Source organism: Blennius ocellaris (genome assembly GCF_963422515.1).
Source record: "Blennius ocellaris genome assembly, chromosome: 6".
Classification (NCBI taxonomy): Eukaryota; Metazoa; Chordata; class Actinopteri; order Blenniiformes; family Blenniidae; genus Blennius; species Blennius ocellaris.
This window is the reverse complement of record NC_137655.1, coordinates 25,431,938-25,574,241: the sequence shown is the minus strand read 5'-3', so window position 1 is coordinate 25,574,241 and position 142,304 is coordinate 25,431,938. Positions and strand designations below refer to the sequence as shown.

General features: G+C 47.0%; 3 protein-coding genes across 3 annotated transcripts in view; all 3 read left to right on the top strand.

Moving 5' to 3' along the window:
* Positions 1–45,940, top strand: part of kalrna (kalirin RhoGEF kinase a) — a gene marked incomplete at both ends in the record, with an annotated part of 193,373 nt that extends 147,433 nt beyond the window's left edge. Inside the window, 29 exons of the mRNA XM_080498258.1 lie at positions 1–107; positions 15,650–15,850; positions 17,796–17,881; positions 17,974–18,117; positions 19,055–19,120; positions 20,319–20,437; positions 20,757–20,823; positions 21,536–21,639; positions 21,865–21,934; positions 22,144–22,230; positions 23,195–23,287; positions 24,722–24,772; positions 24,858–24,935; positions 26,703–26,888; positions 27,951–28,122; positions 29,086–29,300; positions 29,982–30,256; positions 33,379–33,547; positions 39,410–39,472; positions 39,581–39,608; positions 40,394–40,556; positions 40,659–40,780; positions 41,315–41,446; positions 41,673–41,834; positions 41,910–41,988; positions 42,083–42,134; positions 43,584–43,732; positions 44,524–44,662; positions 45,383–45,940. The exon at positions 1–107 is cut by the window's left edge and continues 61 nt beyond it. Coding sequence (XP_080354384.1) covers positions 1–107; positions 15,650–15,850; positions 17,796–17,881; positions 17,974–18,117; positions 19,055–19,120; positions 20,319–20,437; positions 20,757–20,823; positions 21,536–21,639; positions 21,865–21,934; positions 22,144–22,230; positions 23,195–23,287; positions 24,722–24,772; positions 24,858–24,935; positions 26,703–26,888; positions 27,951–28,122; positions 29,086–29,300; positions 29,982–30,256; positions 33,379–33,547; positions 39,410–39,472; positions 39,581–39,608; positions 40,394–40,556; positions 40,659–40,780; positions 41,315–41,446; positions 41,673–41,834; positions 41,910–41,988; positions 42,083–42,134; positions 43,584–43,732; positions 44,524–44,662; positions 45,383–45,940 — 3,937 coding nt within the window. The remainder of the gene's footprint in view (positions 108–15,649; positions 15,851–17,795; positions 17,882–17,973; positions 18,118–19,054; positions 19,121–20,318; positions 20,438–20,756; positions 20,824–21,535; positions 21,640–21,864; positions 21,935–22,143; positions 22,231–23,194; positions 23,288–24,721; positions 24,773–24,857; positions 24,936–26,702; positions 26,889–27,950; positions 28,123–29,085; positions 29,301–29,981; positions 30,257–33,378; positions 33,548–39,409; positions 39,473–39,580; positions 39,609–40,393; positions 40,557–40,658; positions 40,781–41,314; positions 41,447–41,672; positions 41,835–41,909; positions 41,989–42,082; positions 42,135–43,583; positions 43,733–44,523; positions 44,663–45,382) is intronic.
* Positions 45,941–53,988: 8,048 nt separating this feature from the next.
* Positions 53,989–83,198, top strand: mphosph8 (M-phase phosphoprotein 8). The gene is made up of 14 exons (XM_080497909.1): positions 53,989–54,190; positions 56,597–56,758; positions 57,420–58,475; positions 58,572–58,665; positions 63,358–63,603; positions 63,683–63,805; positions 64,481–64,569; positions 76,607–76,747; positions 77,029–77,115; positions 77,715–77,869; positions 77,992–78,143; positions 79,917–80,041; positions 80,264–80,347; positions 81,606–83,198. Exons 1-14 carry the CDS (start codon positions 54,089–54,091, stop codon positions 81,645–81,647), a joined length of 2,658 nt encoding a protein of 885 aa, XP_080354035.1. The 5' UTR covers positions 53,989–54,088; the 3' UTR covers positions 81,648–83,198.
* Positions 83,199–86,265: 3,067 nt separating this feature from the next.
* zmym2 (zinc finger, MYM-type 2) lies at positions 86,266–137,178 on the top strand. The gene is made up of 26 exons (XM_080498572.1): positions 86,266–86,301; positions 102,263–102,970; positions 103,337–103,514; positions 104,242–104,396; positions 105,766–105,914; positions 106,005–106,167; positions 110,556–110,768; positions 110,884–111,034; positions 113,487–113,602; positions 114,492–114,617; positions 115,416–115,566; positions 115,960–116,132; positions 116,215–116,380; positions 119,647–119,675; positions 120,679–120,820; positions 120,935–121,056; positions 121,842–121,992; positions 122,076–122,218; positions 122,405–122,513; positions 127,093–127,208; positions 127,328–127,481; positions 127,566–127,708; positions 133,152–133,266; positions 135,149–135,391; positions 135,888–136,017; positions 136,728–137,178. Exons 2-26 carry the CDS (start codon positions 102,278–102,280, stop codon positions 136,957–136,959), a joined length of 4,263 nt encoding a protein of 1,420 aa, XP_080354698.1. The 5' UTR covers positions 86,266–86,301; positions 102,263–102,277; the 3' UTR covers positions 136,960–137,178.
* The last annotated feature ends 5,126 nt before the right edge of the window (positions 137,179–142,304 follow it).

Genomic DNA, 142,304 nt, shown 5'->3' with positions numbered 1-142,304 from the left:
CACGGACCGCAGCCCGCCTCAGGAGGGTCTGGTTCCCAGCGCGGCGCTCTGCGTGTCGCACTCGCGCTCCAGCGTGGAGATGGACGGCTTCTTCGGCTCGGGGAAAGGTAGGAGCCGCCGGCCTCCCTGCTGGGCGCTGGCACTTTTCACATTTGATCTTCTTCAGCTCTTCAAACCACGATTTGCACACAGACTCACATTGGCCTTTGAAATCATTTCTGGCGACCTCAGGAATCTGCAGCGAGCGATGATGACAAACTACTGTGATCTTAAAGAAAACCTTGATGTGATGTGGTTATCACAAATGAACAAAAACATCAATTCATCTGCTAAAAGAGCGTCTCTGTGTGTTTCTACAGTTCAGAGATGCAGTTTGTGCATGACGGCTCCAGTTAAAGTTTATTTATTAGTCACTTTTCATGCCAGTAAAACACTTGACAGAAGACTGAGACGATGTGAGAAAACTGCTCACTTTATGTCCACGTGTGGAAGATGCATATTGAAAAGAATCTGCAATACATTATGTTTAAGGGTTTGCTGATTATATCATTAACCTTCAATACTCAACATTACTGCATATGACATGGTCAACTATTATGGCGCCGTATTAAAACTAAGTGTAACAAAATCACAGAAGCAACACGAGGCTGAAGAACAGACCAACCAGCTGTTTCTCAGTGTGTTGCGTCCTCTGCTGGACACATGTGGACATTACAGAGGAAACAACACCTCAACACACTGAAGATAAACATTATTCTTTCATATAAGTAGAATTTCTTTTTTAAGAAGTAATTGTTTTTCAGTCGAGACGTGTCAATTCTGTCTGCACCTTCTTTTTTGTCTGTACTCTATTAGTCAGTTACTGTGTTAAAGCAGTAATTATAATATCTTAACAGTTAAATCAGGTCGACTGGGCTTGGAAAACTTTATGGTAGAGATCAAGGGGCGTCATTGATTCAAAATCATTTTGATCTGAGATCCTTCCTACCTGGACGGAGAAAATCGTGAATAAACTAAATAATTATATAAAACAGCTCAACTCATTAAATGATGTGTCCTGCAGGGGGCGCTGTGCTGGAGACTTTCACTGTTTCTGTCTGATGAGGACCTTCTGTCCTCAGTACTCAGTAACTGTAACTAAGGCTCAGTTCACCTTCTGTCCAACTCACCTGAGTAACTGTAACTAAGGCTCACCGCAGGTCTTGATGCTAAGCTCAGCTGATTGTTTCAAACGTCCTGCCACGTGGACGTGATTGGAGCAGATTTATTTCAGGTCTATACCGGGACAATTGTACAATAACAAAATTGAAATTTAAACTTTAAAGTTTTTCTTTGTTGTTGTTCTTATAGTAAACATGATCAAAATGTCTATATTTCTGCAAAAGCAAACAATTCAGCTATCAAAATGTACTCTGACTGAAAATGACCACAATCTCAACGTAAAGCCAATTTTAATGAACCTTCTGGTGCAAAATACAGCGAAATGTTAAAATAATAGTTGTGTCACTACTGACGAAATGTACAGTATTTAAAAAAAATCAGTGTTTGCTTTTAGATTTGAACATTTTGCGTGGAGGTTTGGCCCAAAAGCCTCATGTTGGCAGCAGGACATTACATTTGTAATTTCCAAAATTATTCCAGTTAGACGGCATCAGATGAACATGACACATATTTAACACGTGGTTTTAGAGCCATTCTATCTTAAAAAGACACAAAAGCATTCAGTTTGGACCTTTGGCACCGACAGGGTCTGGTGTGGATTTATCAGTAAAAGCCAAAGTGAGGTGAAGAATTCATCTTCACTTGGTGCTCTTCTGAAAGCTTTGATGTCCTTTGTGCTTTGATGGAGTCTCTGCTTTCATTTGCTGTGTCGTTAGTGTGTCTGACATAAAGTGTCCAGAATGTGGAAAGACATTATTTGTTTTAGTCAGTTGTCCCTTCATCACACAGGCTGAGGAGGAGAACAGACTCCAAACGTCAGTTCATGATCAATTCAGTTCATTTCAATTCTAGAATCTGTCTTTGGTCTCTTTTCTCTGCGTGGAGGTGAAGCTGAACCACAAACCTGGAAACTTCCACCAAACTGTGTCCTCATCCACAAATAACTACATGTCCACACACACACACACACACACACACACACACACACACACACACACACACACACACACACACACACACACACACACACACACACACACACACACACACACAGAGCTTGACATCATCTGATTTGCCTGCTGCAGCCGCAGTTTCTTCCTGTTTTTCGTCGATGACAAGGAAGCTTTGTGTCGGTGTGAAGCGATGCAAATCACACAACTGAACCCGCCACACACACACACACACACACACACACACACACACACACACACACACACACACACACACACACACACACACACACACACGTACAGTAAAAGTCAAAAAATAAAAATATTACTGACAGATTGTGAATCAAAGGTTGGAAGAGTTCATGGTGGTTATTACTGGTTAATGAATCAAAATCAAGTTACCAGAACTACTAGTACCAGTTCTACATCTTTCCAGAATGGCTTAAAGTTACTATTGGACTTTGTTGTTGTTGTTGTTGTTAGTTTTTACCTCCTTTTTTGATATGTTAAGACTGATTTGTTTCATGTGAGATTTCTTCCTCTGTGTTATTTATTTCTCCTGCAGTTTGACTTGTTTAGGTCTGGTGTTTATTTTTAAAGAACATTTGGCTGCTGTTTGTTTGATTTTTAAGTGTTTTTCGGTTGGTTGAGACGAGATGTTTTTTGGTGCTTTGAGGCACCTTTTAAGACATTGTGATTGTTTTCATATGCTTTAGATGTTTGTTTGTTTTGGTAGTTTAACTGGGTGATGTCCGGCTGTCAGATTGTCTTTCTAGGATGAACCGTCATTGATGCACTGGGACACGTCTCCCTGGACGTCCTCCGGCTCCTCGGAGCATCACCTTCACTACCAAATGATTAATGATTACAGTTTGATAACGTTTTCATAGAATGAGCTGCTTCCTGTGACTGACGATCGCCACAGTCTGATTGTGAATTAACCGCCAAAAGAAGTGAGAAGTGTTTAATTAACAAGAATCCAAATCTGTAATTAACCCTGATGAGACGCTGCTTGACAATGGAAGTGTGTGTGTGTGTGTGTGTGTGTGTGTGTGTGTGTGTGTGTGTGTGTGTGTGTGTGTGTGTGTGTGTGTGTGTGTGTGTGTGTGTGTGTGTGTGTGTGTGTGTGGGGTCTTGTGACTGCTGTGTAAAGTAGGTCTCCTTGTCCTCAGTGAAACGTTGAGTTCAGTTAAACTCAGTCGTTCCAGATAAAAGCTGATTCTCTTTCGTCTTCACTTTTTTCTTATTATGAGATATAAAATCTGAAATGTCCTGCAAAGCCTGGAAAACCTTTCCTACGTTCCCGTATTGGAAAGAAAATGCCCAAATTGTCGAGTTTGCTTTGAAAGGGAATGATTAGGAAATTCAAATAGAAGGTTTTTTTTTTTTTTTTTTTTTTTTATTGCTTCACTTATTACAATCTCTATAAAGTCTCTGTATGAAAATCCTCGACCCTACAGGCGTTCAGCGTCGTTCTGTGACTTCCTGTGCAGCATCAGCAAAACAAACTGGGACACTGCAGAAACGCTTCGCTGCTGGAAGCGTGGTCTCTGGGCTCAGTGCTGCTGCTGCTGCTGCTCTTCAGACTCTCTGATCCACTTCCCTTCTGGACAGACGAAAAATGAACCGGAGATCGGAGGTGAAAAGCTGAGGAATGAAGTGGAAACACAAGAGGCTTCAAATCACTATTGTGCCGTTGCCTCGGCTCCGTTCCTCATTCATTGGCGAAGGAACTCTGGTGAATCATCATGAATTGTCAAACGTAACGTTGAACAGATACGTCTGATGTCACTACAATCTGCTCGCTACCGTCGCTAGCAGCGCTACACTTTGGTGGCGCTCGTGGCGAGATAGCCGTGTTCTGCTAGCTGTAAGCTAGCCACCGTTCCATTCATGCCAGCATTATATGCTATTTCTAGCTGACGTTAGCTAAACACAGCTGTTTAGCCACTAGCTACTGACAGTAGCCAAACCCAAACGCAGCTAGCTAGCACCCCCACCGTGCGCGGAGCTCAAGCTCACGTTGTACAATTGAAAGTAAATGAATTTAGCGAACGTTGGCAACGGTAACGTTACTTCCTTCTGTCCTCGAGCGTCACGAGGAACAATGAGATGCCTCGGCTTCAAACACTCCACATGGAGGTGGAGCTGGTGTGCTATGCTAGCTCTACTGCTAATAGCCTGCTAATTGCTCTAGCTTGATGCTAATGGCTGTTTAAAGTCGTCCCACAGCGTCGATGTGAGGCGGCGGGTTGCTGCTGAGCCTGAGAGCTGCTTGGAGACGAGTCTCGTCCTCCATGACGGTTTGTTCTGGTCCCTCAGTGGGCGTGGCCAGTGGGCGTGACCAGTGGGCGTGGCGACGACGCGACTTACGGATTTGATGTCGATGATTTTTTGGCCTTGGAGAAGTCTGTCTCCTGACGAGAGGGCTGGCGGAAGTTGTGGGTTGGAGGGACGTCTGGTCTTCTTCCTCCTCATACTGGCGTAGTGAACCCTGGTGGACCATTATTGTGGATCAATAATGGATCCATCGGGAGAAAAACCTCAATCAATAACGGAACACAATGGCTTAATGGATAAAATCAATGATAAAAACAACAGATCAGTGGGTGAAACTCTATGGATCAATGAATAAAAGCAATAGATTGAGTAAAGTCAATAAATCAAACTGTAAAATCATTGGATCTTTGACTAGAATCAATAGAACCGTGATAGAAATCAAAGGATCAGTGGCTTTTAACAGTAAATATTGTGTTTTCAGGCTCGGCTGCACCTGCTGAGACCACAAAGTCTCATTTCTTCTCAACTTCAGTGGCTCGATGAGAAGGAGGAGAAGTGTTTGAATCACAGGCTGGAAGTACCTGGAAACCCTTTTAAATGCTGCAAGAGACAGTTTTATAGTAGTTTTACTGGTTTTGGACCAGTTTTAGCTTCATCTATTCTTGTTCATAACCCATCAGGTGTTTTAACACAATGAATGTGTTTCCTTGTTTTCTGCTCCTTGTTCTAGATTCAGGAACGTCTCCTGGACGAGCTTCACATTTCTTATGTTGCACATTTAATATTAGTTTTATACCAGTTATTAGACTTCATACCAGGTCAGTTTATGATCTTTGTATGAAATATTGTGAGCACGTTTGTGACTTGTTTCACTGTGGTTGTGAAGTGATTTGGGAGGTTTGATGTGGTTCAGGACTCGTTTCAGAGCTGGACGGCCTGTAAACCAGTTTGACTCATTTTGGAATCGTTGTTGTTCTGCTACTTTTCATTTTAGGTTTGAAGCAGGTTTCAGACGGAGAGAGTTTTGAGTGGTGGAGTTCTGGTCTGGATACAGAGAACTGAACTTTAAAGGTTTTGAAGGAGTTTTACTGGAATATTATTCACTTAAAATAACTTTTTCTACAGAAAATTAATAATTGGAACACCAACTTCTGGCAAAGAGTTATAACGAGTGTGTGTGTGTGTGTGTGTGTGTGTGTGTGTGTGTGTGTGTGTGTGTGTGTGTGTGTGTGTGTGTGTGTGTGTGTGTGTGTGTGTGTGTGTGTGTGTGTGTGCGTGCAGGCTCCTCCCACTGTTTCCTCCTCCTCATTCTCTCTGTTTTTGCTGAATCGTTGTCAGTTGAGACTCGACTGTCTCGGACTGTGGACAAACTCCGTCACTCAGTGTGGTTGACAAGAAGACCGGACAGTTTTTGCTTAAGGCGAATTTGTGTGTGTGTGTGTGTGTGTGTGCATGTGTGTGAGTGTGTATATGTGTGTGAGTGTAGGATGTGTGTGTGATCCAGCATGAAGCGAGGAGGTCAGCACTGCTGTGAATGGATCTACAGCCACTGCTGCTGCTACAGATACTCCGGCACAGGTGGGGCGTGTGTGTGTGTGTGTGTGTGTGTGTGTGTGTGTGTGTGTGTGTGTGCGTAGGATGATTGTGGTGCTCAGGAATGAAGCTGGGAGCAGGTTTTAGGAAGCTGGCAGCATTCTCCACATTCACAGCTTTGTGTGTGTATGGGTGTGTGTGTGTGTGTGTGTGTGTGTGTGTGTGTGTGTGTGTGTGTGTGTGTGTGTGTGTGTGTGTGTGTGTGTGTGTGTGTGTGTGTGTGTGTCACCAGGGGAAACTAATTCCACATGAAACTGGGGTGCAGAGTGAAGCTGGTGGCTTGTTTTTTAGTGTTTGTGGTGCGAGAGGCAGGTTGTGACATCATCATACATGTTTTCACCACAATCATGGAAGTAATCACGGTTCAGTCACTGCAGGAACAGCAGTTTTGTTCAGGACGTGAACTGGTGTAAAAGTACTTTTTTTGTAATAATAGTTTACTGCAGTACAGTTACAAAGACACAAGATCTGAATGTATCCAAGTAACCAGGAAGTTTGAGTTGTGAATTAATTGATGGCAGATGAACACAGAAAAATGATCTTTGTAGAGACATTGAAGTACTCCTGTAGAAACATGTGCTACTTTAAACATTGAAAATGACGGCAGCGGTTTCCAAACAGTCTCGTCCTTCGTGTTATTTCCCTCCAGGTAGTTCGTTGCAGTAAAAGTTTTTAAAGTTGAAGTTCTGACCTGCTTGTTCTTCACGGGTCTTCAACTACTAGTTGGGTCCTGCTGACTCCGTCATGTCCAGACCTTCACCTCCACTGGGAGGAACGTTTCCCACAGGGGCCCAGTGCTTGTCGGTCAAACTTCCCCATTCAAGGTTATTAGGTTTGGATCCATTTGCTCAGGATGTTGTTGAGAATTCATTCAGTTTCATGTTTCCACAGCGATGTTTTGAAAACTATGTCCATTGTTGTCACTGTCTCTCTAACTGGTACGTGTGAAGAAGAGCGAGTTACCGTGGTGCTCGCAGAGCGGCGGTTTAGAAAAGCCTCTTTACCTCAGTTCCCATGGAGACGGCGTTTCAAAAAGTTCCACTTTGAGCCATTTTCACCATTGTCTTGTAGCGCCACATTAGGTAATAATGTAATAAATACTCAACTCATTATGTAATGAAGCCACATTTTGTAATAATCTGTTACATATTACAACAGTTGTTACAAAATGTGGGTGTTTTTTTTTTTAGAAAATGTAATAATTTGGTGCATGATGCACTAACTTTTGCCATTTAACGGTTCTATGTTTGATAATGAGAACAAATGAGGATTTCCTCATGTCCTGCCGACACGGTGGCGGAGAAGGCAGGACTCTAAATCAGGTTGAACTTTTCAGCTCAGCTGCCATTGTGGCTGGAACATTTTTAAAGTTACAAGCCATTTTCTATTTTCTTGAAGAAATGAAACCAGATTATAAGTGCCACTAACTGAATGTAATCATTTAACCTGCATTTTGTAATCACCGTTTCAACATGTAATTATTACGAAATGTGGCAAAGTTTATTAGTAAATGCGCTCAATTTGTTGTTGTTTTTTTAAATGTGGAAGATTATTAGAAAATGAAGCGTTATGACATAATGAGTTGGAAAATGTATTGCATTAATATTGCACCATTATTGTATAATGAGGCACTACATCCTGTAGGTTAACCCCCGAATCATAAGGAAACAAACGGCCCCTGAGCCCAGGACCAGTGGTTGTGGTGAGGAAAGCCCAGGGGGGCCCAGGGGGCCCAGGAGGCCCAGGAGGCCCAGGAGGCTCAAGAGGCCCAGGGGGCCCAGGAGGCCCAGGAGGCCCAGGGGGCCCAGGAGGCTCAGGAGGCCCAGGAGGCCCAGGGGGCCCAGGAGGCGTAGGAGGCCCAGGAGGCCCAGGGGGCCCAGGAGGCGTAGGAGGCCCAGGAGGCCCAGGAGGCTCAAGAGGCCCAGGGGGCCCAGGAGGCCCAGGAGGCCCAGGAGGCCCAGGAGGCCTAGGAGGCCCAGGGGGCCCGGGAGGCCCAGGAGGCCCGGGAGGCCCGGGAGGCCCAGGAGGCAGGGCGCCGCCTCCCTCGGTGAAAACACAGAAGACGGTCATTCCTGCATGGTGACACATGGTGCATCAGGATTTCTTGCTGATTCCTGTTGTCGTGGAAACGCGGTGCTTTGATGGGAAATGCCTGCAGGTCAGCCTGCAACACTTTGCATGTGGAAAAACGTTCCTTCAACTCATGAAGCTTCTTATGGTTTGATGTTGAGCAGCTTCTCGCTGGCATTTCCATGGTTCCATGGTTGGGCTGAAGCTGAGATTTATTATATTGTCCACATTAGCACTTGTTGCCCTAGAACGTTTCGGTGGGAGTGTAGCAGGATACTGTTGTCCTGCGCTGACACCTAGTGGTTCCACATGGTATCCATCGCTATGTGTTTGTGTGTTGCTTGGATGTCACATGACAGTCATACAAAGGGTGTAGACAACATGGTGCTTCCCAGCAGCATTCGGAGTAAAGAGTTCTAAATGTAAGCACCATTTGCAGATTTAAATAATTGCTATTACTTGTAATGAAGATGGAAGTACTAAAAGTTATATCGTCTCTCTGTCCTGCTCACTAACTTAACTGTTAGCTTCAGGATTAGCATTACCTTTTTTTTTTAAATTTACTATTGTTTACTATTTCACTAACTACACTTCAGTGGAAGAGGACTGACTCCGCTTGCCTGAACTGACTCTGACTCTGACTGTCAGTAGCATTAGCATTAGCATCAGCCTCATCCAAAGTATCTGTGATGTGCTAGCAGCCTTTAGCATTAGCTTTCCTTCAGAGGCGCTGTCAGTCAGTGGTTCATCGCTGCTGTTTCATCGCTGCCTTTTCGTCATTCGATCCTGAATTAGTTTATGTTGAGAAGCACTTACATGTAGATTATAGAGCATCTTCCTCAGAGGCCAGGATGGAGAATAAGAAGCACCACAGTGATTGAAAGACGAGCCGCTCCGCCTGCTGAGCCTCCTGTGTCGAGGTTGTAGAACAAGATTTACAGTGACTGGATTTCAGGGAAGCTAAAGATGCAATCCAGCTGTTTTTCAAAGGAAGAGTAAGAAACTGAGGCGCTTTAATGAATTCAGTCGGAATTAGTGGATTTAGTTTCAGTGAACTTCTGGTGGATTCTTCTGGAACGCTGAGAGGTGTGTGTGTGTGTGTGTGCGTGCGTGCATGCGTGCGTGCGTGCGTGTGTGCGCTGCCTCCACTCTCCGACCTGGATAAAGGTTAACTGGCTGCATGTGGACTTTCTCCTCACGGTCCATGTCGCTATGCAGCTGAACCGGTTCCACTGGTTCCTGTGGACGAGATCGATCCGGTTCAATGAACCCGCTTCCCAATAACCTTCTGAATAGTTTGCGACTTTCCTGTTGGTGGGACTTGTGGAGCGTGCAGTGGTTCCACAGCATTAGTTTGAGTGTCGGTACAAGTTATGATAAGACGTCCACAGTCCAGGTTCATTAAACTCCAATAAATGCGCCGCGGTCAAGCTCCGCCTCCCGGGACAGGGACCTTCACAAGTCCCTTTAAGGGAATTTCAATGAACTGAAGGAATGAATTACTGGAGACAAGAGGACATATGCTCTCCAAAAATCAAGTGTAATTCCATAAAGAAAGGAAGATTTTCTTTTCTCTATTCATTATCGGTGTTTTTTTCTCGTAGCAGCGACAAGCGGCCGTTTGAAACCTGAACATTAAATGTGTCGTCGTCGTTTTCAGACAAGCAGAGTGATGCTGAGTCGACTGTTTACCTGAAGATGTGCTGGAACCTGCACTGACCTCCACACACACATTAACACACACATTAACACACATTAACACACATTAACACACACATTAACACATTAACACACACATTAACACACACATTAACACACACAATGACACACACATTAACACAATGACACACACATTAACACAAATTAACACACACATTGACACACACATTGACACACACATTAACACACACATTAACACACACATTAACACACACATTAACACACACATTGACACACGCATTAACACACACATTAACACACACGTTGACACACACACGTTGACACACACGTTGACACACACATTAACACACACGTTGACACACACGTTGACACACACGTTAACACACATTAAAACACACATTAACACACACATTAACACACACATTGACACACGCATTGACACACACATTGACACACACATTGACACACACATTAACACACATTAACACACACATTGACACACACATTAAAACACACGTTGACACACACGTTGACACACACATTAACACACATTAAAACACACATTGACACACACATTAACACACACATTAACACACACATTAACACACACATTGACACACACATTAACACACATTAACACACACATTGACACACACATTAAAACACACGTTGACACACACGTTGACACACACATTAACACACATTAAAACACACATTGACACACACATTAACACACACATTAACACACACATTAACACACACATTGACACACACATTAACACACACAATGACACACACATTAACACACACATTAACACACATTGACACACGCATTGACACACACATTAAAACACACATTGACACACACATTAACACACACATTAACACACACATTGACACACGCATTAACACACACATTAACACACACGTTGACACACACGTTGACACACACATTAACACACACATTGACACACACGTTGACACACACATTAACACACATTAACACACACATTAACACACACATTAACACACACATTGACACACGCATTGACACACACATTGACACACACATTAACACACATTAACACACACATTGATACACACATTAACACACACGTTGACACACACGTTGACACACACGTTGACACACACGTTGACACACACATTAACACACACATTGATACACACATTAACACACGCATTGACACACACATTGACACACACATTGACACACACATTAACACACGTTGACACACACATTAACACACACATTAACACACACATTAACACACACATTGACACACACATTAACACACACAATGACACACACATTAACACACACATTAACACACACATTAACACACATTGACACACGCATTGACACACACATTAACACACACATTGACACACACATTAACACACACATTAACACACACATTAACACACACATTGACACACGCATTAACACACACATTAACACACACGTTGACACACACGTTGACACACACATTAACACACACATTGACACACACGTTGACACACACATTAACACACATTAACACACACATTAACACACACATTAACACACACATTAACACACACATTGACACACACATTGACACACATTATTGAGTGAATTTAGTGAATGACGGAGTTAAAAGGCATTGAAACAATCACAAAATAAAAGCTAGACGAGGCTCTGAGGGACAATCACTGCAATGAAGCTGCACTTTGGACAATATATCTGAGGTCTGCAGTCATTTTAAGTGCACCGAGAAAAATTATTGAAAATCGAATCGAAACTCATAGATCCCCCAACTTTACAATTTTTAAATTGTAAAGTTTACCCTGCCTGTGATGCATTCAGGCAACATCTGTAAATTGTAGTTCTGACGGTCCTGTGCCTGTGAGGTATTCAGAAATCGTTAAAGTTCTCAGATTCTTGCCGTGAGACATTTGAGGTTCGTCTGAATATTCTTGTGCTCTGAAAAAAACGCAGGTTGTTTTTTTTCCTCCTCGAAACTGAAAAGAAAGAAAAGATATAAAATGTTGTATCAGAACGGCAACATGTAGAAGGTCAGACGCTTCGGCCTGCTGCAGACTGTGGAGCACTTGTTGTTTAGAAACACGTTTAAATCAGTCTGTGGTTCAGCTCATTGTTGGACGAATAAATGAATGAATGAATCAATGAATGTGCAGAAGGAGGTATTTGTTTGCTCGCTGAGCAGGTTGAGACGTACGTTGAGCAGAGAGGAATGAGAGGAATGTCGTCTTCCCAGATTACTGTCTCTTCCCGTCACTGACAGACGGCCTGATGGGAAGAGAGGAGGAGGAGTGAGGAGGTTTACTGTGTTTACTGCCTCGACTTCATCCTTTCATCCTTTCATCCTTTCATCCCACATCGTGAAAAAACACTGCATCACAACAGCTGTTTTCTGTGTGTAAAGGAGTTTATCTGGAGTTTATCTGGAGTTTATCAGGAGTTTATCAGGAGTTTATCTGGAGTTTATCTGGAATGTATTAGGAGTTTATCTGGAGTTTATCAGGAGTTTATCTGGAGTTTATCTGGAGTTTATCTGGAATGTATTAGGAGTTTATCTGGAGTTTATCAAGAGTTTATCTGGAGTTTATCTGGAGTTTATCTAGAGTTTATCTGGAGTTTATCTGGAATGTATTAGGAGTTTATCTGGAGTTTATCTGGAGTTTATCTGGAGTTTATCTGGAATGTATTAGGAGTTTATCTGGAGTTTATCAGGAGTTTATCTGGAGTTTATCTGGAATGTATTAGGAGTTTATCTGGAGTTTATCAAGAGTTTATCTGGAGTTTATCTGGAGTTTATCTAGAGTTTATCTGGAGTTTATCTGGAATGTATTAGGAGTTTATCTGGAGTTTATCTGGAGTTTATCTGGAGTTTATCTGGAGTTTATCTGGAATGTATTAGGAGTTTATCTGGAGTTTATCTGGAGTTTATCTGGAATGTATTAGGAGTTTATCTGGAGTTTATCAGGAGTGAACGGTTTGATCAGCACATTCAAAAACATCCCCAGTCTGGGTAAATAAATACCGTATTGTCTGGACTACACGTCACTCTCAATATCTGAGTGACGTATCTGATGTCACATCTGTCAGGATGATGTCATAAAATGGTTGGAAAACACAAGTTGCACTTACTTTTTTATGTCCAGACAAAGTTTCACTGTCAGTTGTCTCATCCAGCAGCAGTTTGTTGGGTTTTTAGCTCCGGATTCTTTTTCTTCATCATGGACACTATATTAGACACTATATTTGCTTGTTCTGCTGTCCCGTTTCTGTTGTGCTGCATATTTTATTTATTATTTATATTCTATCGATTTTTCTTTTTGATTGCTCTGTCAGCCAGGTGTGGTCATAACGGTGGCAGCATTCTGTTGTCATACAGTGACTTCTAGTGGTCACAGATGGTACATGCTGGTACTTTTATTTATATACAACTTTCTTCTGAATATAAGTCCTCCGATCAAACCACAGAAATCCTGTGAAATGTGGTCATTGTTATGCAGTAACTGCTTGGAACGGATCCCTGCAGGTCATGATGATGCTGATTGTAGACAGAGGACAGTCTTTTTTCTACATTTTCATTTACAATTTGTGTCTGTAAAGCGAGTTTATATTACTATAGTTTTCGTCACAAATATTTTAAGGGCTTGAACAGGTTTCTTAACATCATTTCAATATTTGTAACTGTTTGTAAGTCTAAATCTTTGTTCCGTTTAACCCTTTACTGACGTTGCGTTTTTAAAGTATGACAGAGACGTGACATTTCCAACAACGCTTCTCTACTGTGTGGTTCTTTGTTCAGGAGATGAGAAATTATGTGATTGTTTTACTTGTTCAGCGAAGAAGAAGTCAGGTAAGAAGAGAAGGAGGAGGACGGAGTGTGTTCCACTTCCAGTCCCGTCAATAGAGCCATTCATTGTGTGTGTGTGTGTGTGTGTGTGTGTGTGTGTGTGTGTGTGTGTGTGTGTGTGTGTGTGTGTGTGTGTGTGTGTGTGTGTGTGATTAAAGATGGCGAGTGATGGGGATTTTAACAGAACACACTCTTGTCTCCGCGGCGGCTGCAGGACAAAAGGCGTCCTTGTCTCGGTCTCACCTGACTGGACGTCTCGCCGCGTCACACACTCACTGTTAGTCATGAACCGAGGCTGTGACCTTAACGCTTCATGATCATTACTGCTGCGGGACCATAATAGATCAAATAAGTGAGAATCACAGAGCTGCTATTGTGCCACACAGAAAGTCAAATCATGTTCAAAGAATTAGCAGAGATGTGTTCTTCTGAACTCAGATAAAACTGGTGGAATCGGAAAAAAAAGTGGACAAAAAATTTTCATTCAGCTTTTGACAGATGTTGGAGATAGGGATCTTTTTCTCCAACTTTTTATTTTTTTTACTAAATACTGAAAATAAAAATTTTTTAAAAACACACACTTGACCTAAAATTTAAAAAATAAGTGTTTATAAGTAATTTATGATACTTCCATCCCACATGAGGAACTCAGTAATCACAGCAGCAGCACATTGCACAAATATATGAAAATAAGAACATTAAAGAATAATGGATATTATAGAAAATGTAACTGTCCATTTTTAAAACCCATTTTTACTCCTTGGCTTTTAATCCAGCGAGGAGCTCTGCTCCTTTTTTATTATTGCCATTTTATTGTTTGCACTTTGTTTTTATGTGTATTTATGTACTTAGTTGTTATACGTAGTAATATACGTATTTACAGTCAACCTGAGGAAAGTAAACAACCTTAACGGAAACGTAGCAGGAATTTTCCTCAGTGTGTTTATCAGCTGAAGCTCTGCTGGTGTTCGTGGTGGTGATGATGATGATGATGATGATGATGATGATGATGATGCACGTCGCTCTCCAGTCCCTGGAGTTGATCTAGAACGTTGTGCTGACGCAGCAGCTCTGCAGCTCTGCAGCAGCTCTTTCCTCCATCATGACGTCGCTTCAGTCAGCTGTGAAGCTGCTGGACGCTCTTCTGATCACATGAGTGAGCAGCTGGGGGGGGGGGGGGGGGTGGGGGGGAGGAGGAGGAGTCAGTGGTGTTCAGATGACTCCTCCTCCTCCTGAGGAGGTGTGCAGAGGCGTGACCACTCTGACTGAACTGGTCCAAAATAAAGCTGAAACATCCAAAGAGAGGCTGAAACGGTTTAAACAATCAGGATTAACTTGGTTCTTAAAAAAAGGTGGAAAAAAAGTCAAAAGGAGGAGAAAAAATTAGATTCAGAACCTGAAATATGAAGAAAGAGCTGCTCTTAATATTCATGTGAATAATAGTAATAATAATAATAATAATAATAATAATAATAGTAATAATAATAATAGTAATAATAATAATAATAACGGTGACTCTGTGCTCTTAATATTCATGTGAATAATAGTAATAATAGTAATAATAATAATAATAATAACGGTGACTCTGGGCTCTTAATATTCATGTGAATAATAGTAATAATAATAATAATAATAATAATAATAATGGTGACTCTGTGCTCTTAATATTCATGTGAATAATAGTAATAATAGTAATAATAGTAATAATAATAATAATAATAACGGTGACTCTGTGCTCTTAATATTCATGTGAATAATAGTAATAATAGTAATAATAGTAATAATAATAATAATAATAACGGTGACTCTGGGCTCTTAATATTCATGTGAATAATAGTAATAATAATAATAATAATAATAATAATAATAATAATGGTGACTCTGTGCTCTTAATATTCATGTGAATAATAGTAATAATAGTAATAATAATAATAATAATGACAGTGACTCTAGGCTCTTAATATTCATGTGAATAATAGTAATAATAGTAATAATAATAATGATAATAATGACGGTGACTCTCCCCAGTGGGCGGCTCAGATGGGAAGACGACGTCGGTGGTGAACCTCCACCCACAGCCGTCCCTCAGCTCCATCCAGTCCAGCTCCCCGGGTCCCAAACGCTCTGGAAACACTGGAAGTGGCTGGAAGTGGCTGACCAGTCCGGTCCGTCGCCTTAGCAACAGCAGCTCCATCAAGAAGCTCCCCAACAACAAGCAGAAGAAGACGGGTGAGACGGGTCGTGTCTGCAGAACGTCACTGTTCTTCTTGATGAATGCATGAACTTATTCATGTTTCACTGTCATAGCCGTTTAGCTGCTAGCTAGCTAGCTGATGAACTGAATGGCTTGTTTCTAGATATGGGTTAGTTGAGGGTTGATTTGGTTGGTTGGATTTAATTATGAGATGAATGGATGTAATGGTTGGTTGGTTGGTTGGTTGGTTGGTTGGTTCATGATGGTTGGTTGGTTGGATTTAATTATGAGATGAATGGATGTAATGGTTGGTTGGTTGGTTGGTTGGTTGGTTGGTTGGTTGGTTGGTTGGTTGGTTCATGATGGTTGGTTGGTTGGTTGGTTGGCTCATGATGGTTGGTTGGTTGGTAGGTCGGTTGGTTGGTTGGCTGGTTGGTTCATGATGGTTGGTTGGTTGATTGGTTAGTTCATGATGGTTGGTTGGTTGGTTGGCTGGTTGGTTCATGATGGTTGGTTGGTTGGTAGGTCGGTTGGTTGGTTGGCTGGTTGGTTCATGATGGTTGGTTGGTTGATTGGTTAGTTCATGATGGTTGGTTGGTTGGTTGGCTGGTTGGCTCATGATGGTTGGTTGGTTGGTAGGTCGGTTGGTTGGTTGGCTGGTTGGTTCATGATGGTTGGTTGGTTGATTGGTTAGTTCATGATGGTTGGTTGGTTGGTTGGCTGGTTGGTTCATGATGGTTGGTTGGTTGGTTGGTTGGTCAGTTGGTTGGTTGGCTGGTTGGTTCATGATGGTTGGTTGGTTGATTGGTTAGTTCAGGTTGGTTGGTTGGTTGGCTGGTTGGTTCATGATGGTTGGTTGGTTGGTTGGTTGGCTGGTTGGTTGGCTGGTTGGTTCATGATGGTTGGTTGGTTGGTTGGTTGGTTGGTTGGTTGGTTGGCTGGTTGGTTCATGATGGTTGGTTGGTTGGTTGGTTGGTTGGTTGGCTGGTTGGTTCATGATGGTTGGTTGGTTGGTTGGTTGGTTGGTTGGCTGGTTGGTTCATGATGGTTGGTTGGTTGGTTGGTTGGTTGGTTGGCTGGTTGGTTCATGATGGTTGGTTGGTTGGTTGGTTGGTTGGTTGGCTGGTTGGTTCATGATGGTTGGTTGGTTGGTTGGTTCATGATGGTTGGTTGGTTAGTTCATGATGGTTGGTTGGATGGTTGGTTGGTTGGTTGGTTGGTTGGTTGGTTGGTTGGTTGATGATGGTTGGTTGGTTCATGATGGTTGGTTGGTTGGCTGGTCCATGATGGTTGGTTGGTTCATGATGGTTGGTTGTTTGGTTGGTTGGTTGGTTGGTTGGTTGGTGAGGTGGTTGGTTCATGATGGTTGGTTGGTTGGTTGGTTGGTTGGTTGGTTGGTTGGTTGGTTGGTTGGTTGGTTGGTTGGTTGGTTGGATTTAATTATGAGATGCATGGATGGATGAAATGGTTGGTTGGTTGGTTCATGATGGTTGGTTGGTTGGTTGGTTGGTTGGTTGGTTGGTTGGATTTAATTATGAGATGCATGGATGGATGTAGTGGTTGGTTGGTTGGTTCATGATGGTTGGTTGGTTGGTTGGATTTAGTTATGAGATGAATGGATGGATGGATCTAAGGGTTGGTTGGTTGGTTGGTTGGTTGATGGGTGAATGTTTATTTGTTTTTTGCGTTGCTGCTGGATTCTTTGGTTTCATGTCTTTGTGATGGTTGGATGATGTTTGTTGTCTGGCTGACCAGTAATGGTTTAGTTAGTTGGCTGAATGGTGGATAAGGGTTTTATCGATTGTTTTACTTGTTTGCTCAGTGATTATTTTATGTTGAAGAATTTGTATTTAACTGTGCATTATTGTTATTATTATTATTCATGCACAGACGTTTCCGGGGTGCTAGTTAGTTGATGGTTGATCTGTGGTCTGGTGGTTAAATGAGGATGTCCTGGCTAATGGACAAGTGGCTGTTCAGGTCCAGGGACGGGGAGAGAGGACAGCGAGAAGCACAACGACCTGGACCAGTCCGACGTGGGCCTGCAGGACGAGAACGTCGACCAGGTTCGTGATGACGGGACGTATGGAGAGTCTGAGGTCCTGGTGGAGGGTGGAGGCTGACGGTGTGGGTGGAGGCTGACGGTGTGTCCCTTCAGGTGGTCCACAGTAAAGATGGGAACCTGCTGACCAAGAGCTCTGGGATCCAGAGCGGCGGGGAGGAGGAGCAGGACGAAGAGGCCCCCACTCCTCTTCCTCCTCCCATGGAGATCATCAAGGACCCGTCGGCTCAGGACAGCAAGGTGACCAGGAAGAGACCGGGAGCTCTTAGTTTATAGTTTTCTTCAACTGTTAGTCAGAAAAAGTGAAGTAACCCAAGAGCAAAACAATAGAAACAAGAATCCAGATCATTTGAACGTCTGGATGTTTTTATTTGTGATTAAAAGATGAAACTGTTTTAGAATTTTAAAAGACATTGTGCTGTGAACCAGTACAAGAATTCATATTTACCAGAATTTCACAGTATGACTGAATAAAAAGCCTCATTTGTGGCTATTTTACTATTAGCTGTAGTGAAATTATGATGTAATTTTTTTTTTTAAAGGGAGTTTTTGTATTTAGTTTATATTTTTTTTGTTTTTTTATGTGTATTTTCCCTGTCATTTCTTTTAAAACTGACCTGAACTGCATTTATCTTCATATTTGATCACAACATTTAGTGTTTGTTTCCATGAAGCAGTTTGGATTTGATAGCAGGGACTGATCGCTTCCTTCCTCTGCTCCTCTTCTGCTCCTCCTCTGCTCCTCATCTTCCTCTGCTCCTCCTCCTCTTCCTCTGCTCCTCCTCTGCTCCTCCTGCTCCTCCTCTGCTCCTCATCTTCCTCTGCTCCTCCTCCTCTGCTCCTCCTCTGCTCCTCATCTTCCTCTTCTCCTCATCTTCCTCTGCTCCTCCTCCTCTGCTCCTCATCTTCCTCTTCTCCTCATCTTCCTCTGCTCCTCCTGCTCTTCCTCTGCTCCTCCTCTGTTCCTCCTCTTTGAATCTTCCTAACGTGCTTCTCTCTCTCTCCACCTCCCTCCTCCTCCTCCGTTCCTCCTCTGCTCCCCCCTCGCTGTTCTCCTCCTCCGTTCCTCCTCTTTGAATCCTCCTAACGTGCTTCTCTCTCTCCTCCTCTCCTCCTCCTCCTCCTCCTCCTCCTCCTCCTCTCTCAGTCTTCGTCCTTGCTAACGTCCCTGCAGTCGTCCTCTGAGGCTCCCAGCGCTGCAGAGCTGGTTAGCGCCATAGAAAAACTGGTTAAAACCAAGATGGTGAGTGTTTTGAAATGTTCCACGCAGGAAGAGCTGCTGATGCCTGAAGCTCCACACTGGCTCTGATCCAGGAAACTCACATGAAACCATATTTACAAGTCTTATGCCATTTTAACAAACTGGCACGCAACAATTAAACCTGGAGTTTGAGATTGGGGCAATAAGAAGAGTGTGTCGTCTGCATAGAGCTGAACCAGGCCTCACCTGTCGCTTCCTCTGAACACATGTTTTCACTTTCTCTCTCCAGTCTCTTGAATTTGGTCCAACTTTTATTTGCCGATAAAATTGTGTGAACAAGATCATTTTTCATTCATTTGAGCTCTTCGTCGTCTCATTTTACCAGATCAGACTTATTCATTTATAACCTTCACATTTCACTTCCAACCTTTAATAAGAGTTGGAAGCAGGTCTGAGAAAAGTCTTTATTCTCAGAGTTCCGTGGCTCCGTTATTTATTTGAAACTTAAATGAAGCCTGTTGCTCAAAGAGCACATTGGAAATCATTGCTGCTTGTGTAGGATTTCAATGTTTATTTGAAACATTGTTGATCAGCCCTTGTCGTAAATAACTCATTACTCATTACATTGTTGGACTGAATGAAACTTATGACTCAGAGAAAAATAGTACAGAAAATATTTACCATGGAGATACATTTTAATACTATAACTCTTGAAATCTGTGCAGGTCTGATCTGTTTTTGTTTTTACATTCGTTACATCATGAATGAGGGTAAGTTATTAGACATGTGAATCACAACATTTTGACATAATTACACATATAGAATAGAAAGACTTCATTAATGCTAATATGGACCCACATCCCTACAGCTGTAGTGTATAGAAACTTGTTCATAACACACACACACACACACACACACACACACACATAATTGGGCCTCATTTATTTTGAAGCGTTTTGTAGAAAGTACCACTCGAATACCTCATAAAAAGTATTTCAGCAGGATTCCTACAAAGGGTTAAAACATCCATGAGGTTTGTTATGAAACTTCTCATTTTGTGTTCACGTTTATGAAAGTTAATTTTCAGTTGTGTACTTAAAGTCACAGAACTACTCTGCATTAAGGGTCACCAGTACCCCATGTCCTGCTGCCCCCTGCTGGCTCATTACAGCACTGCACCCTCATCAGGATTTCATGTATCTGAATCCAGCTGTGACCTCTGACCCCGTCCTCTGTACAGACCCTGGAACCAGGAGCGTATCCCGACTTCCCCACCGCCTCCCCGCCGGAGCAAAGCACCCCGGTCCAGCCCCGAAACCCCGAGCTGGAGCAGAGAGCCAAGGCCATGAGGGGCAGGATGTGAGTTCTGGCACAATAGATGCTCAGATGTTTCATTACACTTTTGTCTTCCTTACAATGGCAGTGGGCAAAATTCTCATGTTCTTGGTTACCGTATGAATGTTTGCCCCTGATAATCATGGAGTCTGAACATAGAACCAAGATGGTTGAACCCCAGTTCTTCTCGAGGTCGAGCTCTGAAGTCTCCGAGTTTGAAGTTTGAAGGCGACGCTGGAATCTGGATGACGAGTTGCTTTAAAGGATGAATGGAAGCAAGTTTGTCCAGTTTAGGATCAACGTGAGTCTTCATGTAATTCAGTGTTTCACTGTTGCTGCTCAGGTTCGTCCTGAAGGAGCTGATCCAGACCGAGAAGGACTACGTCAAAGACCTGGGCATCGTGGTGGAGGTGAGTGTCTGACGGAGCGCGCAGCCACGGGAAGCAAAGGAGAGGTGAGACGGGGACGACCCGTTGAGACGGTGACGACCCGGTGAGACGGTGACGACCTGGTGAGAGTGTGACGAGGACACGGTGACGACCTAGTGAGACGGTGACGACCCGGTGAGACGGTGACGAGCTAGTGAGACGGTGACGACCTGGTGAGACGGTGACGACCCGGTGAGAGTGTGACGAGGACACGGTGACGACCCGGTGAGACGGTGACGAGGACACAGTGACGATCTGGTGAGATGGTGACGAGGACACGGTGACGACCTGGTGAGATGGTGACGAGGACACGGTGACGACCTGGTGAGATGGTGACGACCCGGTGAGACGGTGACGAGGACACGGTGACGACCCGGTGAGACGGTGACGACCCGGTGAGACGGTGACGAGGAGACGGTGACGACCTGGTGAGACGGTGACGACCCGGTGAGACGGTGACGACCCGGTGAGACGGTGACGAGGACACGGTGACGACCTGGTGAGACGGTGACGACCCGGTGAGACGGTGACGAGGACACGGTGACGAGGACACGGTGATGACCCGGTGAGACGGTGACGAGGACACGGTGACGACCTGGTGAGACGGTGACGACCCGGTGAGACGGTGACGAGGACACGGTGACGACCCGGTGAGAGTGTGAATGGAACCTGTGGTTTCTCACCTTGCGTGCAGGGATTCATGAAGCGCATCGAGGAGAAGGGCGTCTCTGAGGACATGAAGGGAAAAGACAAAATGGTGTTTGGAAACATCCACCAGATCTACGACTGGCACAAAGAGTGAGTTCAGCTTCGGTTCAGTTCGGCATGGCGTGGCGTGGCGTGGCGTGGCGTGGCGTGATGTGGCGTGATGTGGCATGGCGTGAGGTGGCGTGAGGTGGCGTGGCGTGATGTGGCGTGGCATGGCGTGGCGTGGCGTGATGTGGCCTGGCGTGGCGTGGCGTGGCGTGGCATGGCATCTGTCAGGGTGTTCACTGACCTTGACCCTCATCTTTTTCCCGTCAGTTTCTTTGTGGGCGAACTTGGGAAATGTCTGGACGACCATGAACTCCTTCCTGAGCTCTTCATCAAGCACGTGAGTGAGGATGATGATGATGATGATGAAGATGATGATGAACGTCTCTGCTCTTAAGATGATACATGGTGTGTGTGTGTGTGTGTGTGTGTGTGTGTGTGTGTGTGTGTGTGTGTGTGTGTGTGTGTGTGTGTGTGTGTGTGTGTGTGTGTGTGTGTGTGTGTGTGTGTGTGTGTGTGTGTGTGTGTGTGTGTGTGTGTGTGTTGCAGGAGAGGCGGCTGCACATGTACGTGATATACTGTCAGAATAAACCCAAGTCGGAGTTCATCGTAGCAGAATACGACAACTACTTCGACGTAAGTGAAGCTTTGTTGTGTAATCCTCGGGAGAAAAGTACTTTATCAAATAAACCAAGAAGGAAGATCAAAGTTACTTTTGGAGGGTTGTTGTCATGAAATCAATACTTTTCCTTACCTTTACATTTTCCTTTTTTTTAATGTATTTTTATTATATTATTGTACAAATTATACAATAAACAAGCAGAAAAGATTTTAGAAAAGCAAACAGAACGTTACCAGAAAACAAAAAGCAGGACGCAGTAACAGTAACAGTCATTCCTCACATCGCTGCATCACGACACTGAACCGTCAGCAGGATGACGGTGAGGAAAGGTGGTAACGGCAGTATGAGGTATGGTTGAGGTATGGTTGAGGTTTGGTGTCTCAGGTCGGCAGGTGAGCCAGAGACTGTCGTCCGGTGTTTCCATGTTCAGGATACCAACAGGCTCTCTGACCGCCAGGGTTTTACAACAAGCTGCTTTACGATTAGCACTCCGGACAGAATTGTGCTTTTCATAGAGGCTTTATGTTGGAGGAGAGGAGGAGGAACCCAGAGTACTGCAGAGTACTGCAGAGTACTGCAGAGTACTAGGGAGTACTGCAGTACTCTGGGTCGGGTTCACATCTCAGAAAACCACTGAAATATGTTTCAAGAGTTTGGGACACGACATCGGTCACACTTAGACGAGGTGTGTGTGTGTGTGTGTGTGTGTGTGTGTGTGTGTGTGTGTGTGTGTGTGTGTGTGTGTGCGTGTGCGTGTGCGTGTGCGTGCGTGCGTGCGTGCGTGCGTGCGTGCGTGTGTGTAGGAATATATTCACAAAGCCTCTTGTAAAGGCACCATGTCTACATTGCAAACACAACATTAATAATGTGTCCAGTCAATCTAAGAACATGTTTCTTGTGACCCTCCTTCACTGTCATGTTGTAAACCAGTTTGAAGTTGAGCTGAACCGGTCTGAGGACAGGATCTTTGTGTTCCAGGTGATCCAGCAGGACATCCAGTCCAGACTGACCATCAGTGACTTTCTCATCAAACCCATTCAGAGAATCACCAAATACCAGCTTCTACTGAAGGTGATTCAGAACCTCGAGACAGTTTAGGTGAATGTAGGCCGTCTGGTTGAAGCTCAGGTGTTGAGACGGAACTGGTCCACCAGGTGGTCCATCAGGGGGTCCACCAGGTGGTCCACCAGGTGGTCCATCAGGTGGTCCACCAGGTGGTCCATCAGGCGGTCCATCAGGCGGTCCATCAGGGGGTCCATCAGGTGGTCCATCAGGGGGTCCATCAGGTGGTCCATCAGGTGGTCCATCAGGCGGTCCATCAGGCGGTCCATCGGGGGGTCCATCAGGTGGTCCACCAGGTGGTCCATCAGGTGGTCCACCAGGTGGTCCATCAGGCGGTCCATCAGGCGGTCCATCAGGGGGTCCATCAGGTGGTCCATCAGGTGGTCCATCAGGCGGTCCATCAGGCGGTCCATCGGGGGGTCCATCAGGTGGTCCATCAGGCGGTCCATCGGGGGGTCCATCAGGTGGTCCATCAGGCGGTCCATCGGGGGGTCCATCAGGTGGTCCATCAGGGGGTCCACCAGGCGGTCCATCAGGTGGTCCATCAGGTGGTCCATCAGGGGGTCCACCAGGTGGTCCATCAGGGCCACGAGATCACATTTACCAGCTGTGTGATGTGATGACATTAACTGCAATACATGAATGTGACCACCAGAGTGAGCATTTCACTCAGTAGTATGCAGTGAATCCTTCCAGGTGGTCAGGACCATGGATATAAACACTCAGTGCCGCCATCTTGGAGAGGTCTCCCGCTCTGCTGAACGTAAAGATCCCAGACTAGAAAATCCACAAAACCATTGGTAGCACTCTTGCTGGATCGCGTGTCCACAGGATAGAGCTTTATTTGTGTTGCTACCTGGACTAGCAGGCGAGCTACAAATGTTTTTGTGGATCTTCTGGCCTGAGATCTTTATGTTTAGTACGAGAGGGAGACCTCTCCAAGATGGCCGAACGAGGCCGGTCCCCATGTGAAGCATCGACTTTTATCTGCGGTCAGGAGTACGACACACGTGTAGTAATGATTTGACATTAAAGATCAAGTTATTCTGTTGATCATAGGAATTAGTTGACTATATTGTTGAGTTCCAGCTGCATGTGGCCAGATGTTTTTGAAGAGGTCTAATAAAAATCCACAGGAAATTGTAAAGCACAGGGTGAACTGAGAACTCCTTTTTAATTCTCAGGTTTCTGTGTGTTGCTGTTTAAGTTTATTTCATCAAATGAGAACTTGTCGATGACATTTTAACACTTTGTGGCACTAAAACAAAGATGGATATTGAGAGTTGTAGTTATTTCTATATTCTAATACTATTACCTGTTTGAGATCAACTGTTTTGTCCGTGTCCAGAATGAGTTTGATGGTTTAAATCATTCATTCACAACAGAGTGTTTTGATGAAGTGAAGTTAAAAATGTCCATCTGAGCTCGTTTTCTTGTCCTCAGGACTTCCTGAAGTTCAGCTCGAAGGCGGGGCTGGACTGTGAGCAGATCGAGGTGAAGCTCCTCCTCCCATCTCATGCAGACGGACGTTTGTCCCAGACGATGTGTTGACGTCCTTGTGTCTCGCCGTCTCTCGCAGAAAGCCGTGGACTTGATGTCCCAGGTGCCCAAACTGTGTAACGACATGATGAACCTGGGCCGGCTGCAGGGATACGAGGTGCGTGGCGTCCTCTGGTGTCCGTCTGGTGTCTGTCTGGCGTCCGTCTGGTGTCTGTCTGGTGTCCGTTTGGCGACCGTCTGGCGTCTGTCTGGTGTCTGTATGGCGTCTGTCTGGTGTCTGTCTGGCATCCGTCTCGCGTCTGTCTGGTGTCTGTATGGCGTCCATCTGGCGTCTGTCTGGTGTCTGTCTGGCGTCCGTCTGGCGTCTGTCTGGTGTCTGTACGGCGTCCATCTGGCGTCTGCCTGGCGTCCGTCTGGTGTCCGTCTGGCGTCCATCTGGCGTCTGTCTGGTGTCCGTCTGGCGTCCGTCTGGCGTCTGTCTGGTGTCTGTCTGGTGTCTGTCTGGTGTCTGTCTGGTGTCTGTCTGGTGTCTGTCTGGTGTCTGTCTGGCGTCCGTCTGATGTCTGTCTGGTGTCTGTCTGGTGTCTGTCTGGTGTCTGTCTGATGTCTGTCTGGTGTCCGTCTGGCGTCCGTCTGGTGTCTGTCTGGTGTCTGTCTGGCGTCCGTCTGATGTCTGTCTGATGTCTGTCTGGTGTCTGTCTGGTGTCTGTCTGGTGTCCGTCTGGTGTCTGTCTGATGTCTGTCTGGTGTCTGTCTGGTGTCTGTCTGGTGTCCGTCTGGTGTCTGTCTGATGTCTGTCTGGTGTCTGTCTGGTGTCTGTCTGGTGTCCGTCTGGCGACCGTCTGGCGTCTGTCTGTTGTCTGTATGGCGTCCGTCTAGCGTCCGTCTGGCGTCCGTCTGGTGTCCGTCTGGTGTCTGTCTGGTGTCTGACTGGTGTCCGTCTAGGACCGTCTGGCGTCTGTCTGGTGTCTGTCTGGTGACCGTCTGGCGTCTGTCTGGTGTCTGTATGGCGTCCGTCTGGCGTCCGTCTGGTGTCCGTCTGGTGTCCGTCTGGTGTCCGTCTGGTGTCTGTCTGGTGTCCGTCTGGCGACCGTCTGGCGTCTGTCTGGTGTCTGTATGGCGGCCGTCTGGCGACCGTCTGGTGATCGTCTGGCATCTGTCTGGCGTCCGTCTGGCGTCTGTCTGGTGTCTGTCTGGCGACCGTCTGGCGTCTGTCTGGTGTCTGTATGGCGTCCATCTGGTGTCCGTCTGGTGTCCATCTGGCGTCTTTCTGGCGTCCGTCTGGCATCCGTCTGGCGTCTGTCTGGTGTCTGTCTGGCGACCTTCTGGCGACCTTCTGGCGTCTGTCTGGTGTCTGTATGGTGTCCGTCTGGTGTCCGTCTGGTGTCCGTCTGGCATTTGTCTGGCGTCTGTCTGGTGTCCTTCTGGCGTCCGTCTGGTGTCCGTCTGGCGTCTGTCTGGTGTCTGTCTGGTGTCCGTCTGGCGTCCGTCTGGTGTCTGTCTGGTGTCCGTGTGGCGTCCGTCTGGCGTCCGTCTGGTGTCCGTCTGGTGACCGTCTGGCGTCCGTCTGGTGTCTGTCTGGTGTCCGTCTGGTGACCGTCTGGCGATCGTCTTGCGACCATCTGGCGACCGTCTGCTGCCCATCTGGTGTCCGTCTGCTGTCCGTCTGGCGTCTGTTTGGTGTCTGTCTGGCGTCCGTCTGGTGTCCGTCTGGCGTCCGTCTGGCGTCTGTCTGGTGTCCGTGTGGCGTCCGTCTGGCATCCGTCTGGTGCCCGTCTGGCGTTTGTCTGGTGTCCGTGTGGCATCTGTCTGGTGTCCGTCTGGCGACCATCTGGCGATCGTCTGGCGACCGTCTGCTGTCCGTCTGGTGTCCGTCTGGCGTCCTCTGGCTCGCCGTGCTGACGGTCCTGTGCTTTGTCCTCAGGGGAAGCTGACCAGTCAGGGCAAGCTGCTGCAGCAGGAGACCTTCTTCGTGACGGAGCAGGACGCCGGCGTCCTGTCGCGCTCTAAAGAACGCCGCGTCTTCCTCTTCGAGCAGATCGTCATCTTCAGCGAGCTGCTGAGGAAAGGCTCGTCCACGCCGGGGTACCAGTTCAAGAAGAGCATCAAGGTAGACGGACGACACCAGCCGGATGTCGTCCTCCCCAGAACCCCCAGAACCCCCAGAACCCAGAGCCCAGAGCCCTGGTGGTAGAACGGAACAGTTAAAGACAGGAAGGAATGAGTGAATGAATGAATGAATGAATGAATAAGTGACTGAATGAATGAATGAATGAATGAACGAATGCCTGAATGAATGAATGCGGGAATGAATGAATGAACGAATGAGTGAATGAATTAATGAGAGTGAATGAATGAATAATGAATGAATTAATGAGTGAATGAATGAATAATGAATGAATGAATGAGTGAATGATCGAACCTTTCACAGCCGGTCATATTAAACCCAAAACAATCAGACGAAATGACAGATCTAATCATATCAATGCCTACTCCAACCTGTACTACTACTACCTGTAGTACTACTAGTACTACTGGTAATACTACTACTACTGGTAGTACTATTACTACTACTACCTGTAGTACTACTACTCCTACCTGTAGTACTATTACTACTCCTACTACTACTCCTTCCACTACTCTTACTACTACTATTACTATTTCCTTCTCTTCTTCCTCTTAGTTTTTTTCTGCTCCAACTCATTTTTATTTTCTTGTTCCGTCTCCTCCTCTTCCTCCTTTTTCTTCTGTGTTCTCTTGTTCTTCATTTTCTCCCCCTACATCTCCCTCTTTTCTTCTCCTCCTCCTACTCGTTCTGGGTATTTTTTCATCCCTCCTTTGCTTCTGTTGTCCCTTTTGCTTTCCTGATTGTTTTTTTTCATTGCTTTGCACCTTTTTCATTCAAAGTTCAACTTGCAGTAGAGCAGTAGAAGATGTTTCAGAGTTTTATCACTTCACTAACGATCCCCCTCTTCTGTGGTACTGTGAGGCTGTTCTGCTTTTTCAACTTGGAGCCTTTGATGGAGCTCTTCCCTCTTCCCTCCGAGGTTTTGGGCTGTTTTCATTGGATCGTTCTTGTTTTTCATGAATTCACTTCTTATTCCTGCTGCGTGGGCAAAAATGAGTAAAAAGCGCTGACTCGGCTGGTTTTCCTGGGCCTCCGGTCCGGCAGGTGTCCTACCTGGGTCTGGAGGACAGCGCCGACAACGACCCCTGCAAGTTTGTGTTGGCGAGCCGCGGCTCGTCGGAGCGCTTCACGCTGCAGGCCGCCAACGTGGACGTCAAGCAGGTGTGGGTCCGACACGTCCAGGAGGTCCTGGACGCCCAGAGCAACTTCCTGTCAGGTGAGGACACCGTCAGGGACACGTCCACCACTAGAGACAGAGACACGCAACACTGGGTTTGAACAAATGGTGTTGTATTGCTTGTTGTTGTTGTTGTTGTTGTTGTTGTTGTTGTTGTTGTTGTTGTGACGATGCTTCTTGACAGGCCAGTCTATATTCCTAGAAAGTGTGTATTTTTAAATTGTGTGAGTAACAATGGGGGGGGGGATACCACCATCTAGGGTATTTCTGCCGTTCCCGTGTAAACGGACATCATTTTCAAAACTTTGCTGTGAAACTCACAAATACTCAAGTATGATATAACATCTGCACACAAAAAACTGTAGATTTTCACCAGGACCTGAGATTCTTTTGTTCTTGTGCATAAATGACTACATTTGGAATATTTCACCCCAAACAAGGATCGTCAGCCAAGAAAAGCAGTTTGACAAAGACAGAGGACAGTTTTTTCTCTTCCTCTCGTCCCACAAAACCTAAATCAGCTCCTAATACGACCTCATTGGAGGGAGAAACACTTTCCACTGATTCAGATGCAGCCAAGAAGTGTTTTTACAACAGTGGATGTTTTTCAGAGTCCAGCTTTCTGGACTTTGTGTCGTGAGGATGAAACAGAGGAGAACCTCCACTCGCTGAAACAGATATTTTCAAAATAAAGTACTAAAGAGTCTGTGCTTTACACTGAATCGAAATCCCCGTCGATCATGTGGACTTTGTGTTGTTTTTCAAGCTCTTCCCATGATGCTTCATCACCAATGATCCCAACAAGCCTCTGATGAGGCTCCAGTCATTTACTTTATTTATCGACTGAATAGACATTTATTTTCAGTATAAAGGTGTTTGGACCCACAGGAGCTTCTCTTCTTCTACCCTCGGCCACTATTTCATTTCCCTGGCTGAGCTTGTGTGCAGGAAACCCCCGACAAAGTAAAAGCGTGTGGTGAACATGTGCTCCGTGTGCTGCAGCGCTGCAGTCGCCCATCGAGTACCAGAAGGAGCGGGGCGGCGGCAGCGGCTCCTCGCTCACCAGGAACCGCTCGTCGTCCGGGAACCGGCCCGCCCTCTCCTCCCACAGCCGGCCATCCTCCGCCGTGGGACTGGGCGACAAGGAGGCGGAGAGGGGGAGGAGCCAGATGAAAGTGTCTACCTCCAACGGCGGCTCGTCGTGTTTCCAGGCCAGGGTGAGTCCAGCTACTCAGGACTGGAGGTTGTTTACAGTAAACTAATGATGGATTATTGTTTTCCTTCAGGCCGTCTCCTTTGAACAGTTGAGAGCTTGTAGACTTACAGATTTCAATGTAGGAATTTGACACCAGCATCGTACCAGTGGTCCTGCAGTCCACCGCCGTGAGGCGACTGCAAGGAACCAAACTGGTTAAGATTTAATTGAGTCTGACGTTTAAAGTGCTTTGTGAGACTTCTGGCGACACTTTCATCTAAATGATACGACACTGAAACTGTCCAGTGGAATCTAAACATAGTGAGATCCACGTTTAAACAAAAATAAAAGAACATTTAAAAACACAGTTCAATGTAAAGGATCAATAGTGTTCGGTCCTATATTATAATACCAGTTAGTGAATGAAGGTGGACGTTCTCCCTGTATGCAGATGATTACATGTATTAAATGTATGTAAATGTAGATTTTATTCGAGAAACCCAGTAGATTGACTGGAGTCCTTAGATGTACTTGGTGCAGAACAGCACATGTTGTGTTTTGCTCTTGGAGACGGAGAAACGTTAGGGTCCCCAAACAGGACCAAAGTGTCCCCTTGTCCCTGGACGGCGACGCTCTGTCCTCCTCTCTTGTGCTTTACCTTCTGTGGTCACCTCCGTCTCTCCTGCTCCTCCTCCTCCTGCAGGAGGGCTGTAACGGCACCTCCTCCACCATGGTGGTGTCTCAGGACTACTCTGCGCTGAAGGAGCACGAGGTGTGTGTGATCCAGGGGGAGACGGTGCAGGTCCTGGCCACCAACCAGCAGAACATGTACCTGGTGTACCGGCCGGCCAACAGCCAGTCTCCGGCCGCCGAGGGCTGGGTGCCGGGCCACGTCCTGGCCCCGCCCACCAAGCCCCTCAAAGACTCCTCCTCCGCCTCGTCCTTCTCGGCCGCGGTGGCCGACGCAAACAACATCAAGTAAGTCCTCGTCCTCGTCTCGTCCCCGTCCCCGTCCTCGTCCTCGTCCTCGTCCTCGGGCGCTCGGAGTGGATTTTGGTGTTTTTTCCTCCTCCCTCACCTCCTAACTCCTCCCCTCTAAAACAAAACCCCTCGGACTCACAGGAGCCTTTTTTTTTGTCGTTTGTTTTTTAAGAACCGGGTTCTGACCTGCAGTCGTTCAGTGACTTTGTTTTCTGAGCCGTCGTCACAAACTGGAGCACTGAGGAGTGAATCCTAGAAACTATCGTAGCTAAAACTGTGGAGCGAAAACCGGACTCTTATTTCAGTTCCTAACACCTTTTTTATCTTTCATTTTGTATTTTTTTTTTTTTATTTTGGACTGTTTTTCTTGAAAAGGAAAAAGAAAGAAAAAGAAAATCTCAGCTTGGTTCTCCAGTCCGGAGAAGATTTATTTTGTTGTCTGTGGCAATCGACACACGTTTGTGTTTCTTCCTCCTTATGCTGTCATTTTGTTTCTCCTAATTATTATTTTATTTCACAGAGTTGGATTTTCTTTCTCCCTCCTTTGTGTTGATTCTCGTCACTGTACAAACGTTGATTTTGCTGTTTTGACTGAAGCTCGAGAACATTCCTGTTTTTAAAAAGAAATCCTTTTTGCACTATTTATGATGAAGAAAAGAATCTGAATGAAGTCAGGCTGTGCAATATGTCTCATTTAATGGCAACTGTTGGTCGTCTAATGATGATTTTTAAATGTATTTTATGTAAAATAAAGGTTTTGGGAGTTGAGCATGAGTTAGCGGAGACAACGTGACGTGTTTTGTTGTGCGTTAGTTCGCAGATGATCCACGACTTTGTAGTTTTTAATATTTGTAAATAAACTGACGGTGAAGCTGAGCGGTCTGTGTGCGGCCATCAGGTTTAATTTATTCATTTCTGTCTTTGAGTCTGTTTTTCCCCGCCCTGGTTCAGTTCACTTTTGTTCCTGTATTGACCTTTAATTTCTCTGTGTGGATTTCAGTTCTTACTAACATGGACGGTTTGACGCTCCACAGAAGGTTTGACTCCTGAACGCAGAGGAAACAAACCCGGAGGCGGACAGACGCTTCTCGTTTCACAATCACGTTTAACTGTCAAGAAATGATCACATTTCCAGCCATATTTTTCAACTGTAAAATGTAGTCAAATTAAAATGCAGCCTACATACAGTATGTATATAATTTAAAATTTGTTAAGGTGGTTGGGAATTTTATCCTCTTTTATTTTAGACTAGGTTTTAAATTTAAAAATTGTATAGTTTTAATTACTTTCATGTATTTATTACATTTAAAAAATATTTAGACTGAAGGATTTAACATTCAAATTATTAATGTATAATGTCACTATTTGGTTAATTTATTTTTTCAGGATTTTGAAATACTATCTTTGATTTTTTTTTTTTCATTTTTGTTTATGTTTTTATTTAATCTGAAGTTTGGACATTTAAAAATAATTCTAATAACATTTTAACTTCTTGACTAAAGTTTCAATTTTTAGAATTTGATTAATTAAAGTTCTTGTGCTTTCAATCTTTTTTTTTGGGGGGGGGGTCAAAACAAAGTTAGTATTGAGGAGAAACAACATATAAAAATATAATTTTAGGGGAAAAGGATAAAGTTTGAACCAAAAGTATTTAGGTTCAAAGGTAAACTTTATCCGATCAGGATCAAGTTTACAGGAAAAATGTGGAAAATATCTGGATAAAATCCATTTAGTTTGAGAAACGTTAAAATGAAGTGATGAAACCAGTCGGTTTGTTTCTGATCCAGGTTTTTCTTCTTTTGAAGCTCACAACTCAGATTTTTATGAGGAAAACCAACTGAAGGTTCAATAAGTTTAATTTCCAAGCAGTCCGACTTGTAACTGTGTTTGGAGGGTAAAAATAAAGCCTGAAGGATTCAGATTTGTTTTGTTCAATGCCAGATTTCATGTGTTTTATTAATTTCTCTCTCTGCATCACTTTCAGTGTGATTTTGTTTTGTGCCTCAGTAAAAGCCTGAGCTCAGTGTCGTCCTCTCTCCTGTCTTCACGGACCACAACGGAGCGGCTGCAGATTCAGGAAACAACCAGTTATTCAGGTTTTAACCACAAACAGACCAGAAACAAAGAAACACCCCCGCAGCAGCGCCTGATCATCATTATCATTATTATATATATATATATATATATATATATATATATATATATATATATATAGCATTATTATTGTCATAGTGCAAGTTAAACCTGAAAGTAAATGATATTCAGGAGCAAATAGAACAAATTTTACATTTTGTGAATGTCAAAGAAAAAAAAAATGCAAATATAATTCCAACATGCAAAAAAAAAAAAAAACGATTATGTTCAACAACAACAAACAAGTTTAAGATTTTATCAAATTTTATTTCTGGGAGAAAACTGTAGAGTATTGAATGCATTGAGTAGATTTTTCTCACTAAAACAGATTTTGTGAATGAGATCAGATGTGAATTTGAAGTTAGAATTCATGGAGCACATTTATTAACAAAGCTGCATGTTGCTCGCTGTCTGACTGACACCATGTAGCGACACGTAGAAAGGATTTTAATTCGTCTTGGTTTTGTTTTTTTCTTTGGTTCCATAAAGTTTACTCTAAGTCAGGGGTGTCCGGGCTCCGTCCTCGGGGGCCGCCGCCCTGGGGGGGCCGCCGCCCCGGGGGGGCCACCGTCCTGGGGGGGCCGCCGCCCTGGGGGGGCCCCTGTCCTGCAAGGTTTAGCTCCTCCCAGTTCAACACACCTGTTTGTAATGAGGGGCTCTTATTGGGCTTTTTTGCCACCTTGGTGATGACATCATCATTACATCAGGTCTGCTGAGGAGGGAGGGACTAAAACATGGAGGACAGCGGCCCTCCAGGACCCACTTTGGACACCCCTGCTGTAAAACGTCTTTTTGTTTGTGAAGAGCATGAATTAGTGAAAAGAGTTGCGTTTACCTTCCCTCTGAGTTCCACTGCTGGCCACCAGGGGGCCAGCAGGGGGCCACAGTGAGCGGTCCCCCGCAGTGAGCGGTCCCCACTCAGCCGGCCGCGGCGCCGCTGAGCCGCTCTCTGATTGGCCAGTGGATGTTTCCTGTGCTGTACACAGGAAGTCCCTGTCCTGGAACACGCTGCGTGCCAGGAAGCGCGCCGAAGCCAAGGACAGCATGTCGGCGGGGGTCAGAGGTCAGGAGAACGGCCTCCTCCGCAAGCCCAAAGAAACCGCCACGCCCCCTCCCCCACCCCTCGCCTCGCCCGCCCCCGGGCCGAAGGCTAAAGTGAGTAACGCCGGTCGACAGTGGCGCACCCCCCCCCAACCCCCCAACCCCCCCACACGTTTTTTTATGTTGACTTTAACACGTGTGTGTGTGTGTGTGTGTGTGTGTGTCGGTGGTTCCCAACTTGCTCCACAGCACGTTGTTTACATTCATACACGAAACTTTGCATTCTGGGCGTCTGATTCCACAACGACTTCCTGAAAACACTCCGTCTCCATGGAAACTATGATAGGCTGCTGCTGCTGCAGTAACTGCAGCAGCAGCAGCAGCAGCAGAAGCCACGACATTTCTGAGTAAACGGACATGTTTGGGCTTTATCAAGTCAAAGCTAAAGATACTTAATTAATTTATGCATATAAAAAAAATGTCAACAGCAGCTTTTACTATGAAACAAACTACTTTTTATTTCCATTCACGTTGAGAATACCTGTCGGTGTGAAGGCACCGGTCGTGCCTCTTTGAGCTTCGGGTTTCATGCTCAAATATCAGTCTTGAAACGGTACTTCTGAAAACACACTTGTGGTTTTGCGCTGCGTGTTCTGCTGTGTGCCTGGGTTTGCTGCTGAACCACATTATTTCTGTATTCACATTTAAAGTGGACGCCCACACAGCCAGGTGAGTCGGTTGAGGACCACTACGAGCAGCACTGCTTTTTTATTTTCACGTTTTTCTAACCCCCGATTGCACAAATGGTGAAATAAAGTTTGAGTTGTTTTGTGTGGCTTTTTTTTTTTTTATAGTGTTTCTTCCTCCCTCCCCTTGCATGGATGGAAGTAGAAGCAGCAGTGTGTTTGCTGTGTTTTCTAACCTCCAGGTCAACGTCATCACCAAGTCTGAGACGTCGGGACGTCACAGAAACATCTGAAGGATTTAGTTACTATTACAAAAAAAGTCTTTATCAAAACATTCATACTGTGAAAATACCAACATGTGTAATGGTGTCCTGAGAGCGGTGTTCTGTGGAGGGTTGTCCATGTTACAGTCAAAATAATAATGGTGGGAAATAAAGAGCCACAACTGAATAATGGCAACAACGTGGGTTGGATACATAGGTGCTGCAATTTACCTGATGTCCCTGAATGCCTCACGGCTGCTCAATCGCTCAAGACTTGAAGCTAAGTAGCATTAGCATCAAAGTTACACCATCACGGTAAGTTTGTCAAAAATGTGTGAAAGTTTCAAGAAATGTTTTGTTCTGCTGGTTGAGGATTTTGATTCTCTTCACGTCTGCCGACGACAGATAATCAAAACAAGCTGGTCTTTTAATGTGAAGGAGCTCTTCAGTTAGTTCACTGCTGGTTTCACTGGGATTCACTGGCTGTAGTGGATGGAGTCCCAGGAGGGCCAAAATTAAAAGGACATAAATGTGGAAATATAAAGAGAATCAAGAATATAACAAATACACAAAGGTCGTCATGTTGTTTATCTATCTGGTCTTTGTTTATTCCTTGTTGTCAAAACTTCTCCTCTTTTGTTTGTTACATTTGCTTCTTGTCATTACATTTCCTGGACGAGTCGAACGTTTATATTTCCATGGACATGGATGCAGGTTTATTTGAAGTAAAAGAGAGAAAGTGAAATATGTCGAAGTAGCGGTCTGAATATAAACACCAGGACCAGTGGACACGCCCACATTACACCAAAAACCAACGTAACCAGCGGATTCTTAAGCAAACTACTTTTGTAGCAAAATTGTAAAATGATATTTACAATTTTGTACAAGAAATAAGGAATGTGTGAAAGGAAAAATGAATTAAATCCTTCAAACTTGTTCTTCATGCAGCAGTGCCACCTGTTGGCAGGAACAGGAATCGCTCAACATGAAGTCCAGGTGTGATCAGATATGGACTGAACAGGAAGCCCCGCCCACAGCACCTTGCTGATTAGCCCCGCCCACAGCCCTGCTGATTAGCCCCGCCCACAGCCCTGCTGATCAGCATTGTAAGCCCCGTCTCCACCGCACACAAGCGCCGGGACGGAGCGGAGCGGTACGGAGCAGTTCGGAATAGAGACCCCGACCGAAATTTTGGGTCGTGTCCCCACTGCAGAGAGGAGCGTGAAAAGTGGGCGGGGCTTATGAGCTCCGCAGAAATGTGACATTATAACAGAAAAGAACGTCGTCAGATGTAGATCTTATGAATCCTCTGTTGTTGTTTAAATTCTCCACTTTGCACTGTTATTTTTTGCAGCGGAAAAAAAAAAAGTTACTTTTTGCAGCAGTAATTTTTTGCAGCGGAGAGCTGCAGCCGCAACTTCCTTGTTTGTTGTGAGAGAGCGAACGCTCGGCCACTTGCCGGGGACTTGGGGCGACGTGCCCCGCACTCGAGCACTCGGGTGTGGGGCAAGTGGCCGGAGCGTTCCCCCCGGTTGGCTGAGGCACAGACACGGGAGTCTGAGCTTTCTGCTCAAATGCAGGAGGCTCTCCACTCCGGCGCTGATCGCGGTCCGGCAGCACAGTGCCGGAACACGGAGGCGCCGAGCTCCGAGCTCCTCTTCATCGCTTCCGCGGTCCGTCCCCGCGATAAAGCGCCACTGACCGCGGCTGAACAGAACGCTGACCGCCTCTGGGAAGCGGAGCTGCCGGAGCGCGGTCAGCGCCGGAGACGAGAGCTCCAGACTCCGGTGTCCCGGACGCGCATCCACGCCACGGCGAGCGCTATGCTGCAAACAGAAAACTCCAACGCGATGCAAAGTCCCTCCCCCCGGTCTCCCCCTGCCTCAAGTCACTCTTTCACCACAAACACTAAAGTTGAGCAGCAAAGAAAAAAAAATTAAAATAAAAACAACCAGAGCACAGCTGACCACACTGACAGCAGAGGATTCAGCCGGCACATTAACATATTGAGGGCGTGTCGTAAATCACTGACCAATCAGCAGACAGCAGCTCAAACTCAGACCCGTTCCGTGGTCCTGGTACCCCGACGGAAGGGGAGCGGAAAAGCGGTCGCCTTTGGAGCGGTCTAGAGCGGTTCAGACCGCATTCCTGTCGTGACACGCGAGCCGGAGCGGTTTAGACCGGTCTAGGCTGGTACTTTTTGTGCGGTGGAGACGGGGCTTATTGGTTCGGTCTTTTCCAGAAGGTTCGACTCGTCCAGGAAATGTAACGACAAGAAGCAAATGTGAAAAACAAAACAGGAGAAGCTTTGACAACAAGGAATAAACAAAGACAAGATAGAAAAAGAACACGACGACCTTTGTGTATTCTTGATTCTCTTTATATTTCCACATTTAGTTCCTTTTAATTTTGGCCCTCCTGTGCCTCCATAGTGGAGATCGCCCAACGCCATCATCTCAAGACGAGACCCAGACTTTAGGGTGTCGAGGGTCACAACCTTGACATTGTGGTCTTGAGACCAGGACTGCTGTGCAGTACTCTAATACTGCATTACAGTTACATTTTCCAGCATCATCACTGATCCTCACTGGCCTTACGGTACGAACACAAAGAAAATGGCACATTGTGTTTGTTCATAACCAGGATGTTGGTAACACGTTAATTATTCATGTGTTTCTCTCATATGACTACTTTTTTCAGCAAGGAGTAATCTAACACATTACTATTACCAAACCAGTAATCAGATTAAAGTTACTTCTCCAAGTCACTGTACGTTACTGTTGTAGCGTCCAGCAGGACAGCTTCTTCTCTGTAAAGACGTTTTATTGTGAAACAGAACCTGGAGGCTGCTTCATTCTCCAAACTGACAAAGACACACACACCTGACCCGCCCCCTTCTCCTCTCAGCCAATCACAGGCCAAGCTGCTCTAACGGTGCGTTCAGGGAACACAAAATAATCTGAACCAATAAACTTCACCAAACCTTACCATTGCAACTAGAACACACCTGCAGAGACGTTACACTATTTTTGTAATTTTCCTGAGTAAAACGATATATCGGTGGGAAGCCCCGCCCCTTTTTTCAATCCATCAATCAATAAAAGACCTTTTGTCCCCGGGGGCAATTAAAATGTCACACAGAGCAGGCAGTGCAAATAAATCAATAAATCAATAGATGAATAGAACAACAACAGACTACAACTACCTCTCTGGGTAAATAAATAGCAGTAATAGTAAAAAAATAAAATAAAAGCGTGAGTCAGATTTAAATAGAACAAAGAATGAAGGTCAAAGTTTAAATATTATAAACATGCAGGCGGCAGGGGTCAGCAGAGTTCTGGTAGAACTGGTTGTCATTTTTACGTTGAGGCGATGAGGGGTCGGCAGCTGCTGAAAGTAACTAAAAAGTAACTTGTAATCTGGTTATTTGTTTTTAAAAGTAACTAAGTTAACGTAACTAAGTTCTTTACTACAGAAGTAACTAGCCACTGGTCATATCTGACCTTCTCATCTCTCCATTAGTGATGATCGAATCTGAACGAATCGTTCAAAACCCGCGAGTCACTTTATTGAACGGTGACTCAAGAGTCATCACGTTCATTAACTCGTTCGCTGAGTCATTCTTGCTGCAGCCTCCAGCCGCAGAGAGGAAAATATAAACGTCACTGTTCTGCAGCTCATCCAACTCCATTACTCTCTTTAGTGGCCCTGTGAGAAAAGCAGCTGTAATGCTAAAACAGCTGCTAAAAGAGCTGCTAAAAGCAGCTGTAATGCTAAAAGAGTTGCTAAAAGCAGCTAGTAGCCGAGCCGTTAACGCTAGCTGCTAAGCACAGCAGCTTCCGGCTCCTTACAGTCACACGAGGCTTTCAGCAGCTCCAGTCAGCTTGTAGGTGAAGTTCAGCACGAATGACCGACTCACTTTATTTCAGTCGTTCAGCTCACATGCCCGAGTCACCTGGAAACTCGAAAGAGTCGTTCAGTGAATCGGTCAGTAGCACTTCCGCTGTGCCGTTCACCTGGTGAGCTGTGAGGCTCCGCCCCCTCCGTCCCTAAGCCCCTCCCTCATCTGAAAATCTGCAGCGGCGCTCAGAAAGTTTCTGAGTGACGGCGGGGGAAGAAAAAAAACACATGCTGTTTGTTTCACAAAGCTTGTAGAGATAAATACATGAATAATACATGAATAAATACACAATAAACAATGTTAAAATACGACTGAAGTGTGTTGTGCTACATTTAATATTGTCCCCTATAATTAGTTCTACCCGATGAACGTCACATTATTTATTGATATTAAGAAAAAAAGAAAATCAGAATGTTGGAAGGAAAAAAAACTATAAAATCATATGTATATATTAATATATACTGTATATCTGCCATTCTGAATGCCGGGTGTTTATTCAGTTTAATCACTTGTTTAATTTATTTTCTGATTCAACTAAACCTCAGAAACATCACACATAATCTAGAATAAGGAGACCAGGATCACTAAACACTAGTGTGTATTATTGTTTATTTTCCTCAGAAGTGTTTCAGCATTTTACTATGAATACATGATTCTCCCCCTGGTTCATGTCACAGTTCAACCTCCAGGTCCTGGAGCGGTGGAAATAGTGCGAGTCAACTGAATCAAATGACTCAAATGACTCAGACAACCGGTTCACTTGGATGAACGACTCAAAAACCCGTGAGTCCGTTCAAGGAGTCGTGTTTCTCATCACTACTCTCCATGTGTAACATGAGAACCGGCAGGTTTGAGAGGCTCCACATGGTTCGTTGGTTAAAAAAAAACAAGCCACTTTGTTCAGGTTCACATGTGGACGAGACGCTTTTCTGTCTCATGATGATCCAACCTGCTCTCAGGTGAGGATCCACTGGTTTGAGCCTCGGCCGTCAACAGAAGCGTCCGTCTTTATCTCTTCCTCCGACTATTCGCTCCTGCTCTCCTCTCCTCTGCGTCTTGTGCTCCTTTTTCTATTTCCACCTGTTTCTAAAAGTGTCATGTCTTCCTGTCACTGGTTCTCCATCAGGACGTCCACACTTCTGACGAGTCCGACTGCGACGACGACCTCGACCCGAAGACGGGCATGGAGGTAGAGCTCTTCCTTTCCTCCCTGGGGACAGGGCAGAACTGACCCACTGACAAAGGGACAGAAGAGACGAAGCTGAAAACTGAACTGGGTGTTTTATTTCTTTTCCAGCTTCTCAACCCAAACTTCATCCAGGAAGGTGAGACACACTTTCTCCAGTGTTTCCTGTTGGGATGAAGTCAGTAGAAGTGTGGAGTCACTGGTTCAGACAACCACCAACTCTTCCAGCATTTCTTTATCTGACCACTATTTCCAGCAAAACCTCGTTTCACGTGTCTGGATTTACATCAGTCAATGCAACGCAGAATAAAATCTCATCAAATGTCGTCATGAGAATTGAAATTCAACATTTAGATGAGTGAGACGGTCAAATGGGATGAACGTGTCTCATACTGAAAAGTTCTGTTATTGAAAATTACAAGACTGGCAGCGTCTCACTCCAGATGCTACTTTCTGACATGGACCATATTTTCCAGACCGTAAGTCACTATTTTTTGGGGGGGGCGGATTTTGGTTGGTCGGTCATACAATTCATATTGAGAAGCAACTTAACTTTAATTAAATATATGAGTATAATCAGTATATACAGACTGAAGTCCGGAGACGTCACTGTATGAACACAACATGCTGCTTCAGTACCACTAAAATAACTTATTTAACTGACAGAGCAGGCAAAATATCAGAAAAGATCAAATCAGAGAATGAAAGAAAACTTTTTTAAAGATGTATCATAAAACCAACTGAGCATCAGAGAAACATCACATCACAGATGTTTGATCTGCAAAACACAATAACCTCTCTGTTCGTCAATGGATGAAGGAGTTTGTTCTGCCGAGGTCGTTTCCCATGATTCCCCCCATGTTGTGTAACAACGCACCACAAGAAGCTCGTCCTCTCACTGGTTTTGTCCCGGGGTGTTTGCAGTGGCTCCAGAGTTCCTGGTCCCGCTCTCAGACGTGGTCTGTGCCTTCGGGGAGACGGTGGTCCTCTGCTGTAAAGTCTGTGGTCGACCCAAACCCTCCGTCACCCTGAAGGGTCCCGACCAGAACCCGCTGACCAGCAACAGCCGCTTCACCATCGACATCAGGTGAGACGGAGCGTCTTGTAGTTTGTCCACATGGCTTCATCCGAGCAACTTTCAGTTCCAGGCATTTCTTTGCCCAGTAACTGGAGCTTGTCCTTCCTGCAGGGACACGGGCGACATCGTGCTGAAGATCTGTAACCTGATGCCCCAGGACACGGGGATCTACACCTGCGTCGCCGTCAACGACCACGGCTCCGCCTCCTCCTCGGCCTCCATCAAAGTCCAAGGTCACCCAGAATCTTCCTCTACACCTTCTTAAGCTTTTCCTGGAGTTATGAGCTGATATGAAAATATATTTTTTCGGCCAGTTGACAGAACTTTTTATTGATTTGTTCTGTTTGTCCTGCTGGCTGCAGCACTAACTCACATCATTTTCCAGAAAAACCAAGCAGTAATGGAGGATTTTGGTGCTGAAGCAGCATTCTGCTGTCATACAGTGCCATCTAGTGGTCGCACTAGAATCATTTAATATACAAGTTGCAACCAAAAAAAGTGCCTTGTCCTTTGGAAATGACGGTAGCGATTTTTTCAGTGTCAGCATTACGCTTCTGTCCACTGATTCTCATTGAAAAACCCTCAAAATAATGACTGAAACGTTCACAGCTTTTCTTATCGAGTGCAGAAAATACGGAGCTTCACGGCTCCATTGACTCACTTCAGTTCCACGTTCAAAGGAACATTTCAGTATTTTCCATCCAGCTGAGATGTGACGGATTCTACCGTCTGTTGTTGTTGTTGTTGTTGTTGTTGTTTGCTGGCAGGCATCCCGGCAGCTCCGGGGAGGCCGGTGGCCCAGGAGGCCAGCAGCACGGCGGTGATGGTCCACTGGCCGCCTCCGGCCTCGTCGGCTCACTGCGCCGTGAGCAGCTACACGGTGGAATACAGGCAAGAAGGTCAGAGACGTCCTCTGAGGACACGCCGTGTGTGTTTGAGTGCATTTTAAATGTTAAAACAAAAACGAAAAATCTTCAGATTTGAAGACATTAAAGTGGTCCAGTTTGAGCTGTGTTGTAGTACCACTCTGTGCCACAAGGTGGTGCATTGAGTCACCTCACTGTTCTGCTAGTGGACAGAGGTTGCTTCACTAAAGCTTGTGCTGACTGGCCCTCTTCTGGTCAGACTCCCTGCTGTGGCAGCGGGCGGCCAGCAGCCGGGAGGAGTGCGTCCAGATCGACGCTCTGATCCCGGGGGGGCACTACCAGTTCAGGGTCCGGGCCTCCAACCGCTGGGGCGTCGGGCCGCCGTCCGAGCCCTCCAACATGGTCACTCTGGCCAGCAGCAGTAAGCAGCACGCTCCCACACTTAAAAAAAGAACTTTGGCATTGTCTAAGTTGTTTTTGTTCGTCACTCTTCCAGGCTCTGGATTTGATGGAACGACGATTCAGTGGAAAGAAAACTTTGACTCGAGCTTCACTGAGATCTCTGAGATTGGAAGGTACGCTGTGCTCTTTTTAAACCTGGTGTCCAAGTGTCCCCAATGTTCTTTTTGTTTTTTATTGACTCTGACGCCTCTTCATTTCCTCCTCTAGGGGGCGCTTCTCGGTGGTGAGGAAATGTGTCAACAAGTCCACAAAGAAAGAGGTGAGTCGTCACTGACCAGAGGATTTCAGCTTGAAAATATCAGTCCTCTAAATACAAACGTTCACTATTTATATTTTTAATGATTTAGATGCAATTTAGCTGCTTTTATAGGATAATTTGTTTTAATGATCATCTCAAATGTTGCAGTAAAATATTTAAATATAAAATATTTGTCAGAAAATATGAGCAGAGTTTTTTCAATGCAAACTTTTTGTTTTCAAAAACTTTTATGTCGATGAACATTTACCTGTGGCTTCAACGAGCTCATAGCTTCAGTGACCTCATAGCTTCAGTGACCTCATAGCTTCAGTGACCTCATTGCTTCAGTGACCTCATAGCTTCAGTGACCTCATAGGTTCAACGAGCTCATAGCTTCAGTGACCTCATAGCTTCAGTGACCTCATTGCTTCAGTGACCTCATAGCTTCAATGACCTCATAGCTTCAGTGACCTCATAGCTTCAATGACCTCATAGCTTCAGTGACCTCATTGCTTCAGTGACCTCATAGCTTCAGTGACCTCATAGGTTCAACGAGCTCATAGCTTCAGTGACCTCATAGCTTCAGTGACCTCATTGCTTCAATGACCTCATAGCTTCAGTGACCTCATTGCTTCAGTGACCTCATAGCTTCAATGACCTCATAGCTTCAGTGACCTCATAGCTTCAATGACCTCATAGCTTCAGTGACCTCATTGCTTCAGTGACCTCATAGCTTCAATGACCTCATAGCTTCAGTGACCTCATAGCTTCAGAGACATCATAGCTTCAGTGACCTCATAGCTTCAGTGACCTCATAGCTTCAATGACCTCATTGCTTCAGTGACCTCATAGCTTCAGTGACATCATAGCTTCAGTGACCTCATAGCTTCAGTGACATCATAGCTTCAATGACCTCATAGCTTCAGTGACCTCATAGTTTCAGTGACCTCATTACTTCAGTGACCTCATAGCTTCAGTGACCTCATAGCTTCAATGACCTCATAGCTTCAGTGACCTCATTGCTTCAGTGACCTCATAGCTTCAATGACCTCATAGCTTCAGTGACCTCATAGCTTCAGAGACATCATAGCTTCAGTGACCTCATAGCTTCAGTGACCTCATAGCTTCAATGACCTCATTGCTTCAGTGACCTCATAGCTTCAGTGACATCATAGCTTCAGTGACCTCATAGCTTCAGTGACCTCATAGCTTCAGTGACATCATAGCTTCAATGACCTCATAGCTTCAGTGACCTCATAGTTTCAGTGACCTCATTACTTCAGTGACCTCATAGCTTCAGTGACCTCATAGCTTCAGTGACATCATAGCTTCAATGACCTCATAGCTTCAGTGACCTCATAGTTTCAGTGACCTCATTACTTCAGTGACCTCATAGCTTCAGTGACCTCATAGCTTCAGCGAAGCCCCAACAAATCGGTGCTTTACAGTCTGAAGAGTTTTCTTGTCTAGTTCGCAGTGAAGTTTGTCAACAAGAAGATGCAGAAGAAGGAGCAGGTCGCTCATGAAGCCGACATTCTCCAACACGTACAGAACCACCAGATGGTGGCGCTGCTGGACACATACGAGTCTCCCACCACCCTGATGCTCGTCCTGGAGCTGTGAGTGCAAATACCATTTCTACTCATGACTTTGACTTTTCCAGGTCATAGTCAGTGTTTTGTCTTCAGTGTTTTTAAATGTTCCAACTGGAGGAAAAAGCCTGGTAGTGTACTGCTGGCCCTGACCGAAACACCACCGCCACCACGATACTCTTCAGTATCGACAAGCAAATACATCTTGTGGCATCTTGTGCAATGTGGGCGGTGCCAAATTAAGCTCCGCCTGCATGTGTCAGTTTGGAGGAAAACGGAGGAGCGTTCATTATTATTATTAATAATGTGGCTTTGCAGACAAGAACCTCTGTAACTTTAATCTGATTACAGGTTTGGTAATAGTAATGCGATTAGTCGTTACGGAAAAAGGTGGTGATATGAGAGTAACGCGTTACTCAATCATCTAATCATTTGACAAAAATAAAATCTAGCTCAAACACAATTACCTTCAAATGTCCTGTTAACTGGAGAGAGATGGAGCAGCAGGGTGACGTGTTTGTGAATGTCTAGAGCGCCCTCTGTTGGATCATTAGAGGAACTACATGAAATCGTACTGAGTCTCATCCACACAACTCAGCCACTCTAAGAATTAACCACATAAACCACATACAAATGTTTATTTGATGCATCATGGCGGCCATATTGGGCACTAAAATACCTTTAAATGATTGAGAGTGTTGTGTCGAATGTGTGCCCAGTGACTGAGGATGTCGTCACTCTGCCTGTTAATGGTCAGAATTATCACATAACCTGTTGCTAGATGTCGTGAGTGACTCGTTCACGTGTTTGTGTGTCAGCCTGGAGGACGGGCGCTTGCTGGACTATCTGGTTGCTCACGACGAGCTGATGGAGGAGAAGGTGGCCTTCTTCCTCCGAGAGACGCTGGAGGCTCTGCAGCACCTGCACACCTGCAGGGTGGTGCACCTGGACCTGAAGGTGGGGTTCTGCAGTTTTCACTGTTTTCACTGTTTACACCAGTGTTTTTCAACCTTTTTGAGCCAAGACACACTTTTTTCTTTGTAAAACTCTGGAGTCACACCTCCACCAGAAAATGTTAAAATGGTAAACTCTGTAGCCTCTATTAACAATATAAAGTCTTTCTCATCAAAGTTTTATCAACAGGAATCCAGTAAATCCAGAAAGCAAGGACTTTTTTTAATAGTGACTCCCTCAGTGTGAAACCTGGACCTGATGGATGAAGAGCTGAGATCCTGGTTCACATTCTTCCTTTTCAAAAACTTCTCCATCACTGTCACTGACACAGTACTTTGATACAAGATGGTAGCAGGAGGTGGAGATGAACCACACTGACGTCTGTCGCTTTACATTTCACCGGCAAAGTTCTGTGCTGCCCTCTAGTGGTGAAGAGTATTTATACATGATTACTCTGCACCACTTTTTTAGACAAAAATGTGAAATTGTATAATTTCGTACAACTCACCTGACTAAATCTCGCGGATCACCATTGTGGCGCGTCACAGTGGTTGAAAAACACTGGTTTCACTGTTTAGATGCTGTTTCCTGTTAACTTGCATTGTTTTCAAAACGTTGCCGTCTAAACGTGAAACTTTTCTAAAATGAAAACACAAAAATGTGTTTCCAGTTGCACGGTTGTGGTGTAACCGTGTTGTGGTGTCCCGTGTCCCCCTCCTGCAGCCAGAGAACATCCTGGTGGACCTCCACTCGCCGTCCCCCTGCATCAAGCTCATCGACCTGGGGGACGCCGTGCAGCTCTCCACCCACCGCCGCTACGTCCACCTCCTGCTCGGCAACCCGGAGTTCGCGGCGCCCGAGCTCATCCGCGGGACGCCGGTGTCCGTGGCGACGGACGTGTGGAGCGTGGGGGTCCTGGCCTACGTCATGCTCAGCGGCGTGTCCCCCTTCCTGGACGAGTCCCCCGAGGAGACGTGCGTCAACATCTGCCGCCTGGACTTCTGCTTCCCGGACGAGTACTTCCGGGACGTGAGCCAGGCGGCGCGGGACTTCGTGTCGTCGGCGCTGCAGCAGGATCCCCGGAAGCGGCCGAGCGCCACGTGCTGCCTGCAGCACCCGTGGGTGGGCCGCGGGGGGGCGCACGGCGGCGAGCACTCCAAGACGCCCCTGGACACCACGCGGCTGGCCACCTTCATCGACCGGCGGCGGCAGCTGCACGACGTCCGGCCCATCACCAACATCAAGGGGCTGCTGGGCAGCAGCATGGGCAACACGCTGTGAGGGGGGGGGGGGGGGGAGGGGAGGGGGGGGCAACACTGAACTCTCAGAGGGTGAAAAGGCTGTAATTAATTAATTTATTCTACTAACGTTTAATTTCCATTCACCGCGTTTCATACATAGATCAGTTGAATAAACATCCCATAATAACCAGCAGAAGATCAGGCAGACGGACCAGGAGCAGCAGGATCCACTGCATTAAACACAACGACACTGGGAACTGTGTTTACAAGCCTTCAGCAGGTTAACGTGGAGCTGCTGGGAGGGAATCACTGCCACACGTCAACTCTTCCTGCAGTAAAACCTCTCTGGTTCACACATCTTCAGTCTAATCAAGTTAGTACATCACTGAAAGTACCATCAAAAAACTTTAAACCCTAATAAATGCAGCCAATATTGATATTTACACATAAATAAGACTGCATTTGTTGGTAATAATTGGTTTCTATTGACAGAGGACACGTTATTGCTGCTGTGAGGTCGTGTTGCACCAACATGAGTAAATCAAAGATTCAAATAAATGTAATTCAGCAAAACTCTGATGAAGTGAAAGAACAAACCCAGAGAACCTGCAGACGGAGGCTGTGAGAACGAGTCACGCTCAGGATCTGACGATTTCGTGAAGTTCAAAGAGAAGTCCATGTTGGTGCCACTTCTTTTGGTTCTGTTGAACCTCTGCTCCTCCTGGAGGACGGAAGTGAAGACTGAATGGCTCACGATGAATGTCCACTGGCAGCAGGACAGACTGGACCTGAAGTCAGCAGTCAGGACATGTGTTCTGTTCTGATCTTCTGCTCATCCTGTCTGCTTTCTCATGACTCATTGTCTTTTCAAAAGCTGTAAATTCTTCTTTTTGCTCAGACATGTGAATCTGAGGAAGCGTCCTGGCGGCTCGTCTCTCGTCCACTGAGCAGAAACTGCCTGTTTGAAGACGCCTGTGGACAAAGAAGAACAACTGACTGAGCTTTCCTGTGATTTAAGTTATTGAATGTGTCTGTGTGATCAGAAGCGACTGACCTGAAGGGAAGTCGCTGGACACATAAAGGTGGATCTTCACCAAACTGTATTGAACTCCAGCGCTGTGGACAGACGGAGACAGGCGGAGACAGGCGGAGACCGCGCCGTCTTTAGAACTGAAGTCTTTGCAGGACTCGCTGTTTGTTCGTACCACTGTTTACAAGTACCTTGTCCAAATGAATTATTAAGAAAAGAATAGGGTAGGTAGTTTACAGACAAGTAGAATAATCAGGGAAATCCTGCATGTGAAGTCTGTTTCTACCCCCCAAGACCCCCCCCCCCCCCCCCCCCCCCCCCCGGCTGGATTCCACCTTTTGTGATCAGGCCACATTGTCACTCCTTCATTCATCCATTCATCTCATAAATGAGTGGGTGTTGCTTTCTGCCCGATGAATGTACTCTCCTGGTAGAATGTGTCTCCACCTGTAAGCATTTAGAGCAGCAAGCGTTTCGTTTGACACCCGGAGGCTCAGCAGCAGTTCACTGACAAACTGAATCGCCCAGACATCCTTTTCTCAAGGTTTACGGCTGCAGCTGAAGGACATGAAGCTAAATGTCTCCTCACCATTAAGGTTCAGGACCCGTCCACACTGGAGGACCATCCATCGCTACAAATATCTAAGATGGGAAAAGTCTTGTCATTTTGTGAAACGAACCAAATTATTTTGTGAAACCAGATCAAAAACTGTGCTTAACTTTTATTGTTCACACAAACAGAGTTGACTAATAAATAATGGTTTGACTGCAAATCAAATATTTCATTAGTACAAAACTATCCCCAAGTATCCCAGGTTTGCTTCTTTTCAAATGAGTCTCAAAACTGGTTCTGCTGTCGATTCAGAAGATCTTCTACTGAAGACGGGAAGATCGGGGTTGAAATCACAGTTTGGGCTCAGTTTTCTCCAGTTTCATCTTTCCTCATGCTCACTTAAAGAAGAGACGAGAACTTAACGAGACATATCAGTCGTCTCTTCATGTATTTGCTCTTTTAGCTCTCAGGGCCTTTGTGAGATCAAAGGTGGAGGCCGGCTTTAAAGTCACCATGATTCTGCAGCTCTGAGCGTCTCAGCTTCACAATGTCTGCGTTTTGTTCCCACCGCTATCCTCCTCCACCTTTATCCTCCTCCACCTTTATCCTCCTCCACCTTTATCCTCCGCTATCCTCCTCCACCACTATCCTCCTCCACCGTTATCCTGCTCCACCGTTATCCTCCTCCACCTTTATCCTCCGCTATCCTCCTCCACCGCTATCCTCCTCCACCTTTATCCTCCTCCACCATTATCCTCCTCCACCTTTATCCTCCTCCACCATTATCCTCCTCCACCTTTATCCTCCTCCACCATTATCCTCCTCCACCTTTATCCTCCTCCACCATTATCCTCCTCCACCTTTATCCTCCTCCACCTTTATCCTCCGCTATCCTCCTCCACCGCTATCCTCCTCCACCTTTATCCTCCGCTATCCTCCTCCACCGTTATCCTCCTCCACCTTTATCCTCCTCCACCTTTATCCTCCATAATCCTCCTCCACCTTTATCCTCCTCCACCGTTATCCTCCTCCACCTTTATCCTCCGCTATCCTCCTCCACCGTTATCCTCCTCCACCTTTATCCTCCGCTATCCTCCTCCACCGTTATCCTCCTCCACCTTTATCCTCCGCTATCCTCCTCCACCGTTATCCTCCTCCACCGTTATCCTCCTCCACCTTTATCCTCCGCTATCCTCCTCCACCTTTATCCTCCTCCACCGTTATCCTCCTCCACCTTTATCCTCCGCTATCCTCCTCCAACTTTATCCTCCTCCACCGTTATCCTCCTCCACCTTTATCTTCCTCCACCGTTATCCTCCTCCACCTTTATCCTCCGCTATCCTCCTCCAACTTTATCCTCCTCCACCGTTATCCTCCTCCACCGTTATCCTCCTCCACCGTTATCCTCCTCCACCTTTATCCTCCGCTATCCTCCTCCACCTTTATCCTCCTCCACCGTTATCCTCCTCCACCTTTATCCTCCGCTATCCTCCTCCAACTTTATCCTCCTCCACCGTTATCCTCCGTCATCCTCCTCCACCTCACAGCTTGTGAACTGAACCGCTCAGCGCAGTGAGTGGAGGACACGCCCACCAGTGAGTGCAGGACACGCCCACTAGTGAGTAGAGGACACGCCCCCTCTCACCAATACACTAAAGCAGGATCCGTCACCACAGCAGGTTCTTTTTTGTGCGAATGTAATTTTGCTGAGCTGAGAGCATTTAAAGAGCTCATGTTGGGATCCTTACTTTTAGAGTTTGCAAAGCATGAATTGGAGTCCATCTGCCTCCGTCAGTCTGCAGCCCAGGTTTGGATTGAACTGGTCTGAAGCTCCAAAGCAGTGAAATCCTTCCTACCGACAACTGATAAAAGCTGAATCATCGAAACATGACGTCTGTATTCTCCTGCTACTTGGTAATTTTATAAGCGAGTCACTTTACTGAAACAAAAACACAGAAATCGATGCGTTTTCACCCGAAAACATCAATGAGGCGTCGTCTGTTCAGCCTCGTCAACAGTAAATAGGTTTGTTTACATGTTCTTAGTGAGCCTGGTGAAACATGTGCAACAGACGAGATCACATACTGATTTGATTATATTGGAAACAGAAATGTTGGCACATGAAAGAATGAAACCATGAAAGCTGACATGGTACGTGGACCTGTTTTAAAAATACTTCTTATTATAGCTCAATTTCCATATTTCTATATTTGTATTACAAATCCACAACATGCTCATGAAATTAAAATGCAGCTGATGGATTGTAAAAAGGAATATTTTCCTCTACAACCCTATTTGCCAGCCATTTTAACAATTTACCATCAAGCTTCAGATTCATTAAGATTCTGCTGTTGGTTGCTATGTGAAGAAAACTAAAAACTTACCATTGTTGTAGCACCTGTTTTATTAAGTATTCACATTACTTGATGGTGTCCTCTGGCCTCAAAATATCTGGTAGACATTTGTTGTTAGAATGGATCAGTCAAATGAAATGTGGAGTTCCTCAGGGATCAATATTGGGCCCACTTCTAGTTTGATAACTTGTTGACCATTAAATGGCCCGAAGCTTAAATAAATCCACTGGCCTTATACAAATTATTCAAAATGCTGTGTTTCACATGAAAACCTAAAACAAATCTTAAACTTGAATAAAGCAGCAGTTTGACGTCGCAATTATTTCAAAAATATCGTTTTCGTTTTTTTTATACAAAAACATGAAAAACATGTGTTTTCTTCTGTTCATAAATTTGCTAAGAAACATTGTTTTATGGGGCAAAGCATCTTTCTTCCTTGGATTTACAAAACGTCGCCTCCTGTCTGTGTACCATCTCAACTCTGCCACCAGGGGTCACTAATAATCTCACTGTCCACCTCAGCAAGTCAGTTTCTGCCTTCGATATCTGAAGAAATGCTGTGAACACTTTTTAATCACGTTACTGAGTTTTTAAATGACAACAAACAGTTTATAGATGCTTAATGCTGACTCAGCAAAATAAAGATTTCAATCACACGTGACCACATTTCATGATCCGGTTTCAACTTCACACCACATTATTACTTGAAATTAAATATCATGTTGGTAACGGATTATTTTTACCAATAATAATAAAAAATCTGCAGCCATGTAGCTGGGAAGAACAAAAAGGAAATTCCATAAATCCAAATGTAATATAAGTGTCATTAACAAAGAATTTATTCTCTTTCACTGTTGGAGATGCGCCTCAGTTGTTCTTCAGATCATTAAACCCCTCAACGTCTCTGTTCTTGCTTTTCTGAGCTGCTGAGCTCCACCACCTGGCACCTGGTGGCTCCACCTCCTGGTACCTGGTGGCTCCACCACCTGCTACCTAGTGGCTCCACCTCCTGGTACCTGGTGGCTCCACCACCTGCTACCTAGTGGCTCCACCACCTGCTACCTAGTGGCTCCACCTCCTGGTACCTGGTGGCTCAGTGGCTCCACCTCCTGGTACCTGGTGGCTCCATCTCCTGGTATCTGGTGGCTCCACCTCCTGGTACCTGGTGACTCCACCGCCTGGTGGCTCAGTGGCTCCACCTCCTGGTACCTGATGGCTACACCGCCTGGTGGCTCAGTGGCTCCACCTCCTGGTACCTGATGGCTACACCATCTGGTGGCTCCACCTCCTGGTTCCTGGTGGCTCAGTGGCTCCACCTCCTGGTACCTGGTGGCTCCACCTCCTGTTATCTGGTGGCTCCACCTCCTGGTATCTGGTGGCTCTACCTCCTGGTACCTGGTGGCTCCACCTCCTGGTGGCTCAGTGGCTCCACCTCCTGGTACCTGATGGCTACACCCTCTGGTGGCTCCACCTCCTGGTGGCTCGGTGGCTTCACCTCCTGGTACCTGGTGGCTCCACCTCCTGGTGGCTCAGTGGCTCCACCTCCTGGTACATGGTGGCTCCACCTCCGGGTACCTGGTGGCTCCACCTCCTGGTGGCTCAGTGGCTCCACCTCCTGGTACATGGTGGCTCCACCTCCGGGTACCTGGTGGCTCCACCTCCTGGTACCTGGTGGCTCGGTGGCTTCACCTCCTGGTGACTCGGTGGCTCCACCACCAGGCTGAAGGTTGTATGCTGATCCTGTTCACGCTAAATATGTGTGTGTGACGAACGCTACGCTAACGCTTGGTGTTGCTGTGCAGAGCAGCTTCTTCTACCATCCAACCTGCTGTTTGTTACTGTTTACTAATAAACAACCTGCTTGTTTCTATTCACCTTCTTTACTGGCTGTGTGTGTGTGTGTGTGTGTGTGTGTGTGTGTGTGTGTGTGTGTGTGTGTGTGTGTGTGTGTGTGTGTGTGTGTGTGTGTGTGTGTGTGTGCGTGCGTGCGTGCATGCGTGCGTGTGTGTGCGTGTGTGTGTGTTGTTTCCCCCCCTGCTGTTCCCAGACAAGATTGAAGACTGTTGTAAAGTTCAACACTGACACACGTCTGCTCACACATTTTACTTTTTGTCTTGCAGGACCTAATGTGTGTTTCTTCCTACTGTGTCCCAGCTGTAAACCCTGAGCCTTATGTGTCCAATGAGGAGCTGCTGGTGTCATTCAGGGGTCACTGCACACGTCCTTTAAATAGCATTTAATGGTCTTTTGAAAAATATTCCAAATTTAATGAAAAATGTTGTATTTTGCGCAATAGCTCCCAGGTTACATCACCTCATGAGTCCAAACCAGTGTTAGATCATATAACTACTTATGATTGCAGAGACACACGTCGTTTAATTAGAGTTTTAATGGTCTTTATGAAAAATATTCCAAATTCAATGAAAAATGCTCTAATTTTGGTCAATAGTTCCCAGGTTATGTGATCCATTGACTCCAAATCTGTGTTGGATCTCAAAAGTACATAATGAATGTACAGCTTTTTCTATGAACACTTAATGGTCATTTTTTAATAATATTCACATATTTATAAATAAAGAAAAAACTTTATTTAAGCTCAATAACTCCCATGTAACAGATTCCAAATCCATGCTTGGATCACGTTTCCCAAACATCGACGCAGAATGGTAACGACACAGGAGTTTCTAATCAGTCCATATAAGAAATGAAAGGTCCCAGGACCTCAGGAGGGCGGCACACCGGCATATTGACTCAGAATCAAGTATAAATGCCAAGGTGAAAAAATCTGCATATTTCATAGCCAGAGAATCAGCCTGGATGTGAAAAGATTCTTTTCAGAAAACAGATGGGAAAATTTTCAACCAGAACTTTAGAATCGTCACTAATAAGAAGACATTTTATGTGAAATGATTCAGTTGACAGTCATTTGTCACATGAGAACTCACACAGGTGAGAAGCCACGGTTCAGTCAACCAAGTAATCTGTTGCGTCACGTGAAAGCTCACAACAAGATGCAGTCATGAGAGACTGTATGTGAGATCTTACTCAGGAGGTCAAGCTTAAGCTCAAAATCACAACACATCATCCAGTTCAAATGCAAACCGGAAATGAAAAACTGTCCTTCTAACACCAGGCGCTGTAAGCTTTCCCTTCCGTCACCAGAGGGCGCTCTTCTCACTTCTTTTCAGCAACACACCAGCTCAACTGGCCACAATCATCCTGCTCATCTACTCATAAACAACATAAATCAACCCCAATGCTTCAAATACAACATTTTAGCCGCACTAGGGGGTTACGAGCATTTATATACTGCCTATACACTGCTCATTATTCAACCTAAAAAAAAAAAAAGAATTAAAGAAATACAACTTTATGCTTCACAATCAAATCCTTGGGAAACTTTCAACTTCAACAAACTTACACTTTCAATATTATTTAACATTTAAATGAACACTTTTTCAAATTTTCAAATGTGTCTCTGCATTTTTTCAACCAAATTAGACGTTTGTAAAAAAAAAAAAAATAGGAAAACAGGGCTTTTCGCAAGGAAACGGGACCATACATTAATCATTAGTCTACTATACACCGTTTAAGCACACTTGTACTATATTCAATATTTCTAAAGAGCAAAAGCAATGTTCTGTTTTTATTGCTGTCTCTGTTGTCAATAAAGGGGGTGTGGGAAGTGATGAAAGGTGGTTGTTTGTTTCAAGGCTATTATCCAGCGGTGTGGACATAAAGACCGCTGATTGGTCAGACGCAGGCAAAATTTTAAACCAATCAGTGACGGCGATAGGTATGTAATGGCCCTGCGGTGGATCTTGATGCGTTCAAGATTTACGAATTTGGGCGACAGCGCGTACCATCGGGATATACAGTACCGTAAACATTGAACTACAGCCGGATGTTGACTGAGATATTATGTCTGCATGCACACTCTTCTGACACGAACCTACGATCATGTTTATTAATTCTACTATTGTTAAGTACTGGTGTTGTGGTATTGTTATTACAGTACAATTATGCAATTTCAGACGTGAACTCTATCTCAGAAAATGTCCGACAGTAAGTCGCTGTCCGTGAACGCACCGCGATGGGCGCTCGGTAGTAGGTAAAACCCTCCGACTCCGAGCCGCAGCAGAGCAGGAGAAGAGTCGCCACCAGCGGGCTCAGGCCGCCTTTCCCCCCCAAGACTCCGACAAAAAAGCAAGTTTATTCACTCCTGGCGAATAAACCGCACCGAGCTTCGCCATGGCGGCTGAAGTGAACAGGGTGGAGCCCGCGGAGAGCGAGCAGGACGAGGAGGAAGACGTGTACGAGGTGGAGCGGATCATCGACATGAGAGTGGAGGAGGTAACGCTACTAGCTGCTAATGCTACTAGCCGGCCAGCTAGCGGGCTAACATGGCCGGCAGCTCTCTCTCCGCTCGGGTCGTCTGTAGCGGCGGACGCACGGCCACCGGCGGTGCATTGTAGTGTTTCCAGTCGGCTCTCTGTCACTCTGTCACGGCATTGGGGTTTTTTTATTTGTTATTCCTGCACAACTTCACTCCCTCGATGCCCCCCCCCCCCCTCGCTGAGGCCGAGCCCCCCAACCAACCACCACCGCTCTGGGATCAGCCGCACTACCAGATTAATAAATGCACCTTTTGTCAGGGGCCTCGTGGAGCCCAACTAGATTTGACCAGAGCCCTGAAATAACACCACAACGACCGATAAACCACTGCGAAGGCAGGTTATGTTATATAGACACACGGCGTTTCACGCGAAATGCACGTTACAACCAGGCGATCAGGAAAAGCACAATACATCGGCTACACGCTTTATTGGGATATTGAAGCAAAACAAGTCAAATGTATTCAGTGGAAAGCCTCAGCAGGTAATGTGTTGAGGCCAGTTTGTTCTCCATGTGAGCAGCGTTACTTGCTAAAAGCTGCTTCGCCTTGTTTACTTGTGACTCGAACACTTAAAGCTCCTTCCTCATGATCTCAGAGGCTCTGCCTGTTTCATCCGGGACAAATCCTGATGTTTACCATGTTTTAGTGTCATGAAGTACAAGTTTACATTAAATTGGTGAAAGACCTAAAAGGGTTTTCATTTGCAAAGTGAAATAACTGCAATTGTAATATTGTGCCAGTTTTATGGGTGCAAAATTTGGTTAAATGAAATGTGGGTGTCTTCTCTCTTCAGGTTTTGTAGCTCCTTGATATTTCAAGTTTCAAGAGAAAAATGTCAAACTTTCCAATGGAGGTAACTCGTTGTTGTGGTTGTTTTACTGAAGAAGGCCGTCTTATCAAGAGTCACTCTAAAGTACCATTGTGTGGGTTCATCACCTGCATGAAGGCTGCAGGAAAAATGTGTCCTGACAGGAATCAGGCTTTACCAGCATTAACTTGAACAGATGAACTTTTGCAGACAGGATTTGAGATTGTTTAGCAAATTTAGAAGGGGAAAAAACAATGAAGGAAAAATAAAGACATTTGACAAATTTACATGACAACATTTTAAAAGTGAAATTTTAGGTGACGTTTGCATGACAGCAGGGTTCGTATTTGCTGAAAATACAAGTTTTCAAAATGCTCCAACTCCGTATCAATGAAACTTTACTGAAGCGCTACTTGTGCACGAGCGATGGACAATAAGGCAACGTTTGGCTCCAGAGTGGCTCCCAGTCCATATTGTCCTGCAGTGGCTCCATAAGACCTGTAGGAGCTGTCTGTCCACTAGAATGTCTGTGTTCTCCCGCTGTTAATGTTTACAGCATCTTGTGGTTTTATTAGAAAAACAAGCAGCACCCGCTAGTGGCCCAATGTAACAACTATATCAGTTTCTTTGGTTTACGTGTAAACCGACATTGTTTTCAAAACACAGCTGTGTAAATGTGAAACTTTTACACACAAATGATAAGTGGTGCATTTTCACTTGAAACCCTGTCTACTGGGGCCTCTCCTGTCCAGGACTCCTCTTCGTCACCGTCGGTTTTCACTGGCAGTTGAGAGAAACATGAGAAACTGTTTCTGTTCCATCAGCATCAGAGAGTATTTCCTCCAGAAATTCTTTGACGAGACCATGAATGGGTCAGGGAGTCCGTCCTGCTGCTCCACAGTGCAGGGTAATAGCTCCTTCAGCAGAAGGCCTGTATGTTGGTGCAGGGTCACGTGGAGGCAGAGGTGAAAGGTCAGGCCCATGGTGACAGTTCAGAGGCTCCTGTGATGACATGAATAAGTTTTAATCTTTTTAAGTTCTGGGTCTTTATCTTGTTTTTACACCATTGAATACATGAATGATAACATTCAGTTCAGCCGTGAGTTGAGCAAGCCAAACTTCTCTTTTACACTCTACGTTTATTTTACTATAGTTCCACTGTCAGTTTGACCGTCCTCTGATAGTTTGTGATAAAATACACATTTTCACGCTTGCATTGTTCTCTTAAAAGAGCATGGATTCTTTTTGCTATTCGTCGTAAAACATAAATCCTGTTTCCTTTTTTCTCCTCTTGATACTTGCAGTTGTTACTCAACGCTTGTTTGTTTGCACTTCAGTGCAGTATTGACCTCGTCCAGGTGTAATCCCTGCTTCTCGCTCCCGGTTGATATTTTCTAATGACCGTGTCGTCACGATGCCTGGTGACCACCAAACTTTGAAACTGACATGAAATATATCTGACAGCCACTGTGTCACGTCTGTGCAGAGGTAATGCCTTGGCTTGATGTGCTCTCTCTCTCTCTCTCCCTCCTCTCTCTCGCTCTGTCTCTTTCAGGGTGATGTGCTCTACAGGGTCCGTTGGAAGAATTACTGCTCTGACGACGACACCTGGGAGCCAGAGGCCCACCTGGAGGATTGTCGTGAAGTCCTCTTGGCCTTCAAGAAGGCCGTGTCTGAAGCCAAGGCCAAGAAAGAAGTAGAAGCCAAGAAGACTGTGGTAAGTCTGGTTCTTTAACAGAGAAGCTCTGAGACTCTAAACCAGGCCTGGGGGGCCAAAACTGTTTCTGCTGTAATGGTTTTTTTGTGGAAATATTTACATTTTCATCACATATAGTCTGCGCCAAAAAAGAAAAGCCTCACAGTTTAAATTGAAAGGTTATCATGGCACTATTTTACCTGTCCGGCCCAGTCAAGACGACATCAGGCTGTTTGTGGTTCCTGAACTAAAGTGTCTTTGACATTCCTGCTGTAAACACCAGTAAAGGTGGAACTGCAGTGTTGGCAGGACTGTGTTGATTCAGCATTGTGGCTTGTTCTCATAAGATATTTGTATTTTGGCTTGTCTCAAAAATCAACATGGATCTTCAGGAAAGTCAATCAACCTCAGGAGTGAAATGGAAACTCTTAAGTCGTCAGTGTTTAAGAAGCCAAGACAGGAAACTAAGGTAGTGATTCAGTAAGTCAATGATTTCAGGTGACGGTATGTTTTTTTTGTTAGTTAAATTAAACTAGTATAAAGGATTATTTAGCTTTACAAAATACAAACACAACAGTTTTTCCTCACGGGTTCATGAGACAGATGTGCCACCAGGTTGAGTGTGTATCTTTGAGTTGATGTAGACAATTGAAGCTGTTGTTTTTCTGTGTTCTGCTATCAGAAGGTGCTGCCTTCCAAAAGCGATGTTTTTGATGCCGACTCGGAGAGCGACAGTGACAAAGACCGACCGACCGACGCGCCCATCAAGAAGAAGAAGAAGAAGAAGACCCGGGAGGAAGAAGAGGAAGAAGAGGAAGAGACACTTCTGAAGGAGAAAAAGAAGAAGAAGAAAAAGAGAGACAAGTTAAAAGAGGAGGTTAAACCTCTACCCGCTCCAGAAACTGATGAGGAGGAGGAGGAGGAGGACGAAGAGAAGGTTCCAACTCCGCAGTCTCCTCCGAAGGAGAGAAACGCTGATCCCAAAAAGCGCGTGGTCGAGTCGGAAGAGGAGGACGAGGAGCTCGTTCCTTCCAAAAAACACAAGAAGGAAAAGGGAAAAGAGGGGTTGAAGCATAAGAAAGAGAAGGGAGAGGGGAAGAGGAAGAAAGGAAAGAAGGAACGAAAGCTTGAAACGTCAGAAGACGAGGCGGCGGCTGTGCTGGAAGACGACCTGAGCGAAGGACCGTCGGAGGCCCAGATGGAGGAGAGCCCTGCAGCTGACGGTGCAACAAGGCCGGTGGACAGGGGGTGTCTGGAGGACAAGGCCCGGCAGAGCAAAGGCAAGTGGGAAGTCAAGCTGCAAGGCATCAAGGACTTGATTCAAGACAAAAGAATTGGTAAAAAGCAAGACGTGACGGCTAAAGAAAGCAACCTCCCAAAACCGAAGAGCTCCGCCTCCAAAGGCAAAGAGGATGTTGCCCAGCCGGACTCCGGCGACGGCTCCGCCCTGCTGAAGAAAGCCAAGAGCAAAGGGCCGGAGGGCCCGGCGGCGGCCCTCAAAGCCGTGTGCTCCTCCACGTCCTCGTCCTCCTCCTCGTCCTCCGTCACAGCCGGCGGCGCCACCAAGGGGAAAGAAGAGGAAGTGACCAGAGAGGAGCCACTGGGGCCCAAAGACCCCACGAGCTCCACCAACCTGTTTGAAAAGTTCCTCTTGAACTGCGAGGCGAAGGATCGCGCCCCCCGCCGGCCAGCAGGCCACCCAGCCCTCCCCGAGAAGAGCAGCAGCAAAGTCTCCAAGGTGAGCAGCGTGACTTACGTTTTACATCTCTGATAGTCACTTTCTGGACGTCAGTAATCAATGATCGTTCTGCTTTTTGTGGTTTTGCAACATAAGTCAGGAAAGCTTGAGAAGATTCCCAAACTGGCCAAAGAGTCTCCGGCTCCGAAAGCAGAGTCCGAGAAGGCAGACAAGACCAAACCATCAGACGGTATGAACAACACAACACGATATGACACGACACGACACGACATGACATGACACGACACGATATGACACGACACGATATGACACGACACGATATGACACGACACGATATGACACGACACGATATGACACGACACGATATGACACGACACGATATGACACGACACGATATGACACGACACGATATGACACGACACGATAGGACACGACACGATATGACACGACACGACACGACACGACACGACACGACATGACACGACACGATATGACACGATATGACACGGCACGACATGACACGACATGACACGACACGACACGATACGACACGATATGACACGACACGACACGACACGACACGACACGACATGACACGACACGATATGACACGACACGACACGATATGACACGACATGACACGACACGACACGACATGACACGACACGATATGACACGGCACGACACGACACGACACGATATGACACGACATGACACATGACATGACACGACACATGACCCAACACAACACATCTGCTCTTTTATTTTGTTTTAAAACGCCCAGAAATCAGACATTTGTCCTCCTGTCATGTGGAATTTTGAGATATTTCTTTATATAGTTGCAGATTAAGGTATAGAACTAGAAAATGTTACCCGGACAACTGGTTTATTTCACTAACTTACCACTGAGGTCAACCACTGGGTCAGCACTTCGCACTTCACTCTTCAGCACTTCACTCTTCAGCACTTCACTCTTCAGCACTTCACAGCTACAGGCTGACTGGACTGCACTGAGAGTGTTCTCAACCTCCCACTGCAGACGTCACTCCCCAGACATGAACTAAAAACCACCACAGTCCCTGCATTTCATTAGTGGAACATAAGTGTGAACGTTTGGCCAATCATTGTCTCCTGGCTATAACCAGCTGGTTAAATGGGCGGGGCCCTCGTGTCACCGGGGCCACGGTCCTGTTAAGATGCATTATGGATCATTGCAATCATCCGAGTGAGGAAGGTCCATATCGCCGTCATAGAACCAGTGGTCCACTGAAAAGCTTCACGCAATGACGGCAGCCAAGAATCCCCCTGATGACCCTCTGGGCTTTGTTCCTAAAAGATGCACTCAGTCAATAGCTGATCATGGTGTGGTTGGTAACTAGTGCATCTTGACATGGTGTGGTTGGTAACTAGTGCATCTTGACATGGTGTGGTTGATAACTAGTGCATCTTGACATGGTGTGGTTGGTAACTAGTGCATCTTGACATGGTGTGGTTGATAACTAGTGCATCTTGACATGGTGTGGTTGGTAACTAGTGCATCTTGACATGGTGTGGTTGATAACTAGTGCATCTTGACATGGTGTGGTTGGTAACTAGTGCATCTTGACATGGTGTGGTTGATAACTAGTGCATCTTGACATGGTGTGGTTGGTAACTAGTGCATATTGACATGGTGTGGTTGGTAACTAGTGCATCTTGACATGGTGTGGTTGGTAACTAGTGCATCTTGACATGGTGTGGTTGGTAACTAGTGCATCTTGACATGGTGTGGTTGGTAACTAGTGCATATTGACATGGTGTGGTTGATAACTAGTGCATCTTAACATGGTGTGGTTGATAACTAGTGCATCTTGACATGGTGTGGTTGGTAACTAGTGCATCTTGACATGGTGTGGTTGGTAACTAGTGCATCTTGACATGGTGTGGTTGATAACTAGTGCATCTTGACATGGTGTGGTTGATAACTAGTGCATCTTGACATGGTGTGGTTGATAACTAGTGCATCTTGACATGGTGTGGTTGATAACTAGTGCATATTGACATGGTGTGGTTGGTAACTAGTGCATCTTGACATGGTGTGGTTGATAACTAGTGCATCTTGACGTGGTGTGGTTGGTAACTAGTGCATCTTGACGTGGTGTGGTTGGTAACTAGTGCATCTTGACGTGGTGTGGTTGATAACTAGTGCATCTTAACGTGGTGTGGTTGGTAACTAGTGCATCTTAACATGGTGTGGTTGATAACTAGTGCATCTTAACCCTCCGAGGCCGGGGACGCACCGGTGCGTCCTCGTCACATGACCGTTTTAAGAGGCAGTAGCGTCACAGCACAGCGTCACCTGGTCCAGTGTTTCAATCTGTGTTGAAAGTGCAGATATAAAACTACCAGATGGTTTTAAAATGATGTCGATCGCCCAGATAAAAGTGGAGAAATGAGGAAAACCGTGTTTTTCCGTGACATCTTAGGCGTCAGGTGACGAAGACCGGTCAGGAGTGATTCTAAAACCAAGTGAAAGTAGCGGAGTAGCAAAAAAACAACACTCTAATGTGCCAGTATACCTTTCACTCATTGGTTGAGAAGAAGAGCCCATGTCCAATCAGAAGTTTCCATAGTGGGAGGTGCCATTTTGTTTCGTCCACCCGTGAAAAAGTGAACAGAGAGACGGAGACGGCGATGAGTGAGTTGACATTCATATCAGAGAAAAGGCGACTATTATCGTGATTTGACCGTGTCGTTGGTTTTCTCTGAGTGACATTAGAGTGTTTTTTAGTTTGAAGTGAACTATTTTTTCTCTCTCTATCAAAACAATGAGGCGCCTTATGAACGTCGATCAGGCGCTCCGACTTTATTTTTTTGAAGAAGGATAAGAGCACATCGAGTCTGACACTGGTTTGAGACTGATTCTGATGACGATATTGAAGACCACAGCTTCGTTTTGGAATAGGAGAAAGAGGTGTCCCCCAGACCTAGACTAGTGTCCCCCAGACCTGGACGGGTGTCCCCCAGACCTGGACGAGTGTCCCCCAGACCTGGACAGGTGTCCACATCCCTGCCCCCGTCGTTCCAGGCTCCACCTCCACAGCCAAAGGGAGGCTAAAGTGTAAACATTGCCTGCATGTACGCAATAAAAGGAACGACACTCCGTGGAAACGTCCTGCCTGTGGCGTGCCCCTCTGTGTGGTTTTGGACAGAAACTGTTTTTTTGAGTGGCACAAATCATTTGTCTTCAACTGACATTATACATGTGACCTTTTGTAAATAGTTTTACAAACACGCCTGAGGCATTGCTTTTATTTCAATGAAAATATATGTATAGAACTGTTTTTTCAGTCCTGTTTTGATACATTTTAGTTGATTATAGTTTACATTTACTTCACAAGTAAAGTAAATGATTCGTTGAGCATGTCTAGGAATTTTACCATCAATAAATCTATGTTTCTCCCACCCGAATTTCTAGTTTTGTGGAGTTTTTAGATCCACTGTGTTAATAAAGTGTGCCAAACTGAAAACAATACTTCAGAGCTGCATTTATAAGGTTGTCCTGAACAAAATGACACCAAACAAGGCAAAGGGTTGAGGATTTTATATTTGAGATATAAAGGGAAAATCAATTGTAGTGGAAAAACGGCACAAAATGCTTGAGGCCCAGCAGGTTAAAGGTCGACACACTACCGGATCACCGCCCCCCCCCAGCTTCAGGGGCACAGGCCCGATGGTTGGATGTGTGATTTCCCTGTGGAGAGTTGACTCTGTCGGGTGGATCTGCTCAGGAGAGATCACAGATGGTGAACATGTTGAATGTCGAGAACTCCTGTGTGCTTTGTGCTGGGAGCAGCAGCGGTGTGACGTCAGGATGAAAGCAACCAGGCTGGAAGCCACAAAGTTCCTCACGTCATGAGATCATATGATATTGATTGATTGGACAATAGAAGTGGACCTGCACGGCGCCGTCATCACTCACTTTATTATTCCTCACTGCGCTTCTTTAACTTTACGTCTTCCATCAGTCTGTTTTGAGGCTGTTTGCCCCATGTCGACGCTTTTTATCATTTTGTATTGGGATATTAATTCATCACCATGACGGCAGAGGAGACCTGTTGCTCCATAAAGTCATGTTTCTGCAGTTATATTAGATGTGACCATTATTAACCTCGTTATTCAGATCAACCCTCGTGGAGCTGAAGTCAAGAACTGAAACTTCCTTCAAAGCTTCAGTGACCAGGCTTTATTTTATTATGTCAAGAAGATCTCTAACCGCTCCGCCTCTGAAGTGGGCGGGACAATCGTGCACTAATCAGGATATTCTAAAAATAGGCAGGTCATTTTCCAAGAGATGTGATTGGTCAGGAAATCGCACTTCCATTCTCTGCTCTCTGCAGCAGTTTAGACTTTCAGACAATCGGGCTGATGTCTCCCAGTAAGAAGTGAATCTGCGTCACGATACAGAGATCCCAGGGCTCATCCCAGAGGTACCTCCATCAAAGAAAACCCTGAGTGGTAACGTGGGCCCGACGTGGATTTGTTTACATGGACATGCTGCGTTTTACACTGAAGTCACGTTTGACTACGTGAGAACAGAACTGTTGAACGTGACGAACATAGACCTATGTGTCTAGTTTTATAATAGTCTATAGTGCAGCACTCTATCTGTCCTTGTCTTCATGTCAGCTGCGTCTCACTGTTCTGGTCTGAATGAAAACTGTTGAAAAGGTCTGGTGCAGAGCCTGAAGCTCTGCTGAGCTCTGCAGTCACACCAAACACTCAGAGCACAAGAGCAAGGTCCGTCTTTGTGATCAGGAAGTGTGAGCTCTCTAAATCTGTCTGTTCATGTGATCTTCCCCCACACAGAGAAGGGTTTGGTGCCTTGTGAATGTCTTTGATTGCTCAGCCTTGAATGATTTCTTCTCGGTTCTGTGTTTAGTCCCTAAACCTGGCCAAGGCCACGGCTTCAGCCTGGACAGTGACGAGAGGGAGGAGTCCTCGGCGAAGACGAAGCCTGGTGACGATTCCCGGGAGCGGAAGGAGAAGCCGGAGGAAGCCCAGCGTCCCGGCTGGGAACGGAGAACCTCGGCTGACGACAGGAAGAAGCGCAGGGAAGACAGTGAACCTCGACTCTTCATTGCCTGCGACGACGTCCAAGAACCACCAGAGAGCGCCGATAAATCTGGTGGGTTTGTGTTTGTTCAGTGAGCAGGAGGGGCTGCACTGCTTCATGGCTGATGTTCTTCTTCTTGTGTGTTGGACAGACAAGGGACAAACCACTTTGAGTCTGGGAATGGACCTGAACCTGGACTGGATGACTCTGGATGACTTTCAGAAGCATCTGAATGGCGAGGATGAGATCTTGTCCGGTCCACCGCTGTCACCAAGTGAGTGTTTCACTTTGCATGATGGGAATATTTGTCATCAGTCCATCCAAGTAAAGCAGCACGCCTCCTCCTCCTCCTCCTCCTCCTCCTCCTCTGGTTCTGCAGGCTTCTTCTCGTTAAAAGGGAGTTTTTCATCTCCGCCTTCACTCACCTGGAATCTTTGGTTCCTCTAAATGTGCGTGGAAATTGTTCGCTATAGAAATCAAATGAAATTGAGGAATTAAGGTTACAGGGACCAATAGGCAAAAGGTACATTCTGTAAAGTGTGTCTGTCATAAAGTCGTCATACACTCCTCTGGACAGTTCAGGCTTACCAACTCCTGCACGTGTCTTTTGATGTCAACGCATGAAAGCACAGAAACACAGACCGACTCTGGAACTGAGGTCTTCTTGGCAGTGAGGCCAGATTGCTTCACAACACTGACTGTAGTTTCCTTATAGACGTTTGTGCTTTGACTTGAAACTGATGTATTCACACACGTCTGCACACAGGTTGACTCTTCAACCACAGTTTTTCGCGGTTTAACACTTGGATTTGTTTTATATCTCGAGTTGTTTGAAAGTTGCTAATGTAGAGCGATTCTGTCAAATGTTTGTTTGAATCGGTTTTATGAGCACCATGATATATCTATATCTATATTTTCACTTCATTGGACTCAAATTTCTCTGTCTCAGGTGAGTTAAGAGACGCTGTGAAAAGTGGGGATTACATGGCTGTAAAATTGGCGCTCAATTCCAAAGAAGATTACAATCTGGACCAGGAGGTAAGTTCTGTCTGCTGCTGCCATTGTCTGAATCCATTTACCTGAATTGTTTCTTTCTCTCCATCTCTGGGGTTGCTTTTGGTGAAGTTTAACAACTTGATCCTGGTTTAATTTAAATATCATTCAATTCCAGCACAGAAGTGCATTTTAGGAAGCGGTTGGCACCTTGGTTGGCCCCAGTGTGTTTGAGGAAGTGATGCTGTCTGGAGTTTAAATACAAGTCTTTTACACTCCTCGGATAAAAGATGCACTGCACAGCTGTGACATTTGCATTATAACATGACATTTAGAATTTTCTTACAAAATAAAAAGTGGTCTGGTGTGGTTGGGGACCAAAAAGTTCCATTAGAATGAAAAAGCGGTGTTGCTTCTCCATTTGGAACAAAGAGCGTCCTGCCACCCAGTGGCTCTCAGACCCTCTGGGATTTGGCTCGTATGACGATGGAAAATACCAAAGATGCAGTGTGAGAAGAATCGACGGTGTGAAACCTGATGGTGCAACTTGAGTTTTGAAAAACTAATTGAAATATTTAGATGTGAAGCCAAGGACTTTTCCGTTTAAATTCAATTTTTCAATTTCTTCTCTTGAAAATCGGTCGGATCAGTCGCTTTTTTTGCTCCTGGATTTCGGGTCGCCAGGGAAGAGGCATTGAGCGGATATTGTGTTTTCTTTCTCCAAAGCAAACAATGGGTCTTTAGAGTTTTAGAGAACGTTTTTCCGTCTGAGGCAGAGGTCTCGGTCAGATCCTGGAGGGCGGCAGCCCTGCATGTTTTCCACGTCTCCCTCCCCCGAGGGTCCTGGTGGTTCAGCACAAAGCCAGGAGCTGCTCACTGCCATCGGCTGTGTGGAAGCAGGGAGGCGTGGAAAACATGCAGGGCTGCGGCCCTGCAGGGTCTGAGTTTGAGAGCCCCGGTCTAAGTTTCCACCACGTTTTCTAGTGAAAATGCAAACAGTTTCATAGCATTTTGTGGGTCTGCTTACATGACAGGTGCCTGTTAAAACCCAACTTTTTGAAAGGCATTTGTTGCATAACTTTGTCTGCGTGAGTGGTTTCATTACAAAAACAAACGGCACCGACATCGTTTTGAGCGTTTTCACCATTTCCTTCTAAACAAACATCGTTTTCCAAACGTCGCCATGTAAACACAAAACCTTTCTGAAACTTAAACGCCTTGTGTTCTCACGTGAAACGTCGTCATGTAAATGGGCTTCAATGTACGTTTGGCAGGTGATTCAACTGAACAGGAAGATCAACGCATCAATGCAGCAGCGCCTGTCGTATTTGGCCGTCATGTAACATGTGAGCGGGTCCGTGTGTCTGAATGGCTTCAACCTGGACTCCAGACGGACAATCATAAATGTTCACTTCACTAAAGTGTAGATTTTGAGAAGAAGTTCCAGGTTTGACCTGCACTTCATTTGTTTGGCAAGTGGAGGACAACTGGACTTTCCTATTTCAACAACTGAATTTGATTTCTATCCTGATGAGAATTTAAAGTTTCACAGGGAATTGCGCATTTCAATTTCAGCGCAGGCGTGTTTGAACCCATCTTATATCGTGATTGCACGGACAATTTGTTGTAAGTGCCGCCGGAGGTTATCTCAGATGCACAGTTAACCCATAATGTTACATCTTGACATGCTGGCCTGCTCCGACATTTTCACGTGCTCCTTCATGGCGCTAGGCACAGACATGCTCTGATAGTTTCTTCCTTTTTAAGTGGAGAGAATCAACATTCAAAGGAAGATTTCCTCCTCATAGTCAGACTCTGCAGCCACCGTGACGTAGAGCACCTAGTCAACACTGGAAAAAGGAAATCGGTGTTTTCCATTTTGGTGCTGTAATTTGCTCTCCATTCCCAGTTGTTCTGTCGCTGCGTCCACCGTCGTCTCTTCTGGTTGCTTCACTGCGTCTGACTGCTCTTGGCTGAGAAGGATTTTCAATCTCGTCTTTCCCTCATGAACGCTGAATAGAAACACGTGATTGAAACCACCTATGTTCATCCACTCACAAGCAGGGACGAGGTTGTGCAGCGTTTTTGGCTCGTTCAGCGATATTGCTTGTCACAATTTGGCCACTTCAGGGGACTGACATTAAATCGCATTAAAATATATATAATCAAAAGTTTGCTATTGTAATGCAAAATAATTCAAACGAGTTTTTGCCATCAGTGGATTTTTTTTTCCGTAGAAATTGCTCAAAATTCGATTAGAGATTATTGGTTGATTTGTTTTCCTCCCATCTGTAAGAGACGTATGAAGGAGTACATCGCTAAAAAAAAGAACTCAAGAATTTCGTGTCCTTGAGGCGTCTGTCCACAGACGTTACTGCTCAGTGACATAATAATCCACCAACTCAAGAGGACTTTATTCTACAGAGGACCTTTGCATCGGCAACAAACAAAGGTAAGAATATGATTCAAAATGTTCTTATATTAAAATAAAAATATCAATTTTTAATGTTAAAGTGCAAATTCTTGACAATGTTTTAATTTGTTACAATATCGACTGTAAAATTGTCTCAAGCTTTTTCATTCAAACAAAATACATGTTGTTTACAAAATCAGATTTGTACTCGTTGAGATACTGTTACATATTGTCTGTGATTGTGAATAGTGATCATCACTATTTGCTCCTCCTATAATTATAATCATACTGTGAAATCTTGTTTGGGTACAAATCTAAAATTGAGTTGATTAATTGGGACGCACCAATACCAGTTTCCTGTTCATCTCGTACTCGAGCAAAAGATCCTTGATACAACCAGGCTCGTACCGGTTTGACATCAAGGGTTGTAATGTCGTCCACAGATGCACAAGATGTGCACAAGCAATGTCTGCGATTTGGAGATTCTTTATTATTAATGAGAACGACAAACGTAAGGCAGACTCTACGTTCTGATCTGACAAAGTATCTTGACGAGGCGAAAGAGTTTATATAACACGAGCATCTTATTGACCAGTGACCTTTGAACCAGCAGAGTGAGCTGGTGTTTCGGTATAACTGGTTTCCCTGTTAACTGGTGACCATTCTCTTCAGTGTCCCTCATTGTTATTAACAGCAGATGTTTAAATCAGACTAGACAAAGGTGTGACCCGTCAATGTTCAACAGAACAGCTGCAGAGGTTTTAATCTGCTGTTTAAAGCAGCAACAAGGGACTCTGAAGTAGTTGGTCACCAGTTAACAGGGCAACCAGTTTATCCAAAACACTGGACATTGTTCATTACCGTATTTTCCGCCCTATAAGGCGCACCTAAATACCTCAAATTTTCTCCAAAGCTGCCAGTGCGCCTTATCACCCGGTGCGCCTTATATATGGAAGAATTGCGCTACTTGAGACTGCTATTTGACAGCTGAACACCCAGAAGCTTTTATTTTGACAACTCTAACTTCGCTACCGGAGCTTCAGAGCGGACGACACTCCGCACAACACCTTAATCACTCATGGTTGCACACCAACATTCTAACAAACCAAAATAAACTAGATGAAATAATTCCTCCCTAAACTGGGGAACAAAAACACATAAACACACTCAACACACACACAAGCCCAACAAAAACCCACAATAACCTCCAACAACACAAAATTTGTCGCTGCAAGGCATGATGGGACATCCTGAGCTCCTCAGTGCAGCCGATAGAAACTCCCATAATTCATTGCAGCTGTTTGTGGTGTTTTAAATGCAATTATTGGGGGTTCTATTTGGTTTGTGGTGTCGGTAATAATTGTGTTGTGTTGTGTTTTTGTTGCTTACTTCACGTAGTTTAGTTTATTATCATTATTATTACTGGTAGTTGTAAGTTGTCAACCAGCAGTGAAGAAGGTTTTGTGTGTCGTGTCCTCCTGGCATAGGCTGCAGGTAGGATTATCAAAATAAGGCATGTGCACCTCTCTGGGTGTTAGAATCAGTGGAAAATGTAACCTAATGGCTTTGAGCTGTCAAGGTTGCTGACCACTGGTCTATTCCATGCGCCTTATACGGCGGTGCGCCTTATATATGAACAAAGTTGTAAATTATGTCAATTAATGTAGGTGCGCCTTATAGTCCGGTGCGCCTTATAGGGCAGAAAATACGGTAGTTTTAACTGCTCAGCAGCTAACATGCTACATGCTAAAGTTGGAGGCCTCACATATGCTGCTACACGTTGTACATGATGAAAGTGTGACTGATCCACACGTTGTACATGTCGCGTCCACACAGAAGCTGAGCAGACGTGGTTTGAAGCGACGCGTAGTCTTCACACATTCTGTGCGTATGGAGTATGAATTAGGCTTTATTACATTTAATAAGTACTCGTATTGGTACTCCGTATCAACAAGTAGCTAATGGTTAGTACTCATACTTTAAGAAGGTGGTATCGGTGCATCCCTGTTGGCTAATTTTCTTCATGCATGCAAACCTGCATACCAAACCACTGGTAAAGGTGTAAATGTCCAACTGACCGAAGGACGAGTTTTATGTCACAATACTTGTCCCGTGTGCACCTGAGAGACTGTGATGTCATCTTCTCTTGCAGCAATCGATTCAACAGAAGACGTCACTGAAGTCCTATCAATCAGGTACATGCATACAGTATGCTTTCAGAACATTTATCATCATCATTTTAATCACCTGCAGAAGTAGTTTTCATTTATTCAGGCTCATTTATTTCTTGTATAAGAAATACTAATCAAGTTAATTGAAAAGGTTTATGTTTGTATTGGGATAGTTGCATACCGTTACATTTCTACCTGTGTTCTATATCTGTGTCTTTGCCTCGGACTCGTTAAAATAATGTGGCGCCATTTTAAGATTACAATACAAGTTTGTGTACCAACACTAGATTGCACAACCAAGAGCCATATGCCAGTTGCATAAGTCAATTGTTAGCATATTCTGTTTGTTCCTTGAAGCATTTCATCTTATTCCCCATTACTACATAAAGTTGGTGAAACATTCACAATGTCAACAAGTTGCTTTATCCAATAAAGCCATTAATTGTACTTGAATGGGTCACATGTGGTTTTTGTACAAGACTTCTGAAAGGTGTCAAAGGTTTAGGATAGCAGGAAGTGATTGAATGGATTTTCATGGGGCTTTGCCAAGGTGCTGATGTGTCTGATCTGCGATTTAAAAAAAAAAAACTCTTATGCATATTGAAACCAAACGATGACTTAAATTGGAAACAAAGTTTAGGTTATAAAACCCACTCCCACTCACCTTTTTTAAAATAATATCAAATGATACATGAGATCTGATTTGGCAATGAGTCTTACATTTACTTGTTCTCTTCCAGGAATGTACTATTGGTGTGAAGAGGTCATTTGAAGGAGAAAGAAGCTTGATTGAAGAGAGGAGTTCAAGCAGTTGTCTTAGGTTGACCTCTAACTTTGACAGTGCAAGAAACGAAGAGTTTACGGCAAAAGAAAAGGAAATATTTCTTCAGTTGGGTGGTCTGAAAAATGACAAACTGCCTAGTTACCCTGTCAGTACCATCACTGAGCCAGCGGCAGAGGGTGAACTGGAAGGTTTTGAAAAAGTATTAAATGATATAACTGAATCTTCAACTTATGGTTCGGCTGTAAAGCACAAATGTCAACTGAGTGAAGTCCAGGAGGAAACGGAGGAATGCAAAATGTCCAGTGACCCAAAGGGTCATTTTACAAGTAACCTCATTTTGAACACTGATAATTGTGACCTGACTGGACATGCAGAACAAACGTCACCCAAAGAAGCGAATGACTCGAGTGACGAAGCGGAGGATGCAGAGGCTTGTAACTTGGATAGCACAGATCAACTTCCTTCTGGATTGGGCACAGAAGACGTAAAGGGATTGTTACGGAATCATAAGAAATCTTTGGAGAAAAGGCATCCAACACGAGCAAGTCAGAGAACCTGCAGGAGAGTCATTGAAATACCGCCAGAGGTCTCATTAGACGAGGAAAAGAGAGAGTCGTCCACAAAACACTTCTGTCTGTACTGCAAAATGTCTTTCGTCCAACTTGTAAAACATTTGGAAAAGAAGCATGCAGACGAAACGGATGTGGCACATGCAATACACTTCCCTAAAGGCTCCAAAGTCAGACAGACTCTGATTGACCAAATTCGCAGTAAAGGCGATTATGAACAGAAACGCCAAGTTGTCAAAGGTTTCGACGTAGACATTGTGAACAAAGCTCAGATGAAAAGCTCTCCTGTACCCGTTCGTGACTTCCTGCCCTGCCAACACTGTTTTACATTCTATCGCAAAGCTGATTTATGGAGACATGAGCAGTCATGTAAGACCAGAAGGGCAGATTCAAAATCCGCTGAAAAGACACAGAAAACCGACAGGACTGTTTCCCAGCCGCCCCCGGTGTCGGAGTTCTTGACTGAATCGTGTCGGGAAATCATCCACATCATGCATCAGGATGAAATTTCGACTCTCATCAGGAGTGATCCGCTTATTTGTAAATATGGAAATGCATTGTCGGCCAAGTATGACCATGACAAGTCTCAGTTTGTTTACATTGCACAAAAGATGCGGGAACTTGGTCGGTTTGTGCTCGTGGCGAGTGAGATTGACAAGAGTGTGAAGTACTTGCATGAAATTTGTCTCCCATCCAAGTTTGGATTGGCCGTTGAAGGGGTCAAGAAGCTGAGTGGATTTGACCCCACTTCCAGCACGTTCAAAACCATTTCCCTCGTTTCAAAGATTGGCTATTCACTGAAACGAGCTGCAGAAATAGCTTTTGGAGAAAGTCGTATGGTGGAGGACAGCGAAACTGAAAGCCAAGTGAAAAGGTTTATACAGCTTCTTGACACAAAGTGGAATGGGTGTTTTTCTCGTAAAGTACTTTCTTCATCCCCAAAGCAAGAGGTCCACAAAGACGACGTTGACAAATCAACAGTGACTGAAGATCTTGTAAAACTCTACATGTTTATCATGGGGGAACAGGATGATGCCAGGCGGGAGCTGAAGGAAAGTCCAAGTCTGTCAACATGGAAGAAGCTCAGCGAAGCCACTTTAGCAGACGTTTGTCTCTTCAACAGAGGCAGGGTCGGAAACATCGGGAGGCTGCTCCTAAAAACGTACTTTCACAAGAAGAGCAGTGGGGCTTTTCTGCTTTCTGCAGATCAAGTACGGAAAAGCACAAAGCTGGAGTTGGACCTTGGGTCTAGTTTCACGAAGCTGGAGTTGGAGGGTCAGTACGGAAGAAACATGCTGGTTCTACTATCAAAAGGAATGGTTTCCTCCATCGATCTGCTCGTTGAAAAGAGAGAGCAAGCAGGGGTGTCTAAAACTAACCCGTACCTGTTTGCTCGAACTGAAGGTCCATCCTTTATCAGAGCGCTGGATTGTTTCCGAAGAGCTGCGATGGAATGTGGCGTCAAAAACCCAGAAGCGCTTCTGTCCTCGTCACTGAGAGAGCAAATTGCCTGCTGCTGGCAGTTAATGAGCCTCAACGAGGGTGAATTGGATGAAGTGGCCAAGCTGGTTGGAAAGAGCAGCCAGGAGTGTTACATGCTTTCTAAACATCCACCGCTGCTGGAGGAAGTGAGCAAACGACTGCTGAAGATGGACCGGACGTGGACCAAGAGTCCACTCAACAATGCAAAAGATGGTAAGTGTGTCCTGTTGGATACTTTTCTAGTATTAAGTACTTTTAACTCTTTAAATTTTAAAAAGGTATTGTTGAATCTACAGTTTGTACTCTTTGAAGGCATTTCCTTTTATAACTTCTTTTCAACACTCCTGTTATTGTAGGGAATGCACAGAGGCCGGCTTTAAAGAGAAGACCTTGGAGTGAGAAGGAGCAGACTGCAGTGAAGCGTGGCTTGAGTGAATTCATCACATCCATGAAGGTTCCAGGCAAAAAGGAGTGCAATGCTTGTATAGCCGCTGAGCCAGATCTTGAAGGAAGGTCTTGGACGGATGTTAAAAACTTTGTACACAACACACTACAGACCATGCGCAGGAGGAGCAACCAACACAAGTCAGAAAGGGACACGTATGCTTTAAATCAAAAGAGTCCAAAGGCTGGAGTCCAGACCGCAAGAACTCATTTGGAAGACACGACGATTATGTGCAACATGACTACAGTCCATCCAGACCATCTCAGCGAAAGCTCAAAATGCTGCATGACGATGCCAACGCATGCCGAGCTCAGAGACTCGTCACTGTTCACGCAGGAAATGACTCCGAGCTATGCCTCACTGTGTTCCACAAGTGCAAATATGATCCACACAAGTCAACCACTGATGTCTAGTTTCACACCACTGAATGCCACTGACACCCAAGTGGTTCCAACGTTTACTCCACACAATACAACGAATGCACCCATGCCTCCAGCGTACACGTTAGACGACAAAATGTTGCCACTGTCGTCTTTGTATACACAGATGACTACAACTATGGCAACGCCCACTGTGTATGCCTCACAGGACACAACTGTTTCACCGTTGATACCTTCTTTTACCTCCCTGACTGCTCCCAGTACCTCAATGGCTCCTACATATACACATTTGAATGCCCCCAGTGCGTCAATGATTCCCACATTCTCGTCACTCGACGACAGCCGCAGGCCGATTGTTTCTTCCTTCGCTGCTCTCAACACTTCAGTTGCACATGCTTACCCCACAAGCTCACCTCAGGTCCTTACAACGGCACAGGTTGTGCCGACTATCCATGGGTCCAATGTGTCTGACGGAGCGCCAGCATCACGGGACAGTGCGTCCACGTCTTCATCGGGAACACAAGCTACTCCAGAGGCCAAACCTCAGAAGAGAATCAAGAGGCTGTGGAGTGAAGAAGAACAGGCAGCAGTGAGGCGTCAACTTGGAGACTTCTGCAAGCTTGTGAAAGTACCAGGGAAAAAGGATTGTGACGCCTGTTTAGCGGCCGAACCGGCTCTGAACACCAGAACGTGGAGGGAAGTCAAATACTTTGTTCATAACTCAATTCAGTCTCTGAAGAGAAGAGGCCATGTCGTTTCCTCAAAGCAAAGTGAGCCGGAACCAGATACTCCCAATCTAAGCTCTGAGTGGGACGGTCCCGTCTATTTGTCCCTGTAAATACTTTGGTTGTAAACATTTCAGTAAATGAGGGCTATTGCTGTAACCTCAAAGTGTGCGGGCTTCAAATTCAATGGACGTGAGCTGTGGTGTAAGATGTTCCTGTCAGTTTGCCGTGAAGACATTTCACATGAATCCTTCCATTTACAGACAAAGCTGCTGTTCTCACTATACATCTGTATTCAAGAAATCCCCAAAGTGATCAGTCAAGTCGACACAACCAAACCATTTGTTTGCATGAGTACCATAGTACCATAGGTTTAGCTCTGAAAAGGTGGCGAGGAATGGGTAAAATGTTTAGATTAAATATGTTGGATCAGAAGGGTTTTTTTGGTTCTTTGTTTTATTTTTCCCAGGAAGTCTTAGAACTAGAAATGTGAACCTTCTTTTGATGACACTTTCTGCTTCCCAGCCGTCGTGGCCAGTAGCCACAGTGTTTCCCCGAAGAACCCCCAGTGGGGATAAAATAGTGAAACTGGTTGAATTTCTTTTCTTTGTTTTGTTTTTGTTACCGTCTCCTCCCTGCACTGGGCATTATACCTCTTTGAGAAAAAGATATCCTCAGTTACTGCAAATCTTACTCTCTTTCTTACAAACCTACTTTCCAGCTTCCCCCCCGTTCTGTCTCCGTAGCATTTGTGTGTATTTTGACGACCAGAACGTACCGCGCAGCGAACCACAGCAGTTCAACCCTACAAGTTGCTTTGCATCATTTCCAATGCTTCCCCTGAGTGTACGGTTACTGTGAAGACGCCCTGCAGCACCAGTGCCATACCTCACTTGCCAATAGACAAATAGGATTTATGTGTAGAACTCCAAACATGACGGGCATTTTTTTTAATTTAAATTTTTTTTTTTTTCATGGGGAATTGTGTTAATAATTGTTGGTGATTGTTTTCTTTCTCCTTCGGTATTGACAATCTGTCTCAAGGGTTGGTTGTATTTTTGTAACACTACACACTGACTGTGTAGAGCATTTTAGTATTTTATTCTATTTCATATATTCCTAATATATAATTTTAAAAATACACACCATTTGTATGACTTTGAGTCTTTAAATTAGCTTCATATTTGTGGCATTAATATCCAGTGACCAGGTTCCCGTTACCTGTTTTGTAGCTATGATCTTCTCCTCGGCCGTACAGGTTTCCCTTGAAGTTCTTGTAGTATTCGGCCTGAAATTCTTACGGAATTGTCCCGTAGCGTCGATCGATTGGTGAAACGTCAAGCAGACGGTAAATAGGCAGGTTTGCAGTATTTCCATAGAGGAAATGGGAACCTCGTCTTTATAGTTGGTTTTGTTTTCCCGCCAAACAAAAAATGGATTTGAGTATTAACAAAGATATTACACGCTTTGTTTTAGTGGATAGTTTTGATTAGTATTTAAATAAAAAACAAAAGGTTAAAACCAATAGTAGCAGTATTTCTTTTCTCCAAATATTCAGTGACGTCCATGTTTGACGGAAGATCTTTTAGTTTGAACTATTTTGTTTACGAAGGTCGTTGTTGATGAGCAGATACATAAACATGTTAGTTTACATTAGATCAAAAAAAAGCACTGTGTTTTTGTTTCTTTTTGTCTCTTTCTTTTTTGATTTAATAAAGCATAGATGCTTTTGACTCTTTGGCTGCGACTGCAGTGAGCCGGCGTAGAGAAGCCGAGGTTCAGCCTCTCGTACCAAAGCCGTTAGCGTTTTGCAGAGCAGGTAAGAGATCCCGTCATTAAAACCTCGCCACCAGCAGCAAACAGGCTTTTCCTGCCTGCTGGCTTCTTTATTTTCATGTCTATTTGAGTTCTCGTGGTATTTAGAAATACAAATCTAAAGGGTTTATCAGTCAGACCTGTTCAGGCACCTCCTCGCTGTTTAGTGTTGCAAAGCATTTTATTTTTTTTTCTGTGCAGGAGGTTTTGTTTCATTGCTGTTGTATAAAGACGATATTGCATGTTTGTCTTCATCCTGTGCTTCTGTTACCTTTGATGCTTCCTATTAAGTATTGTGGCGGGACTTTATAGCTGCTTGTACAATAAAATGCTTCTTGACTTTAAATTGTACCAAGTTGTGGTTGAAAGCACAATCTTTGTTTAAACTATTTGCCTTCCTGGTTCTATTACATCAAATAGCAAAGCGGGTAGTTAATTGTTCAATATATATGTTGGCAATTGGATTTTTTTCTTTCTTAAAAGGACTTAATTTTTCACTCCTTGTACTTTGGTGCATTGATGCTTGAACCACCCGGCTCCGGCTGGACAGTCTGAAGGGCCTCCATGGGTTTAATAATTATCCCCAAATTATACCTACCCTCAATTTAAATCCACTTATTAACTCAACCAACAATTGTCTGTATTGGAATCCTGAGTGTCAAAACCAAACTGAACAGAGAGACGATGCACCGTCATGTGTTGAGAAAGTGCTCCTTCCCGGGCGTCACCACAGAGCTCCAGATTACCCCCCCCCCCCCCACCCAATTCCAAGAAGGTTTTGTCTGAGTTGCTTTATAGACCCCCACATGACAATATAAGAATGCCCCCTAAAATTCTCCACTATTAGGTTAACCTTGTTTTTTCTTTGAGCGGGAGACTGCGAGGCTTCAGGTCTATTACAGGACAAATCACCCACTAGTTGGAAAATATTTGGATCACTGTGTTTAAATAAAAATGTAGCACTAACAAGGGTATTGTATGTTTCTCCCCACCTAGTCTTTCTCTGTCTTCCCTCTCCTCCACCTCTGACTCCTTTTTTCTACAAAGTTTCTCCCTGTTGGAGGAGTTTTTCTTTCCACAGTCGCAAACACACCTGCTGCTCATGTGGATGTTGGGCTTTTCTCTTTTCTCTATAAAAGCACATTGGAATGACTGTAATGTATTTAAAAATGTCTTTTTTTTAAATAAAAATAAAAAAAAACCAAACAAATCTCCTACTAAGAAACTCCAGCAGGTCTCAGACCCGTTCTTCCACCGTTGTCTGTGATCCAGTGACTGAATGTCCTCTGGTCCTGCAGGACGTCAGTGGAATGTCCCTGAGCATGCTGGCGGCGGCAGGAGGGCAGGACGACATCCTCCGGCTGCTCATCAAGAAGGGAGTGAGGGTGAACGGGCGGCAGAAGAACGGCACCACCGCCCTGATGCACGCTGCCGAGAAGGTGGGTCTCCCTGTAGACCGAGGGGCCCTGCAGACTGGGGGCCCCTCCATGGGGACCTCACACAGACACACGCGCTTTTTTGATTGTATTTTTATTGAACTGTATAACAAACATTCTGCAAACAACGGGCATACAAGGAATTATTAAGTACCGTCATGTCATTGTGTGAAACAACTCCTTTCCCACTGGCGTGTTTGGTGACTGTGGTCATCAAACAATACCTGCAAAGAACTTTGGTCACTCAACAGTTTCTTTTTGTCTTTAATTCATATTTGTGTCAGAACTTCTTGACGACCGTTGCCATCCTGCTGGAAGCTGGTTCCTACGTCAACGCTCAGACTCTGGGAGGAGAGACGGCCTTGATGAAGGTACCTCAGTGTTTCTAGTGTGGATCGGTGCTGCTCCCTGTGAGCTGTGGAGGGTTGGTGTTCCTGTGGGAAGCAATAACATTCATGAAGTGACAAGTTGTCTGGACAGTATAAATCATGTGGTGCAACTTTTTCTACTTCCTTTGTTTCAAGTGTTGATTTGCAATAAGATGCCTGTGACACATTAAGAGTGAATGTGAGTTTATCCTCTAATGAGATGCAATAACAAGGTAGTTAATATTGTATCCTGGGACAATAAACATCCTAAAACATCTTAGTTCCTTCTTTATTATCAGAAGACAAACTATGGTCCAAAATTGTTCATTTCATTTTAATTTAATAAATAGGCATTACGTTTAATATCAAGTACTTTGTTGTAAGTATTTTGATACTAACATTTATTCATTTGTACTTTGCATGAAGCCTTTCCAACAAGCCACAAGTTAAACATGTTTGGTTTGGGAGTTTTTTTTGTTAGTTTTTTTCAGGAAACTTCCTGGTAATTGATCAAAACTGAACTGTAATGTAATTGATGAATTGGTTTCCTGGCTGCAGCCTGAACTGTGCAGGTTGTCACCAAGTTCACACTTTGTGTTCAGGCCTGCAAGAGAGGGAACGCAGACGTAGTGCGCCTCCTGCTGGAGAACGGCGCCGACTGCAACATCCTGTCCAAACACAAGAACACGGCTCTGTACTTCGCTAAGCTCAGCAACAACCTGCTGGTCTGTGACCTCATCAAGGACCACAACAACATGTGAGCGCTCGCCGGGGTTTTACAATCCACGTTAGGATTTGACCTATAAAAGGTCTTTATCGTTCAAGAAACCCTTTGATCTGGTGCGTGTGTCTCCGTGTCCTCGTCCCTCCGTCCCCCAGACTGTCCAGCGTAGCCGAAGACACCGTCCGGGCCTACTTCGAGTCCCGCCTCACGCTGCTGGACCCCGTCTTCCCCATGGCCTGCCACCGGCTGTGTGAGGGCCCAGACTTCTCCTTGGAGTTCGGCTTCAAGCCACAGCCGCAGCCGGAAGGTAAAGACGGACTTTACTGTTGGTCGTCGTCCAACAGACGGACTTTACCGTCGGTCGTCCGTCCAACAGACGGACTTTACCGTCGGTCGTCCGTCCAACAGACGGACTTTAACGTCGGTCGTCATCCAACAGACGGACTTTAACGTCGGTCGTCGTCCAACAGCCGGACTTTACCGTCGGTCGTCGTCCAACAGACGGACTTTACCGTCGGTCGTCCGTCCAACAAACGGACTTTACCGTCGGTCGTCCGTCCAACGCAGACGGACTTTACCGTCGGTCGTCGTCCAACAGACGGACTTTACCGTCGGTCGTCGTCCAACAGACGGACTTTACCGTCGGTCGTCCGTCCAACAGACGGACTTTACCGTCGGTCGTCCGTCCAACAGACGGACTTTACCGTCGGTCGTCCGTCCAACAGACGGACTTTACCGTCGGTCGTCCGTCCAACAGACGGACTTTACCGTCGGTCGTCGTCCAACAGACGGACTTTACCGTCGGTCGTCCGTCCAAAGCAGACGGACTTTACCGTGGGTCGTCCGTCCAACAGACGGACTTTACCGTCGGTCGTCCGTCCAACGCAGACGGACTTTACCGTCGGTCGTCCGTCCAACAGACGGACTTTACCGTCGGTCGTCGTCCAACAGACGGACTTTACCGTCGGTCGTCCGTCCAACAGACGGACTTTACCGTCGGTCGTCCGTCCAACAGACGGACTTTACCGTCGGTCGTCCGTCCAACAGACGGACTTTACCGTCGGTCGTCGTCCAACAGACGGACTTTACCGTCGGTCGTCCGTCCAAAGCAGACGGACTTTACCGTGGGTCGTCCGTCCAACAGACGGACTTTACCGTCGGTCGTCCGTCCAACGCAGACGGACTTTACCGTCGGTCGTCCGTCCAAAACAGACGGACTTTACCGTGGGTCGTCCGTCCAACGCAGACGGACTTTACCGTCGGTCGTCGTCCAACAGACGGACTTTACCGTCGGTCGTCCGTCCAACAGACGGACTTTACCGTCGGTCGTCCGTCCAACAGACGGACTTTACCGTCGGTCGTCCGTCCAACAGACGGACTTTACCGTCGGTCGTCGTCCAACAGACGGACTTTACCGTCGGTCGTCCGTCCAAAGCAGACGGACTTTACCGTGGGTCGTCCGTCCAACAGACGGACTTTACCGTCGGTCGTCCGTCCAACGCAGACGGACTTTACCGTCGGTCGTCCGTCCAACGCAGACGGACTTTACCGTCGGTCGTCCGTCCAAAACAGACGGACTTTACCGTGGGTCGTCCGTCCAACGCAGACGGACTTTACCGTGGGTCGCCGTCCAACGCAGACGGACTTTACCGTGGGTCGTCCGTCCAACAGACGGACTTTACCGTCGGTCGTCCGTCCAACGCAGACGGACTTTACCGTCGGTCGTCCGTCCAACGCAGACGGACTTTACCGTCGGTCGTCCGTCCAAAACAGACGGACTTTACCGTGGGTCGTCCGTCCAACGCAGACGGACTTTACCGTGGGTCGCCGTCCAACGCAGACGGACTTTACCGTCGGTCGTCCGTCCAACGCAGGCGGAGCGTCCCGACACGCCGCTGCTCTCCGTCATTACATGTGTGCTGCTCCGCCCTGCTCACCGACTGATCCTCTCATGCTTCTCTATCTATAATTAGAAACACCGGCCGGCTCTCCCTCCCGCCGCCACGTTTCATGTTCCCCTCGTCCAACGTCTGCTCGTTTCCACCCTCCGTGACGCGTCTGTCCTCCCTCGTGTCTCCAGGTTCGGGTGTCCTCCTCTTCGTCTTCCACGCCAACTTCCTGAGCGAGATGTCGGCCCGGCTGTGCGGCTCCTGCAGCGTCCACGCCGTGGTGCTCAACGACAAGTTCCAGCTGCCCATCTTCCTGGTCGGTGCTTCAACACAAACCGCAGGAACTCCTTACTCAGTCACTTCGGTTCCATTGGACGTTCTTGGTTTTCAGATCTTTTCTGCTGAACCTGTAAAAACTGCTTGTCCAAGTTTTCACCTGAACGTTCCTCTTTGTCCAGGACAAACATGCAGCACATGAAGGGACAGTGAGCGTCGTCCTCAGTGTTTTTGTCTCTTTCTGGTCTTTTGTCTCGTTCAGGACAGTCACTTCATCTACTCCTTCAGCCCAAATCCAGGAATCAACAGGCTGTTCATCCGCCTGGCCGAGGCTCCAGCAGCCAAGGTGACCTTCTCCTCACCTTCTCCTCTTTCTCCTCACCTTCTCCTCTTTCTCCTCACCTTCTCCTCACCTTCTCCTCACCTTCTCCTCTTTCTCCTCACCTTCTCCTCACCATCTCCTCTTTCTCCTCACCTTCTCCTCTTTCTCCTCACCTTCTACTCTTTCTCCTCACTTTCTCCTCACTTTCTCCTCACTTTCTCCTCACTTTCTCCTCACTTTCTCCTCACTTTCTCTTCACTTTCTCCTCACTTTCTCCTCACTTTCTCTTCACTTTCTCTTCACTTTCTCTTCACTTTCTCTTCACTTTCTCCTCACTTTCTCCTCACTTTCTCCTCACTTTCTCCCCACTTTCTCCTCACTTTCTCCCCACTTTCTCTTCACTTTCTCCTCACTTTCTCCTCACTTTCTCCTCACTTTCTCTTCACTTTCTCTTCACTTTCTCCTCACTTTCTCCTCACTTTATCCTCACTTCCCCTCACTTTCCCCTCACTTTCCCCTCACTTTCTCTTCACTTTCTCTTCACTTTCTCTTCACTTTCTCCCCGCTTTCTCCTCACTTTCTCTTCACTTTCTCTTCACTTTCTCCTCACTTTCTCCTCACTTTCTCCTCACTTTCCCCTCACTTTCCCCTCACTTTCTCTTCACTTTCTCTTCACTTTCTCCTCACTTTCTCCTCACTTTCTCCCCACTTTCTCCTCACTTTCTCTTCACTTTCTCTTCACTTTCTCTTCACTTTCTCTTCACTTTCTCCTCACTTTCTCTTCACTTTCTCCTCACTTTCTCTTCACTTTCTCTTCACTTTCTCTTCACTTTCTCCTCACTTTCTCCCCACTTTCTCCCCACTTTCTCCTCACTTTCTCTTCACTTTCTCCTCACTTTCTCTTCACTTTCTCTTCACTTTCTCTTCACTTTCTCCTCACTTTCTCCCCACTTTCTCCCCACTTTCTCCTCACTTTCTCTTCACTTCGCGGTCACTGCTGTCAGGCAGCACGAGGCTACCTGGGCCACTTTTAGAAAAACATGCACATCCTGCGTCATTAAATGTTTTCATGTTGACTGTTGCCGTTGAGTTTTTTGAAAACAGACATTTTCATCACGTTCTACAATGAAGACGAACTTAAAAAGCTTCGACTTGAAGGATGTTGTGGGACGATGTCGCCGCTGTGGCCCACTGATGGTCACATCATGTCCCTGAACTGACAAGGAGTCTGAACATAAACCAGCTGTGTTTCAGTCTCAACGTGTTTTCTTGTTTCTTTCAGGTCAAGCTTCTCATCTGTGCTTACCGAGTCCAGCTGCAGTGAGGTCAGAGGTCACGCTGGTCCAGCTGCAGTGAGGTCAGAGGTCACGCTGGTCCAGCTGCAGTGAGTTCAGAGGTCACCTCCACAGTGACACAGCCTCTCACACCAAGTCAGAGCAGCAGCTGAAGCCGTCTTGACACTTTCCCTCCAGAAGGGGGAGCCACTCACCTTCAGTCCTGCGTGTTTACAGACCAGGTCCGGGTCTTCAGGTGGACCTGGTCCGGGTCTTCAGGTGGACCTGGTCTGCTGGCTTCACTTCAGAGAAGAGACAAAGTGAAAGTGGTTGAAGTTTTGGACTCAGGAATGTTTGTTTGATTCCTGTTGACCTGCTCAGTTTCTGGTTTCATTCCCGTCATGACAACGTTGTGTGTTTTAATGTTGAGGATTTAGATGAGTGAAGCTAAACGTCCTTGTTCCTTCCATGTTTACACTTTTTGTACATAAACGTGTGTATGAATGTATCCTGCATATTTCCAGCTCCGTCATGAGGCCACCACCACCTCTGTTTTGCCTTGCTCCTGGGCTCCTGGTTAAGTCACTCAGTTTTATGGGTTGGAGTCGCGGCCATCACTCACCCTGAGCCAATCACAGCTCTGCTTCTAACCCTGAGCCAATCACAGCTCTGCTTCTAACCCTGAGCCAATCACAGCTCTGCCTCTAACCCTGAGCCAATCACAGCTCTGCTTCTAACCCTGAGCCAATCACAGCTCTGCTCCTAACCCTGAGCCAATCACAGCTCTGCTTCTAACCCTGAGCCAATCACAGCTCTGCTTCTAACCCTGAGCCAATCACAGCTCTGCTCCTAACCCTGAGCCAATCACAGCTCTGCTCCTAACCCTGAGCCAATCACAGCTCTGCTTCCCTCCACTTCTTTATCCCCAGACAATCTTTTGTGATATTTTATTTTGGTAGCGGCTCTGCAGCGACTCCAGCCCTCGTCTTTGCCAGAGGAATGCCAACGAGCAAGGCATCTCCTCACGCTTGTTCAGGTTTCAGGCTCTTCCTTCCGTCTCCCAGTTAGAAACCAGTAAATACTGTCGACCAGGAAACTGCTGACTCAGCGTCGCTCCAGCAGCTGCAGTCTGTTCAGGAAAGAGCCACTGGTTTTATTAAACTCCAGCTAAGTTAAGAGACTCACCACTCAGTTGTTGTTTTTTTTAATCTTGTCTTATTATAAACAATAACAATTTCAGAAAGGTTTTCTTTATTAAACCACTTAATTGACAAAGGTTGTGTTGATTGGTTATATTTACTTTAATGACATCTAAACTTTGCGGATGATTTAATCATTTATATTTAGTTTATGTAAACAAACCATCTTTTAACAACATGAAGCAGCTCAGAAAACAAGCCCAGAGTTGAAAACGGCATCACTTGCATGGGTTGTGTGTAAAAGTTGCACTGACGTCATTTCACATCCCAGAAACATCTTTTTGTTTTCTCTTTTTGTTTGAATGTGAGGAAACGTGAGCTTTACAGATGTTGCAGAACCGCTGCTCAGCCGGACCAGGAGCTTTGTGTGAAATAATAAAAACATGTACATAGATTTGCAAAGTTGTTGTCTTTGTTTTGTTATTTAGTTTTTTTTCCTTCATTTGCTGCATGGAAAAACCACATTTAGCTGGAAATGTCAACTTTGGAAACGAACTACAGTTGAAATGTTGATTGTTTATATTTAACATGAAAAATAGTTTTAGTGACTTTCTGGTGAACAAGTGGATCAACATTTCCAACCTGTCGCTCATTAATCTTCAGACTCCGTTGTGTTGCTGATGTCAAATTACAGCCGACTGGATCCCAACAAACCTCGTTTAACAAAACAACGGATCCTTAAGTACATTCAGGTCAAACCCTCATTCATTCATTCATTCATTCATTCATTCATTCATTCATTCATTCATCCATTCCTGCAAATAGACGAGCTAAGTTCACTCCAAATTCTGATTCCTTGTTGTTTTTTTAAATGCACAGTGAGAACTTGCAAACTTCACATGGAGCTTCTCGCTACTTGGCATAAATCATGTTGGTCCAAATGTTCATTTCGACTTCAGTCTGTCGCAGTTTTAACACGAGATGCAATAGATTGGAAGTTATGTTTCAGTTTCAGTGGCTAGAGAAAAGTGTTTCCACGATATAACTCAAATTGAAGATTTTTTTTTAAATTAAAATTGAATTATATATATATATACACGTGTGTGCATACGTGCAATATGCATCAATATGCGTCTCCCCGGCTCCTGGCGGACTCGCTCACAATGAGGCTGGTTGGTTGAGGCGGTTTGCAGCAGGAGGAGGCGACAGAGAGGCGCATTAACATAATCAGCGCTAAAATGCACCAGAGTGGCAGGAAAGGCAGATATTTAGATATTTATTATGCAAAAGAAACGAATGAAACAAAACAAACCACAATTTCGTTCTTAAAGGAAACGCTTTTCTGTCTCGTGGTGGATCCGTGAGAACAACTGCAGCGGTTCCTGCTTGATTTTGCGCGTCTGCAGGAAGAAAAACCTCCGACAGTATTGCGCTGCGACTGCAGGTCAAACAACAAAACAACAAAAACAACAACAGCTGTTGTTGTTGGTCTCGGTTCTGCGGGTTCTTGCAGCCCGACATCCTGCAAAGCTGCGCCTGGACGCAGAACCGCTGCGCAACGTCCCGCAGTGACATTTGAACGCACCTGATCCGCCATATTAACAACGTGATCGTCTGCCCCCCCCCCCACACACACACACACACACATACCCCATATTAAATCTCCTCATCAATACCGTCATCAACATAATCACTTCCATGCAATCATCATTGACATTGATGATCCTGCTGCTGTGACACGTGACGTCATCCCCAAACATTCAACTGGGATCATTATTTCCTGCAGCAGTTTTTGTTTAGTTTTTTCTGCAGATTTGAATGAAATTCCGCGTTGTGGCCTGAACGCTGCTGGAAACGTGACCTGACGTCACCCGGACACTGGCTCCTGATTGGACCCGGCTGGCCGCTTTTCTGCGCAGCTTGTGTGCGTTTTAGCCACGAAAAAACAACAACAAACAAACAAACAAACAAACAAACAAACTCAAAAACACTTTGCAGTTGTATCGGATGAGACGACGCGGGGGGGGGGGGGGGGCGTGACACCCGCAGACGCGGATGCAATCAGCTTAATGGAGCACTTTAATTGCCAGCCATGCGGCCCCGCGATTGCGCTCAGTGCGCATGCGTACCGAAAAAAATGTGTTCAATAGGAATGGACATAAGCGCCGCCGCTGCTTCTGGAGCCCCGCAGAGAGAGAGGGGGGGGGGGGGGGGGGGGGCGACAGAGCTCTCACTCCTCTGGAGCTCCTCACTCCTCTGGAGCCCCGCAGAGAGGGGGGGGGGGGGGGCGACAGAAGTCTCACTCCTCTGGAGCTCCTCACTCCTCTGGAGCCCCGCAGAGAGGGGGGGGGGGGGCGACAGAAGTCTCACTCCTGTGGAGCCCCACGACAGAGGTCTCACTCCTCTGGAGCCCCGCAGAGAGGGGGGGGGGGAAGACAGACGTCTCACTCCCACACGAACCTGCACAGCAGGAAGCAGAACCAGGGGCCTCTGGAGGCTGCCGGGAAAAACAGGCCCTCTGACGTCAGAAACATTTTTATAAACCCTCAACAAAAAAGGTCCGAAAATTAAACGACAACAAAAAAAAAACAACAACAAATTATTATTAAATAACTTGATAATCGCACTCTGATGGAAAACAGTGTTTAAAATGGTTCACATTATTAATTTAATTAATAATTAATAAATTATTAATTAATTCACTAAATAATTTAATTAAGAAAATAAAATTATATAAAATCCTCCTGAAGTGTTGGAGCCACATACAGCCCCCCCCCCCCCCCCCCCCCCCCAGCGGTGACACACCTGAGCTGCTGCCTGTGGGCGGGCCAAAGGGAGGAGCTATCTGGATGGTGATTGGCTCTAGATCATAGATGGATGTAGTTTGTTTTGGGGGGACTAGTAACATGGTTTACCTTTTTCTTTACACATCTAAATGATCCTTCCATAATCTGGATTATACTTTATTATATTTATTCCATGGTATGTCTCATTAATTGTTTTAAAAAGTGTCATTTATTTATACCATTTCATCTAATAATTTGTCCGAATGTAATAGTTCTAACATCCTGAAATTATAGTGTATATGTGTGTGTGTGTGTGTGTGTGTGTGTGTGTGTGTGTGTGTGTGTGTGTGTGTGTGTGTGTGTGTGTGTGTGTGTGTGTGTTTCTTTCCACTCTATTCCTCATGCAACCACATTGTTCTGCTGCACTGATTCACTGTTTGTTTGGTGAAATATCTTTGATTGATAATTGATTTTTGAGCATATCTTCAATTAAAAAAATGGAAAAAGAACAATAATAAAAACGAGTATTTGAACATCACTTTTGCGTCCCGTTCATTGTCTTTAAGAAAAGAAAAAAAATACCCCCCCCCCCCCCCCCCCCCGCCCACAAAATGTATGCGCACGGCCCTGCGCGCCGCTCCGCCGCCTCGGGCGTGAGTCATCCGCTCAATACACGATCTTTGCAGGCAAAGTGGAAAGTCGTGCGCTGTGCGCATGCGCTCCCCGGGATTAATGTCAAGGCACAAAAGTGGCGCTACACCGCTTCGAGCTCGACTCCGGTAAGCGAATTTCACACACCTTCTGCCTATTTCCTCACTTTTACGCACAATTGCGCAAAGTTTCGGGAACTTGTGCGGCCCCCGCCGGCCGGACTCCCAGGGAGTCTCGCGGGAGCCCTTTCTGGGGGGGCAGGGAGACTCGGTCGGCGCTCATTAAACAGTTAAATTGCAATGATTCCTGCTCTCCGCCTTCCTCCCGCTGCTGCGGCCGCTGCCGCCGCCGCCGCCGCCGCTGGGCTCCAGTATTGTTCAGTTGGCTCCCTAATGGCGGACGGAGAGGCAACGCTGCTTTCCGCTGGGGGAGGAGGGAGGTGTGTGAGGGGGGGGTAGGGGGGGGGGGGGTTGTTTCTTATGATAAAGCCTCCACACCTGGCGGTAAGGTAACGGGACCTCCACACGCCCTCCCCTGGACGCGCTGCGGCTTTGCCGCGGGTCGCTGTTTACCAACCGCCTGACACAAATAAAAGACTGTTCATGTGACACACACACACGCGGCAGGGCGCCCCTAGCGGCGGCCGGCCGCACCTGCCGCTGATTGCGCCAGGGTGGACTCCGTGCGGGGGTAACTTCCCAATTAACCCCCCCCGCCCGCACCCGCCCCGGCGTCACAGGTATCCTGAAAATCGGGCTTTTTTTTGCGGGCCGGCGCGCGAGCTGGCGCTGCAGCGCGCGTGCGCGTCTGGACGAGATTATCCAGAAAAGGCAAAGACGCATTTTTTTTTTTTTTTTTTTTGGCAGTTGTTTAACAAAACACGCACGCGCGTGTTTATTTGTGGGGGTTTTCTCTCTCTGCGTTTGATTCGACACAAGTTGTGCGCATTGCATTTTATTTGTGTAATTTCTTTGGGGCGGCATTTCAACAATGGCGCAGTCTGTGTCTGCTCTCCTCCCCTCGATCCGCCGCTAATCCAATGGCTGTTTGCGCCAGGAAGGGCAGGGGTGGGAACGGAACAGCCTGAACCACGTTTCTCCTGGACCCCAACTTGGAAGCCCCCCTCCCGGGGTGTTGACGGGGGAGTGGCGCAGCGCAGCGCAGGTAGCGCCGCTTCTCTTTGTGCTGCGAGTCAAAGTTTGTGGAGCCGCTAAGTTTCACCAACGTTCGTTTCCTCCGGACCGACACTGAGCGACAGGCTGCGCCTCAGCCGGATCCGGTTGCGCCGCTGAGGTGCGCCTTTCCTAACGGTCTACTAATCAAGGGCACGGCCGGGGGGGTGAGGGGGGGGGGGGGGTGGGGGTGGAGGGACCCGGCGACCCCTGGAAGCTCCGGCCGGCTGGCCCTCCATCAGACCCCCTCCTCAGCTGGGGTCAGTCTGCATGCATCAGCCGGCTTTCTGGGGGGGTAGGGGGGGGGGGGGGGGGGGGGGGGGTTGTGGTTGATGGGGATGTGGTGGCTGCGCATTGTGCATCACTTCCCAGTGACATAAGACTTATATAATGATCTCAGTGTAAATTAAATATGTAATTAGTCGTTTACTGGCGCAAACCGCTGCACGTTTCCTCCTTGTGACCCACTGGGGGGGGGGGGGGGGGGGGAGGAAGAGGGGGGGGGGGAGGAGGGGGAGGAGAGGAGGAGGAGCAGGAGGAGGAGGAGGGTCAACTTGGCGTCATGCGCACTGGAGAGAAGGTGGATGAGCACCTCTGTGGGGGGGGGGGGGGGGGGGGAGGTGCAGCCGCTGATTCCTCCTCTGTCGGCTGAGGCACTGACTCCTCCTCTTCCTCTTCCTCCTCCTCCTCTTCCTCCCCCTCCTCCTCCTCCTCCTCCCCCCCCTCTTCCTCCTCCCCCCTCCTCCTCCTCTTCCTCCTCCTCCCCCCTCTTCCTCCTCCTCCTCTTCCCCCTCCTCCTCTTCCTCCTCCCCCCCCTCCTCCTCCTCTTCCTCCTCTTCCTCCCCCTCCTCCCTCCTCTTCCTCCTCCTCCCCTCTTCCTCATCTTCCTCCCCCCCCCCCTCCTCCTCTTCCTCCTCCTCCTCTTCCTCCTCCTCCTCCCCCTCCTCCCTCCTCTTCCTCCTCCTCCCCTCCTCCTCCTCTTCCTCCTCCCCCTCTTCCTCCTCCTCCTCCTCCTCCTCCTCTTCCTCCTCCTCCCCCTCCTCCCCCCCCCCCTCCCCCTCCTCCTCCCCCTCCTCATGTCCACCTGGTTTTGGGACCAAGGTTGTCAGAGCTCATTAACACTGGATCCTCTTTTCTTCCTCGTCCACGTGAAAACAGGAGCCTCTGCTCTGCATTGCAGTGAGGAGAGTCTGGACCAGACCTCCTCTCTCCTCTATCCTCTCTCCTCTCCTCTCCCCTCCTCTATCCTCTCCTCTCCCCTCCTCTCCTCTCCCCTCCTCTCCTCTCCCCTCCTCTCCTCTCTCCTCTCCTCTCTCCTCTCCTCCTCTATCCTCTCCTCTCTCCTCTCCCCCTCTATCCTCTCCTCTCTCCTCTCCCCCTCTATCCTCTCCTCCTCTATCCTCGCCTCTATCCTCTCCTCCTCTATCCTCTCCTCCTCTATCCTCTCCTCTCTCCCCTCCTCTCCTCTCTCCTCCTCTATCCTCTCCTCTATCCTCTCCTCCTCTATCCTCTCCTCTCTCCTCTCCCCCTCTATCCTCTCCCCTCTCCCCTCCTCTCCTCTATCCTCTCCTCTCTCCTCTCCTCCTCTATCCTCGCCTCTATCCTCTCCTCCTCTATCCTCTCCTCCTCTATCCTCTCCTCTCCTCCTCTATCCTCTCCTCCTCTATCCTCTCCTCTCTCCTCTCCCCCTCTATCCTCTCCTCTCCTCTCTCCTCCTCTCTCCTCCTTCCTCTCCTGATATAACATGAAGACATGTTTTCTGTAAACATTAAGCCTATAAAGTGTTTTTGAACATTGAGGAGCAGCATCTTCAATGTCATCCTGGTTTTCTTCTACTTCCTGTCACATGATGTCCTGAGCAGCTGTTTGACAGTTGCCAGATGTTGGCATCAGTCCTTCACCTCCTGGTTTAACAACATGTTACCTCCACCTCCTGGTTTAACAACATGTTACCTTCACCTCCTGGTTTAACATGTTACCTCCACCTCCTGGTTTAACAACATGTGACCTCCACCTCCTGGTTTAACATGTTACCTCCACCTCCTGGTTTAACAACATGTGACCTCCACCTCCTGGTTTAACATGTTACCTTCACCTCCTGGTTTAACAACATGTTACCTTCACCTCCTGGTTTAACAACATGTGACCTCCACCTCCTGGTTTAACATGTTACCTTCACCTCCTGGTTTAACAACATGTTACCTCCACCTCCTGGTTTAACAACATGTGACCTCCACCTCCTGGTTTAACATGTTACCTTCACCTCCTGGTTTAACATGTTACCTCCACCTCCTGGTTTAACAACATGTTACCTCCACCTCCTGGTTTAACATGTTACCTCCAATTCGTGGTTTAACAACATGTTACCTTCACCTCCTGGTTTAACATGTTACCTCCACCTCCTGGTTTAACAACATGTTACCTCCACCTCCTGGTTTAACATGTTACCTCCACCTCCTGGTTTAACAACATGTTACCTTCACCTCCTGGTTTAACATGTTACCTCCACCTCCTGGTTTAACAACATGTTACCTTCACCTCCTGGTTTAACAACATGTTACCTCCACTTCGTGGTTTAACAACATGTTACCTCCACCTCCTGGTTTAACAACATGTTACCTCCACCTCGTGGTTTAACAACATGTTACCTCCACCTCCTGGTTTAACAACATGTTACCTCCACTTCGTGGTTTAACAACATGTTACCTCCACCTCCTGGTTTAACAACATGTTACCTCCACCTCCTGGTTTAACAACATGTTACCTCCACCTCCTGGTTTAACATGTTACCTCCACTTCGTGGTTTAACATGTTACCTCCACCTCCTGGTTTAACAACATGTTACCTCCACCTCCTGGTTTAACAACATGTTACCTCCACCTCCTGGTTTAACATGTTACCTCCACCTCCTGGTTTAACAACATGTTACCTCCACTTCGTGGTTTAACATGTTACCTCCACCTCCTGGTTTAACAACATGTTACCTTCACCTCCTGGTTTAACAACATGTTACCTCCACTTCGTGGTTTAACATGTTACCTCCACCTCCTGGTTTAACAACATGTTACCTCCACCTCCTGGTTTAACAACATGTTACCTCCACCTCCTGGTTTAACAACATGTTACCTCCACTTCGTGGTTTAACAACATGTTACCTCCACTTCGTGGTTTAACAACATGTTACCTCCACTTCGTGGTTTAACAACATGTTACCTCCACCTCCTGGTTTAACAACATGTTACCTCCACCTCGTGGTTTAACAACATGTTACCTCCACCTCCTGGTTTAACAACATGTTACCTCCACTTCGTGGTTTAACAACATGTTACCTCCACCTCCTGGTTTAACAACATGTTACCTCCACCTCGTGGTTTAACAACATGTTACCTCTACCTCGTGGTTTAACAACATGTTACCTCCACCTCCTGGTTTAACAACATGTTACCTCCACCTCGTGGTTTAACAACATGTTACCTCCACCTCCTGGTTTAACAACATGTTACCTCCACCTCCTGGTTTAACAACATGTTACCTCCACCTCGTGGTTTAACAACATGTTACCTCCACCTCCTGGTTTAACAACATGTTACCTCCACCTCCTGGTTTAACAACATGTTACCTCCACCTCCTGGTTTAACAACATGTTACCTCCACCTCGTGGTTTAACAACATGTTACCTCCACCTCCTGGTTTAACAACATGTTACCTCCACCTCCTGGTTTAACAACATGTTACCTCCACCTCCTGGTTTAACAACATGTTACCTCCACCTCGTGGTTTAACAACATGTTACCTCCACCTCCTGGTTTAACAACATGTTACCTCCACCTCCTGGTTTAACAACATGTTACCTCCACCTCCTGGTTTAACAACATGTTACCTCCACCTCCTGGTTTAACAACATGTTACCTTCACCACCAGGATCACCGCTCCTCTTCTGATCCGGTTCAGTAAATGACAATAGAGATTCTAAGATATATTCTGTTCAGTCTTTGATAAAACATCTAAACGAGCTGCAGTGGAAACAAAACAAGGGAAAATTCAGCAACTAGAAAACTTATTTCTCACCTCAAATGTTTCAGAAACACTTTTTTCACAAATGTTTTAGTAATAAGAGACGGTTTATTTCCGAGCCGCCATGTTGGACACGGTGTCCAGTAGGACACGGTGTCCAGGAGGACACGTCTGTCCAGCCAGGAGCAGCAGCTAACTCTGAGCCATGCTACATGCTAAAGCGCTACAGGGCTAACACACTGGCGATGCTACCTGCTACACATTGAAATCTAGCTCAACGCTCATTGCTTTGCAGCTGGAGCGGCACACGGCGGTGGTTAGTGGTGTTTAGCAGTGGTTAGCGGTAGTTAGTGGTAGTTAGCGGTGGGTAGCGGTGGTTAGCAGTAGTTAGCTACACGGCCCTGTATGAAGACGCTGACGACAGTCGTGCAAGCGACACGCCTGACAAGCATGTGGTTTTTCAGACATGGTGTTTCCCTGCAGGACGTCCTCCCCTGTGGACACGTCCTCCCCTGTGGACACGTCCTCCCCTGTGGACACGTCCTCCCCTGTGGACACGTCCTCTGAGTTGTACCATTCATGATGCAACAGTGACACATGATGGCGCTGCAGAGGCGTTTTCACCGAGAGCTGAACATGTAAGAAATTAATCAAAAACTCACTTCTGGTCTTTAGTGACCAGGAGGTTCAGGACGTCCCGGAAACTGTTGTTTGGTCAGGTCGATGTTGAAACCACAAGTGGTTTGTTTCAAATTCAAATCAAATGGTCTGGATTGGGGTCTTCAATAGCCACCATATAGGGACCTCCGGGTCCTCCAGGACCTCCGCTCAGGTCATTTAGGCCTCAATGTTTCCGTGAAGGCAAACGCAGACATTCACACTTCCAACAAGACAGGAAAGCAAAGCAGTTGAAGTAAATGTAGTCGGCAGTTTTTTTGTGCTTTTTCTATGTTTCTTTGACGTATACGAAGCTAATTTTAACAAAAGTCTGAGTCTTGGGACCCCTCTGGTCTCCAGTGACCCCCAGAGGTTCCTGGACTTCGTATTGGTACCATCAATCACTAACGGGTGTTCGGCCACGAGAGCGCCGTTTCACGGAACCACGTCAAGTTTCTGTTTCAGAAATGTTTTTCTTTCTTTCTGTTTTTGAAAACGTGTTCTGGAGTGGGGAAATATTAGCTTTGAGGTGTGGATGAGTATTCTGTCTTCTACGTTTGTGTTTCTGTGCTGCAGAGGTACTGCACCCCCTAAAGGCCTGGCGTACTTACTGCAGAATTTTGACAGTGATGTCTGGACGGAAATTATTTAGTGGATTGTTTTGGTTGTGTCTTTATGAGGCTGGTTTGGACGGTCTTAATGGTTGTTTTAGAGCAGAATAAAGCATCAAACCTGCACGACAGTGTCGCGACAGGAGCGTTCAGGTGGCAGCAGCGGTGTTCAGGTGGCAGCAGTGTTCAGGTGGCAGCAGCGTTCAGGTGGCAGCAGCAGTGTTCAGGTGGCAGCAGCAGTGTTCAGGTGGCAGCAGCAGTGTTCAGGTGGCAGCAGCAGTGTTCAGGTGGCAGCAGCGTTCAGGTGGCAGCAGCAGTGTTCAGGTGGCAGCAGCAGCGTTCAGGTGGCAGCAGCAGTGTTCAGGTGGCAGCAGCGTTCACGTGGCACCAGCAGTGTTCAGGTGGCACCAGCAGTGTTCAGGTGGCAGCAGGGTTCAGGTGGCAGCAGGGTTCAGGTGGCAGCAGCGTTCAGGTGGCAGCAGGGTTCAGGTGGCAGCAGGGTTCAGGTGGCAGCAGGGTTCAGGTGGCAGCAGCAGGGTTCAGGTGGCAGCAGCGTTCAGGTGGCAGCAGCGTTCAGGTGGCAGCAGCGGTGTTCAGGTGGCAGCAGCGGTGTTCAGGTGGCAGCAGCGGTGTTCAGGTGGCAGCATCAGCGTTCAGGTGGCAGCAGCAGCGTTCAGGTGGCAGCAGCAGCGTTCAGGTGGCAGCAGCAGCGTTCAGGTGGCAGCAACAGCGTTCAGGTGGCAGCAACAGCGTTCAGGTGGCAGCAGGGTTCAGGTGGCAGCAGGGTTCAGGTGGCAGCGGCGTTCAGGTGGCAGCAGCGGTGTTCAGGTGGCAGCAGCGGTGTTCAGGTGGCAGCAGCGGTGTTCAGGTGGCAGCAGGGTTCAGGTGGCAGCAGGGTTCAGGTGGCAGCAGCGGCGTTCAGGTGGCAGCGGTGTTCAGGTGGCAGCGGCGTTCAGGTGGCAGCAGCAGCGTTCAGGTGGCAGCAGTGTTCAGGTGGCAGCAGCGGCGTTCAGGTGGCAGCAGCGGCGTTCAGGTGGCAGCAGTGTTCAGGTGGCAGCAGCGGCGTTCAGGTGGCAGCAGCGGCGTTCAGGTGGCAGCAGCGGCGTTCAGGTGGCAGCAGCGGCGTTCAGGTGGCAGCAGCGGCGTTCAGGTGGCAGCGGCGTTCAGGTGGCAGCAGTGTTCAGGTGGCAGCAGTGTTCAGGTGGCAGCAGCAGTGTTCAGGTGGCAGCGGCGTTCAGGTGGCAGCAGCAGCGTTCAGGTGGCAGCAGTGTTCAGGTGGCAGCAGTGTTCAGGTGGCAGCAGCAGCGTTCAGGTGGCAGCAGCAGCGTTCAGGTGGCAGCAGTGTTCAGGTGGCAGCAGTGTTCAGGTGGCAGCAGCGGCGTTCAGGTGGCAGCAGTGTTCAGGTGGCAGCAGCGGCGTTCAGGTGGCAGCAGTGTTCAGGTGGCAGCAGCGGCGTTCAGGTGGCAGCAGCGGCGTTCAGGTGGCAGCAGCGGCGTTCAGGTGGCAGCAGCAGGGTTCAGGTAGCAGCAGCGTTCAGTGACGCCACCACAGCCGATGTTCTGCACCTTGAAGCCTAAACGTCCTAAACGTCCTAAATGTCCTAAACGTCCTAAACGTCCTCTGTGGAACAAGATCTTCCATTTGAAGTTCTTCGTCTTCGCGTCAACTTGTTGGTCCTGAGACCTGCTGGACGTTTGTCTGGAGGACGACGGAGCTCCACCACTTCTAGGAAGACGTGTCCTGTTTGTAACCATGTGATGTTTGTTGGGGGGGGGCTGGACAGCGCCGCTCTGCAGACGGGTTAGTAACCTGGTTAGAGACCTGGTTAGGGACCTGGTTAGGGACCTGGTTAGAGACCTGGTTAGAGACCTGGTTAGTGACCTGGTTAGAGACCTGGTTAGTTACCTGATTAGAGACCTGGACAGAGACCTGGACAGTGACCTGGTTAGAGACCTGGTTAGGAACCTGGTTAGGAACCTGGTTAGAGACCTTGTTAGTAACCTGGTTAGAGACCTGGTTAGAGACCTGGTTAGGAACCTGGTTAGAGACCTGGTTAGAGACCTGGTTAGGAACCTGGTTAGAGACCTGGTTAGAGACCTTGTTAGAGACCTTGTTAGAGACTTGGTTAGAGACCTTGTTAGAGACCTTGTTAGAGACCTGGTTAGAGACCTTGTTAGAGACCTTGTTAGAGACTTGGTTAGAGACCTTGTTAGAGACCTTGTTAGAGACCTTGTTAGAGACCTGGTTAGAGACCTGGTTAGTTACCTGATTAGAGACCTGGACAGAGACCTAGACAGTGACCTGGTTAGAGACCTGCTTAGTGACCTGGTTAGAGACCTGGTTAGAGACCTGGACAGTGACCTGGTTAGAGACCTGGTTAGGGACCTGGTTAGAGACCTGGTTAGGGACCTGGTTAGAGACCTGGTTAGAGACCTGGTTAGAGACCTGGTTAGAGACTTGGTAGGAAAGCTGCAAAGCGAGGCCACACGGTGGATTATCTTAAAGCATACGTCACTAGTTTATATTGATTTCAATGTTGTGCTGAAATATTGCAAAGTGAAATTGGAGTCGACGTGTTAAATAGTGAAATATGGATGAATGTCTTCTTCCTGTGACGTCACTGGACGCCTCGTAGCACCGGGGCCAAGATGGCCGCTGTGACCTGGCTTCCTCTGTACTGCCGGTTCTGTTCTGTTCTGTTCTGCTCTGTTCTGCTCTGTTCTGCTCTGTTCTGCTCTGTTCTGTTCTGTTCTGTTCTGTTCTGCTCTGCTCTGCTCTGTTCTGCTCTGCTCTGCTCTGCTCTGCTCTGCTCTGCTCTGTTCTGTTCTGTTCTGTTCTGTTCTGCTCTGCTCTGCTCTGCTCTGTTCTGTTCTGCTCTGCTCTGCTCTGTTCTGTTCTGCTCTGTTCTGCTCTGTTCTGTTCTGTTCTGTTCTGTTCTGCTCTGCTCTGTTCTGTTCTGCTCTGTTCTGTTCTGCTCTGTTCTGTTCTGTTCTGTTCTGCTCTGCTCTGTTCTGCTCTGCTCTGCTCTGCTCTGCTCTGCTCTGCTCTGCTCTGCTCTGTTCTGCTCTGCTCTGCTCTGCTCTGTTCTGCTCTGTTCTGTTCTGTTCTGCTCTGTTCTGTTCTGCTCTGCTCTGCTCTGCTCTGCTCTGCTCTGCTCTGCTCTGCTCTGCTCTGCTCTGCTCTGTTCTGCTCTGCTCTGTTCTGCTCTGCTCTGTTCTGCTCTGCTCTGCTCTGCTCTGCTCTGCTCTGCTCTGCTCTGCTCTGTTCTGCTCTGCTCTGTTCTGTTCTAAAGGTCTGTGCTCAGGTGCATATAGGCTCTTCCTGTTCTGGGTGACTGTCAGGGTGTTTACCGGGCCTAGAGGTAGGTGTGTGTGTGTGTGTGTGTGTGTGTGTGTGTGTGTGTGTGTGTGTGTGTGTGTGTGTGTGTGTGTGTGTGTGTGTGTGTGTGTGTGTGTGTGTGTGTGTGTGTGTGTGTGTGTGTGTGTGTGTGTGTGTGTGTGTGTGTGTGTGTGTGTGTGTGTGTGTGTGTGTGTGTGTGTGTGTGTGTGTGTGTGTGTGTGTGTGTGTGTGCGCGCGAGAGAGAGAGAGAGCAGCTCCCTCAGACTGACAATAGAGATCCTGGATGTGGTTTCAGATCAAAGTGAAGCTCGTCTCTTCCTCTTCCTCAGTCGTGGGGAAATAAAGTGGTGAATATGGAGATTTCTTGGTTAAAAAGCTCCACGGATCTTTACCGAGTCGCGTTACGTAGTTTGATATCATCAAATCTGGGCAAACGCGACGGCACCTACATGAAAGCAAAGGGACCAGAGCTGTGGTGGTGGTCCTTTCTGTTGCCTTGGCAACCAGGGTGTAGCTTCCCTAGTTGCCAGGGGCAACAAGAGAGTCACTGTGTGAAGCAGACACGGGCAACTGGCAGCTCGCGGGCCATGGCGGCGCCGTCTTCACTCTCCTGCCGTCTTTGTGCCAACGCATTGAAAAATCCAATAAGCTATTGCTTTACCGACTACGGGGGGGGGGGGGGGGGGAGGGGAGGACGGGGGGGGGGGGGGGGGGGGGCGCCGCCCATTTGGACCAGATATTAATTGCTTTACTATTTTAGTGTTGTAACCTCACAACTGGTTCAGTTCATCTCATGAATCATGACGTGTCCTGGTTGATGGTCTGTCTGGAGGTGAAGACTAAACTGCTGTGGTCCTCGGAGGGATCCAACCGGGGGGGGGGGGATGATGATGAAGGGAAGAGATGTGAGGAAGAGGAGGAGGAAGGGAAGAGATGTGAGGAAGAGGAGGAGGAAGGGAAGAGACGTGAGGAAGAGGAGGAGGAAGGGAAGAGGTGGAGGAAGGGAAGAGATGTGAGGAAGAGGTGGAGGAAGTGGAGGAGGAAGGGAAGAGATGTGAGGAAGTGGTGGAGGAGGAAGAGGAGGATGAAGGGAAGAGACATGAGGAAGTGGTGGAGGAGGAAGAGGAGGATAAAGGGAAGAGACATGAGGAGGAGGATGAAGGGAAGAGATGTGAAGAAGAGGAGGAGGAAGGGAAGAGATGTGAGGAAGAGTTAGAGGAGGATGAAGGGAAGAGGTGGAGGAGGAGGATGAAGGGAAGAGATGGAGGAGGATGAAGGGAAGAGACGTGAGGAGGAGGAAGGGAAGAGATGTGAGGGGGAGGAGGAGGAGGAGGAAGAGGAGGAGGATGAAGGGAAGAGATGTGAGGAAGAGGTGGAGGAGGAGGAGGATGAAGGGAAGAGATGGAGGAGGATGAAGGGAAGAGACGTGAGGAGGAGGAAGGGGAGAGATGTGAGGAGGAGGGGGAGGAGGAGGAGGAGGATGAAAGGAAGAGGAGGAAGAGGAGGAGGAGAGGAAGAGATGTGAGGAAGAGGAGGAGGGGCCAAGCTGCTGCCGTTGCTAGGCAGCATGTAGCTCTCCAGTGTTTGTTCCACCATGGAGGCTTCAGGGTGACCCTGCTCTCCTCCTGGTCCCAGGTCCCAGTCCAGGTGGACAGCCATGTCTCCGCAGGTTTGCAGTTTTTGCCAGACTCTTTTCCAGTTTGGGACGATGGATTGTACGATTGTATGGTTTAAAGTGTGGTGAGTGTATATATATATATATGTATATATAACAACCCTGCTTTAAACTCCTCCACACGTCTCCCTGACCTGTCTGACGTTTTCCTCTTCATGATGCGTTAGGGTTAGGGTTAGGGTTTGGGGTTCAGGGTTAGGGTTTAGGTTCAGGGTTAGGGTTTAGGTTCAGGGTTAGGGTTTAGGTTCAGGGTTAGGGTTTAGGTTCAGGGTTAGGGTTTAGGTTCAGGGTTAGGGTTCAGGGTTAGGGTTTAGGTTCAGGGTTAGGGTTTAGTTGACAGAGCAGCTGGGTTAGTCCATTATTAGATTGCTCCCAGCTGGAGGTTATTTACTAATGATGAGACTTCTGAAGACTCTTGCTTGACCTGGATTTGGTCTAAATACGTTTGCATGCCACACTTTTCAGTTTTTGTTTATAAAATTAGAAATAAATAATTTTCCACCCACTTCACAATTATGCTGCCTGTCAATCACATTAACTGTCAATACAAAGCATTTACATTTAAAGTTGAAGTTTAACAAATTCTGGAGATGTTCTCGTGCTGAGAACACTTTTCCTGCACTTGTTCTTAAAAAGAAAAGAAGTGGTGACGGCCCGTCCTTGTGAGGTCGTGTAGAACACGTTGCAGGACATGTAGAACACATTGCAGGACATGTAGAACACGTTGCAGGACATGTAGAACACGGGCATGTAGAACACGTTGCAGGAGATGTAGAACACGTTGCAGGACGTGTAGAACACGTTGCAGGACATGTAGAACACGGGCATGTAGAACACGTTGCAGGACATGTAGAACACGGGCATGTAGAACACGTTGCAGGACATGTAGAACACGTTGCAGGACATGTAGAACACGGACATGTAGAACACGTTGCAGGACATGTAGAACACGGACATGTAGAACACGGGCATGTAGAACACGTTGCAGGACATGTAGAACACGTTGCAGGACATGTAGAACACGTGCATGTAGAACACGTTGCAGGACATGTAGAACACATTGCAGGACGTGTAGAACACGTTGCAGGGCATGTAGAACACGTTGCAGGACATGTAGAACACGCTGCAGGGCATGTAGAACACGCTGCAGGGCGTGTAGAACACGTTGCAGGGCGTGTAGAACACGTTGCAGGACGTGTAGAACACGTTGCAGGGCGTGTAGAACACGTTGCAGGGCGTGTAGAACACGTTGCAGGGCGTGTAGAACACGTTGCAGGACATGTAGAACACGGACATGTAGAACTTGTTGCAGAGCATGTAGAACACGTTTCAGGGCATGTAGAACACGCTGCAGGGCATGTAGAACACGTTGCAGGACATGTAGAACACGGACATGTAGAACACATTGCAGGGCGTGTAGAACACGTTGCAGGACGTGTAGAACACGTTGCAGGGCATGTAGAACACGGACATGTAGAACACGTTGCAGGACATGTAGAACACGGGCATGTAGAACACATTGCAGGACATGTAGAACACGTTGCAGGACATGTAGAACACGGGCATGTAGAACACGTTGCAGGGCATGTAGAACACGTTGCAGGACATGTAGAACACGTTGCAGGGCATGTAGAACACGTTGCAGGATGTGTAGAACACGTTGCAGGGCATGTAGAACACGGGCATGTAGAACACGTTGCAGGACATGTAGAACACGCTGCAGGGCATGTAGAACACGTTGCAGGGCATGTAGAACACGTTGCAGGACGTGTAGAACACGTTGCAGGGCATGTAGAACACGGGCATGTAGAACACGTTGCAGGACATGTAGAACACGCTGCAGGGCGTGTAGAACACGCTGCAGGGCGTGTAGAACACGTTGCAGGGCATGTAGAACACGTTGCAGGGCATGTAGAACACGTTGCAGGACGTGTAGAACACGTTGCAGGGCATGTAGAACACGGGCATGTAGAACACGTTGCAGGACATGTAGAACACGTTGCAGGATGTGTAGAACACATTGCAGGGCATGTAGAACACGTTGCAGGACATGTAGAACACGGACATGTAGAACAACGCGTTCTACATGTAGAACACGTTGCCGCCCGTCAGACAGGCCCACAGATCATTTATCAAAAGTTGCCCACCAAGCGTGCAGTTTTCAGATGTGTGTCTCCATGTGGGGACAATAAGACCCGCCCCTGAGGACAAATGAAGACAGTCAAAGTAAAGACAAAGACGAGCAGCAAGGATAGTGTAGGGGTTCGGCTCACTGTACCAGGACCCAACATGACGGTGTCACCTCACTGTGTTACGATCCTGATTTTAAAAAGAGAATCCCAGTGGGAGGGAGGAGCTTTTAAAACCAAGAAACCGGGAATGAACTTCTTGACGGGGTCTTTGTCTGTTGTGACCCGGGTAGAAAGGTCGACGTCCTCTAAACACTCAAACCGTTAAATATATCAACATTGACCATTTTCTAACGTTATCATAAACAAACGAAAGGAAATGTGAAGCTGTGCGCTGATCCTCTGTTCCTGATGTGTTGTTGCTCTGTCAAATGTGCTAAAACAAGAGTTTGATGCTTAATTTTATTTGTGGAATTTTTGCAAAGTAGAAACAAGGAGTGTAGTGACAGGAAAACACTGCTGATGAAAGAATTCTACAATTGGTCGTGCTGAAGCTTAATTAAGGTTCATGTCAGATTTGATTGCCAACAGAGGCGCCAAGAGCTTCTCTACCAAGAGCTTCTCTACCAAGAGCTTCTCTACCGAGAGCGTCTCTACCAAGAGCGTCTCTACCAAGAGCGTCTCTACCGAAAGCGTCTCTACCAAGAGCTTCTCTACCAAGAGCTTCTCTACCGAGAGCGTCTCTCCCAAGAGCGTCTCTACCGAAAGCGTCTCTACCAAGAGCGTCTCTACCAAGAGCGTCTCTACCAAGAGCTTCTCTACCGAGAGCTTCTCTACCGAGAGCTTCTCTACCAAGAGCGTCTCTACCAAGAGCGTCTCTACCAGGAGCGTCTCTACCAAGAGCTTCTGTACCAGGAGCGTCTCTACCAAGAGCTTCTGTACCAGGAGCTTCTCTACCGAGAGCGTCTCTACCGAGAGCTTCTCTACCGAGAGCTTCTCTACCAGGAGCGTCTCTACCGAGAGCGTCTCTACCAGGAGCGTCTCTACCGAGAGCGTCTCTACCGAGAGCTTCTCTACCAGGAGCGTCTCTACCAGGAGCGTCTCTACCAGGAGCCTCTCTACCAGGAGCCTCTCTACCAAGAGCTTCTCTACCAAGAGCGTCTCTACCAAGAGCGTCTCTACCAAGAGCTTCTGTACCAGGAGCTTCTCTACCAGGAGCGTCTCTACCGAGAGCTTCTCTACCAGGAGCATCTCTACCAGGAGCGTCTCTACCAAGAGCTTCTCTACCAGGAGCCTCTCTACCTAGAGCGTCTCTACCTAGAGCGTCTCTACCTAGAGCTTCTCTACCTAGAGCGTCTCTACCGAGAGCTTCTCTACCAGGAACATCAAGAGCGTCTCTACCTAGAGCTTCAGTAACAGTCTGAAACTCTATGATCAGAGGAGTTTCTGTAAGATTTATAAGTGTCATCTTGTTCCTTCTGCCAAATTGTAATTGTTTATAAAGTGTGTGTGGGATCAGCTGAGTCTTTGCAACAAAGCTGGTTCAAAGTAGGTTTGAACGTGTTCTACATGTCCTTTCTAGGATTTTGTAAAAGAAAATTCCAGTTTTTATTAAATTTTAGATTTTAGATTTTTTGATGAATGCACATAAAAATGACTGCAGACATCAGGTATATTGTCAAAAGTGCAATTTAGAGCTGTGATGGTCCTCAGAGTTAAACTGCATATAAAAAAATCCCTAAAGAAAAAGTAAATGAGGCTCCGGAAACTATAGAAGCCCAGAAGGACGGAGTGGGACAAATGCCCCAAGAAACCTGTGCACAGAAAACGACTGTAATTTGCAATAGCTTTTTAGCTACAAATATGTTTAATCGATTAAATAAATTGTTTGCCCAGCCTGAGTTCAAAGACCTCTTTCTTGTCTTTGTTATTAGTTGGTGCAAAATTTCAACCAACTTAAGGTGAATCAAAAACTTGATAACGGATCAATTGATTAATTCTGCAGTAGATTGTCTTGATTCAACGCAGGAGGTTTAATCTACCAGAGTTTATTACTGTCAAATTTAAGAAACAGGTCAAGAAGGGTTGCAACCTCAATGTCTTGAATAAACCAGTTAAATGTAATTTTATAAAATATCTTTTTTTTTTATATCAGGCGTCTCGTATTGTTTCTGTAGTCAAATCTTTTTGTGTGTTCGTGTAACTAAATGTGTTGAAATGCATGAAGAGGCTGGAACCCGTTTTTGGTGTCCCTGAAGTTTTTAACTTTAATTTTGATTACATATGTAGAATTTAAATTCTATAGTCTATTTTCAAATACTGTGTGTTTCACTGATCTCAAAACTGGAGAGCAGGTGGTCATTAAGCGTCTCGGGGAGGTGGGCGGGGCCTGCGGGGCCCGCCGGTCCTCCGGGGACACCTGAGCCGCCGTACGGCAGCGAGGCGTGGCCTCCGGCGGCGACGTGCTAACAGCCTTTTGTTTGCCTCGCCAGGTGGTTGCCTCAGTGATGGACGGGGAGTCGGAACCAAACCCTGTCGTGGCGGAGGAGGCGGGGGAGCGGGAGGAGCCCACGGAGGCCACGCCCTCTCCCCAGCGGCGGGCCACGCCTCCCGCCGGGGAGCCCGGGGACGCCGTTTCCGTGGCGACGGGAAACGAAGCCACAAAGGAAAGCGGCGTGGCGGATAATGATGACGACGTGGTCCTCGTCGGGGAGGAGGCCCCCCAACCTCCTGCCCCGGGTCCCTCGGAGGAGGACACGCCCAGCACAGACTGCACGGAGCCGGCGGCGGCGCCAGACATGTCCGCCGCGCCGTCGCCTTCCAGGAGCCCCGCTTCTCCCGCGTCTTCCAACGGGGCGGCGCCGCCGCCGCCTCCTGGCGCGGCGGCAGAGCCCATCGTCATTGACGACGAGGAGGACTCCGAGCAGAGGGACGCTTCCTGCGCCTCGCCGCCGCCCCCCGGAGGCTCGTCGGCGTCGCACTCGCCGGGGACGCTCAGCAGCACAGAGCCGGACTCGGAGATCCGGATCGCCAGCGTCACCACGCTGGGCCCCGGCAGCCACAAGGGCAGCGGGCCGGGCTCTGCAGTGGGCAGTCCGCCCCACCAGGGGGACGTCCAGGCAGACATGAACCTGATGATCACCTCCGTGACGTCGCTGCAGGGAGAGGCGGCGGCGGCGGCGGCGGCGGCTGCGTCACCGGTGAGTCTGGACGGGAGCTTCCACACTTTACCTTCAGGGTCTTTAGGCTTCCTTCTGCTTAGGAAGGACTTCTAGCACAACTTGTGTCAACCTGGAACAGGAAGTGCTGCTTCACCTGATTCTGTAGCGTCGCAGCTTCATTCCTGGCAGAGTGGAAACCTTACTTGCTTACTTACTGCTCGCTCTGCCTGGAACTGAGATTTCATGTCAAGTTTTACTCCTCTAAGATGGATTGAGTGAGATCAAGTTGGAGTCGGCGTGTTTTAGGCGCCGCGCAGCGTCTGGCGCCCGGGTGTTTGGAGCTTGTTGTTGTAGAAAGCGTCACTTCAGGCTCTCCTGTGTGTGTGTGTGCGCGTGTGTGTGCAGGTGGGTGAAGGCCAGGTGGAGGAAAACGGTCTGCAGATCAGCAGCGCGTTCAGCCTGAACCCAGACACCCCATCTGGTCGTCCAACCGCCTCCTTCAACCCCGGGCGGGGCTCGGGCCCCCTGGGGCCCCTGGGCCAGCTGGTCCAGAACGGAGACACGGGGACACACAGCAGAACAGGTAACTGGTGCTTGTTATACCAGAAATGTAATCTGACACTTTACCGAAAAGTCCAGTTCTGTTTTTCTTTATGCTAAAACCGCAAAAAAAGCCAAACGTCTCATCGATGAAATGCGTCACCGTGGGAACACCACGACTGTATGAAGAACCTGCTGGGAGAGGCTCCTCCCCTCTGGATGATGCCCTTTATCACTGCAGTAGATGAAATGTACATTTGTCCAGTGATATTACTCATTATTGTTCCTTTTGTTCTTAATTTATGACCTCATTTCAAATTTAGAGCTTATTGATGCCGAGGAGTTACAAAAGCTCTTGACAATGACTCGTTCACCTGAGTTTCATTGAAGAACACTACAGTCGATCTCCTGATGGCTTCATGGACGTTACGCAACTTTTGGCCTGGAGTATTTATTCGTTCTGCTGTTGACTTGTGCTACATCTTCAACTAATTCATCTAATAAAGGTAGAAAAGTACAAAGGAAGTCCTGATGTAGCTCAATCAACAAATGGCAGTTATTAAAAAAAAAGACCAAAAATGACTTCCCTACACAGAATGATCGTTCAGTCTCCTGTAATCCTGAGACGTTCTGCTCACCTGAAGCCACACCAGTGTACTCGAGTATCTGAGACACCTGAAGCCACTCCAGTGTACTCGAGTATCTGAGACACCTGAACCCACTCCAGTGTACTCGAGTATCTGAGACATGCGCCTCGACTTCTTTTCCAGATTCGTGGATTTCTCAGTCCGCTTCAGTTCCTCGCAACCAAAAACAGACGGGTGTGGACTCTCCGTCGTCAGCCACCTCGCTGCCCAAGCCTGCAGGCCAGTCTTCCTCAGCCACTTCCTCCTCAGGCGCCCAGCCGCAGCCCCGGACCGTCAAGGTGACGTCCTCAGACCTCCACTACTTAACATGAATGAATTGCAGTGGCTGCAGCTCACACCCGGTATCCATACAGTTTGTACGTGAAGCAATACACTCATGAGCTCTTATGTGTCTTTACAAAGTTCATTGTAGACTCGAGGTTTCGAGAGCCTTTCCTCACGGCTCCCAGTTTGTTTTGTTCAGCGACTGAACCTCACAGTGGATCCAAACAGCAGCATGTCTTTGATTTGAACCAGGGGTGTCAAACTGGTTCAGTTGAGGGTCCACATCAACCTGACCTCTGACCTCTGGGGGCCAACAAGTCAAACATCACATGTTAAACTGCAGATCTGGACAAATGCAAAGTCTTTCCTTCTTTTGATCCTTTTGGAACTGCAGGAATTCACCAGTCGATTCTGAAATATACATTAAAGTTAATCAGATATTATATTTGCAACAAAAAAAAACCCTCAGTCACCTTGTCTGGACCTCGTATTTTTATTCAGGATTAAAACAATTTGTCATCACCTGGACATTGTTGTGAGTTTACGTGTCTACAGTGTCACTTCACATAAGTTGGACTCGTTGTTTTATTGTGAAAGGTGTTGTGTCATGTGACCTCCACAGAGGCATTAATTAATTCTGATCAAGGGTGGTTTTCAATGTCATTTTTGCCAATCTAGTGTTTTTAGATCAGCCTCTGTCAGTTTTCATATTTATACTTTAAAAAATATTTTAAAAATCCCATGGCGGCCGGATTAGATCCTCTGGCGGGCCGGTTCTGGCCCCCGGGCCTCGTGTTGGACACCCCTGATTTAACACAATAAGCAGTTACTCACCTCTGCTTTGTGTCACCCAAAGCCTACGATATGGCTTCATCTCACCTGTGACGGTCCAATGTTGACCACCTCGAGAAGAAAGACTCTGATCTTCATATATGATCTCTGATTGCACCACGGACTTCCTGACCCAAATTCCAGATTGAGTCCTTGAGATGAATTGAGTCCATCGATCGAGGACATCTGTCACGTAGACGTGGACTGGCTCTGTGAGTCACAGTCGTGGCTACCAACCTGTGTTCTGGGCTCGACCTTCAGGGCCCGAGATCACCAGCGAGGGCTCGAGACTCACAATTAGTCCTGCGCTTGTCCCAACAAACCACAACACTTGCAGATATATGAAGTACACAGGGTCTTATCTTCAACGCTGCTGCTTTTATATGTTGATGAGTGCAGGTGTGGCACCTTTCTGGAGGAAGTGACGTAGAAAACCTCGATGTATTAGTCGTTTTTCCCTGGTGGCCACTGGTCAGACGTTAACTGTTGGTGGGATCAGGAGCAGTGATGTTCAGTGAAGTCTGGTCTCTGATAGCTGCTGTGTGTTTCCAGGTGACCTGTGCTAATTGTAAGAAGCCTTTAAAGAAGGGCCAGACGGCCTACCAGCGTAAAGGCTCCACCCACCTGTTCTGCTCCACCACCTGTCTCTCCGCCTTCTCACACAAACCCGCCCCCAAGAAGAGCTGCACCATGTGCAAGAAGTGAGTCTGGCTCCAGGCCTGCTGTTCCGCCCTGAGAGGACACTAGTGTCCCTCCGTCCCCTGACCTTTGCTCCGTGTGGTGTCTTTCAGAGACATCACCAACATGAAGGGCACCATCGTGGCCCAGGTGGACTCCAGCGAGTCCTTCCAGGAGTTCTGCAGCACCGGCTGCCTGGGGGCCTACGAGAACAAGCAGAACCCCCCCAAGTCTGGCATCAAGACCAAATGTACCGTCTGCGGCAAGCTGACGGAGGTCAGTCTGATGATACACCTCATCACCTCTCATCGCCTCTCATCACCTCTCATCACCTCTCATCACCTCTCATCACCTCCCATCACCTCCCATCACCTCTACCATCACCTCCCATCACCTCTCATCACCTCTCATCACCTCTCATCACCTCTCATCACCTCCCATCACCATCACCTCTCATCACCTCCATCATCACCATCACCTCTCATCACCTCTCATCACCTCTCATCACCTCTATCATCACCATCACCTCCATCATCACCATCACCTCTCATCACCTCCCATCACCTCTCATCACCTCCCATCACCTACATCACCTCTCATCACCTCCATCATCACCATCACCTCCCATCACCTCTATCATCACCATCACCTCCATCATCACCATCACCTCTCATCACCTCCCATCACCTCTCATCACCTCTCATCACCTCCCATCGCCTCTCATCACCTCCCATCACCTCCCATCACCTCCCATCACCTCTCATCACCTCTCCTCACCTCCCATCACCTCCCATCACCATCACCTCTCATCACCTCCCATCACCTCTCATCACCTCTCATCACCTCCCATCACCTCCCATCACCTCCCATCACCTCTCATCACCTCTCATCACCTCCCATCACCTCCCATCACCTCTCCTCACCTCCCATCACCTCTCATCACCTCTCATCACCTCTCCTCACCTCTCCTCACCTCCCATCACCTCTCATCACCTCTCATCACCTCTCATCACCTCCCATCACCTCTCATCACCTCCCATCACCTCCCATCACCTCTCCTCACCTCTCCTCACCTCCCATCACCTCTCATCACCTCTCATCACCTCTCATCACCTTTTCCACTTTGCTTTTCCTCCCTGAAATCAAAGTATTTCACTGATCAACACATTTATAATCGGTGGCCAATGTACTGTGATTTATTAGTGTTTAGTACTTTAGAATGTTCAGTTTTAGCTGAAATAACCACAGCGGCTTCTAATTAACTGCAATATATATTCAACTTTTCTATTATTTCTTTCTCTTGCACGCTGAATGAGTTGACTAAAGTATTAAAATCTCACAGTGAAATAAACTAAAGCCCCTAAAGTCTCTAAAGGATCAATGAAAATGTCTGAATTGATCCAGAGCATCTGAACATCTGTTAAAGTGTTCATGACGGACCTCATCACATGACACTAGTTTTACCTGGTGAGGTGCAGGTCGGACAAATGTTTTGATTTCTTAAAAGTACACTAAAATAATAACTTTGATAAAAGGTGTGGTGTGTGTGTGTATATTTATATATATATATACTGCTCCAACAATAGGGAACACTAAAGTAACAGCCAGGATCTCCATTAATGAAAGATTGCAGTTGAAAGTCTTTATTCAACATATAGCAGAGTTGAGAACAACATAAGATCAAAGGATCAATATAAAGCTAAAGTATCATGTCCAGACTGGGATCAAAGCATCAGGGACTCCTGGACGTTTGTGGTCCAGGTGTGGTTGGTGGACGGAACCAGACATGATGTCCCCCAGTGGACTGAGGTCTGGGGGACGGACAGGCCAGTCCAGATCACCATGAAGGACTCGGGTCTGGCATGGTCCTGCATCAGAACCAGGTCCCACTGCACCAGCATCTGGTCCCACTGGGTCTGAGGACCTTCCGAGCCACAGCTGTGTGTCTCAGGCGTCCTGTCATGTGTGGAGACGAGTCTCTGTCCCACAATGTCCCCCACCCGTCCTGAGGGACTTTGTCCAGTTGGCTCAGACGTTCATCTCACTCATTCGTCCATCTTCTAGATCTTATCCTGTCCAGGGTCTCGGTCCACTGTCCCCCCTCCCAGCGGTCCCAGAGGACAGTTAGACCCTGGACAGGTCCCCAGTCCATACCGGGACAAACACACACACACACACACACACACACACGGGGGGGGAATTGAGGTACATAAGGAGCCACTGTCATCTTTCATTGGGCTTTTCAAATACAACCAAGTCCAGTTTTGTATCAATCGACCAACTAATGAACCACCAGTCCACCAACCACCTCCCGACCTTTAAACCACTAAATAACTAACTTTTATACAACTCATTTTGATTCAGGTAACCAGTTTTCAACAAACCAACGTGAAGTTTTACCCAATCAACCAATTCACCAGTTCAATACATTTTGCACAACAGACGGATGATCTTTTACCGATTTCACCAAGCAAACGTACAAACCTTCAATATACATTAACCAGCAGGGTGATTCATGTTAACCAGCCTGCCGACTGAACCCTGTCAACCAGAAGCACCTTAATTCAGCCAATCATTCAACTTTCCACTACTTAACCAGTGGAGGATTTCATCAGAGTCTCTCCACCAATCAGAGGAAAACCACAGAGCAGCCATACTTGAAACTACCGCAAGAGCTTGAAACCCAACCGTACTGTTCAAAAGTCTTAATTCCACAATAAGATCACTTTGTCCCGTCGGTATGAAAGATATTGTGTTTCTTTATTAAGACGTTTCAGAAACAGCTCGTATTGAAAAGCTGCTGTTTTTCAAGTAGAACTGAACAGAATTGTTTTTCTTGTAATGGAACCATTTTCACGTTTTCTGAGACAAGTAAATATCTGTTGACCTGATATCACTTGAACGCACTTTTAAATTGGTTATACTTACTTCCTGTGATCAGGCGACGGGATTTTGACGCCACGTTTACGACCTGGGTGTTGAAAATAGTGACGTTTCTCTCTGCAGTTATACATCAGCAGCTACGACTCACCACAATGTTGATTCCTGAAATCTCCGGCCGCAATAGAGATCTGGATAAAATCCACGTCTCCAATTGCATTGAGGGGGGGGGGGATTTACATCACAATTCGTCACTTGGGGTTCGTCTGGAAAGTCCCTCCTGATCTATCAACTCTCACTGAACCTGGAAGCTTTTATGTAGCAGCCATGATGGGTTAAAGGAGGCTCCATGCTTCCTTTAGCCTAGGAAACACTGATGCTTCCTTTAGCCTAGGAAACACTGATGCTTCCTTTAGCCTAGGAAACACTGATGCTTCCTTTAGCCTAGGAAACACTGATGCTTCCTTTAGCCTAGGAAACACTGATGCCTCCTTTAGCCTAGGAAACACTGATGCCTCCTTTAGCCTAGGAAACACTGATGCTTCCTTTAGCCTAGGAAGCACTGATGCTTCCTTTAGAGCCTCCTTTAGGAAACACTGATGCTTCCTTTAGAGCCTCCTTTAGCCTAGGAAACACTGATGCCTCCTTTAGCCTAGGAAACACTGATGCTTCCTTTAGCCTAGGAAGCACTGATGCTTCCTTTAGAGCCTCCTTTAGGAAACACTGATGCTTCCTTTAGAGCCTCCTTTAGCCTAGGAAACACTGATGCTTCCTTTAGCCTAGGAAACACTGATGCTTCCTTTAGAACCTCCTTTAGCCTAGGAAGCACTGATGCTTCCTTTAGAGCCTCCTTTAGGAAACACTGATGCTTCCTTTAGAGCCTCCTTTAGGAAACACTGACGCTTCCTTTAGAGCCTCCTTTAGGAAACACTGACGCTTCCTTTAGAGCCTCCTTTAGCCTAGGAAACACTGACACTTCCTTTAGCCTAGGAAACACTGATGCTTCCTTTAGCCTAGGAAACACTGATGCTTCCTTTAGCCTAGGAAGCACTGATGCTTCCTTTAGAGCCTCCTTTAGGAAACACTGATGCTTCCTTTAGAGCCTCCTTTAGCCTAGGAAACACTGATGCTTCCTTTAGCCTAGGAAACACTGATGCTACCTTTAGAGCCTCCTTTAGCCTAGGAAACACTGATGCTTCCTTTAGAACCTCCTTTAGCCTAGGAAACACTGATGCTTCCTTTAGAGCCTCCTTTAGGAAACACTGATGCTTCCTTTACCAAAGGAGAGCAGCTCCTGCTGCCCTACGATTCCTTGTCGCGCCAACATTTAAAGGGACCTGCTCATCAGAGCAACTCCTTTAGGAAGCTTCCTAACACCTTTCCTTCATCCAGCTGAAGGTAAAGTCCAGAGATCAGGAGGAAGGAGGGACTTTTCAGACAGATCCATGGTGTTTGTTTCCAGGATTCTGATTGGCTCATGTCTTCATGCTTCCTGTACACTGCCCCCTACAGGTTTGGCTGCTCATAGCAGCTTTGAACCAGATATATATGTGGGTCAGTGCAATGAAGGTTTATTTTGTAAACATAGAAGGAAACATTCGTTTTTATACAACCAAGGTGTGAGTAAAGGTGGCCTGAGAGTGTTTCTGGTCATGTGTCTTCCATTTGTGTGGATGCAACATTTTGGAAAAGCTGTTGAGGGTCTTTTCAACATCTGACATTTCTATAATTGCCGTTTCTCCTCAACTCTATATCCTCTTCTGCTTATTTCTGTTTGTCTCAAGATCCGGCACGAGGTCAGCTTTAAGAATGTGACTCATAAAATCTGCAGCGACACGTGTTTCAACGTCTACCGCAGGGCTAACGGGCTGATCATGAACTGCTGCGAGCAATGCGGCGACTACCTGCCCAGCCGCGCGTCGGCCAACCACTTTGTGTTGGTGGACGGGCAACAGAAGCGCTTCTGCTGTCAGAACTGCATCAAAGAGTTCAAGCAGGTGACGTGGGGTCGTGGCTGTTTGACGTCTTTCTTTTAGCCAGAAAATTCAAGCGCTCGCGACCATTATTCTAGTTTTGACATGTGTAACACCCCCCCCCCACATTGTGTCACAGGCCAACAGCAAACTTGCAAGCTGTCTGACCTGCAAAACATTCATCAAGACCGGGGAGGTGCTGCACAGCCTGGGCTCCGGCGGGACCATGGGCTCCTACTGCTCAGTCAACTGTCTGAACAAGGGCAAGCTGGTGTCCACCTCCTTCTTCAGTGAGTATCCTGAACCCCCCCCCCCCCCCCCCCTCCGTCACTCTGCACTTTCTCCAGGGAAGCTTCTCAAAGATGTTTGTATCTTCTTCACCTAAAGGGCTCCACTTTGTTTTGAGTTTCCGTCGCGGTCCTCAGCAGGTAGAGTTCTCACACTTCACTGATGTCTGGAGGAACAGTTGCTCTGCTGTCAGTCTGCAGCTGTGTGCTCCACCTTCCATGTGTAGGGAACATGTTGTTTAGTGGGGGAACATGGGAAGAAGCATTTCCTTTATTTCTTTTAAGATTGTGTTCTAATAGAGACTCGCCACTTTGAGCAGACGCAGCAAGAAAACAGGCGATGAATTTAAAGGACTTGTCTCGTGGCTCTTGGACTGTGAGGGACGGAACTGAAGTCCCAGCGTCTATAAATCTCTTTGTTTTGGGGGTTTTTCCTCATTTTTGCAGTTCCTTTCTCCTCTCTTCTTTTGATAGCACGGGAAACGACGTCAAGCAGAACCGATTAGTCAGGATTGACGTCAGTCTATCACAGAAATGTGCTCAAATATCAGACTGTGTTTGACGTGCACGAGGCTCCTCGTGGGTCCAGAACCATCACAACCAGTTGATCCAGTACCCGCTGGCTCTCGGCCCTCTGGTTTAATGGAGGATCTAATTCAGTGTTTTTCAACCTTTTTGAGCCAAGGCACACTTTTTTGTTTGTAAAACTCTGGAGTCACACCACCACCCGGAAATGTTAAAATGGTAAACTGTGTAGCCTCTATTAACAATATAAAGTCTTTCTCATCAAAGTTTGATCAACAGGAATCCAGTAAATCCAGAAAGCAAGGACTTTTTTTAATAGTGACTCCCTCAGTGTGAAACCTGGACCTGATGGATGAAGAGCTGAGATCCTGGTTCACATTCTTCCTTTTCAAAAACTTCTCCATCACTGTCACTGACACAGTACTTTGATACAAGATGGTAGCAGGAGGTGGAGATGAACCACACTGACGTCTGTCACTTTACATTTCACCGGCAAAGTTCTGTGCTGCCCTCTAGTGGTGAAGAGTATTTATACATGATGACTCTGCAACACACTGTCGCTGTGAGAGCAAATGATTTTTAGAAAATAATGTGAAATGTGATCATTTCCCCTGACGATCTGGAGGAAACACCAGTGTGGTGGAGCAGAGGGTGAACACCACTGGATTAAATGACGGGGTTCCTGGATGAACTGGATCATTTCAATCAGTTAAAATGTCAGCACTGATTTTAACATGCATGACAGATTTTTCTACTTGAAATAAACATCCAATTAGAGCTTCTCATTGATTTGGCCACCGGATTTCCCATGAGCCCTCACTGTGCTCATAATTGTCTCTCTGGTAGTGAGACTGATCAGGTTGCTCGTCTCTGACCTTTCTCTGCAGGTTCTCTGCTTCTGAAAAGGTTCCGCTGACCTTTGTTGCTCGTGCTCCGTCTGCGGCCTCGAGCCCCACGAGCGTTATGCAAATCCTGTTCACCATGTGGAGGGAAGTAATGAATATGGATGCATTACTATTACTATTACTATTCCTGGGGCACAAACAAGTGACTGTGACCAGTAAGGGGAGGAGCCACAGTCTTTGTGTTGAGAGGAAGTTGAATTTGTGCTGTTTTAGATAGTCGTGTTTTATTGCATTAGAAGTGAACGAGCCCAGGAAGCAACGTGGTTCCAAAAGCTCACGAATCGAAGGTCTTTTCAATATGTAGGGTGAGTTTTCGTCACTTCCAGTCACTCTGGGCGTCGCCAGGAGTTGTCGACGCCGTGGAGGTAAAGAGGAGAGATGAACCTGATAACCAACTTAAATTTTCAACCCGCTGGAAATTTCACTCCGAATTTCACTTCCAGAGCCACGAGGCAAGTTCCTCAAACCACCGGCTTGTTTTCCAACAGCGTCTAAAAAAAAACATGCTTGAAGAGTAGAAACGTTGGGTTTTTTTGTAATCAACTTTTTATTTGGAAAACACATGGGTAGACACCATTTCACTTGTACAATTTTACAGTACCCTTGGACCCGTCCTCATTGTCTTTCAGTAAATAAAATGAACAGAGAACGAACAGAAACCATAACCAAGAAGAGTCCAAGTGTCTCAGTCCACACCGTCCTCCCGACTTCTCCATTTTCTCCATGATGATTGGAAAAAAGGAAAGAAAAAAAAGGGGAGGGGGGGGGGGGGGGCTCATCTCCTCATTATGCTTTTAGCACCTGATCCACACACATTTCTTTTTAAAATGTTGGCACACCTAATAGGATATCAGTTGAAATCTGATCTCACTGTTTTGACATCTCCTGTCCATTCAGACCAAAGCTTATAAAATGTGTCTTTTTTTCACCCCTGAGGGAAAACCATAATTTTTCCATTATATAAGAAACGTTGTTTTGAATCCAGATGCATCTTGTGTGTTTCAACGTTTGCCGCCTGTGTGCAGATACAGAGCCCAGCTGCCACTTCTGTAAGAGGAACTCCTTACCGCAGTACCAGGCCACGCTGCCAGAGGGGAACATTCTCAACTTCTGCAGCTCGCAGTGCGTCACCAAGTTTCAGGTAGGGACTCGTTTGGTATTTCTAACTGGGGGGGGTTTTCTCACATCCTGCTCTCTGGATGTCTGGTCGCTCGTCGCTGTTTATTACGTTGAAGAAAACACCATGCAGCTAAAAACAACAAGGCATCCGTGGTGTTTGTCACTCGACGGTCCAAGTGACCTGGTCAAACACGACATGCTTGTAAATAATACTTCAGTTATCCTCTATTTTTGAATGTGGGGATTTCTCTGCTTCATTACAAGTATAAAGGAGTAAAGGATCATTACTAAATACAGACTTTGTTCCCATTAACACGACAATGTTTCCAAGTAAAAACTGAAATCTTTCGTGGTGTTTTTTTGGGTTTCTGTTTCCACGACGACGGTGCTCAGTCACCGGAAACACAACTTTTAGAAAATGCTCTGCAGCCGTCTCTGTGAAAACGCAACATTTCTGAAGTGCATGTCCACAACGACCAAAGTCAATACTTCTTCTGCACATAAACAATAACAAACATGGAGATTCTCCTGGAACTGAGCCGTCACCCTCATAACAACTTGTTTGTCCATGTAGTCATCATCATTAACGTTTAAAGCATGTTGTTCCAGACGTGTCTGGATTCAGTACAGAAACAAACAACAGCACCCACTAGTGGCCTCACCAACTAACTACATTATTTTCAGCAGTTTGCTGCATTTCCACTTGAAATGTTGTGGTGTGAACGGGACCTGAATTCACGTTGTGACGTGACTCTTATAATAGCCCACTTTGCATATATTTCTCTCTTTTTGTGAAAACACCTTGTTTCAGCCGATAAAGTGATTAGCTGCAGTGTTGTTGGTGTGTTTTGATCTGCAGTACAAAGGAAGTTGTTAAACATGAAGTGGTGTGTGGATGTCCATGTCTACAGAATGCGACTCTTCCACCAGCCACCAATGGACAGACGCCTCCTTCCACCACCAACAACACCGTCCAGCTGAAGTGTAACTACTGTCGAGGAACGTTCAGCCTGAAGCCCGAGACTCTGGAGTGGGAGGTAGGAGGACGCCATGACACACTGACAGCAAGCTTCCTTCGTGATTCACTAATGACTGGATGCTTGAGGCACTAGATTCACTAGGAAGGCCAGTGGGAGATTGTTTTACAACCTTCTTCAGCTCTCTGGACAAAACAATTAACTAATGATAGATAGATAGATAATTACTTTACTCATCCCCGAAGGGAAATTGTCTTGTTGCAGCAGTCTGGTACATACAAATATTATAAAATACAATAGAATAGAAATAAAAGTAAAAAATAAAAATATAAAAATATCTGAGTATAAGTCATAAAGTGAAACACAGAACGGAACATGGACACTTAGAAATAAGACGAGATAAAAGCAAGATAAATAAATGGTAAGGTGCAGTGGCAGCCATTAGAAGTAGGCATTATATAATAATAATAACAATAATACAGATAATAACAATGTGTAATAGTGTATAATGCTCGTGTATAGTACTACTAATAGTGGTAGCAATAATATAACAATAACAATATATATATATATATATATATATATCAGTAATAATAATAATACCAATAGTAATAGTATACTTATAATAATAATAATACCAATGCAATATGCCATATGAACTATATGATATAATATAAGTATAATGTAATTTAGTCCAGGTGGTGATGGAGGCTCTGACGGAGGGAGAAGAGTTAAAACAGTTAAAAGTTAAAACAGTAACTGTCAGATCAGTTTATATTATAAAGGAGTTGAGTTGTACATTTTCCACTCCTCCTGTCCCCCGAGAAGCAATGCAGCACATCATCTTGTGTGTCTCAGGACAAAGTGTACCAGTTCTGTAGTAAGACGTGCTGCGAGGACTACAAGAAGCTGCACTGCATCGTGACGTTCTGCGAGTACTGCCAGGAGGAGAAGACGCTGCACGAGATGGTCAACTTCTCCGGGGTCAAGAGAACGTTCTGCAGTGAAGGTACTTGTTGCGTCTCTTCTTCACGGTACTTCACACATCTGTCATTTGTTAACGTCGCTTTTTTTCAGTTCCGAGGAGTCGTTATTGACCCATGTTGTCTCCTTTTCAACGTATGTTTAGAGGAGTTTTCTTTTTACTGGATTGTTTTAATTTATATGTATTTTTTATTTTTATATTTACATATTCTTTTTTTTGGGCTCTTTTTTGCTCTTGTTTAGATATTTACATATGTTTACATATTTGAATTCCTTAGTTTTATAAGTTCTGCACCTTGTGTTTCCCCCTGGGGGGGGAATAAAGCCCTCTGCTCTACATGTTCTATTTCCAGTCTTGTTTTCCCGTAAACCTGTCCAGGTATTTCATGGATATTTCTGTTTCCCCCTGCATCTCCAGGCTGTAAGCTGTTATTTAAGCAGGACTTCATCAAGCGCCTGGGCTTGAAGTGCGTGAGCTGCAACCACTGCAGCCAGCTGTGTAAACGAGGTCTGACGCGGCAGCTGGGCGGCTTGACGCGGGACTTCTGCAGCGAGGCCTGCGCCAAGAAGTTCCACGACTGGTACCACAAGGTGGGCTCACGCACAGTGAGACACCAGCACACGTGGTGCTGCAGGAACGCCCTGACCTGCCCTGTCTGTCTGTGGCCACTAGGCGGCGAGGTGCGACTGCTGCAAGGTGCAGGGCAACCTGACGGAGTCGGTGATGTGGAGGATGGAGATGAAGCAGTTCTGTGACCAGGAGTGTCTCCTGAAGTTCTACTGCCAGCAGAACGAGCCCATCATGGTCACTCAGAAGGGCCCCGAGAACAGCAGCCTGGGTGAGAACAGCAGCCTGGGGGAGAACAGTAGCCTGGGTGAGAACAGTAGCCTGGGGGAGAACAGTAGCCTGGGTGAGAACAGTAGCCTGGGTGAGAACAGTAGCCTGGGTGAGCCTGGGTGAGAACAGTAGCCTGGGTGAGAACAGTAGCCTGGGGGAGAACAGTAGCCTGGGGGAGAACAGTAGCCTGGGGGAGAACAGCAGCCTGGGTGAGAACAGTAGCCTGGGTGAGCCTGGGTCAGAACAGCAGCCTGGGTGAGAACAGCAGCCTGGGTGAGAACAGCAGCCTGGGTGAGAACAGTAGCCTGGGTGAGAACAGTAGCCTGGGGGAGAACAGTAGCCTGGGGGAGAACAGCAGCCTGGGTGAGCCTGGGTGAGAACAGCAGCCTGGGTGAGAACAGTAGCCTGAGTGAGCCTGGGTGAGAACAGTAGCCTGGGTGAGAACAGTAGCCTGGGTGAGCCTGGGTCAGAACAGCAGCCTGGGTGAGAACAGCAGCCTGGGTGAGCCTGGGTCAGAACAGCAGCCTGGGTGAGAACAGCAGCCTGGGTGAGAACAGCAGCCTGGGTGAGAACAGTAGCCTGGGGGAGAACAGCAGCCTGGGTGAGCCTGGGTGAGAACAGCAGCCTGGGTGAGAACAGTAGCCTGGGTGAGAACAGTAGCCTGGGTCAGAACAGCAGCCTGGGTGAGAACAGCAGCCTGGGTGAGCCTGGGTGAGAACAGTAGCCTGGGTGAGAACAGCAGCCTGGGTGAGAACAGTAGCCTAGGTGAGCCTGGGGGAGAACAGCAGCCTGGGTGAGCCTGGGTGAGAACAGCAGCCTGAGTGAGAACAGCAGCCTGGGTGAGAACAGCAGCCTGGGTGAGCCTGGGTGAGAACAGCAGCCTGGGTGAGAACAGTAGCCTGGGTGAGCCTGGGTGAGAACAGTAGCCTGGGTGAGCCTGGGTGAGAACAGCAGCCTGGGGGAGAACAGCAGCCTGGGGGAGAACAGTAGCCTGGGTGTGAACAGTAGCCTGGGTGTGAACAGTAGCCTGGGTGTGAACAGTAGCCTGGGGGAGAACAGCAGCCTGGGGGAGAACAGCAGCCTGGGAGAGAACAGCAGCCTGGGGGAGAACAGTAGCCTGGGGAGAACAGTAGCCTGGGGGAGAACAGCAGCCTGGGTGAGCCTGGGTGAGAACAGCAGCCTGGGTGAGCCTGGGTGAGAACAGCAGCCTGGGTGAGCCTGGGGGAGAACAGCAGCCTGGGTGAGAACAGTAGCCTGGGTGAGAACAGTAGCCTGAGTGAGCCTGGGTGAGAACAGTAGCCTGGGTGAGCCTGGGTCAGAACAGCAGCCTGGGTGAGAACAGCAGCCTGGGTGAGAACAGTAGCCTGGGGGAGAACAGCAGCCTGGGTGAGCCTGGGTGAGAACAGCAGCCTGGGTGAGAACAGTAGCCTGGGTGAGAACAGTAGCCTGGGTCAGAACAGCAGCCTGGGTGAGAACAGCAGCCTGGGTGAGCCTGGGTGAGAACAGTAGCCTGGGTGAGAACAGCAGCCTGGGTGAGAACAGTACCCTAGGTGAGCCTGGGGGAGAACAGCAGCCTGAGTGAGAACAGCAGCCTGGGTGAGAACAGCAGCCTGGGTGAGCCTGGGTGAGAACAGTAGCCTGGGTGAGCCTGGGTGAGAACAGCAGCCTGGGGGAGAACAGCAGCCTGGGGGAGAACAGCAGCCTGGGGGAGAACAGTAGCCTGGGTGTGAACAGTAGCCTGGGTGTGAACAGCAGCCTGGGGGAGAACAGCAGCCTGGGGGAGAACAGCAGCCTGGGGGAGAACAGCAGCCTGGGGGAGAACAGTAGCCTGGGGAGAACAGTAGCCTGGGGGAGAACAGCAGCCTGGGGGAGAACAGCAGCCTGGGGGAGAACAGCAGCCTGGGGAGAACAGTAGCCTGGGGGAGAACAGCAGCCTGGGGGAGCCTGGGTGAGAACAGCAGCCTGGGTGAGCCTGGGTGAGAACAGCAGCCTGGGTGAGCCTGGGGGAGAACAGCAGCCTGGGGGAGAACAGCAGCCTGGGGGAGAACAGTAGCCTGGGGAGAACAGTAGCCTGGGGAGAACAGTAGCCTGGGGAGAACAGCAGCCTGGGTGAGCCTGGGTGAGAACAGCAGCCTGGGTGAGCCTGGGTGAGAACAGCAGCCTGGGTGAGCCTGGGGGAGAACAGCAGCCTGGGTGAGAACAGTAGCCTGGGTGAGAACAGTAGCCTGAGTGAGCCTGGGTGAGAACAGTAGCCTGGGTGAGAACAGTAGCCTGGGTGAGCCTGGGTCAGAACAGCAGCCTGGGTGAGAACAGCAGCCTGGGTGAGAACAGTAGCCTGGGGGAGAACAGCAGCCTGGGTGAGCCTGGGTGAGAACAGCAGCCTGGGTGAGAACAGTAGCCTGGGTGAGAACAGTAGCCTGGGTCAGAACAGCAGCCTGGGTGAGAACAGCAGCCTGGGTGAGCCTGGGTGAGAACAGCAGCCTGGGTGAGAACAGTACCCTAGGTGAGCCTGGGGGAGAACAGCAGCCTGAGTGAGAACAGCAGCCTGGGTGAGAACAGCAGCCTGGGTGAGCCTGGGTGAGAACAGCAGCCTGGGTGAGCCTGGGTGAGAACAGTAGCCTGGGTGAGCCTGGGTGAGAACAGCAGCCTGGGGGAGAACAGCAGCCTGGGGGAGAACAGCAGCCTGGGGGAGAACAGTAGCCTGGGGGAGAACAGCAGCCTGGGGGAGAACAGCAGCCTGGGTGAGAACAGTAGCCTGGGGGAGAACAGCAGCCTGGGGGAGAACAGCAGCCTGGGGGAGAACAGCAGCCTGGGGGAGAACAGTAGCCTGGGGAGAACAGTAGCCTGGGGGAGAACAGCAGCCTGGGGGAGAACAGCAGCCTGGGGGAGAACAGCAGCCTGGGGAGAACAGTAGCCTGGGGGAGAACAGCAGCCTGGGTGAGCCTGGGTGAGAACAGCAGCCTGGGTGAGCCTGGGCGAGAACAGCAGCCTGGGTGAGCCTGGGTGAGAACAGCAGCCTGGGTGAGCCTGGGGGAGAACAGCAGCCTGGGGGAGAACAGCAGCCTGGGGGAGAACAGTAGCCTGGGGAGAACAGTAGCCTGGGGAGAACAGCAGCCTGGGTGAGCCTGGGTGAGAACAGTTTGGCCTCCTGCCAACAGCAAAGGGCTTTTTTCTGCTAGAAAGTCAAAGAGCAAATGTTTTGTGAACGGATGAAACGACGTGACTCTTCTGCTGATGACAAGATGTGATGTTTCATTTCCTCCTCAGGACTCGAGGGCCAAACAGCCAAGGTCGGGGTAAGACAGCGTTTGTACTACGAATTAGACAATTAAACCCTTCAACTTGAATTTCTTACTGCTTCTGTTGATGTTTACATGTATTTACTGCAAGGGTGTCATCAAAGTGGTTATATGGTGGGTGGGTGGGTGGATGGATGGATGGGTAGGGAGGTAGGGAGGAGGGTGGGTAGGGAGGTAGGGAGGTGGGTGGGTAGGGAGGTAGGGAGGTGGTTTGGTGACTAGGTAGACACTTGACACATATTTATTCAGTGTCCATCACATCAGTCTTTGTGTTAAAACTCCACTATGAACACTGGAGAAGCTTTGGCAGAAGAAGCAAAGCAGCAGGTTTCTTCCTGCTACTGGAAGAAACCTGCAGACTGAGAAATGGAGAATAAGATCAAACGTCATTCGTCCCACACGGGAACGTGGTTTATCCCAGCAGCTCCACGTCACCTTATGAAACAAGAATATTAGAAAATGTTCATTAAAATATATTGTGAATTACTGACAGCAAATTATACAATAATAAGAATATATGATGAAAGCACATTAGTGTTTAGAGCAGGGGTGTCAAACCTGCAGCCCTGCATGTTTTCCACGTCTCCCTGCTGGAGGCAGTGAGCGGCTGGTCGTCTGGTTCTGCTGGACCAGGTGAGGAACCAGCAGGACATTCAGGTGTGTGGAAGCAGGGAGACGTGGAAAACATGCAGGGCTGCGACCCTCCAGGCTCTCAGTTCAACACGTTTATTTACAGCATGAAGGAAATGCCATCATTCATTTGTGTTGATCAGTTGTGGTTGGTTAGATTGTAAAGTGAAGAACAGGACAGACACCAGTGAAACAAACTACTGAGATGATTGATCATTTAATATATCGGTTTATATCTGAATTGTTTCTTTGTTGATAATCATCAATGCCTTTTTATTTCTTGTCTATGTATTACAACTCTGTATGCTTTGAGTGTCTGTTGCACAACAGGATAAACTGTTTCCACGTGTTTTGACCTTCCCGGTTGCAGATGGTGAACCAGAGCACTGCAGCGTTCCCCGGCGGAGGTTTGGTGAGGGACGTGAAGAACAAGGCTGTGCTCTGCAAGCCGCTCACCCTGACCAAGGCCACCTACTGCAAACCACACATGCAGAGTAAACTCCTACAAACAGGTACAAGCTGAAGACGTGTGGGAAAGAAATGCTTTATAGCATGACCTGTTGCTTTAAATAGCCATTTTTCGTTTTCTTAATTATGTTAATGAGAATGTATATTTGTGTCCATAGATGTGGACGATGGCGTGAAGAGGGAGTTTGTTCCTGTGCCCATCCCTGTGCCAGTCTTCATCCCCATGCCTATGAATATGTATTCCCAGGTTACTCCTGCTCCACTTTCCTTTCCTGTGCCGGTAAGACCTGAGCTCACGACGGAGCCCGATGTATGGAGATATGTCATTTATTGATCCAGTAAAGGCTTTAATCAGCTGAGGAAATAGATTTTGACAAATGTTTTTGCTGCACACAGAACAGATATTTCACGCTGTTTCTGTGATTTCACTTGGAAAAAGCTTTGAGTTTAGCACGGCGACGTTTTGAAAATGAGCTCCGTCGACTCAAACACTGACAACGTACTTTATACGTGGAGTCACTTCTGGCCACTAGTGGCTGCTGTTGGTAGTTTTTGTGCTGAAACCACACACGAGAACAACATGCTAGGAAGATTAGCAATAGCGAGGACGTTAGCATGGCGGTGACTGAACTCTACATCTACCAGGACGATACGGACTGGGAGTCACGACACTCCTTGTCCGTCTACTGAGCGCGTGCAGAACAGCTCTGTGACGCACATGAGCTGCAGCAGCGTGTCCGCCGTCTTCCCGGAGAGGGAAACCCCCCCCCCCCCCCCCCCCCCCGGCGTTTTCACAAAGATGCGTTTACACGGAGATGGATTTAGAGCGTTTTCAGGAAGTTGTGTTTCCCGTGGCTCTGAGTGCCGTTGTTGTGAGAACGGAAACCCAGAACTGTACGGAGGCTGAGGGGGGAAGCTTGTCCCCTGGACTGGGGGGGACACTGGAGAGGACAAGAAGCAGCAGGAAAGACAAATCTTTGAAATGAAGTGTGCTGGGGTTGGTTGTGGTCTGAGAAACTGTCCTCCTCAACAGAGGCTTGATTCCTTCCGTCCTGTGTCTTCCAGCTCCCGGTGCCGGTGTTCCTGCCCACCACCCTGCAGGGGGCCGAGCAGATCATCCAGACCATCAGGGAGCTGAAGAACAAGGTGTCGTCTCGTGGCGTGGAGGCCGACCAGGAGTCCCTGGGCCAGACGCTGGACGAGGATCAGAAGCCAGGTGAAAGAGAACACGTCAGAACGTGATGATGGACCTCCTGCTGTGCAAAGCTTTAAAACAAACAAACTGTGTTTTCCATAAAGCTGCAGAAAGTCCAGGAGGCGTGGACGGGTCTGACTGTTCTGAAGACGTGAAGCTGGTGAAGGTGAAGGAGGAGCGGCGGCCACACCACTCCCCCGGAGACAGCAGCAGCCCGGAGGAGGAGGAGGAGGAGAAGGAGGAGAGAGAGGAGGACGAGGAGAAGAAGGAGGAGGAGGAGAAGGAGGAGAGAGAGGAGGACGAGGAGAAGAAGGAGGAGGAGGAGGAGAAGGAGGTTGAGGAGGAGGAGAAGAAGGAGGATGAGGAGGAGGAGGAGAAGGAGGTTGAGGAGGAGGAGAAGAAGGAGGATGAGGAGGAGGAGAAGAAGGAGGACAAGGAGGAGGAGAGAGAGGAGGACGAGGAGAAGAAGGAGGAGGAGGAAGAGGAGGACGAGGATGAAAAGTATGAGCCTGACCTTGACCTGGAGGCCGACTTCCCCCAAGGTGAACACGCTGGTGGTTTTGACTCACCTCAACACCTATAATGCTCTTTTGAATGTGTTTCAGCATCAACATCAGCATTCAGACCTAATTAAGCTTCTGTTTGGTCCCGTCATATTGACACAACTGGTACATTTCTCACATTTCATTTTAAAGCAGCTGAAGTGCCAATATACTTATATTTTGTGTAATTAACCTCTTTTGAAGTGTTTCATGTTCTTTTTCCACGGCAAGAGTTTATCAAGGTTTGACTAACCAGTTCACATCATGAAATAATATCAGATTATTGAGTTTCTGACTCTGTCTGCACGTATTTACTGTTTAGTGAAGCAGCTGTTATGTAATAATGTCTGTCTGCAAGAGGGTTTCAAAGGATCAGGACAGAAATTGAGATAAAACTCTTCCCTGTTATTGTTGTCATCAATCTTCTCTGCAGAGATTTGATGGTTTGACATAATATCCAGAGTGTGAAGCCATAGAAACGTACGTCGTCTCTCTGGCCTGTTGAGCTAATCAAACTCATATTATGGGGTCAGGATAGAATGAAAGCTTGCATCTTTATTTGTCTGGTGTTGTGGATTTCTGTTAGTGAGTCAAGCTGGTGAATCATTATAAAGAAGGTGAAGCAGTTGTTTAATCTGCTGAGGAAGAAGGTGAAGCAGTTTAATATGAAGAGGAAGAAGGTGAAGCAGTTTAATCTGAAGAGGAAGAAGGTGAAGCAGTTTAATCTGAAGAGGAAGAAGGTGAAGCAGTTTAATCTGAAGAGGAAGAAGGTGAAGCAGTTTAATCTGAAGAGGAAGAAGGTGAAGCAGTTTAATCTGAAGAGGAAGAAGGTGAAGCAGTTTAATCTGAAGAGGAAGAAGGTGAAGCAGTTTAATCTGCAGAGGAAGAAGGTGAAGCAGTTTAATCTGCAGAGGAAGAAGGTGAAGCAGTTTAATCTGAAGAGGAAGAAGGTGAAGCAGTTTAATCTGAAGAGGAAGAAGGTGAAGCAGTTTAATCTGAAGAGGAAGAAGGTGAAGCAGTTTAATCTGCAGAGGAAGAAGGTGAAGCAGTTTAATCTGAAGAGGAAGAAGGTGAAGCAGTTTAATCTGCAGAGGAAGAAGGTGAAGCAGTTTAATCTGAAGAGGAAGAAGGTGAAGCTGTTTAATCTGCAGAGGAAGAAGGTGAAGCAGTTTAATCTGAAGAGGAAGAAGGTGAAGCAGTTTAATCTGCAGAGGAAGAAGGTGAAGCAGTTTAATCTGAAGAGGAAGAAGGTGAAGCAGTTTAATCTGAAGAGGAAGAAGGTGAAGCAGTTTAATCTGAAGAGGAAGAAGGTGAAGCAGTTTAATCTGAAGAGGAAGAAGGTGAAGCAGTTTAATCTGCTGAGGAAGAAGGTGAAGCAGTTTAATCTGCTGAGGAAGAAGGTGAAGCAGTTTAATCTGCTGAGGAAGAAGGTGAAGCAGTTTAATCTGAAGAGGAAGAAGGTGAAGCAGTTTAATCTGAAGAGGAAGAAGGTGAAGCAGTTTAATCTGCTGAGGAAGAAGGTGAAGCAGTTTAATCTGAAGAGGAAGAAGGTGAAGCAGTTTAATCTGAAGAGGAAGAAGGTGAAGCAGTTTAATCTGAAGAGGAAGAAGGTGAAGCAGTTTAATCTGCAGAGGAAGAAGGTGAAGCAGTTTAATCTGAAGAGGAAGAAGGTGAAGCAGTTTAATCTGAAGAGGAAGAAGGTGAAGCAGTTTAATCTGAAGAGGAAGAAGGTGAAGCAGTTTAATCTGAAGAGGAAGAAGGTGAAGCAGTTTAATCTGAAGAGGAAGAAGGTGAAGCAGTTTAATCTGCTGAGGAAGAAGGTGAAGCAGTTTAATCTGCTGAGGAAGAAGGTGAAGCAGTTTAATCTGAAGAGGAAGAAGGTGAAGCAGTTTAATCTGAAGAGGAAGAAGGTGAAGCAGTTTAATCTGCTGAGGAAGAAGGTGAAGCAGTTTAATCTGCTGAGGAAGAAGGTGAAGCAGTTTAATCTGAAGAGGAAGAAGGTGAAGCAGTTTAATCTGAAGAGGAAGAAGGTGAAGCAGTTTAATCTGCTGAGGAAGAAGGTGAAGCAGTTTAATCTGAAGAGGAAGAAGGTGAAGCAGTTTAATCTGAAGAGGAAGAAGGTGAAGCAGTTTAATCTGCTGAGGAAGAAGGTGAAGCAGTTTAATCTGCTGAGGAAGAAGGTGAAGCAGTTTAATCTGCAGAGGAAGAAGGTGAAGCAGTTTAATCTGAAGAGGAAGAAGGTGAAGCAGTTTAATCTGAAGAGGAAGAAGGTGAAGCAGTTTAATCTGCTGAGGAAGAAGGTGAAGCAGTTTAATCTGAAGAGGAAGAAGGTGAAGCAGTTTAATCTGCTGAGGAAGAAGGTGAAGCAGTTTAATCTGAAGAGGAAGAAGGTGAAGCAGTTGTTTAATCTGAAGAGGAAGAAGGTGAAGCAGTTGTTTAATCTGAAGAGGAAGAAGGTGAAGCTGTTGTTTAATCTGAAGAGGAAGAAGGTGAAGCTGTTGTTTAATCTGCAGAGGAAGAAGGTGAAGCAGTTTAATCTGAAGAGGAAGAAGGTGAAGCAGTTTAATCTGCTGAGGAAGAAGGTGAAGCTGTTTAATCTGAAGAGGAAGAAGGTGAAGCAGTTTAATCTGAAGAGGAAGAAGGTGAAGCAGTTTAATCTGAAGAGGAAGAAGGTGAAGCAGTTGTTTAATCTGAAGAGGAAGAAGGTGAAGCAGTTGTTTAATCTGAAGAGGAAGAAGGTGAAGCAGTTGTTTAATCTGAAGAGGAAGAAGGTGAAGCTGTTGTTTAATCTGCTGAGGAAGAAGGTGAAGCAGTTTAATCTGAAGAGGAAGAAGGTGAAGCAGTTTAATCTGTTGAGGAAGAAGGTGAAGCAGTTTAATCTGAAGAGGAAGAAGGTGAAGCAGTTTAATCTGAAGAGGAAGAAGGTGAAGCAGTTTAATCTGAAGAGGAAGAAGGTGAAGCAGTTTAATCTGCTGAGGAAGAAGGTGAAGCAGTTGTTTAATCTGCAGAGGAAGAAGGTGAAGCAGTTTAATCTGCTGAGGAAGAAGGTGAAGCAGTTGTTTAATCTGCAGAGGAAGAAGGTGAAGCAGTTTAATCTGCTGAGGAAGAAGGTGAAGCAGTTTAATCTGAAGAGGAAGAAGGTGAAGCAGTTTAATCTGCTGAGGAAGAAGGTGAAGCTGTTTAATCTGAAGAGGAAGAAGGTGAAGCAGTTTAATCTGAAGAGGAAGAAGGTGACGCAGTTTAATCTGAAGAGGAAGAAGGTGAAGCAGTTGTTTAATCTGAAGAGGAAGAAGGTGAAGCCGTTTAATCTGAAGAGGAAGAAGGTGAAGCAGTTGTTTAATCTGAAGAGGAAGAAGGTGAAGCTGTTGTTTAATCTGCTGAGGAAGAAGGTGAAGCAGTTTAATCTGAAGAGGAAGAAGGTGAAGCAGTTTAATCTGAAGAGGAAGAAGGTGAAGCAGTTTAATCTGAAGAGGAAGAAGGTGAAGCAGTTGTTTAATCTGCAGAGGAAGAAGGTGAAGCAGTTGTTTAATCTGCAGAGGAAGAAGGTGAAGCAGTTTAATCTGAAGAGGAAGAAGGTGAAGCTGTTGTTTAATCTGCAGAGGAAGAAGGTGAAGCTGTTGTTTAATCTGCAGAGGAAGAAGGTGAAGCAGTTTAATCTGAAGAGGAAGAAGGTGAAGCTGTTGTTTAATCTGCTGAGGAAGAAGGTGAAGCAGTTTAATCTGCAGAGGAAGAAGGTGAAGCAGTTTAATCTGCAGGTGTCCAGCTGGAGTTTGTTGAGGACAACGAGGCCTCAGTCACATTAGAGGACCGTCAGTTCAGGTGGACCAAATGGACCAAATGGACCATCAACGGTCCTGCTGAATGTCTCTTGTAGCTCCTTTGTCCCGACGCTCAGGCCAATGACATCTCAGGACATTGCATCTGAGCACAGCACTGCCCCCACTGGCCAGCCGTGGTACTGCTGTTTGTTCTCCTGCACGTGAAGCTCTCAGCACATCTGGGCCTTAACGGTCGATGGATTAACCAGCTAATGAGCTTCTCTGTGGGACAAATTGTTTTGGTTTGTTTATTTTTCGAGGATCCTCTACAGAAAACATTAATCTTAAAAAAAAGAGGATTTGTACTAGATTCAGTCCTGGCTGGTTTCCATCTGCAGACACATTCTAATACATTGCAAATATAACCTGCATTAATGATTAGTAATATTATAATTAACATCAGTAATCAGCCATTAAAATTCATCACCTGAATTCCTACAGAATTCTAAAATACACTGAAGAACAACGCTACGGACAATTTAAATGGAGGAATGCTGACACAGCTGGTTTTCTTTAAAGTTCTTTTCCAGCTTTGGAGAATAGTTAGAAAAGTTACACAGGAAAGCAGAGACACCCTGTTCGACATGTCGAGGGTGGAGGTAAAGTCGTTATAATTGAGTTGATAGAGGAGTGGAGCAGCGTGGCGGAGCTGAGGAAGGTACAGATGAATAATATTAGGTGACGGTGCAGAAGAGTTGGAAAGCCCGTCGAGGACGAGACGGTGGAAGGACTGAACATGTTTTGTCTTTTCTCCGTCCCAGCCTCAGAGCCGGTTCCAGCCGTGGAGGGGATGGATGACGACCTGGGCTTCTCCTTACCTCCGGTCCTGACGGAGGAGAAGGAGGAGCTGCCTCCTCCACCCAGACCCAGGAAGAGAGTATGTAGAAACCAGCAGAACGGGCGGCTCGCTGGAGGACCAGGTCACTGAGTGTGTGTGTGTGTGTGTGTGTGTCTGTGTGTGTGTGTGTGTGTGTGTGTGTGTGTGTGTGTGTCCAGGGAACCAAGAGGCAGGCAGTAGAAGGTGCAGGCTGGTCCCCCTCCGCCCCCCCAGATGGACGCTCGCTGCCCCTCAGAGCTCGCTATGGCCTCAATGCCTGGAGGCGCTGGGCGCTGTCGCCCCCCCACCAACCACAGGACGGCTGCTCAGCAGGTGGGCCCGGCGCCCAGCGCCCAGGTGTGAAGGAGACGTGTCTGTGGTCTCACTGCAGGGTGTCTGTCCCCCGTGTCCCCCCAGCCCGGCCTCAGGCCCAGCTGCTGTCTCTGAGTCCCGAGGAGCTGGACCAGGCTCTGTCCAGGTTCGTCCAGGAGGTGAGCCGGCCCAGCGGGGGGCGCTACTCTCCGGACAGCGTCCTCTACCTGTGTCTGGGGATCCAGCAGGTTGGTGCTGACAGACAAACTCCACATGTGGCCTGTTGGGTGCTTTTTCAGAATCAGAATCAGAATCAGAATAGTTTTTATTGCCATTGCTTGTAAACAGGTTCACAAACTAGGACTTTTTCTTGGTGAGACGTGCAACATTAAACATAAAACACATAACACAGGGTTTAGATCAAAATAGCTATAAACTTTAAGCTATAAGGCTGTAGGGGCATGCATAGGAATATAAAAATAAATAAGCTAAAAATAAGAGGTAAAATATGGTCGACGACAACAATGGACATAGAACAACAGGATTGGATTTCCATACGGTGCATAAGGTGATGGAGTGATATAAAGTGGTGCAGTGGATCTCAGTGCAATAGAGCAGGTTACAGTCTGTGCTGAGTCATTAAGTCTCTGTATTGTTCATGAGTCTGACGGCGGTGGGGAAAAAACTGTCCAAGTGGCGGGATCTCTGGGTCTTGATAGACCGCAGCCTCCTGCCTGAGGGGAGAGGGGTGAATAGTCCGTGTCCAGGGTGAGAAGGGTGAATAGTCCGTGTCCAGGGTGAGAAGGGTCAGCAGTGATCCGACCCACACGCCTCCGGGTCCTGGAGATCAACAGGACTTGGAGAGATGGGAGCTGACAGCCAATCACCTTCTCAGCAGTACTTGTCCCGGTCTGTGGCCCCGGGGTACCACCCTGTGACGGAGGAGGTGAGGATGGACTCGATGATGGCCGTGTAGAACTGCACCAGCATCTTGGTCGGCAGCTTAAGTTTCCTCAGCTGCCGCAGGAAGAACATCCTCTGCTGGGCCTTCTTGATGAGGGAGCTGATGCTTGGCTCCCATTTGAGGTCCTGGGTGATGGTGGTACCCAGGAAACGGATGGAGTCCACAGTGGAGATGGGGGTGGGGGAGTCCGTCAGGGTGAGGGGGGGACGGAGGGGCTGTGTCTTTCCTGAAGCCCACGATCATCTCCACCGTCTTCTGGGCGTTCAGCTCCAGGTAGTTGTGGCTGCACCAGGACGCCAGCCGGTCCACCTCCCTCCTGTAGGTGGACTCATCACCGTCAGAGATGAGCCCGATGAGGGTGGTGTCGTCCGCAAACTTGATCAGTTTAACGGACTGGTGACTGGAGGTGCAGCAGTTTGTATACAGGGAGAAGAGCCAGGGGGAAAGTACACAGCCCTGAGGTGTCCCAGTGTTTGTAGTCCGAGTGTCCGAGACGATCTTCCCCAGCCGCACGTGCTGTCTCCGGTCGTACAGAGGAATTCTGTATAGATATGTATGAAGACTATATATTTATTTATTTATTTATTTGTTCATGTTATTTCATGCCAGTTCACTATATATATATATATATATATATATATATAATTGTCATCCATACATGAACAAAAAGGAACAGAGAAGATTAATCTTGTGTTTTCTGTTCCTATTAGCACTTTTCAACAAAATCAAATCAGTTCGATCCCCCATAGCCCCCCCCCCCCCCCCCCCCCGACTCCTCACCAGGTCACAACATAACAAAAACAGCCTCCTTTTTCTTACAGTTCAACAGTTACAGTCAATTTTATTTTATTTTCCAATTCTTTTCATCGTCTCTCAAAATTTTCTGTTTGTACATTTTCTTAAATTTGTAAACATTTAAACATTTAAATTCCACACTTAAAGACTTCCACAGTTTTACTCCATAAACAGACGGACGTTTCTGTTTCAACGACGTCGTGCAAACATTGTTCTGAAAATCATATTTCCTCCTCTGGCAAACGGTTTGTGCAACAAAATCATTTTGAACGTCGCTTGGCAATTTTTTTTGTTTTGCTTTCCACATAATAATCAAAATGTTTAAGTCGACAAGGTCCTTAACTTTAAGAAGTTTATTTTCAATAAATAAAGGATTGGTGTGTTCTCTATAACCTTTCTTACTGATGATTCTAATTGCTCTTTTCTGCAACAGGACTAAGGGCTTAGTGGTACTGGTAGAAGTATTAGTGGTACTGGTAGAAGTATTAGTGGTACTGGTAGAAGTATTAGTGGTCCTGGTAGAAGTATTAGTGGTCCTGGTAGAAGTATTAGTGGTAGAAGTATTAGTGGTCCTGGTAGAAGTATTAGTGGTACTGGTAGAAGTATTAGTGGTCCTGGTAGAAGTATTAGTGGTAGAAGTATTAGTGGTCCTGGTAGAAGTATTAGTGGTACTGGTAGAAGTATTAGTGGTCCTGGTAGAAGTATTAGTGGTGCTGGTAGAAGTATTAGTGGTACGGGTAGAAGTATTAGTGGTACTGGTAGAAGTATTAGTGGTGCTGGTAGAAGTATTAGTGGTACGGGTAGAAGTATTAGTGGTGCTGGTAGAAGTATTAGTGGTAGAAGTATTAGTGGTGGTGGTAGAAGTATTAGTGGTACTGGTAGAAGTATTAGTGGTACTGGTAGAAGTATTAGTGGTCCTGGTAGAAGTATTAGTGGTAGAAGTATTAGTGGTCCTGGTAGAAGTATTAGTGGTACTGGTAGAAGTATTAGTGGTCCTGGTAGAAGTACTAGTGGTACGGGTAGAAGTATTTCTGGTCCTGGTAGAAGTATTAGTGGTAGAAGTATTACTGGTAGAAGTATTAGTGGTGGTGGTAGAAGTATTAGTGGTACTGGTAGAAGTATTAGTGGTCCTGGTAGAAGTATTAGTGGTACTGGTAGAAGTATTAGTGGTGCTGGTAGAAGTATTAGTGGTACGGGTAGAAGTATTTCTGGTCCTGGTAGAAGTATTAGTGGTAGAAGTATTACTGGTAGAAGTATTAGTGGTGGTGGTAGAAGTATTAGTGGTACTGGTAGAAGTATTAGTGGTACTGGTAGAAGTATTAGTGGTACTGGTAGAAGTATTAGTGGTGCGGGTAGAAGTATTAGTGGTACGGGTAGAAGTATTAGTGGTACTGGTAGAAGTATTAGTGGTGCTGGTAGAAGTATTAGTGGTACGGGTAGAAGTATTAGTGGTGCTGGTAGAAGTATTAGTGGTAGAAGTATTAGTGGTGGTGGTAGAAGTATTAGTGGTACTGGTAGAAGTATTAGTGGTACTGGTAGAAGTATTAGTGGTGCTGGTAGAAGTATTAGTGGTACTGGTAGAAGTATTAGTGGTCCTGGTAGAAGTATTAGTGGTAGAAGTATTACTGGTAGAAGTATTAGTGGTGGTGGTAGAAGTATTAGTGGTACTGGTAGAAGTATTAGTGGTACTGGTAGAAGTATTAGTGGTCCTGGTAGAAGTATTAGTGGTGCGGGTAGAAGTATTAGTGGTGCGGGTAGAAGTATTAGTGGTGCGGGTAGAAGTATTAGTGGTACTGGTAGAAGTATTAGTGGTGCTGGTAGAAGTATTAGTGGTCCTGGTAGAAGTATTAGTGGTCCTGGTAGAAGTACTACTGGTAGAAGTATTAGTGGTCCTGGTAGAAGTATTAGTGGTAGAAGTATTAGTGGTCCTGGTAGAAGTATTAGTGGTGCTGGTAGAAGTATTAGTGGTCCTGGTAGAAGTATTAGTGGTCCTGGTAGAAGTATTAGTGGTGCTGGTAGAAGTATTAGTGGTCCTGGTAGAAGTATTAGTGGTCCTGGTAGAAGTATTAGTGGTCCTGGTAGAAGTATTAGTGGTACTGGTAGAAGTATTAGTGGTACTGGTAGAAGTATTAGTGGTCCTGGTAGAAGTATTAGTGGTGCTGGTAGAAGTATTAGTGGTCCTGGTAGAAGTATTAGTGGTCCTGGTAGAAGTATTAGTGGTAGAAGTATTAGTGGTCCTGGTAGAAGTATTAGTGGTACTGGTAGAAGTATTAGTGGTGCTGGTAGAAGTATTAGTGGTCCTGGTAGAAGTATTAGTGGTACTGGTAGAAGTATTAGTGGTAGAAGTATTAGTGGTCCTGGTAGAAGTACTACTGGTAGAAGTATTAGTGGTCCTGGTAGAAGTACTACTGGTAGAAGTATTAGTGGTCCTGGTAGAAGTACTACTGGTAGAAGTACTACTGGTAGAAGTACTACTGGTAGAAGTATGACCCAGACTTCAGCACAGTAATGAAATAAGGAGAATCATTGAGGAATAAATCAGATTCAACAGGCGACAATCAAACAAATCTCTGACTTTATATAAAATGCCGATACTTTTGCTGATTTTTCTTTTTACATAATCAATATGATATAATATAATCTACCACGTGTGTGTGCAGATTACTACTTTAGGTCACTTCTTAAACACTTCATGTGTTCATGACCCGTGAAAAATGTCCAGTTACACATCAGAGCACATGTATTATTCCAGAATGTTCTCTGTTAACAATCAGTTTAACCATTAGGGGGGAAGGTTCGTGACAAACCTGTTAATTCATGTCAAATCTACTGCTGTCGAGGTTTGGGAGGAAGTGATGGAGGCCTGTCTCTATTTCCTGAATATTTCTTCTTGAGTCGCCACAAGAGTATTTGTGCCACTGAGAAGTGTTTGGAGTGAACAAAGGAATTTAAAACGTTTAATAACAGCAATAACTCCATTTTTCACGTGCATGTCTGTATGTATGCCGGCTCATAATAACCTTGAAATTTAGAGTTGAAGGGTTTTTCATTTTGTGGCGCAGAGACATTTAGTAAAATGTTTCAAAACTGAATTTTTCGTACTGATTAGTGTCTTCTGGGTTTTCAGCGACTGAGGCTCTGACGGCTTCGTGGCTCCAGTGCTGAGATCTGAGTCTCTGCTTCCCTTCAAGGGATTTGTGAAAAAACGTATTGTTCCTTCAAAATATCCTTGTTGGTTTCATCGGCCGGATTGAGAAACTAAACAAAGGTAGTCCTTTAGCTGTATTGTTATTCACAATACGCCCAGCTGCGTTGTATAAAACTGAATGAAAATAAGTGTCATTAGTGACATAAAACACTTTGAGGGCTGCTAAAGCAACAGAAGCAAAGATAATCCAAGTGAACTCCATTTACCACAACTCTCTTTGTGTTTCCGTCCGTCGTCAGCTGGGAGGTAGGAACTAAAGTGAGAGTGAGTGTTTGCAGTAGGACAGGGATTATGGGTGCAGCAGGGTTTCCTCCTCCGCTCACATGTGAGCCGCAGCAGCAGCAGCAGCAGCAGCATGGCTGCAGTGGAGGACGCAGGACTGTCCTGTCCTGTCCAGGGACACTTTCTCTCAGAACCATGGAAGATCGACTCTGGTAGTTTATGGATTTATTCTTTTTGTGTGTAATTGATCGTTTTGAAATGTGTTTTAAGCTTCTTTTTGTTCTTCTGGGAGTTGGGAGTGGGGTTGGGGGTTGGGCCGCTTGCTTCTCTTCACACAAGCTGCTTCGTGAGGTCTGTGTTTCCGTGTCCAGTGATTAGAACCATTTGCTGTTCACATCCTGAAAGCAGTGATGACCGTCTCACTATGAGGACACTCAGACTGAAGCAGCAGCCGCCGTCATGCTTTGTCTCATTCTTCTAATGGCTTCTGATGTGTGTGCAGCATCTACATGCCAAAGGCCGGAAGGACGACCTGTTCAGTGACCCCTGTTACCAGCAGTTTGGAGAGGAGCTGAACAAGGTTCTGAAGAACTGGCAGCCCAGTGTGCTTCCTGATGGTGAGTGTGAAGCGAACACTTCAGTTGGATTGTGACTTTGGGCTAAATGTTAATTTATCACCTTGATCTGTGGCCCAGACAACATGGAGGGGAGGTGTGTTAAATTCCTTTCCTTTGTCTGCCTGTAAAGTGGTGCCACATGTCTGCAGACTCCTCCCGCACTCACTTCCTGCTCCGCAGCCAATAGGAGTGTTTGGTTTTAAGCCCCGCCCCCTCGGAGGCCCCATGAGCCCAGCAGGTCTGCTCAAACAAGCGGCGCTGCATCAGACGACATTCAAGCTTCGTGTTTGTAGATAGAATGAAAAAGTCAGAGGAGTTTGACTCCTGCAGGCTTTTCCTCATTCACACGTTTCACCAGGTTTCTTTTCTCTAAAGTTCATAAGCTTGTGATCAAAGTCCCCTTGATCTTTAAAGGGGTTTGATTGTTTCTATGACTATAATTTACCAGCAAATTCTGAGTTTCATACATTTACAGGAAGCTTTTATTTTCAGCGGCATATTTTTGAGTGGAATTTGTGTTAAAACAAACCGTTCCTGATAGTCTCAGCAGGCGCAGCGGCGTTATTTCCTCCACAGGAGACGCTTACATAACCAGAAAGTCATGTTTGTGTCAGGAATGTACCGATAAGAAAAACCAGAAGTGGATCCTGTATCATTCATGGCTTCGTGGGTCTGCAGGTGTGTTTACCTGAGCAGCACAGGCAGACATAGGAAATCTACTTTATTAACCTCGTTTCCCCCGTTTACAAGGAGGCAAAGTTGCATTCTGGAAAATATCATGAAAAAAGAGCCGTTATGGTCTTTTATTGGATCCAATTAACTTTAGAAGCTTGTGAAGGAAGAAACTGCAAGAAAAGTGGTGTTCCACATGGAGAACATGCAAACTGCACACTGGCCTTACCATGGCCTTACCATGGCCTTACCGCGGCCTTACCATGGCCTTACCGCGGCCTTACCGCCACATCGTCCAGAAATACCATTTCGATAATAGAGTGATGGGAGCAAAGTGAAAACACTGTTTGAGGTGGTGAGCTGGTGTTTCTGTCCCTGTACTGAAAAGTGTCAGTACAGACACTGGTCAGTACTGACCACTGTCTGTACTGACCAGTGTCTCTGTACTGACCAGTGTCTGTACTGACCAGTGTCTCTGTACTGACCACTGTCTGTACTGACCAGTGTCTGTACTGACCAGTGTCCCAGTACTGACCACTGTCTGTACTGACCACTGTCTGTACTGACCAGTGTCCCAGTACTGACCAGTGTCTGTACTGACCAGTGTCTCTGTACTGACCAGTGTCTCTGCACTGACCAGTGTCTGTACTGACCAGTGTCTCTGCACTGACCAGTGTCTGTACTGACCAGTGTCTGTACTGACCAGTGTCTGTACTGACCAGTGTCCCAGTACTGACCAGTGTCTGTACTGACCAGTGTCTCTGTACTGACCAGTGTCCCAGTACTGACCAGTGTCTCTGTACTGACCAGTGTCCCAGTACTGACCAGTGTCCCAGTACTGACCAGTGTCCCAGTACTGACCAGTGTCCCAGTACTGACCAGTGTCTCTGTACTGACCAGTGTCCCAGTACTGACCAGTCTCTGTACTGACCAGTGTCTGTACTGACCAGTGTCTGTACTGACCAGTGTCCCAGTACTGACCAGTGTCCCAGTACTGACCAGTGTCTCTGTACTGACCAGTGTCCCAGTACTGACCAGTGTCCCAGTACTGACCAGTGTCCGATGATTAGAACGTCTCTGCTGTTCACATCCTGACACGTTGTGATTGCACCATGATGTATTATGAGGACGCTGACTCAGCACTGCTGCACCAGTAGAATGTCCTCCGCCCTCCTCGTCCTCTGACCTGACGTGGTTGTCTGTCCCCCAGGCTCGCTGTGGGGTCGGGTGGAGGAGCAGAGCCTGTGGAGCAGCAGGCAGCTGGGGGCCCAGAGCCCCGGCGCTCTGCTGCGCTCGCTGGTCTACCTGAACACCAAGTACTTCGGCCTGCGCACCGTGGAGCAGCACCTCCGCCTCTCCTTCGCCAACGTCTACGGCCCCGACACCGTCCATCCTGTTACCATGGAGACCACAGTCTGCATCCGCGTGCCTTCCCTCTCTCAGGACCCCCACGGTAGGACAGCGTCCAGCTCCGGTGGAGGACGGTGGTCTCTAGAGGACTGTGGGTTGAGCTGATGCAGGAGAACTGTTCTAATGTGCTTCATCTGATTTAACGTTGTACTTTAGTGCCTCAGTGCTGCCCCCTACTGTCAGAGGCCTGGCTTGTCTCACTACCCGGGCATGGTATATTAAAAAAAATGATGTAATGTAGATTTTCCGTCTTTAGAAGTCTGGACTTGGTCCTGAGAGGCAGTGTGCTCGTCTGTGGACACGTCTGACCCCTCAGGTTCACGACCCTCCAAGTCTGAACCCAGGAAATCAAACACAATCAGAGAACCACCATATTGTAGGGGTTAAAATGATCCGATCACCACCTGCTTCACCTACATGAATTCTATTTACCTTCTAACAACCCCATCGTTTACCTGCAGCTTTAATGAGAAAATATAGAAACGGTATATTTCACGTCTTCAGTAACTCACGTTTTAATATTTGTCGTCGCCCTGCAGTGCAAACGGCGTCTGGAAAAAGGAAACGCAGCCTGCAGGACGTGGGCCGGGAGGCGGACGAGGACTCGGGGAGCTCCGGGCCCGTCAGGAAGCACGAGTGTCGGCTGTACGAACTCTACAGGTCCAAGTGGTGGGTTCAGCCTCTCATCGTCTCCGGTGCTTTGAAGTCCTGTGATTAAAACGCTTTGCTGTTCACATCCTGAAATCCACTGTTGACTTTTAAAAGATGAGGACTTAACTAACCTGTGACCTCCAGTCTTTTTCCTCCAGAGGAAATTCACACAAATGTTCTCTGTTCTCTCCTCTCTCCTCTTTCCTCTCCTCCGTCTCTTTCCTCTCCTCTGTCTTGCTCTTTCTTTCTGCTTTGATCTTCTCATCACTCCTTTATGTGCCGTCTCTCTCCTGGATCGGTTGTTCCGTCCTGCCCTCTTCTCTCCTTCCCCTCCTCCATCTCTTTCCTCTTCTCTCCTTCCCCTCCTCCGTCTCTTTCCTCTTTTCTCTCCTCCGTCTTGCTCTTTCTTTCTGCTTTGATCTCGTCTCATCACTTTATACTGCTGCTCCTTTATATCCCGTCTCTCTCCTCGATTGGATGTTCCTTCCTGCCCTCTTCTCTCCTCCCCCTCCTCTTCTCTCCTTCCCCTCCTCCTCTCTCCTTCTCCTCCTCCTCTCTCCTTCCCCTCCTCCGTCTCCTTCCCCTCCTTCTCTTCTCTCCTTCCCCTCCTCCCGTCTCCTTCCCCTCCTCCTCTTCTCTCCTTCCCCTCCTCTTCTCTCCTTCCCCTCCTCCCATCTCCTTCCCCTCCTCCTCTCTCCTTCCCCTCCTCCGTCTCTTCCTCCTCTCAGCCCTCCGTCGTTACGAGAACACCTGGACGTCTTCTACGTCCAGCCGGATCCGAGCTGCAGCCTCGACGACCCTCTGTGGTTCAGCACCTCGCCGCTGGAGCAGCAGGTCCTGGAGAGCGTCCTCACCAGAGTCCTCCTGGTCAGGGACATTCACACAGAGACACCTCACCTGGAGGACGAGGAGGAGGAGGAGGAGGAGGAGGACCCGGGCCCTGCCGTCGAGGGCGAGTAGCAGCTGCTGGGACGTCTGGACAGTTGAAAGATGAAGGCCAGGTGCTGTCCGGTTGTCTCGTCCTCGTCCTCCTGGTGAGGGACAAAGGGACACATGAGGAAACTGCTGATGATCAACCGAGTGACCTTCTGCTTCAGAAACTAACCATCCTGGACACAAGCACTGTTGGACAGTAGAGACGTTATGGAGGACAAGGAGGGGGGGAGACACAGGAGGACAGTAGAGACCTTATGGAGGACAAGGGGGGGGGGGGACACAGGACAGTAGAGACGTTATGGAGGACAAGGAGGGGGGGGGGTGAGGGACACAGGAGGAGGACAGTAGAGACGTTATGGAGGACGGGGGGACACAGGAGGAGGACAGTAGAGACGTTATGGAGGACGGGGGAGGGACACAGGAAGAGGACAGTAGAGACGTTATGGAGGACGGGGGGGGGACACAGGAGGAGGACAATAGTTTGTTCTTGGTCAAAACAACATCAGGTAGAAGACGTCGGTCATCGACTGACCATGAATCCTGAGATGCATCAACTTTATAGTACGTGAATCAACAGGAGGAGGAGACACCGGGGGGGGGGGGGGGTTCCCTGCTGTGAGCGAGTAACGTCACCGGGGGGAGGGGAGGGGGGGGTTCCCTGCTGTGAGCGAGTAACGTCACCAGAGACACCAGGAGGATGAGGGACGGCTGCTGGTTGTAACCAACATGCAGGTGAAAGACATTTTAAACCACGACGAGGAGCCGAAGGTCAAAGAGTCTGGTTCCCCTTCAATTTGCACATTTTGACAAAACGGCCTCCCTCTAATCTGTTTGACCCCAATTCCTGTTCCCCCACATGAAACATTGTGCTGGACTGACAGGTCGACGACTACCTCATTGTAAAACTCTTCCATTAAATCAAGCCAGGATTTTAACGGCTCGTGGAACGAACAAATCCAAAGTTCAACTTGAGGCCTGGACTCATTTCAGTTTGTGAAGTTTCTTGTTTGCAAGAACGACCAAATAGGTGAACAGAACTTTAACTTTAACAGCAGGAAGGTTCACTTCCTGTCCCCAGCAGCCTCGTGGTCCTGGTGTAGCGCCCCCCCAGCAGCCTCGTGGTCCTGGTGTAGCGCCCCCCCCCAGCAGCCTCGTGGTCCTGGTGTAGCGCCCCCCCAGCAACCTCGTGGTCCTGGTGTAGCGCCCCTCCAGCAGCCTCCTGGTGTAGCGCCCCCCCAGCAGCCTCGTGGTCCTGGTGTAGCGCCCCCCCAGCAGCCTCGTGGTCCTGGTGTAGCGCCCCCCCAGCAGCCACCTGGTCCTGGTGTAGCGCCCCCCCCCCCCCCCCCCCCCCTTCCTGCACTCCTTTCCAACCATTGCCTTTGTTCAGGTAGCGACAACACACGCAGAGCATTTAGCTTCAGGACGCCGCCGTCTCCGCCCACCATAGCTGAATGTACCTGGCCGGGTCCTGAGGGTCGTCTGACCTCCACCCGGCGGTCTGCAGACCCCCCCCACCACCCGGCGGTCTGCGAACCCCCCCCCCCCGCCGCCGCCCGGCGTGTTCCCACAGTTTAGACGTGTGGCTTCTTCCTGGGGCGACCTTCATCCCCTCCCGCTCGCCGCCCTTCCTCAGCGCTGCTCTCAGGCGAAGCCGTCGTGCCACAGAGGCGGTGGCGCCGGGAGCCCCCCCCCCCTCCCCCCCCCCCCACCCCCACCAACATGCTGCATTTCTCTGTAGGACTTTGGGGAAGCGTCAGTCATGCGATGTAGCGCCACGCGGAGTGTAAATATGTGGACCTGCAGAGGGACGCTGGAGAAACCTTCCGCTTCAAGAGCTCCTCCTGAGAAACGTTTTTTAAGAAAAAGAAAAAGAGAAAAAAAAATGACAAGCAAGTATTTATTTGTTAGCGCTGGACTTCCTCATGTCAGGTTGAGGACGTCCGTCCCCCCGTCTCACGTCCTGCAGGAGGCGTGAGGCTGCGACTTCGTTAGTCTGTGAAGAAACTGCAAACTACATGAAGGACGAGCTTTATTTTCACACTTCACCTGCTTCTGTTCTCATGTTTCGTCGTTTCATTTCAACCTCATCTAGTTTACAGTTATCGTGAGCGTCTTCTGCCGTTTGACGGAGGTTTCTGCAAAAATGAACTTTTTTAAAAGATGAATTAAGCTATTTTGTTTTACACCACCTGTTTTCTTTTCATTTGCAGCCCCATCCTTTTGTTTACTTTGAGTTTTATTTGAATTTGTTCTTGTGATTAAAGTTTTGTCCAATTAAAATCCATCGATTTGTTTTCTACTTCATCCTGAGAATGAACTTTGACCTTTCCAAGTGTATTTTTCCACGCCCAGTCCTCTGACCCGTCTAAATGCTGCTGCCCTTCACATGTTGACTTTTGACTCTGACGAACACAACAAATGTCTCAAAGCTTCTCAGTTGAACTCCCTCAGTGCACAAGCCACGTCTGGACTCTCCGACGAGGTCCTGAGCTGGTGAACCAGGTCAGGGAAACACGCCCAGAGTTTTATTTTCTCTAAGAGGTTTCGCTCTTATTTTGTACACCCGATTGCATTTAGCCTCCTGAAACTGCAGCGCCGGGTTTCAGGAACACGCCGTAGTGGATCTAGTTGGAGAACTTTGGTCAGGATGTCTGGAGGTGAAACACGATTTTCCTGCTGGACTCCGAGGCGACAACCAAACCCGCCGGCCGGCGCCGTGGTCGGCTTCAACGCCTAATGTGAATGTGCCTATCTGTACATACTGGGAGTGAGTGTCTTGAGTCTGAGGCCAGATGTGTGGGCTGATGTGCTGATACAGTCATGTTAAATAAACAATTTCATTTTCTAGTCCGACTCCTACTTTCACTAAAACTCTGCATATTGTGACGTGGTGCTGCTGAGACCGGAGGTCTGAACCTGCAGGCTCCCGAAGGGGCCACATGAACACCTCCCTCCATGTCACGTAACATTTGTGGTGTTTTTTCAATGTAAAAGCCCAGAATGTAAGAAGTTGCCAACATTGTACTATACTTGATCTATTCTAGCATTTGACCAATAATTTGATCGATTACATGATCGAGGTACTATAAAAACAATCTGTGAAACTAAATAAGTTCAGTCAATATATAGATCAATACAACTATTTCAGACAAAATCATTGTTTATGCCGGTTTTGTGCAGTTTACTTGTGTAAAATAGGTACAATGGATGGGACATGTTTGTATTCATCCACAGAGGATCCTCTAATCAATTATGGTTTAAAGTATTTTACTGCTTTATAACCTGTTGGCTTTATTACAAAATCATAACTTTATTTGAAAAACGTTTTTTTCCTGGTTAAAATGTCTTAAAATAGCTCAAAATGGCACAAATATCCTTGTGCTACTGAAAAAGTTAGCCTTGTTTTTTTAGCTTTAAGCAAATTTGATTTGGTGATAAACGGCAAAAACATCTGTTTTGTTGATAGAGACACCTGGTGAACAGCTGGAAGGTGACGGAGGAGCCCCAGGGGACAGACTGGAGGCAGACTGTAGGACAGACTGGGGGACAGACTGGGGTACAGACTGAGGGACAGACTGGAGGCAGACAGGGACAGACTGGAGGCAGACTTGGGACAGACTGGAGGCAGACTTGGGACAGACTGGAGGCAGACTGAGGGACAGACTGGAGGCAGACTTGGGACAGACTGGAGGCAGACTTGGGACAGACTGGAGGCAGACTGGAGGTAGACTAGAGGCAGACTGGAGGCAGACTGAGGGACAGACTGGAGGCAGACTGGGGACAGACTGGAGGCAGACTGAGGGACAGACTGGAGGTAGACTGGAGGTAGACTGGGGGACAGACTGGAGGCAGACTGGGGGACAGACTGGAGGCTGACTGAGGGACAGACTGGAGGCAGACTGGGGACAGACTGGAGGCAGACTGAGGGACAGACTGGAGGCAGACTGGAGGCAGACTTGGGACAGACTGGAGGCAGACTGGGGGACAGACGAACTCCAGCTGGGGACTTTCTCTGAGTCAAGCTCTACATGAAGGATGTCCAGACCGTCTTCTGTTAATAACGTCCTTGTTGAAGCTCCACCTCCTGTTACACTTTGGAGGAATGTCATTAATTAATTTATAGGAAACGTTTCAGGCCAATCAGAATGTAAGGACACTGTCCAGTGTCCAGATGTCCTTATTGCCCCGGGGCAGGTGAAGTGACCCCACACAGACCCACAAAACTCAATTTCCAATCAGTCTTCTTGTAGTTGAGTTGATGTTGTTTTTGTGTTTTTTCTTAAGCAAATAATGAGAATAGCTGGGTTGTATATTTGTCCTGTAATTGAAGTAGTTTCTATTGGGGTCCTCGTCTCCCTGAGCCCTGAGCCCTCTGACGCAACACCCCCTGTGCCCAACTACGCCACCAAGCGTCCAAATCAGGCAACTGCAATAAATATGTAAACTAAATAACCTGCCAGCAGCAAGAAGACAAAATTCCTCCACCAGAATTCTGCAGGGGCTGGAAGGAAGGAAGGAAGGAAGGAAGGAAGGAAGGAAGGAAGGAAGTGTGGTCAACACAAAGATTTTGACGTGGTCGACAGTACTACAACATTAGTTTAGGGTGGTGTTGTGGTCAACACAAAGATCGTGACGTGGTCGACAGTACTACAACATTAGTTTAGGGTGGTGTTGTGGTCAACACAAAGATCCTGACGTGGTCGACATACTACAACATTAGTTTAGGGTGGTGTTGTGGTCAACACAAAGATCCTGACGTGGTCGACAGTACTACAACATTAGTTTAGGGTGGTGTTGTGGTCAACACAAAGATCCTGACGTGGTCGACAGTACTACAACATTAGTTTAGGGTGGTGTTGTGGTCAACACAAAGATCCTGACGTGGTCGACAGTACTACAACATTAGTTTAGGGTGGTGTTGTGGTCAACACAAAGATCGTGACGTGGTCGACAGTACTACGACATTAGTTTAGGGTGGTGTTGTGGTCAACACAAAGATCGTGACGTGGTCGACAGTACTGCGACATTAGTTTAGGGTGGTGTTGTGGTCAACACAAAGATCGTGACGTGGTCGACAGTACTGCGACATTAGTTTAGGGTGGTGTTGTGGTCAACACAAAGATCGTGACGTGGTCGACAGTACTACGACATTAGTTTAGGGTGGTGTTGTGGTCAACACAAAGATCGTGACGTGGTCGACAGTACTACGACATTAGTTTAGGGTGGTGTTGTGGTCAACACAAAGATCGTGACGTGGTCGACAGTACTAAGACATTAGTTTAGGGTGGTGTTGTGGTCAACACAAAGATCGTGACGTGGTCGACAGTACTACGACATTAGTTTAGGGTGGTGTTGTGGTCAACACAAAG

Coding starts and splice junctions, on each gene's coding strand:
- mphosph8 (XM_080497909.1), top strand. CDS start 54,089: ATGGCGGCTGAAGTGAACAGGGTGGAGCCCGCGGAGAGCGAGCAGGAC. Junction 63,806..64,480: donor CGGTCCACCGCTGTCACCAA/GTGAGTGTTTCA, acceptor TCTCTGTCTCAG/GTGAGTTAAGAGACGCTGTG. Junction 78,144..79,916: donor GCCACAGCCGCAGCCGGAAG/GTAAAGACGGAC, acceptor TCGTGTCTCCAG/GTTCGGGTGTCCTCCTCTTC.
- zmym2 (XM_080498572.1), top strand. CDS start 102,278: ATGGACGGGGAGTCGGAACCAAACCCTGTCGTGGCGGAGGAGGCGGGG. Junction 110,769..110,883: donor GCATCAAAGAGTTCAAGCAG/GTGACGTGGGGT, acceptor ATTGTGTCACAG/GCCAACAGCAAACTTGCAAG. Junction 116,381..119,646: donor CCCCGAGAACAGCAGCCTGG/GTGAGAACAGCA, acceptor TTTCCTCCTCAG/GACTCGAGGGCCAAACAGCC.